General features: G+C 43.5%; 4 protein-coding genes and 1 long non-coding RNA gene across 7 annotated transcripts; 2 read left to right on the top strand and 3 right to left on the bottom strand.

Annotated features, from left to right (window-relative positions):
• Nucleotides 1–6,164: 6,164 nt before the first annotated feature.
• On the top strand, nucleotides 6,165–12,574 carry ABRACL (ABRA C-terminal like). Its single transcript, XM_057407289.1, has 3 exons — nucleotides 6,165–6,217; nucleotides 10,426–10,492; nucleotides 12,037–12,574. The coding sequence occupies exons 2-3, from the start codon at nucleotides 10,432–10,434 to the stop codon at nucleotides 12,219–12,221; spliced, it is 246 nt and encodes an 81-aa protein (XP_057263272.1). The 5' UTR covers nucleotides 6,165–6,217; nucleotides 10,426–10,431; the 3' UTR covers nucleotides 12,222–12,574.
• Nucleotides 12,575–38,153: 25,579 nt separating this feature from the next.
• HECA (hdc homolog, cell cycle regulator) lies at nucleotides 38,154–62,859 on the top strand. Its single transcript, XM_057407268.1, has 4 exons — nucleotides 38,154–38,488; nucleotides 51,881–52,921; nucleotides 56,019–56,173; nucleotides 58,851–62,859. The coding sequence occupies exons 1-4, from the start codon at nucleotides 38,257–38,259 to the stop codon at nucleotides 59,013–59,015; spliced, it is 1,593 nt and encodes a 530-aa protein (XP_057263251.1). The 5' UTR covers nucleotides 38,154–38,256; the 3' UTR covers nucleotides 59,016–62,859.
• A 1,634-nt stretch (nucleotides 62,860–64,493) lies between these two features.
• Nucleotides 64,494–66,931, bottom strand: LOC130598137 (uncharacterized). Its single transcript, XR_008971947.1, has 2 exons — nucleotides 66,842–66,931; nucleotides 64,494–64,641 (listed from the first exon to the last, which is right to left on the bottom strand). It is a non-coding gene; the product is annotated as an uncharacterized LOC130598137 (long non-coding RNA).
• Nucleotides 66,932–81,162: 14,231 nt separating this feature from the next.
• On the bottom strand, nucleotides 81,163–115,170 carry TXLNB (taxilin beta). Of its 3 annotated transcripts, none has more exons than XM_057407246.1 (11): nucleotides 115,052–115,159; nucleotides 110,467–110,562; nucleotides 109,971–110,387; nucleotides 107,927–108,018; nucleotides 103,982–104,152; nucleotides 97,294–97,488; nucleotides 95,494–95,613; nucleotides 90,693–90,767; nucleotides 85,458–85,550; nucleotides 84,238–84,333; nucleotides 81,163–83,136 (listed from the first exon to the last, which is right to left on the bottom strand). In XM_057407246.1, exons 3-11 carry the CDS (start codon nucleotides 110,371–110,373, stop codon nucleotides 82,324–82,326), a joined length of 2,058 nt encoding a protein of 685 aa, XP_057263229.1. In that variant the 5' UTR covers nucleotides 110,374–110,387; nucleotides 110,467–110,562; nucleotides 115,052–115,159; the 3' UTR covers nucleotides 81,163–82,323. The 3 variants fall into 3 exon arrangements, with proteins under 3 accessions (XP_057263229.1, XP_057263238.1, XP_057263220.1); XM_057407255.1 differs by having other exon boundaries at nucleotides 109,971–110,381; XM_057407237.1 differs by lacking the exon at nucleotides 110,467–110,562 and having other exon boundaries at nucleotides 115,052–115,170.
• Nucleotides 115,171–134,872: 19,702 nt separating this feature from the next.
• On the bottom strand, nucleotides 134,873–136,794 carry CITED2 (Cbp/p300 interacting transactivator with Glu/Asp rich carboxy-terminal domain 2). The gene is made up of 2 exons (XM_057407224.1): nucleotides 136,478–136,794; nucleotides 134,873–135,776 (listed from the first exon to the last, which is right to left on the bottom strand). The coding sequence occupies exon 2, from the start codon at nucleotides 135,767–135,769 to the stop codon at nucleotides 135,035–135,037; it is 735 nt and encodes a 244-aa protein (XP_057263207.1). The 5' UTR covers nucleotides 135,770–135,776; nucleotides 136,478–136,794; the 3' UTR covers nucleotides 134,873–135,034.
• Between the last annotated feature and the right edge of the window lie 6,529 nt (nucleotides 136,795–143,323).

Here is a 143,323-nt window from a genome sequence, read left to right as displayed (position 1 = left end):
CAATAAATACAATTAGCTATTTATATATTTATTTTTCTCTTTGTAAACTGTCTCCAAACACTTTCTGGTACTCTGCTCCCTCAAGACATAACTGCACATCCTCTTCACATCCTCTTGTTCAGAAAAGCATCACCCAAGCTCAAAATAAACCCCCTACTAATTCTGATTTTGTGCATATTTAGGGAGGGTTTGAGTTCAGTTTTACAGTTTTCAAGTAAGTACTCTCAGACACATGATTAGGGTCACCCCATAGTTCTTCTTACAGTGTGTGCTATATATATGTATAACTAGCATTATGGGCACAGTCTTTTAACCTGCACTGATACAGCATCATTCCATGCAAAGGTTTATTCTTTGGTTAGGTGTAGAGCAAATGATTTTGGTGATTCACATCAAGACTTTAAGTATTCCTTCTCTTTTATATTCAACTGTAGTAAAGATTTACAGGCTTATTTTAGGAAGAAGCAGTATTACATTGTTGGAGGTACCTAGTTGATAAGGGTATGATGCCCTCTGAAATAAGTCCTCTCCTAGACAGAGACAGGTGAGTAACAGTGTGAGTCACTGTATGAGTTCCATTTACCTCAATGGAAGTGTTCATTCAAGAGTCAAGACTGTCAGCAGTCACTGTGGGTTCCAAGTCTACTACTTGAAATCTTTAACTCATGCAAAGACATATTTTTAAAGACCTGTTTGAGCCTGGGCTGAAGTGGCTTTACAGCTTCATGTTGAGTCACAACCCTACAGAGGTTTGCATAAAACGGCACACCCATGTTGAGAAGTGACTCACTGCAAGCCAACAGCACAGATACCTGATGGGGCTGGGCTAAGGCAAGTCACATATGCACACTCCTGGTTGAATCACAGCATTGTAGTTTCTGTCCAGCTTTGGAGACCACAAGGAGAATCTCTGGCACTTTGCACAGGTATGAGTTGTTGCTGTTAAAGAAAAGGGATGGGACACAGGCACGTCCAGCAGGAACTTGTGTCTCTGCTAAATCAACAAGCCATACAAAAATGTGTTGAAATAACAAAATAAGACCTGGACTGTGTAAGAAGACAGATAAGATGATCTCTTCTAGCAGTGAAATCTGAAATCGCAGTGGCAGTTCTAGTGGTTTTTAGCTGGGGAGGATTTCAACAGAAAACTTTGTATGCACATGCGGTGCATATGTCTGCCTATTCACAAGCACATATAATGCAACAAAAATTCAAGAGAGCAGGATTGTACAGAACAAGTATTGTATAGAACAAGAACAGCAGGGGTTATCAAGTTATATTAGTCAAGTAAGAATATTCAGTCAACATATGCTGGCAACCAGAAAAAGAATGGCCATTACCTAGCAGATGACCTTGTAACATTCTCCTACATTTTTCAGGCTTGGTCAGTGCTGCTACCTGCCTATCTCTGGAGAAACCTGTTACAACAGATATGTTTACAACATGTTTACTGTAAACATTAAATACTTTTACAAAACTAATTTCTCATGGGGTGAGAAGACAGGCTTAATTCAGAATCAATATACAAGTAAAGGTAGGAGGAGACGAAGAGGTGGAGCTGATGGTGAAGTTTCATGACAGAGAGAGGTTACTAGTGCGTTCTTAGCACCATCTCTGTTTGGGCCTGTGTTCTTCAAGGCTGTTCTTGATGCCATAGGAAAAGAGGTGATGAAGCTTATATGATCCTATGTCAAATCACACAGTAAAATAGCTGGTAGTACTGAAAAGTGCAAAGAAGTAGTTGGGGGCAGGGGAAATAATCCTAATTGTCTGTAACAGAACAATTAATTACTACAACTTTGGAAATAGTTTTTGAACCTCTGTGGATAGCACTCAACACTTCTCAAAACAGCAAGTAAAATGTTGGGAATGAGAACAAAACAGGGATACCCTCATGCTATCCCAGAAAATAGTATGGAACTATTTGAAAAATTATAAAGAACAACAAGAAGAATCAGAAACATGGAAAGGCATTCATCTCACATGAGATTAAATAAAACTAGGGCTCTTCAGATTGAAAATAAGATGACTGATGGGAGACCTATAGGCATGAACGTGATGGAGAAAGAGAAGATGGAGTCATTACTTGCTCCAGTAAGTGCCAGGAGCCAGGAGAGAAACCAGGGGATCAACTGACAGATTTTGTTGATTATAATGTTTTGTTTTCCAAATGCCTGCTCCTGGTCACTGCTTGAGGCAAAATGTTGGCTTAAATTGACTGATTGGATCCAGTACATATCCTGTGGTGTTCTCAAGCTATGTTTTTTAAATCTTGTGTTGCACAATTCCTCTGTTTGGCTGCCTTCATTTAAAACTGTGCACCTGGGGGACAGTAACAGTACAGTGAGACACCAAGAAAGGTCAAATCAGAATAGTCAGTTCTAAGGCAGAATCTCATGACTTTTGGGGAGCTGTCTTAGTAAATGCAGATAAAATGCGCAATGACTTACGAGTCCGATGATGACCTTAACCAGTGATATGAAATATGTATGAGCAATAGTTCCATGTCTGTCCTGTGGACTTGTAAAGGACAATTCTGCACTTTTTTTTTGTTGTTGTTGTTGTTGATTAAGTATCATTTTGTGGAAGCAGAACGACTGAAAATCACCATCTCCATAATTTTCACATTTCCTGCTCTCTTCTGCTGCCCCTATAAGGACACAGCCAGTCACATAGTCCTGATTCTGAGCAGCTCATTTTCATACTTCAGCAGCATCACTGTTCCCTTAATTGTCATGGTAAGAGATGGCTTTGATTACTTATTTACCTAGAATTATTTGAACATTACATGAGAAAGAAGGGCTGTGACGTAAATAGTAATGAAAGCATACCATGTGCCGATAACCTCTTGATGTATTCCTGGGGACCAATACTTGGTTGCATTCCACTTTCTTTTCAAAAGACAGAGAAAATGCACTTCCTCTTAAAAAAAAAGGGTTAAAAGAAAATAAGATAAAAAACTTATTGGAGAAAGACTTGGGGGTGTTGGTTGATGAGAAAATGAACACGAGCCAGCAGTGTGCACTCGCAGCCCAGAAAGCCAACTGTATCCTGGGCTGCATCAAAAGGAGCATGACCAGCAGGTCAAAGGAGGTGATCCTGCCCCTCTACTCTGCTCTCGTGAGACCTCACCTGGAGTATTGTGTGCAGTTCTGGTGTCCTCAACATAAAAAGGACATGGAACTGTTGGAACAAGTCCAGAGGAGGGCCATGAGGATGATCAGGGGACTGGAGCACCTCCTGTATAAAGACAGGCTGAGAAAGTTGGGGCTGTTCAGCCTGGAGAAGAGAAGGCTGCGTGGAGACCTCATAGCAGCCTTCCAGTATCTGAAGGGGGCCTATAGGGATTCTGGGAAGAGACTCTTCATTAGGGACTGTAGTGATAGGACAAGGGGTAATGGGTTCAAACTTAAATGGGGGAAGTTTAGATTGGATATAAGGAAGAAGTTCTTTCCTGTTAGGGTGGTGAGGCACTGGAACGGGCTGCCCAGGGAAGCTGTGAATACTCCATCCCTGTTGATGTTCAAGGTCAGGTTGGACAGAGCCTTGGGTGGCATGGTTTGTGTGAGGCGTCCCTGCTCATGGCAGGGGGGTTGGAACTAGATGATCTTAAGGTCCTTTCCAACCCTAACTATTCTATGATTCTATGATTCTATAAATTACAGATTTTTGTTCATCTTTCTCAGATGTATAGCTGATTTGCTTCTTTTAAATTATAGGCTACAATTCAAAACAGAAAAGAATTTCTAACATTGATTTCATCACCATTGGGTCTGAAAAGTTCCAATCTATTACTCAAACATAAACCCATATATCCATAATAACAATAAAGCAAAGGTCTACATTATTTGTGCAAATGCAGTGGTGTTCTGATGATTAAAAAAAGCTAGAGTATGTGCATGATACAATTGAAAACATGTTGTTAACAATAAAAACAGAAGATAAGCACTTCTATGCTGCTAAATAACTGGAATATTTGCCATATTTGCTAACACACTAATTAGATTCTCTTTTGAAAGGTTTATCTCAGATTTTCTTTAAAAGTCTATCCTTATTACTGTAGTATTTACCATTGTGTGGCCAACAAAATGAAGATCTTAGGAAAAGCATTATGGCTTAATGTAAGCAAGTATGCCATCATATGCACAGAGCATATGAGTATCTTCCCAGATACTACATTTTTCTGAGAATTCTCCATTGTCTTTTGATTCAATTCAGACAGATTTAAATTTCATTAATTTCATTATTGACTCGGGAACATAGCCCTTTCAATCTTAACTTGTTTTCCTATCAGGGTTTGCTTTTTGAAAAGAGTACCCCTTAGTGATGTTAAATACAGTTCCTCTGTTCAGGAAAATGTTTTGATACACTGTCAGCTGTTGAATATATAGCTCCTTGAGCAGAAAGCAGCATGGGATTTTATTTCTTTTTTTTTTTTACTAACCAAAGATTCTGTTACTGATAAATAGTGTTTATTCTAAGGAAAAGATAATCTTTTAATAAAAACACCAACATCAAAAAAATCCCTCTGAAAAGCAAAAGGCTTTGGTCTCCAGTTACACATCCCTAAAGTGGTAAAAAATGTGATCTTCTTGGCATCATTTCCACTGTGCAAATCAATTTATCTAGCTGCAGGTTCTGCCAAACAAGCCGTAGCAGAGCTTGTTGTAGTGGTTTAAGGTGCTGTTAGCTATATATTCATCCTTACACCAGGGGTGGGAGAATGTAGTAAGGGAACAGACCTAACTGCCACAGCTCACAGCCTGAGAAAATATCTCTGCCTCACCTTCAGAAGCTAATGCATGAAAATGTGAATTGCAAGGGCTGGAAATAGCTTCTCATACCAACTCTGCTTGAGGGGCAGTTATGCCTGATAAGGAGGTGGGAGAGACAGATGGGAACGGCAATGCCTTGAGCTATGCCAGTGAGAATTTTCCAGAGACATGTGGTGTGAGCCTTGCCTCTGACTAGCAGGTTGGCGGCGGCCTCTCTGCTTTGCAGGAGTTAATGCAGCTCTTGCTTTTAATGCCTGTGTCCTTGAGAGAAGATGTAAAGATGTCTGTGAGGTGAAGACAAAGCAAGAAAGACAAGAGAAGGAGCAAATACTGAGATACAAGACAGAAAAAAAATAAATTGTATTCTCTCCACAATGAAGCGTGTAAGGATGTGGCACTGAGTGAGAAATTAGATACACTGCAATGTGACTTTGCCAAAGGTACATGATGTTAACCTAGCTCCTTCACTTTCTCTGGAAAGAGTACTGCTTTCCTAGGAGAAAACAAATGTGGGCAGCTTTCCAGTATCTGAAGCGGGCCTACCCGGATGCTGGACAGGGACTCTTCATCGGGGACTATAGTGATAGGACAAAGGGCAATGGGTTCAAACTTAAACAGCAGAAGTTTAGGTTACATATAAGGAAGTTCTTCCCTGTGAGGGTGGTGAGGCACTGGAACAGGCTGTCCAAGGAAGTTGTGACTGCCGCACCCCTGGCAGCGTTCAAGGCCAGGTTGGACAGGGCTTTGAGCAACCTGGTCTAAGGTGAGGTGTCCCTGCCTGTGGCAGGGGTTTGGAACTGGATGATCCTAAGGTCCTTTCCAACCCAAACTGTTCTGTGATTCTATAATTCTAAGAAGAGAATGTGTCATGGTGTCACCTGGGGAAGCCAGTGGAGATGGAGTGTTTGAGGCATGGTACAGTAACATAAGGTGACTGAACCAACGCAGCATATTATGTTGAGAGTTTCTGAAGGGCCTTGGAAGCCATTTTACCTAACAAACTCACTAATCCTTTGCCATGAAAAGAACGCGGTGTGCTGGTGAAATCCGTAGATGTGACAAAGTTGGAAGTCGCTTATGAGGCGGAGAACGACACAGTCCTTCAAGTGGGAACGCAGGGGCCGAGGGAGAGCCGGGTCTGGCGCCAAAGCCGGAGCGCCCGGCGCACTTTGCCGCCCAGCAGCCCCCCATGCCGTGGGCAGAACGGTCCCGGCGGGGGGAGCCCTCCTGCGGCCAGCAACAGCACAAACCAAACCGACCGAGGGCGCCGCACCGGGAAGCGGCTTGGCCCCTGTAGCGGCCAGGCGGGGCGAGGCCCCACCGGAGTCCGAGTAACCGCCGCCCGCCCCTTCGCCCTGCCTCCGCCTTCCGCCGCCAGCCGCGCCGCTGCCGTCGCGCTACCTGGCGGAGGCCCCTCCCGGCGATAGCAGCGACGACAGCGGGTGAGTGGCGGCGGGGAGTGGGAGCGGGCCGGCAGTACTGCAGGGAGCCGTCCTTCCCTCCGCCCCGGGGGAAAGGCGCTGCCCGGGCGGCGGCGGGCGGGAGGGCGTGCGGCATCTCCTCTCCCGGGCAGACCCGTTTCGCGGTGGTAGCCCCGGCCTCCTTTGCCCCGCAAGGCCCCGGGGCTTTGGGGTGCCTTGGTGGAAGGGGCCCGCGCTCTGCCTCCAAGCGCGGTCCGTCCGGCCGAGGAGCCATCTTCTGCGGTACGGGCAGGCTCTGCAGCGGGAGAGCTCGGTGCGGCGCTGCGGAGGTGTGCTGGTGCTAAATCACCGTGAGGTGAATGGCCAGCGGGTGGCGAAAAGTTTAGGTAGGTGTACGGAAAAAACATGCTGGCTTCCAGCAGCGTAGTGGCATCAGAAATGTTAGAGTTTAGTAGTTGGCATGCACTCTTGATAGTTGGTGTGCCCAGTATGTGACGGCATAAAGTAAATATTTCAGTGTTCTTAAAATACCTAGAATTCGTTCTTCTTCACTCCTTATGCAGCTGCGGTTCTCTGATCTCAAAAGTCTTGCATAATAATGTAGAACTATTTTTTTTTTTAATTCTAAATATTGCTATCTGATTAAATTGGCAGTGTATGTAGCTGAGGTGAAATAATTTTAAATTGATGTGAATTTAGAAAGTTAAAGAAAAAAAGCCTTTAGAATTAAAAGAACATCTTTACTGAGAAGCTAATTATGCTATTGTAATGACTAATATTAGAACTGGCAGTTTGACAAATTAATCAGGGTAGCATGAATATCAACGCTATCAGGACTCTTGGTTGATATTCAGGGATCACCTGCTGCAGGCTCAGGAGTGTTGCATCCCAACTAGAAGGAAGTGCAGCAGGAGGGCCAGGAGACCTCCTTGGATTGATAAGGAGCTGCTGTGGAAAATTCAGTTGAAAAAAGAGGCTTATAATAAGTGGAAGCAAGGACAGGTGGCATGGGAAGAGTACAGGGATGTTGTCCGGGAAGCTAGGGACCAGGTTAGGAAAGCTAAGGCTCAGTTAGAATTAAACTTAGCTAGAGGTATTAAAGATAACAGGAACGGTTTCTACAGGTACATAGCAAATACAAAACAGACTAGGGAGAATGTAGGCCCCTCAGGAAGCTCTCGGAAGAGCTGGCTACACAGGATTTGGAGAAGGCTGAGGTTCCGAATGACTTCTTTGCCTCAGTCTTCACTGGCAAATGCTCTGACCAAACCACCCAAGTCTTGGAAGGCAGATGCAGGGACTGTGAGAATGAAGACCTTGGGGCCACTGTAGGAGAGGAACTGGTTTGAGACCATCTTAAAAATCTGAATGTGCCCAAGTCCATGGGTCCTGATGAGATCCATCCGCGGGTCCTGAAAGAGCTGGCAAATGAAGTTGCGAAGTCGCTGGCCATCATATTTGAAAAATCATGGCAGTCAGGTGAAGTTCCTGATGACTGGAAAAAGGGAAATATAACCCCCATTTTCAAGAAGGGGAAAACGGATGACCCAGGGAATTACAGACCAGTCAGTCTCACCTCTGTGCCTGGCAAAATCTTGGAGCAGATTCTCCTGAATGGTATGCTAAGGCACATGAAAATCAACAAGGTGCTTGGTGACAGCCAGCATGGCTTCACTAAGGGGAAATCCTGCCTGACCAATTTGGTGGCCTTCTATGATGGGGCTACAGAACTGATGGACAGGGGTAGAGCAGTTGATGTCATCTACCTGGATTTGTGCAAAGCATTCGGCACTGTCCCACACGACATCCTTGTCTCTAAATTGGAGAGACACCAATTTGATGGATGAACCACTCGGTGCATAAAGAACTGGCTGGATGGCTGCACGCAAAGAGTTGTGGTCAATGGCTCAATGTCCGGCTGGAGACCAGTAATGAGTGGTGTCCCTCAGGGATCGGTGTTGGGACTGGTCTTGTTCAACGTCTTTGTCGCTGACATGGACAGTGGGATTGAGTGTGCCCTCAGCAAGTTTGCCGATGACACCAAGCTGTGTGGTTCGGTTGATACCCTGGAGGGAAGGAATGCCATCCAGAGGGACCTTGACACGCTTGTGAGGTGGGCTGATGCCAGCCTCATGAGGTTTAACCATGCCAAGTGCAAGGTCCTACACCTGGGTTGGAGCAATCCCAGGCACAGCTACAGGTTGGGCAGAGAAGAGATTCAGAGCAGCCCTGTGGAGAAGGACTTGGGGGTGTCGGTTGATGAGAAAATGAACATGAGCAGGCAGTGTGCGCATGCAGCCCAGAAAGCCAACTGTATTCTGGGCTGCATCAAAAGGAGCATGACCAGCAGGTCGAAGGAGGTGATCCTGCCCCTCTACTCTGCTCTTGTGAGACCTCACCTGGAGTATTGTGTGCAGTTCTGGTGTCCTCAACATAAAAAGGACATGGAACTGTTGGAACAAGTCCAGAGAAGGGCCACGAGGATGATCAGGGGGCTGGAGCACCTCCCGTATGAAGACAGGCTGAGGAAGTTGGGGCTGTTCAGCCTGGAGAAGAGAAGGCTGCGTGGAGACCTCATAGCAGCCTTCCAGTATCTGAAGGGGGCCTATAGAGATGCTGGAGAGGGACTCTTCATTAGAGACTGTAGTGATAGGACAAGGGGTAACGGGTTAAAACTTAAACAGGGGAAGTTTAGATTGGATATAAGGAGGAAATTCTTTCCTGTTAGGGTGGTGAGGCACTGGAATAGGTTGCCCAGGGAAGTTGTGAATGCTCCATCCCTGGCAGTGTTCAAGGCCAGGTTGGACGAGGCCTTGGGTGATATGGTTTAGTGTAAGGTGTCCCTGCCCACGGCAGGGGGTTGGAACTAGGTGATCTTAAGGTCCTTTCCTACCCTAACGATTCTGTGATTCTATGATTCTATATTTTTGCTAGTGAATTTGGGTTCTGAAAGTCAGACTCTGTTACGAAGGTTTTTTACCTTTTGGATAGGTCAGGCATCAGGGGGTGGAACTATGTCACTTAGTTTTAACTCAATAAAAAAAGAAACAAGGGGAAGAGTTTGTGGTGCATCCAGATGTCAATTTTTTAACTCTGCTTCTTTACCAGATCTGTGCAGAAATCCTGGTTTCTTGAACCACAGTAAAGGTCTTGGTGCTCACTGCGCTCTATCAGGCACTCAGTGCAAAATCTCTAGCACCTTTGTTCCCAACTGCATCCTTAGCACCTGTGGAAGCTGCATTTGATGCTTTACTCCCGGGGGGGGGGGGGCAGTTCCTTGTGCTTATCTTGACACAAGATTTTGCTTAAGGAGTTCTACATGTAACATTTTCATTGTGTTTATTCGGCTTTGCACAGCATAAATCCCAAAACACGTTTCAGGTGCCTGCAGTTAACAACTCTGGGTGCTTTATAGCCAAATAGTGTTTTGTGTGACTGTAGTGTTGCCATCTACCAAGTTTCATATAGGCAAACTGTTGCAAGGCATTGGTGCAGGTTGATGAAAATAGCTGTGTTTCACAGAAAGGGGGTGCACAGGATGTTTGGCAGTGTAGTAGTTCCTTGGGATCACTATGAATGGAAATAAATGTTGGCTGGTTTGGGACACTTGTATAGTTTGTCTCTGGTTCAGTTCTGCTCTTGGTAGCAGATACGTGGTAGCTGCTGTCCTTTCAGGCACTGCGTGCATCTACCTGCTGTTACCAGATGGATGTCGGAAATGTCTTGCCAGGATAACTGGAAAGCTGTAGCGTGGTTTAAAAAACCAAATCTACCACATATCCCAGCGAGGTGTTAAAATAGAAGATGTTCCATTTTTATTGAGGGCACTGATGCAAAGTTGCAAGGCCTCTGAAGACCTGTGACGTTAACAGGATTCTCTGATTCTGTGGCAGCCTACGCTCTTGCTTTGAAACAACTTCCTGCCCCTGCCCCCTCCCTCTCCCCCCCCAGCCTTTTCACATTTCTCATATTTGGAGATTAGCTCCTTACATTTATGTTTAGAATGTACTGAGGTCATAGTTTCTGGTCACTTCCCCTCCAATATGGAGGTGTGGAGGCACTCTGTCCATTCAAGGTAGAAATCTCAGTTGCCCTGGAGCCATCTGTCTCCAGGCTACTTGGATTTACAAAGTGCTGTGATATTCCTGATGAATTGAGAATAGGCCAGGACAGCACAAAGGATTTATAGGTCTCCTAATAACTTTATCAAAATTTAATTTACCTTTCAGACCACAATGAACGTGGAACATGAAGTTAGCCTCTTAGTTGAGGAGATTCGGCGGTTGGGAACCAGAAGTAAGTATTGTAATTTCTCTTGACCATACAGACAGATGTAGTTATGTTATACATACATGTCAAACAGATGTAGTCATATCAAGGTGTGAACTTGACAAATTAATTAAGCAAGCTCAGATAACCTGAAAACATGCATATACACTTAATGTTGGACTCTGTGGTGTTCCCTGTGTCCCATCCTGTAATGTGGTTCTGTTATGAAGTTAAATGAAGCACAGAGAATGTTGGCCTGAAATCCAGCTCCCACAAAAATAAAACTGCAAAGTGACCCTTTCCTTTAGGTTTCCAACACTTGCAGCAACCATCAAAGAAGAAAGCTACACTTTTTCCTTGCATCTCCTTTTCCTTCCATCTCCTTCTAGTAACGTAACTTCTGTACTTCAGAATTCATACCCTTCAATTCTATTCATCATGGTGTTTGGAATTGATCTGTATGCCTAGAACTGATCTAGGAGTTACAGGCATAGTGCCAACCTTCCGTGAATTTGCTTAGGAGGTAGCTTTTTCTCTTAAGATTGATTTTCAGTGTTAAAAGTCCTCTTTCTTTAGAAATATTTGTGCAATTTGTGGATCATAGAGGCATAGAATGGTTTGGGTTGGAAAGGACCTTAAAGATTATCTAGTTCCACCCCCCTGCCATGGGCAAGGACACCTTCCACTCGACCAGGTTGCTCAAAGCCCCATCCAACCTGGCCTTGAACACTGCCAGTGATGTTGCAGCCACAGCTTCTCTGGGCAACCTGTGCCAGTGCCTCACCACCCTCAGAGTGAAGAATTTTTTTCCTAAGGTCTACCCTAAGTCTCCCGATTGTCAGGTTTAAAGCCATTCCCCTTTGTCCTGTCCCTACATGCCCTTGTAAAAAGTCCCTCTCCAGAAAGGATGCGCTACCTGCTTGTATATTTCAGTTCTGATTCAATTGCCTTTGGTTCTATCTGTTTTTCAAAACCTAAGCAAGTGTGCATGGTTTAGTGACACGGTTTGGTGGGAGGTGTCCCAGCCCATGGCAGGGGGGCTGGAACTAGGTGATCTTAAGGTCCTTTCCAGCCCTAACTATTCTATGATTCTATGTATGTCTTGCATTTTGTATGACTGCATCTGCCTTTTAGGAATAATCTAGCCAATCTTAACACATATTTTAAAATCCTTGCTTTGCATGAGAAATAAATTCACATTGCAGCTTTTTCAGTGTGAACCTTAAATATTAAAAAGTGAAAAAAATGGGGAAAATGCTCCATTTTTATTATTTTAAGTTTATTTGCTCCTTATGCTTTGAGGAGGAATAGCCTGTGCTGGTAATAGGTTTCAGAAAGTCATCAGTAAAAATAAACATAGCAGATATATTGTCCTTGATATGAGTCTCTGGAAAAAAGGCAGGAGTTCTGCCTACTTTTTATCATCAGCATTCATAGTATGCTCCCCAGTACCTTGGGAAACACCATGGGGTTTACTTTCAATATTCTGACAGCATGTCACTTTGTTTCCCCAGTAATCTCCTAACTGAAAGAAAATCTGCATGTGTTTTCATGTTGTGTCTTTGATTTAGACGCTGATGGACAAGTCAGCGTGAAATTTGGTGTGCTCTTTGCTGATGAAAAGTGTGCCAACCTCTTTGAAGCCCTAGTGGGAACTCTTAAGGCTGCAAAACGACGGAAGATTATCACTTATCAAGGCGAACTACTTTTACAAGGCGTTCATGATGACGTTGATATCATGCTGCTGCAGGACTGATGCAGTGTTTCAGCTATGCATTAATGGAATTGTTTGAGATGATGACTTGCAACGTCCTTTGAGTAAGGCTGATCATTCTAAGGTGCTTTGATGCATTTTCTACATCTTTATAGTTAAAATGAAACTGTCCTATTTTGGAAAACATTCCTTTTTGTAATTCTTCCTAAAATTGTACTGTATGTGAGTAAGGTAAAAGATGGCATATCGCTCCTTTTTTTTTTCCAAATCTCAGGTAAAGCTCTCAAATGTCTGGTGTTTATTTTTCAGCATATGAAGAAGAGGACCAGTAATTTAATGTTTACAAATCAAAGCGTGCCATGAAAATGTAAAATAAAAGCACATGCTTAAGTTTATGTAATTCTTATTGCTGTTGTTTCTCTTTTTTATTTGCAATCTGGAATGAAAGCAAACTGAATTGTGTGGTTCAGTTGATATACTGGAGGGAAGGAGTGCCATCCAGAGGGACCTTGACACACTTGTGAGGTGGGCTGATGCAACTGCCAACTGCAAGGTCCTCCACCTGGGCAATCCCAGATTAGAGCAATCCCAGGCACAGCTACAGGTTGGGCAGAGAAGAGATTCAGAGCAGCCCTGAGGAGAAGGACTTAGGCATGTTGGCTGATGAGAAAATGAACATGAGCCGGCTTCAGTGTGCGTTCACTGCCCAGAAAGCCAACTGTATTCTGGGCTGCATCAAAAGGAGCGTGACCAGCAGGTTGAAGGAGGTGATCCTGGCCCCTACTCTGCTCTCATGAGACCTCATTTGGAGTATTGTGTGCACTTCTGGTGTCCTCAACATAAAAAGGACATGGAACTGTTGGAACAATTCAGTTGAAGAATGACCATCTTTTGGAGTGACCAGATTGTGCACAAAAAGCCATGAATGGTAGCTGTACCTCATTCATCTCTGGCAGCATAATATGCATTTGTTTTTCTGTCCTTTAGAATTTTGAAGGAAGCCTGTGAGGAACTCACTGAATGCCTTCATGCAGTGTTAACTGGAAGATGGTACAGCAGGGTCAGATTTTGATTATTTTACTCACAGGAGTCATACTTTTTCTAAATCACTCAAAGCAGAAAGTGGGAGGGGAGGAAAGAAAAGCCCTTTTGATTGTTTTCTAGCTTACTGCTAATTCTTCTTAGCATATAAAAATGCTCCCTCCAGTATGGAGTAAAGGTTGCTGCATGAGAAAACCAGCAGTGGGTAAGCAAACTGCTTGCTGGTCTGTGCTTCCACTTTGCAGCTGCAGCTCTTAAAGTTGCAGGATGGGTGAATTTCCCTTTACTTAGCAGCCTTTTACAAGTGCTGAATGCTTGGAAAGTGTCTCCTTATTTCCAGATACAGGAAATGCATGCATGGTTATGGAATCTCCACAAAGCTGTGTAATTCCAGCTGCTGCCCCTTTCATCTATGTTTGCTCTGTTTCGCACAACAGGAAAACAACTTAAATCCTGTGTGCAAACAGATCTGGGCTGCCTCTGCCTGTGCTGGCCCCAGAATCTGGAGAGCAGGGAAGTGATACACAGAGAAACTTGAGCCGTCTTGGGTCCAAGCCAGCTGGAGCAGAGAAGCAGAGCAGGAGCTCAGCACAGTTTACTGGCTTCAGTGCCCTGTTTCTCCAGTGCACCTATTCTGCTTCCAGACCTGAGCTGACAGGTGCTTGTACCTCTGCACTCCACAGGTGGAAAGAAAGGGGGCCAAGACCATGCCCTCTGCATTAGAGGTAAGATCAGACAGCTCTGCATTGCCAGATAGCCACAGGTTTTTTTCCTCTGCCTCTATTTTGTTGAAAGCCTGAGTCATTGTCTGGGTTTACAGGATAGCCTGAGTATGCTGACAGATGTGGAGTGCTTTGTGATTGTATGAGATGCTGGGTTTGGTATGGGAGGGCACCAGCATGCCCAAGCCAGGATATAGTTCTCTGTGCATGTTTGTAACAGCTCTTTAAGCTCTGAAGGGGACTTGGTCTCGAAAATGTAGTGAACCTCCCCCCTCAGAAAAACCCAAACCAGTTAATTTCAGGCTCAGTGCTGAGCTGGATCCAAGACATGACTATGAGGAGATCTTTACATCTCTCTCATTTTGAATTTATCCTCTTAATAATGCTAATAAATGTGTTTGGGGTTTCTGGGAATGTCACATAAAAAGAGACAGAGAAACTTGGCACTAAAATCTGTAGCAACGAGAGGAGAATGTGACAATGTACTGCCCAGGGGAGCTGAGATTCGTTTTCCCTCTCTTTCTGAAAGCAGAAGAGGAACAACATGAAGAAGGATGTATATCCTTGCCCCCAGAGCAATGCTTTATGCATCTACTGGCTCCAGAGCTCCATGGGCTTCTTCACGTCAGGTTATACACAAGCACTGTTGACTTTGTTTTTAATTGTTATTTTTTTTTCAGAGGAAGTCAAATACTGTAATAACATGACTTCACATGCATGGGACCACATCTCTGTTAAGGAAATAATGACTGCAGCAAATGGCCTGGACAGAAGATGTAGTTCCTGGAGTGCTTGACACAATAATAGAAAAGCTAACTATGGGGAAGGCATTACCTATAAGCAGCAGAACAGTAAGCAGCCCCTGTAATGGGTTCATGACCTTGCCAGCCATGAGTCCGGAGGAAGTTTGTAGGTCAGCCAGGAGCACCAGTAGTTCCAAAACAGCAAGTCAATTTCCTGACTCCTGGGAAGTAGGATGATACAGAGATCTTTGACAAAAGTTTAAAAGGGTTATCAGTAGGATTGTTACGTGTCTGTGATAGTGCTAGGAAATTAGTGAAAAAGTAGCTTAGCTAATTCAGTCTTCATCTATATAATATCTGAGAGCATCATGGAACCTCAAGTTGAATGAGCTCCAAGCAAATCTAGCTGGTGCAATTTAAGATGTTACCGTTGTAAGTCTTCAGCAGGGACTGTTAAGAGTAACCAGTGGAGTGGAGCGTATGCACTCACCTCACCTCAGCTATTTCCATGCAAAATCCGGTGACTGGAGATGAAAGTGCTTTTCAAAGTGATTTTTACTAAGCTGTGAAGGTGTTGAGGTGCAGGTTTGTGTAACCTCTAGTGAGGGGTATTAACATCTTAAACTTTGTAGCCATTTGTCTTGTGAGCATAGGTTTGCTCTGTGAACTTGAGCAAAGGAAGGGTTGAAGTATATGCTGTATCTTTTATGTGCCTCTCATGTTGGAATGAATTTTGAAAGCGCATGTTGTGTTTTGCTTGTTTCTCCTCTTCCCTTCAAAGCTTTGCTGGAGGCATTCCTTGCACTTCAAGGGACTTCTCTCAGTGGCGGTAATGTCACTTTTGCCATTCATATCTGTGTAAAGTTCGTTGTCTTTACTTAGTTTCTTTGTCACAAAAAAAAACAGTTGAAGGAAAGAACAAATGTAAGAGGAGCAGGAAGTTCTTGCATGCTGAAAACCGATTATATTGCCACTGATACTTAGCAATTTTATTTAAAGATAGTTTGATGTTTTAGAAATAGGCTGAGATTTTCAGAAGCACAAAGTGAGTATTAAGTGTGTTTAAACAGTTGCAGAGCCTTTGCTAAAATTATGCAGCACGGACTGATGAGTGTCACGGGACTGGCCTTATGGTTTCATATCAAAACTCTAACTGTTAATGATACCTTTGTATCACCTCCACCTCAAGAAAACATTCAGTCTGTAACAGAATCTTTTTTTCTGATACCTAAGAAAGATATTCATTCCAAAGCCATCCATGAAGGGTAGAACTAAATATAAACAAAGCAATTTGAAGGAAAATGCAGTGCTATACAAATATCTATATGTACTTACACATAGATATTTGTATAGCAGTATATATATATAAAACAGTGTACATATATATACATATATACAGAACACTGTTTCAGTGCTCTGACAGCTATTTGGAACAGGCTGGGTTGAAGAAAATGAGTTTGGTGACCCTGTGACATATTTTTAAGCCTGAATACCTTTCAGAACAAAAGTCAGTATGACATGCTTTGGTTTGCAACCCGAAAGGTGATGGTGTGTGCCAAAATGCTTTCTTTTCCTGCTTTCCTACAGACCACTCAGTTTTCACTCTGGAAACTGTCCCAACAGTTTGGAAAAGACCCAGATAGTCCCTTTGGTGTGTTTATTGTGTACAAGAGAAAAAGACAAGGACAAAAGAACTGCTTAGTGCTCTCCAATACAGGCAAGCAGATTCCAAGTCAAGACTGTTCATGTTACAGGTGACACTAAAACCAGCAGTCTGCCTTTGCTCAAAGGTCCAGTACCCATACAAACTTAGATCTCTTAAGGTCTGATTTTCAAGCCAAGAGTTCTTCATTGTTTTGATCTGAAATGGCGTTCTCAAAGAAAATCAATAGCAGGTTGAAATGTTCAATGATTTCAAGGAATCGCTATGGTCAGTATTTCCAGGTACTCTTAAACCCCAACAACAACCAAACCTGAATGGGTTAGCTAAGGTTAAGTGTTTGACAGTGTTTCTAGAAAGCCAGTGTATTTAAGAACTAGTTACATAAACCGCTTAGTGTGAAATTGTTTTCCTGAGGGTCGCAGTTAGGTTTAGTTCTGCCGCTCTGAGTACAGCTTTAGCCTCAAATGCACTGTAGATGCACGTTTAAGTAGCTGAAGCTAGTCTCGTGGCAGGTATTTTGAAAAGTACACTCGACGCATTATCTTGCAGTGTAGCCTAGATGTCATCACAGATTATGCTTATCTCTGCCAGAGCACCTGAGCAACTTGGGGAGGTTGAATACCAGGCTGGTAACCTGGGGAGGGAGTAGTGCAATCCACAAACATACTCCTGAGTCTTGTCAGATCAGATCTAGATCAAACCTCATTTCAAAGAAATGCTTAGTGTCAGACCTGAGCATTTTCACAAATACAGCAGCATGATATCCATGACCTTGCTCTTCCTTGGAGCTCATGCCCGCACAACCACTGTAAGCTGAGTGATGCTTTTTACAGCCACCTTGCCATGCTTAAAGCTGTTCACCAGAACACATAATAGTATGTACCATCTATTTGCATATGCATATTAGGCATATGTAGTGGTACAACAGGTAGTCAAAACATGACTATTTTACCCCAGTGGGGAAATACTAAGTAAATGACAATTATGTTTGAATGGGAATATAGTGAGCTGCATTTTCTGGTCTTTGCTAAGTCTGCTAAATAGAAGATCACAAACATTAACTGAGGGTTTGTATCTTGCAGAATTAGGTCTTTTATGAAGCTTTGGTGGTGGAAGACATATTATTGCCAGGTCTTTATTAATCGAGGGGCCTTGGTCTGTCTCTGCAGCTAATGTTCTAAAAAGTTTCCTTTATAGAATCGTATTTTGGAGCACAGTATGATTTTCCTGGAAATCTGCTTTTAATTTTCTTAGAAAAATAAAAATGACATAAAGGCAACAGCAGTTGTAGACACTTGCCAGTGTTCAGCAGGCATTCAGTGCTGTTTAGAAGTTGACATGGAGTCAAGATCAAGACATGGAAATAATTGTATTATAGGTACCTTCAGTGGCATTGGAGTACTTCAAGTGTGTGACATCTCCAAGGTACTCTGGCAGTTCCAAGTCCACGGGCATCTAAGGTTTGATTGCGAAGCTTTTCTGGGAACCTAAAAGCAAGCCTCCATATGCCCAGAAGCATTGCCACCTTGTGTGTGCTAAATGCCAAAGTGCCCATCTCAGACTTATGTCCACAGGGCATCAGTGCACACTGATGCCTGAACTCCCCCAGGGTTTGTGCTGGGAAGCATAGACACTGAGTAGTCCTCAGCCCTGTGCAGAAATGTCTCTTAATTTTCTTCTTAAGACCTCACTGAGAGACCTTTTGTTATCTTGGCAAATGGTTCTGGCTTGAAGGGGGTGGGAGCATCTGCAGCGAGTGGGCGCTAGTTGCTCCTAGGCCCTGTGTGCTTACCCCCTACATGGCACATGCTGTGCTGAAAACCGTGTTAGCAGATGAAATCACTGTGCAAAAAACTGCCTCGGGCTCCTTGGGAAGTTGGTCTGTGCTTCTGTGTTAGCAGCACCGAGGATGAACACTTTGCTCAGAGCCAAGAGTAAGAATCCCTAACTTGTGTCTTACTTTGTGTTGTGGAAAACAATACCACCCTGTGTGCTTACATTTATATTGTATTGCACTCAAGCGAGCCCAGCCAGCTGGCTTGATAGTGGTGAACTGCCGTAGTGGGACTTCTCAGAATTGTTTTCCTCTCTACAAACACATTTGGCACTTTATAGAATCATATCTCAAGTTGGAAGGAACCCGTAAGTTTGAAGCACACATCAGCTTGGTTCCCTCTCAGATGCCTTGCACAGTGAAAGAAAGAGCTCCTAACCACGCTTGGAAGCCCATTGATAGATGTGCACTGTCATAAGGGTCTTGAGAGCTGTGTTGACATTACTGGATGCATCTTGTCTTAGAAGTGTAACAGTGGCCCAGAAGGGTGAAGAGTCCAATAAATGACACTACCCCAGTGCCACTGTCATCACCAAGTTTAGGCTTTTACCCAGCATGCTTCACTTACATTTTTTAGACAGCCAAAGACAGCAGGCTTTGCTTTTGGATGTGAAAGTCAAACCTTCCACTCTGTGGTCTGCAGCCTGAGTGCTGGCAGGATGTAGTGGTGGGTGACAGCCAGGGGAGAAACACACCCTGCACTTGTGCAGAAAAACGAAACCAGTTCATGCTGGCAGAAGCAAGAGGAAGCAAATGGTATAAACAGTGCAAAGTAAACGATACTGCAGATTTTTGTTTGATTGCAAATGCTAGTGATCATACAAGCACATTTTAAATCACGGTGTTGATAACCTCCACTTTAAACAAAAACAGAAACAACACTGAACAGTCCAGAAAAACCATGACTTGAGCTGTGCTTGCAAGCTGAATGTGTCGCTGTCAAGCCTTATGACACTCTCCGTTAAATTTAAGAAACAAAACTAATCATCTTTGCATTATTAGTTATAGACAACAACAATAATCTTGGCCAGTTAATGATGTCTTGAGGGTAAAATGCAGACAGTTGGCATTTTATCTACTTATAATAATCATTAAAATGGAAGTGCCATCCCCTCGCTCCCACTCTACTCTCCCACACACACTCAGCATTTTATGAGTCACGCTGTGAAAATAGCGAGAGGCTGATGCAAAGATGAGGTTTTGGAAAGTAAAGACTGCTTGAGGTGCTTTTCTTTGCCTTTCTTTTATTCTGGCTGTGAATGGGTCATATTTCCAAACCACTGTCTGCAGCCCAAGGGCAAGGTTTTTATTAAATCTAAAATCTGAGGGCAGTCTATGGTTAAGCTGAGGCCACAAGAGAAAAGCATTTTTTTTTGCATCAAATTTCTAAGAATGTTTCTGCATTTCATAGGGCCTTTATTTCTGTAAATGTTTAGTAGCCAATGATACCACACCACTGACCAGATGGTACTAAGGCTACAACTTGGACATACAGTCAGATTCTAGATACTTTTCTCTTATGAGAGAAGTTTGTACTAGCATTTTAACCCATTAACATTACTGTTTAAAAAACACACACGTGGCATGAGATGTGTCTCATTGGGGTAGTACAGGTGTGAAGACTGCTGGGTGACCTGGTTCTCCAGCTTCGGAAGGCAGCAATCCTGAGGGAGAGGCCCAGACTAAAGCTCCTGAGTGTGCCTGAGGTCCCGCTGGGTGCTCAGCCCAGTACTGTCCGTGGTTGCAGGATGGGACTCTGCTATGGCAACACTGCTGCCTCTACCCAGGAAACATCCGTATAGCTCCTCCTCACTTGGCAGTCCACAGTGTGAGGAGTGGGCCTCCTACCGCTCTGAGATGTGGCGTTGTAGGTGGCTATCTGAAAGGGTGACTGTCTCTTGGAGAAAGTAAAGTGTGAGTTTGTCTCTCTCTTTGTAGTGGGTTGGCCCTCTTTGTATGCCAGGTGCCCACCAAAGCTCCTCTGTCACTCCTCTCCTCAGCTGGACAAGGGAGAGAAAATACAACAAAAGGCCTGTGGGTCGAGATAAGGCCAGGGAGAGATCACTCAGAAGTTATTGCCATGGCCAAAACAGACTCGACTTGGGGAAATTAATTTAATTTATTACCAATCAGATCAGAGTAAGATAATGAGAAATAAAACCAAATCTTAAAACACCTTCCCCCCCCTCTTCTTTCCTTGCTTAACTTCTGAATTCTCTATAACCTCCCTGCCAGCAGCACAGTGGGATGGGAAATGGGGGTTTCAGTCAGTTCACCACACACTGTCTCTGACACTCCTTCCTCCTCAGGGGAGGACTCCTCACACTATTCTTCTGCTCCAGGGTGGGTCCCTTCCATGGGGTGCAGTCCTTCAGGAGCAGGCTGCTCCAGTATGGGCTGCAGGTGGAGATCTGCTCCAGCATGGACCTCCATGGGCTGGAGGAGCACAGCCTGCCTCACCACGGTCTGCACCACGGGCTGCAGGGGAATCTCTGCTCTGGTGCCTGGAGCACCTCCTCCTCTCCTTCCTCACTGACCTTGGTGTCTGCAAAGCTTTTGCTCTCTCATATTCTCACTCCTCTCTTTTGCTGCAGGGCTTTTTCCTCCTCTTTGAACATGTTATCCCAGAGGCACTACCACTGTTGCTGATGGGCTCAGGCTTGGCCAGTAGTGAGTCCACCTTGCAGCTGGCTGGCATGAGCTCCATCAGACACAGGGGAAGCTTCTAGCAGCTTCTCACAGAAACCATCCCTGTGCCGCACTTCCCCCCCCCCCCCCTCCACTAAAACCTTGAGTGCAAACCCAATGCATTGTAACAACAGCAGTGCATTTTACAGGTCTCTTTTTTTAGTTTGTATCTCTAGGGTAAAGAATTTAACAGAATCACATCTCTCCTTGATGTCTTCCATCCCCTAAAGCCCAAGTGGCATAATCCTACTTGTTATACTTGCAAAATATCTCAATCTTACCATAACAAATGGTAGACAAAATAACCTTTTGAGAGGTCTTAGTCCATACATTCTGGAAAAAACTCTTGTAAAGGCATCTGATCACAGAGCCCGTCCCTGTGGCTCTCCAGAGCATTTCAGCTTTTTGGCATAAACTCTCCAGAGTAAGTATTATTTCTTTGAATTTGTCCATGCATGTTATGCATCACTAACCTTCTTCTGACTGGAATGCCTGCTTTACTGATGTAATGGAGTAAATAATAGTATCAACTGAACTTATATTTAATAAGTAGTTTTCAAATAATTTTTTCACATCAGCATTTGTTTCCCACAAATACAGCACAGTTTTTTAAGACATCTATACACTTTTTAAGACATCTTTTAAGACATTTTTTAAGACATCTATATAAGGCTCTGTTTTGTGCCATGGCTAGTGGTGAGGTGAGAAAGGTGGAGAGAGAGAAAGATGGTGCAGGGGTCTTTATGGATGTCAGTAAGAACAGCCAACAACAGAGAGATTAATAAAATAACCATTTTAATAACACAGAATAAAGAGAGGAACACAATGAGGAATTCTTATGTCCCTTCAGGCACTGGGCGCCCCACATCAGACAGGCCTCAGGTGGATTTTCCCATGGAAGATCCCTCCAAGGAGTGGTTTTTACTTTTTGGTCCTTCGAGCTATTAAATATTTTCCTTATGAGAAAACAACTCTATTCCTAAAGGATGTTTGCGTGAGATCATCTCACTGCACTTTTAGATAAGGACAAGGCCAGGCGGGTGGTGTAATTGCTGGCACCAGGCAGGAGCTGCCCACAGGCTCCTCTGTTACAATGAGGTAGCTGAGTTTGCCCCATGGCCAAGGGGTCTGTACAGCAGGTCTCCTGGTCAGGATCACTGCACAGATGCTTTCAAATCTTTAGTTTATTCCTTCTAACAAGCTGTTAAGCTACCCCTTGGCTCATCTTCAAAATGAAGTCATTTAATCTACTAGTGCTAACGGGAAGAAGAATCGGGGAAGTACATTCTGTTGTTTTCAAGTGGAGTACTGGTCTTTCAGAAAACTTGGGTGTTTCACGAGTTGGAGTGGAAATACAAAACTGTCCCAAGGGGAACTCTGCTAGATGCAAATTTTCTGATATGGAAGGACTATACCATCTCACATAGAGTTAGGATAGTAATAGGTACATAATCCTGCTGGGTGTCATGTCCTTTTTCTGTGCCTTCCTATTCTTACAAAGACTTAGACTATTTTTATTTTCAAAGCTGCCAGGCAATCTAATGTCAGCCTGTGTTATACTGACCCACACACTTGTTTTTCACCCTGTCGTGTCTAAGCTGCTGATTCACTGTCTGTGAAGCAGACTGAGGCAACTGTGGTTACGGCCAAGCAGGAAGTTTGTGGCAGCAGCAGTGACACAGCTGAGTTTTACTTTACTTTGTAATATTCACTTGCTTTGTTCCAAAAGACATGCTCTCTCCTGCAGTGTCCTGCATTTGCTCTTTGCAGAAGTTTCATTTCCTACATGGTGGAGCAAATGAAGCAAGCAGCCTCATTAGTACCCAGTCTTGCTCCTTTTTCTTTTCACTGTTCTCACCATATGACAAGCTCCCCATGGGAAAAAAAAAGTAGGGAAGAACAACATTTAATTAAAGGTTATCTTCCATTGCACATACACAAGGAACCAAATTAAAGCTGCATGGAAAGTGTCATTTATAATTCTAGAGTCTAACCTCAGTCTAGAGCATATTGTATAAGGGCTGTGTGTACAAGCATATATACATATTGATAAGTATTATCTCTATACTGATAAGCGTGTATACACACGAGTGCTCTGTGAGGAAGATAGATAAGGACGGTCTTGCTCTGGATCTGTGTATGAGTTATTCCTGTAGCACACTCTGTCCTCCCCCTTTGGAAGGGCTTATGCTCAATTATATTGTCAGGATCTTGGCAGTGCAAATGCAGATGGCAGAAGGACCGCAGGAACGTGAAGAAAGCAAGCTGTTTGTCATCCAAGCTTGAATGGAGCTCCATGGAAGGCAGCAGAGCACTTGTCACCACTCCCCTCCAGACTTGCAAAGGCTTGCTACGAGGCAGAGGTAGCAACTAAGCTCTTCCAAAAAAGGTCAGATATCTTTTGCAATAGCAAATATTAATCAAGCTAAATATGTAACTCCTCACAACCTGAACATACAAGTCCAGTTTGCTCTCTCATATCATCCTTACTGCTGAACTAAGTCATGGCAAAAGGCAGGGAAACTTCAGAAGAATGAATTTGGCAAGCTTAGAAATTTAGTAAACTTAGAAATGTGTTTTATTCTTTTCTCTGTGGAGAGACAATGTCTTTTACACATCCTATATGTTTAAAACACATCCTATAGGATGTGTTAAAACACATCCTGTTAGTGTCACTAATTACATCTTACTGAGCATCACCAATCAACATCTGTTTGTTCTTAAATCCTTTTTTAGAGCTCTTCTTTCTCAACATTTCCTATTAGCACAATACTAGGTCTCAGGCAGTACAGATCCAGCATAAATAATACATAACTGGATACAAGCTGTGTTTTCTCTCCAGTCCTCAAGACTGCCTGTGAGCAAGGTTAGATGACAAGATGGCAAACATGATAATGTTTTCCTACTGTCTGGCTGATGTTGATCATAGGAATGAAGCTAATGTGCTTCCATTGTTTTTCTACTTCCATTTCATTAACTTCCACAATTCTGTGGGTGTCCTTCATTTTCCATCTGCTTATTATAGCTTGGCAACCTTGCTGAAGCAAGAAAATTGCTTCTCCAACTTCTTTCTGCTTGTAGAAATCATTTGTTCACTGTGGCTTTGCACCTCACAAAGATGGCAAAATTATGTACAATTATTATAGATCAGAAAAGGTGTTTGTGCTAGTTTGCACAACAGCAGGTGATTACGCCCAGTGCAAACTGGTGTACATTAGGTCCAGTGTTTCTAACAGAGCTAGAAAGCGTAAGTTTTACTGGAAGTTTTCCAGCAGGAAGTATTTGATCTTGCAGCTTGTACTTTGATGTTTGTTGAATATGTCTCAATCAGGACTGGGTTCAGCATAGTCAAAGCTGTTTGAATCTTTCAAGATCATGCTTTTTTTTTTTTCATTTCCAAACTCAATGGTTTCAAGTAATCATATTCCACCCTAGCTGAAGTGATTTGTATGTCTTAGCAGTGCTGCAAACTGCAGTCTTCCAGACTGGAACTCTCCCCGCAAGGTATTAATGCTCCCCAGTGATTTCAAATCACTTTCGCACACTGTAAAAAGGGCTATGTGATTAACACCCTTAAAAACTCCTTATGCTTTGCAAAGATTTACATTTAAATCCTAGGCATGTAGAAAGCCAGGCTGATACAAACCACGAATGTATTACTCTGTATATTTGAATGTGAAAGGTATTTCCCAAGCTCTTTGCTCTATCAGTCAGCTAAACATGTCAGAATCTGTGAAATTATTCTCTGCCTCTTAACTTCAGCAAGTTCTAGTAAAAAAAATCCCAAGAAAACTGGTGGGATTTTTTTTTTTTTGTCATAAAATGCAAACTCTGCCACTATAATATTCTGCTTCCCTACACTATATACTGTCTCTGTTTCTCATTACCCTTTCTTCTCTCCTTTTGCTTCTCCATGGGCTGCACAGAATTGTCTTTTCAACACAGGACATTGTTTATGGCTCTGAGACCATATAAAGCAGATCCAAAGCTGCATTCAGGGATTAGAGTAAATCCACTGGATTCTCTCTCCTCCTCGTTTCTATGATCTGGTAAAATGAGGGCACATAGAGTAAGAGCATGTGAAATTGGATCACTGGGTCTTGGTGGGTCAGTTGGACACAGACTGATCTTCCAGATTTGTTGCCAGTGGATACAAAGATATTTGCACAGGTGGAGTAGGAACAGTCCAGTGCATAAATTCTCCTGTTTTCCTTTTATTTTTGAATGCAGAACAGCCTATCCTTTGACTTTGAAGAAAGAAAAAGGCAGAGCTTATTCCCTTCCTTTACCAGCTGCAAGCACAATATTTGTCCCTTCTACCATTGTGCACATAAACACCACCTTCACACATGCTGGGTCTGTCTGGAGATGGACTCCTCCAGACAGCTTCAAATCCTTGTCTCTTCATCATATTTCTTTTGCTCTACTGCACTTTTGTTTCCCTGTACAACTGGAGTCCCTGCTGGTGTATCTAACCTCAGAACTATGGTGAGCTCTAATTGCTGCTGCTGGGCCAGTGACTTCAGCCTCTGAACCCTTCTTTTCTCCCAGCATACTAATACAGCATCCATGAGACTAGTCTTGTGAATTTGGATCAGCAGCTTTGCCACTGAGTTAGTAATGTCCACAGAGACCTACTCCTTAATATTAGCCACCCTGAATATAAATGCCAAAATCTGTGTGTTTTGACTTATCCCATCACACTGGGGCTAAATTCTGCTGTCAGCACGTCGCTGCCACATTATTACATTAAACATACATATATACATATACCCATTCAAGGATATAATGGAAGAGTAATATTGGTGCAAAGAGCAAAACCTTTTTTAGTTCTTTTGTAGCACAGAGAATTACTGTTGTGTTAGTACGGTAAATCAACTGTCAGCTCCCCCCAAGAACTAGGTTTGTCTAAGCACCTTGTTTTCTCTGCCAAGTTTGATGTTGGGTTTTTTTCAATTATTTATTTATTTATTGTATTTTCTTTCTTTGTTCTGTTGTACGATGGAAAGAGCTGCAAGCACAACAATACCTGCATGCTTATTTCAAGACAGGCAGTCTCCTGGGCCCACAAGCAGTGAATCAGTAAGATGAACTGAGTTATAACAACAGGAGCAAGTAGTTTATATTGGTATATGTCCTGGGTTCAGCAGTAGCAGTCATTTTTCTCCTTCTTAGTAGCTGGAGCAGCGCTGTGTTTTTGACTTTCGGCCTGGGAATAGCGCTGATAACACTGATGGTTTTAGTTGTTGCTCAGTAATTTTTACTCTGACCAAGGACTTTGTGAGTCTCATGCTCTGACAGGGAGGAGGCAAAGAAGGGAGGAAGCAGAGACAGGACACCTGACCCAAACTAGCCAAAGAGGTATTCCATACCACAGCACATCATGCCCAGGATGTAACTGAGAGTTACCCAGAAGGGCTGGCTCACTGCTTGGTCGGGCTTGGTATCGACGGATGGTATTGTATTCTCTTCCCCTGTTACTTCCCTTATCATTATTATTACTGGTGGTAGCAGCAGTGATTTGTGTTATACCTTAGTTACTGAACTGTTCTTATCTCAACCCATGGGAGTTACATTCTTTCGATTCTCTTCCCTGTCCCTCCAGGACTTGGTGGGGGGAGGGGTGTGGTGGAAGAAGGTGGGGGGAGTGAGGGAGTGGACTGCATGCCCGACTTGCTGACAGGGTTTAGACCACGACAGTATGTCTTTGAAAAGGAGTCAGCTATGGGACCTGTGAAGCATCTACCGTGATGTCTCCAAGTTTAAGGCAAGTCCAGTCTGTCGGGTTTTTTATTGTTAAATGAGAAGCTATTAATCTGCACCTGTGTTTGTATGCACACATACAAAATGTTGAAAATTAAATGGAAATGAAACATTAGTTGGTCTTCAAAGCTTGTCACTGTTATTTTTTGTGCCTCCTGTTTTGCTACTATAGAAACCTGACCAGAAGCCCCTAGAACTACTGCATGGGGCTCCTTGAGCCCTGAATTCCTCTCAACAAACACAGAACAGGTTACAAGAAGCCAAAAGTTAGGAAGCACAATGTTCTCCTGGCAAAGAACCAGGTCTGGCTGCCCCAGACAGCCCACAGGATATCAGGACAGATTGGCTGCTACCTTGCCCTGTTTGTTCCAGAGCAGGTAGCTCATGTCTGACTCTGCAGGAGATCAGTTTTGTTGCCTGAGTAGGATGAAAGCTGGTGCACTGGAGAGTCTGGATACCTGTTTCCTGGTCGGTCCTGTCATTGTCCCAGCTCTTTTTGTGACAACCCGATGACTCATTTTTCATGTATGTAAGATGAGGATAGTAGCATTTAGTTACTTGGCAAGGTGAAATGATGATTAATTAGTCTTTGTTTCTGCAGCCTGATGCACAGAGTGTGATTAGTTGCAATGTATGCGCACATCCTTCCAGGCAGGCCATCTTAAGGCTGCTCTGGTCAGTCTGACCATGAACCCCAGCAGAATCAGCTGCTTTCAACTCTTCCTGAACCAGGGAGGGAGGTGCCTGGGTTTTCCCTTCCTCAGTCCCACACAAAGGTGGTTGGTTGTCTCTTACCTGAAGGCTCAGTGCAGATGGGGATGTTTTGAAATCACTTTGTTAACCGTTCTCCAGATTCTAGACTGGCCCCGTGCATGGTGATGAAGATCCAGTGGATATGAGCTGGCAGCTGTAGGTGGCAAATTGCATTGCAGGTTGCCCAGGAATATCATGCTCATTCTTCAGTGGGGCAATGCCTCCCAAGAAGACAATTGCAATCTAATTGTAACAATATTCTTTGAATATAATGAAATATAATACAAAAAGATTGTGACAACAATATAAATCAGTGCAGCAGTTAATGAGAAAACCCTATGGGCCATTCATGCGTACACTGCCATTAACTCGTCTTCATTCTGTAACTTCATTTTTTTTCCTCTTTCACTGCAAAGGATTTACAGGTCTGGATGTTAAATCTATCTGACTTTTGGAACAGAGTAGTGAACAACACTGCGATCTAAATCTAAACTCAATAGCTGACAGAAGTACTTTTGTCACTAGAGATGAGGGAACTTAGGAAAAAAGGCTCAGCTCTTCCAAGAAACTTCAGCTACTCTCAGTGTTTCCAAAGATTGAAACCACCTTCACTCTCTGCTCTTTTGATCATGTGCCTGGGGCTATCCTCCATGAATTCTCTATGGATTCACTAGAATTGCTAGAGCTCATGGCATCCCTACAGGTTATAATGCCAGATTCTCTTTTCTGTAGTGCAGAAATCTGTACTACAGAAAAGAAGGAAGGAGCCTTAATGATCTACCCCAGAGTCCACGGCCTCACTTGGAGAAATCAAGGAATGATGGCAAATTAGAGAATGAAAAAGACCTCTTGTTTCTTTCCTAGATTCTCCTTCCTGACTGGTAGCAGACTTTTTGCTGCTAGAAATGACATGCATGCTACAATTTTACTGTACAATTTTTTATTATCATTTACCCTGATTTCATGATGTTTCCTGGTGTGAGAGTCTGTGATCCACATTTTGCTTTTCCTCTGAGAGTTGAAAAAGAGACTTCTTACAGCAAAAAAGACCTTTCAGCCTATGACAGGAATAGCTTGGAGGTTGAATGTGGCAACAGCTATGCCAGCTGGAGATGCTGTTGTCATCCATGTACCAATTCTGTGTTCCTTATCACCTTTACCCATGCCCATCCTGTCCACATTATTTATTGTGGCAGAAGTGTACTGAATTGTTACCTAGTGGAGTCTGCTCCTGAAAATCACTGGTCTCGACATTCAAAGCAGCAGCCAGGCCCAGACTAATAAACACCCTCACATTAATGGTGTTTTGTTATTGTGAACAAAGTACATCGGGTGTTCTCTTCTCCTTGAGCTTTCAGATTGCTCTGAGAGCTTTTATTTCAAAATTTATCTGAAATTATCTGGGGCAGACTCCATTAATTTTATACTGTGCCAGCAGCAGAGGTTTGGGAGACTTCAAGGTGCAACACTCACTGCCTAGATGGTGCCTCCATGCAAGCAGCCCAGAGAGACCTGCATACCCAGGAAGGAGGAAGTAAAGCCAAGCATAAGTTATGGTGCAAATAAGCACAGAGAAGACAGTGCTGGGAATATATCCTGGGATCTTTCTGAGCTGAGAGCTGGTGGCTGGCCATGTCTGACCCTCTTCTGAGCAGCTGTCTCCAGCTTGCTGGTTTCTGCCTTGTTCAAGGAAGCAAGGTTTTGTACAGTGTTTGTAAACAAGTGGAGCACCCGTCTCTCTTATCACAACTCTTCCTAACAGAAAATGACTACAGTACCATGAATTTTGGTTAAGTGTTAGGGCTAAAACACAAAAAGAAGAGGAACAGTGATTTAAATACTCAAGCTGTATCTGCTTCTCTTCTGGCATCCTTCAAGACTGATTTTCTTTTCCTCCTTACCCCCCAGCCTGAAGCAACCCATTGTCTATAATGCAAGATTCACTCAGGAATGTAATTTCTTTCAGAAGCCATCATTCTCTGGTATTTCTGATTTACTTTTTTTCCTCTTTGAACTTTCCATTTGTGGGAAATGTTAATAAATTCTGAGTTTGATATGATTTGGGCCAAACTGAAAATGGGAAAAAAGAAAAAAGCTAATTGTCCACGAACTGCGAATACAGCCTTTTCAGACAGCTTTATCTGACTAGAACACACCTTCATTAATGTACGCATTTTTGTATAATTTCAGGATAGTGTTCTGAGACTCTTCTGTAAATGCTTACTGCTTTTGATTTTTCAGTGTAAGGCTTGATTTCATTCATGGCTTTCAAAGAAAAGGACAGCCATATCATGGTCCTTATTCTATTACTGAATGGGAGATTTTAAACTAAAGAGAGAGGATGGTTTGCTCAATATCACACCATAAACATGTGGAACTTCTGGGAAGAGAAAGCAGATCTCCTGGAAGGAAAATTATTCACAAAAAATAGCCAGTGGTCCCCGTCTCTGTATCTCAGCATGAACCATCAGTTTAATTGGCTATGTAGACGATTTTGATTCACTAGTACAAGGTCTATTGGAGTTGAATCTATTTCTGAATGACCTCTCTCAAAGCCTGCAGTTTCACTTATTTGGGGGTTTTATTACTGTATTTACAGCACCCCATTTATCTTGTTTTGTTGGCATGTGGAAGAACAGAATGTACTGTTCTGCAGAACCTAGTCTACACAAAGAATGACAGGCTATCAGCAGATAAAACTGGAAAAATATGAAATAGCTAAGCTACCTTTGGCATCTAGTAACTCAAGTTAGATTAGTAGAGAGAGAAAGGTCAAAGTACTGGCAAATTCCTTCTCTCAGCTGGAAGGAAGTGAGCAGAAATCTCAGAAGCAGAAGTACATTCTTTGATAGGGAATTTTGACTGATAATATAATAGACTGAGCTGAGAAAGAGGGGAAAGAAAATCTTCATTGTTTTAAGTTAAATGTAACTGCCATGGCTGTAAAACAGTAGGGTTTGCCTCCATTTAATAGTAATGTGAAAGGTTTGGAAGTAAAACAATTAGTTGAAAAAATAATTGAAAAAATAATTAAAAAAATAGTTGGAAGAGATCTGTGACTGACATCATCGAGGCTAAGAAAAGATTTTTTGAGTTTCTCTTTTTTTTTTGCACTATTTTCACGTAGCTGCATATTATAGCTCCCCCTTTTTCTTGTTCAAAGCAATTTCTCAAAACCTTGCAGATAATGTGGTGGCGAACAGCAGAACTTGAAACCAGAACCAGAAATTCCCTGAAAACCCAGATAGTTATGTGCTTTTTAAATGGGGAACGATGGATTTCATGCCCCTGAAAGCAAACGACTGCAACCTGAGTCCTTCAGAGACCGCATGACATTTAGTACACAAATCTTTTCTTTCCTATCAATTCATTATGAACTCCTTAACTCTCCTCTCTTTTTGTTTCCTTTCCTCTTTTCTCCTCTTCTGTCATTTAGAGGTCCATGTAGAAAAAAGCCAGAAGTAGCATTGTCTTATGACTTCTAAGCTGCCTGCGGCAGATCAAGTCCTGTGGTCACAAGGAGACAGGCTCCCTGCTGGCTCCAGGGTCTTCACAGGGCTGAGACACACTGCAGGCTCCTCTTTGGCATCCATCCATTTTTTGTCAGGCACTGGACTCATGACTAGTATCCCTGCTGGCTTAAGTCACAATTTGACCCATATGCTGGAACACAGAATATGGTGGATGTCAATAGCAGGGTAGTGATTCACTACCTGGCATTATCTGTTTGTACCAGTCCACATCTCCCATGGATCTGGGGAAAGAAGTTTACAAACACCTATAAAATGTTCTATGACAGATTTGAAGCCTGGAATATGCCTTTCTGTAAAATATACTCACCCCTCGCTATACTTAGGCACGTTCTCAGAATGATCAGTCTGGACTAGCTCTTAAAATAAAATGAAGCTCACAGCAGCAGCAGACGTAACAGGGTTTGTCATCAGCAGGACCCAGACTTGGTGCATGCTGAGGGGAACAGCTGGTGCAGAGAAATGAATAGCCAACCATTGTCCTTGCACCTGGCCGGTACCGGCTCCTGCAGCCAGAGATGATAAACAGGGCGACCATGGAGATGACTGGTGTATTTGCTGGAAACACATAAATTAAACTCTAATTGTGGCAGGAGTGTATGATGTGTAAGAATTATGTATAAAGGAGATGTGATGTACGTGATCTTCTGATCCCCCCCATCAATGAAAGCTTTTTAGCTCTCTTGTCTTAGGGACAGAAAGACACTGGGGGGGGGGGGGGGGGGGTGTCCTTTCATGAAATGATAAAATGGGGAATAGGCAGATCAGGGAATGCAAATGAGCCTCCCGGCACATTAGATGAGACTCTAATCCTCATTATTCTTTGTGGACGCAGTGGTGATTTTGATTGTTAGCTGAATGCAACTGAGATGTGACTTGTACATGAGGTCTACCTGTTTAAGAGTGAGGATGGTGGGAGAAAAGCAAGTGCTGAACTCAGCCTGCCCTGCTGCTTACAGTGGAGGGCTTATGCAGCCATTACAAACACCAGTGATGTCTTCCAACATGGAATATGGAATAACTGACAGTTACCACCATGCAGGGATTTACCTTGTGACTGGGAAGGGACAGGTAAGCCTGCTGCACTGGCTGTGCTCAGGAGGCTGGGGAAATCCTGTTCCTGTGGCTACAGCCACCCTGGTCCCAGTACCGTGAAATAAGGTCTGGGGCAATGGGAATTTGTTTCAGCACAAAGTGAACATGCTAATGCTTTGCTGGAGTCAGGGTCTTCACCTTTGTTCATCAGTGCCCAAACTCACTTGAACACAAGGGACTGCACACACCACCACTTTCCTTAACCTCACGTACAGCTCTGCAACGCTTTGCAATTTCCCTACCACAGATGTCTAAACCAATCTTCCTGTTCAAATGAGTAATAGCAATTAGTAATAGCAGAACCCATCTCCTGAGACCTCATTATAAAGCCTCAAACCCAGACATTTACACATGGTTAGCAATAGTGGGAGACCACTCACCTGCCTATTGCTCCCCTCAATGGAGGAGACAGATCCTAGGGATGGCAAATGCTTCCCCACTGGATGTTTGGAAACTCAATCCAGTTTTTCCAAAGTAAACACCACAAAAATGATATGAAGACTTATTCATCCCTTCTCTTCCAAAAACTGTTGCTATATCACCTTCCTACAGATGCCGAGAAAACTTGCCCGTCGTTGCTTGGGGCCTTTGCAAAGAATAGCATCCATTATTCAAAGAGTGAGTAACAGCTCACAGATTACATCTTGTGTTTCCTTTTTCTGCTGACAAATGCTTGGAAGAAATGCTAACGACTTCTTTCTTCTTCATGGAGAACTAGAAAAATTTCCAGGTTGTGGATAATTCTGTGTTTTGCAACTTCCCACAAAATGAGTATTTTTCACAGATGCAGGATATTCCCTTGAAAAATCTGTGCACTGCCTGTCATCTCAGCAATAACTATGTGAAATAGATACAATTTCATTTAACTTCATCACCTACCCACTTCTGATAGCAGCAGTGAAGGTAACAAATGCCACTAATTTTCACTCAGTACTTCCAAAAGCTTCGAATGTTGTCCTCTGGAACTAAAGCTCACACAGCTTGAAAAATACTTGGGGCTTCACAAGGGTCTGCTTTCAGCCAGCTGCCACAGATCATTCCTGAGCTGAGAAGCTCACATTTTGTGATTAAACCACTTTTCCATGGCAAACTTCACTGACCAGCTGTGACGAGAACAGCCTGCTTGCCATTACTCCACATTAAGGACAGAGAAAGATGCTTTGAGAAACCCAGACTTTATTGTTTTAAAAAATTGGAATATTCATATAACACTACTTAGGAAAAATTGTAAGTGACTTGTAGGACCAAAACTATTTAGAGAGTAGGCTGAAGGACCAGTGTCTCTTCATCTCTCACTTTCTGAGTCTCAGCCAAAGCCACTGAGGAGAGGGGAGCTGCAGTGCAAATGTTCCCAGGCACTCAGCTAGGGGCTTTAATAACAGGGAATGGGAGGAGAAAGACCACTTTCTATTATTAATGTTTTCAAGCTCACTTTTTAAACCCAGAATATATTGCTTACGGGAAATTTTCTTTCCTGTAGAAAACAGTACATTTTCTCAAAGTCTGTTGATCCTTTCTGTATGAACCTCTTTTGAAGCAGACAAATGTGATGGTGTTCACACTACTACAACTGGGTTTCAAGGTGTCTTTTATGTTCTAAATCAAAATTCAGTGAGATTTAACAGTCTGTGAATGTCTGCAAATCAAGCAAGCTAAGGTCAGCTTTCTGGGACTGCGGCTAGTCCTTTGAATAGGGAAAGAAATAAAATATTAAAAGCCACAAATAAATGGAATGAAGAAATTCCATATGGCTGTGAAGGGTGGCTTGCTTTCCTAACATCTTCCTTGTTTAATCATTAAAGGAGGTCATATCTATTCTGATAAAGGAACTCCTGAGAAAGTATGATAAATGGAAAAGATCCAAATATGAACAGAAATCCAGTTAAGCTCTTCAAAATTTGTGTGACTAATGTAACTACTTGATCTGGCTTTTAAAATAACTCATTTCAGAGTGAAATGGTCACAACAACCCTGTGAACTATATATAGAAAGAGATGCTTAGTTCTGACTTATGAGAAACAAGGCTTCTGCAAAGGATTGGACTGGGGAGAGAAAATCTGCAGTACTGGTTGGTGTGGACTAACTGCACTCATCAGAAAGATGCATCTTCAGGACAAGTCCTGGCTGATGATGTGCAGTAAGGACCTGCATACCCAAGCAAAGCCACCTAAGTCCCATGTGATGGGGAATGGGAAGGCCTCTGTGGAGAGGCTGGTGGGGACCCCTCACCCTCATGTGAAGGGATCCTCATAGAATCATAGAATAGTTAGGGTTGGAAAGGACCTTAAGATCATCTAGTTCAATCCCCCTGCCATGGGCAGGAACACCTCACACTAAACCGTATCACCCAAGGCTCTGTCCAACCTGGCCTTGAACACTGCCAGGGATGGAGCATTCACAACTTCCCTGGGCAACCCATTCCAGTGCCTCACCACCCTTACAGTAAAGAACTTCTTCCTTATATCCAATCTAAACTTCCCCTGTTTAAGTTTGAACCCGTTACCCCTTGTCCTGTCACTACAGTCTCTAATGAAGAGTCCCTCCCCAGCATCCTTACAGGCCCCCTTCAGATACTGGAAGGCTGCTATGAGGTCTCCACGCAGCCTTCTCCTCTCCAGGCTGAACAGCCCCAACTTTCTCAGCCTATCTTCATATGGGAGGTGCTCCAGGCCCCTGATCATCCTTGTGGCCCTCCTGTAGACTTGTTCCAACAGTTCCATGTCCTTTTTATATTGAGGACACCAGAACTGCAACAATACTCCAGATGAGGTCTCACAAGAGCAGAGTAGAGGGGCAGGATCACCTCCTTCAACCTGCTGGTCACACTCCTTTTGATGCAGCCCAGGATACGGTTGGCTTTCTGGGCTGCAAGTGCACACTGCCTGCTCATGTTCATTTTCTCATCGACCAACACACCTAAGTCCTTCCCTGCAGGGCTGCTCTGAATCTCTTCTCTGCCCAACCTGTAGCTGTGCCTGGGATTGCTCCGACCCAGGTGTAGAACCTTGCACTTGTTGTGGCTAAACTTCATAAGGTTGGCATCAGCCCACCTTACAAGCGTGCCAAGTTCCCTCTGTATGGCATTCCTTCCCTCCAGCATACCAACTGCATTTTTGCCGTTTGCTCATTACCCTTCAAAACAACTGTAGGGCTAAATAGGAAAGTGCATGTACCAGGAGGCTGTGGCAGTCTAGTTCCCCTGCCAAACCAGGCAAAGGAAATTAAGCAGCATACATGGTAGCATCCTGCTGAGATGAGTTTCCCTGTCCAAAACTCATATGTACCTTGAGACTTCTCCTACCTAGCATGCCTGCTCCTACTTGCTGCTCTGCCAAAAACTTGTCCTAGGTTACATCACTAGTTCACGACTGGCTCAGAGCCATGGGAATCCCTGAATTGCCTAGATAAAGCTACTCCCTTTCTGATGCCATAAGGTATCTGATGCCATAGGGGTTTTCTGGTGCTGACTACAGACACACCCTTAATGATGCCCAGTTTGTCTTTACCAAGACATCTTAGTGGCATCATCCCACTTCAGAGAGGAAATTCCACCTTGCTGTGATTACCTAGGACATCCTGCTGATACTCACAACCCTTCTGATCTTTGTTAACTGACACAGGTCTTTGGTTCAGGATGTTTTGCCACACAGCTACAAATCTGTCCTCAGCATTGTTAACAAGAGGCCTTTCATTTGGATATGCATTTACTTATGGTGCTCTGTACCCACAGAGGGCTTTTGACTACCTCATTAAATAGATCTGAACAAGAAAAGCCTGAGAGGCAGACAGCTCCTCTGTGTGAGCCAGCAGGTACTCACCACACTTGTAGAAGACTTCACCCCCAGAACATTACAGCAGATCTCCATGACTACCAAAAGTGTCATGAATCACTTGATCTCTGCATGTACTTCTATGATTTCACCCTGAGAAAGTCTCACCTACACGTGGCACAACCCTCGCAAAGCGTAAAGGCTGACTGGCCATTAGCAAGATTTCATCTTGCAAACCAGGAAGCTTAAATTTTGCAAAACGGATGCTTGAGATGTTACACATTTGTACCCATCCACAACATTTAAGCAGTTACTCCTCCAGCTGCTCCAATTCACAGTAAGGACCTGCTTCCTTGTTTCAAACTGAGCCATTTAGTCCAATGCTCTGGACATGAGAATCAGGCCCCTCTTGCACACCCATGGGGTTTTCACTGTTTTACAGGCACATTAAGACTTGAAAGGATTTCCTTGAAGGTCTGACCCCCTGTTACTGCAGGCAGCATGTTTATGAGCCTGCAAGTGTGGTAGTGGAAGATATCCATTTGTTTTGGTCTTATAAACCTTAAGAACTACAGGTGAGATTTGCTCTTGCCAAAATAAACTGAACTTCGGCAGCTGGTGGGTTGTGAGATGGCTGGGACCAGGATTTGCCCAAACTTGTGGCCTCAGAAATTGCCCACACTTTCTCCCTCTGGTTTCTAGACAGAAACACAATTTACAAGCTTCAAAGCTGTGAAGTAAGGTAGGCAAGGCATTCAGCTACAGGAATGCAAGATACTGAAAACCACATCATTTCAGAGGGTTTCCACCAACACAAGAAAATGCCTTAAAATCTTTCTAAAATGTTGATGCCTGCAGGCAAAGAAACTAGGCCATGTGACTCAAAACTTGTGACAGCTGCTTCAAGAGCATTTGAAAATACAGTGGCTAATTTTCTTGGAAAACCAAGGCCCTGGCTACAGGTACAAGATGATCCAGGATGTACATTCAGCTTCCAATACAAAGAAATCTGGGAACTGCTCCAGGAAATCAGTATCTGCAGGCCAGTCACTGCAGATAAATTGTAACTCACAAAATGTGGCACCTTCCCATCAGGCAGACCTCACTTACTACAGGTTTTGACACTTTGACTTTACCTCTAAAGCCCAAATCATGCAAGTTACTTATCCTTGCAGCCTGGATCAGTCACAGACCACTAACCATAACTGCTCTGTGAAGGCGCATTCTTGCACGCCTGTGTACTTCTGTAAGGGAATCATGGAAATCTAAGCTGCAGGATCTGGGTCATAAGGAAAAAAAGTTAATTTATGTGCAAGAAAAAGGTTGCCAGGCTTGGAGTAACTGCTCAGGCTGGGAGCTGGTGCACTGTTCTTATAACAGGTTGTACTTTCTATTCTCAAGTTGGATAAACTGGTAGGTACCAACGCGACCACCAGTTTTGCAGCTGGTTGGCAGCATCTCACCTCCACGGGTGTAGGAATCCTGTGAATATTCGTTACCAGTGTTCCGCAGTGCCTCTCACCGAGCCCGGGCTCCGACAGAAGCTGAGGCTGCTGCCCTTCCACAACGCCTCCCTCGAGGCAGGGTGGCTTCCAGCTCCGCTTCAGCCCAGTTTGACAGCCTTCACCTAACTCCTATGTATTCTAAAGGTTCATCCCTGCTCCCCATCACCCACGGAGCTACCCCTACCAGTAACTACCTGAGATGAAAAATCTCAGCTCAGGGTTGCAATATTGTAAGGCTTTGTGCTTCCTAACCCGCCCCCCAAACACGAGACTACTTTTTTTTTTGACACACACCCTCCCACCCTTTTATTCCTGCACCGCCAGGTGACATTTCCCAACAGTTCCCCGCTTGGGACATCCACACAGCCAGGGATGCCGAGCTGGAGCCCAGCCCTCACCGCACGGGCCGGCACCGGGACTCCTGCGAGAAGTGCGCACAGAGACCGGGTCCCGCTCGCCCGCGCTCCAAACCCGCCGCCCTACCTCCCGCGGCAGCGCTTCCCGGGGCGACCACCCACCCCGCCCCGCCCCGCCCGCTGGGGGTGCCCGGTTCCAGCTCCGGTTCCCAGAGCGGGGAGCGCTCTGCCCCCTCCCGGGAGGCGCTGCGCCTGCCGCCCCTTGCCACCGGCGGCGACTCCGCCGTGTGCTGGTGGGAGCGGGGCTTTCCCCCTCCCGATAAGCCCCTCCCGCTCCCCCCGTCTGGCTCAGCCCCAGCCCTCCCCACCGCGCTCCGCTTCCCGCTGCCGCCAGCGCCCGCGCCTGCTCCGGGAGGAAGCGGGGCGGCGGCGGCAGGCCGAGCGGGACACGCCTTTCGCCCTCCCCGTCCCGGCCCTCCGGGCCCTGCCGCCCACCGCGGGCGCGGCGCAGCGCAGCGCGGCCGCGACGGCCCCGCCATGAGCCGGAGGTAGCGGCGGCTGCGCTTTCCGCAGCCGCCGCCGCCGGCCTCGCCGCGGCGGCGGCCGGGCCCGCGATGCCGAACCAGAAGGGCGGCAAGGGCAAGAAGAACAAGCGCGCCAACAGCAGCGGCGACGAGCAGGAGAACGGGGCGGCGGCGGGCGGCGGAGCAGCGGCGGCAGCAGGCAGCGGTGCCGCGGCTGGCGGCGGAGCTGGGGCGGCGGCGGCTGGCGGCGGCAGCGGGGCGGGCGGCGGAGCGGGCGGCCCGGCGGCGGCGGGCGGCGCGGCGCCCGGAGACGTCAAGAGCGGTGAGCGGCGGCCCGGGCCCCGCGGCCTCCCGGGGCCCGCCGTGGCGCAGTCGGCGGCCGGGCACCCGAAGAGCGGGGACGCGAAGGCATACGCAGGGGGAAGCCGTGGCGGGGCCGGAGAGGGGGGGGAACGGGACAGGCGGGCGCCGCCCGCGGCCCTGTGGCGCTGCGCCTGCTGCCGGGATGTCCCCGAAGTGCGCGGCGGGGCGGGGGGCTGCTCGCTGGGGCGTCCCCGCCCGCTGACCCGCCGGAGGGCGGGTGCCTCCGCGGCGGCGGTGCTGGAAGCGGGAGGCAGCCGTATTTGCGGGCAGGCGGGGGGCGGACCAGGGTGCGCTGCCGGGGACGGAGCTCACCCCCGGCAGCGCCTCGGCTAACTCTGGGCTCGGGGGCAAAATCCCGACTGTATTTCAGCACGATTAAAAATGGAGTCCTAGTCTTGGGTCCGTTTTTGCCGTTTTACAGCGGTTACAGCGGTTGGGTTCGGCAGGGTGACGCGCTCACTTTTTACCAACCATTTTATGCTGACTTTGATCGGCGGGCTGGTTTTGAGTTCGGAGTAATTTTGGTAAGGTGTTTTCTCGCAGAAACTTGCATTGCTGTTCATGTTTGAAGGCGTTCTTGCAAAATGGTATTTCGGGCTAAAAGTAAAGGTAGGCGAGAATTTTATTGCAGTTTTATTGCTAAGCCAGCGCCTCCCCCGACCCCCCTTGCCGCCTCTCCCAAATCTTCGGTCAGCTGCTAGATTTACAAACCGAGGTGCAGAGTCCCTACTCTTGACTTTTTCCCCCCTCAGGTTGGTTTTCAGCATTTTACACATGGACCTTTGGAAAAAGCGGGAGGGTGGCTACAACTGGTTTTATACTTTGTGGCGGTTGTTTTGCATGGCTGCTGTCAGCAAAAGGTAGTCCCAGGAATCTCACTTTGTGTTTCAAAATGTCTTGATTCCTGTGTATTATTTAATGGAAACTTTTCCTTAGAAATATTAGCAATTAATTTCGCATCACTTTAGCTTTGCCAGACTGCTTTTATATGAGTATTACTCCAGAGAATCGTGGAGAATGCTTAGAATTTCCTTTTTTGCTTGTTTCTTTTTTTTTTATTTTTTCACTATTTGCTTCAAGTGAGTAAACAAGGAAAAAAATAACAACTAGCCAGAGTTAGGGAATTTCTAGAGCATTTTTGTTATGACTTTGGTCTGGTGATGTATTACGTGCGGCATCCACTTGCAGGTGGTGTCTCACACAGACACTCAGCTTTTGTTTAGTTTTTGGGGTGGGGAGAAACAGTGTTTCCTTTTTTTTTTTTTTTTTCCTCAAGCACAAGTGAAAGCAGAGGTGTGTTTATGGTGCGACTGTTCCCCTGGGGACAGTGCGGTGGTTGGTGTTCCTTGCGCAGATGCCACTGGAGGTGGTGCCAGTGAACACTGGTAGTGATCCAGCTTGTTAGCTGGACAGGGTATCAGTCTTCAGCTGTCAAGCTGTGTGTCCCAGGTGCCTTATGCATCCTTCCTCTCTGCTGACCAGCTTCCTCAGGAGTTGCGGCTGCCTTTTGAAGAGCTAACATGAGATGCTCCTTTATTCTTTCTGCTTCCATATGACGTCAGTGGTCAGAAACATCCTTGGCTCTTGTCAGATTTCCCCCCCTCCCCTTCCCTGCTCCTCTCACAACAGAGGTACAACACTGGCTTCAGCATTTGCTGGAAGTGCCTGGTCAGCACACCTCATCTTTGCTGCGACAGGATCATTGCATCTAGTCATATCTTTTATTTAGATAATCATAAAGGCTGGAGGAGTGGATGTGGTTGCTAGCATTATTTTATGTCGACTACTGCCCATCAGATTATCCTGAGCTGGATGTTTACTAAATTGTTTTCTCACTGATAAGTCCAAAGCTTTCAACAATTTCGGTTCAGGAGATGAAAAGAGAAACTGCTGCTGTCGTGCTGCAGAGCTGGGGGTCCGGCTCTTGTGTGCAAGGAAAAGATTAGATAATGATAATGGATTCCCCCAAGTCTTCAAAACCGATGAATTGGAAATGAAGCCATGTAGTAAAGCCAGGGCCTCGGGGGCAAGTATCCCATTACTAGAGTCGAGAGGTTTGTAAGAGTCTGTGCACTTGTGGTTGGTTACTTGATCACCAAACAGTTTATGGAGGAGGTGTCTGCTGCAGTGAGTTGTGAGGTTAATAGAGTTCTGCTGTATGCAGTCAGTCCTATTCATGGGAGCCTCTCTGGGTTGTGGATTAGGTGTGCTGGGCACAGGGAACTTCTTCACTGCTGCTTTTGGACCATTAAGCTCCATGCTGTGACTTGGGCTGCCTAGGATCACTGGTCCTGTGGGTCCCTCATCTCTGGGCTCACTCTTCTCTCCTGCATCGTCACCATATGTTATTCTAGAGTAATTTGCATGTGTCTGATGTTACCACTCTCCTACTTCATCCTGGAAAAGTGGTAGATGATCATAATAACATAGCCTGTTTTCTTTCATGAATGTGACAAGACAGAAGTACGCAGAGATGAAAGCAGCAGATTTAATAATTGCAAAATTAAGACTGGCTGTTCAAACCTTGGCTTTGCATCATGGTTTCAGTAAGACAGGCTAATTATGCAGTCCCCTTAGGACCCTGCTTCACTCAGGGAAGGGATGGTGGTTCAGGTAATTTTTTTGAAGTCTTCACAGTTCATGATGTGGTCTGGGTATTGTTTCTGCCCTCATCCATTTGCCGTAATGAAACAGAATTTTTCATTTCCTTTGGGCTTCTCCGCGCAGCTCTGACTAACGGTGCCATGTAATACGGAACTGCTGTTACAGCACAGGTTTACAGTGGAAAGATGTTCCCTTTTACATTTAGACAAATTTAGTTTCAGTCCCTGCACAATTTTCCCTCCAGCTGTCATTCAAGTTTTGGCATGATGGTTGAGAAATGTGAGCTGATTTCTCCCCTGCCCCAAGAGGGCGTCTGCTTATGCTGTTTTTTTGGAGGTGTTTTAATTTTTGCATGTTCTGAGCTCAAACTGTGACTGAACATTCCTAGACTCCCACATGGGAATCAGGAAGGTGGAGAGCATAACCATTGACTAGATGTGGCAGCTTATCTCTGTCTTGCACTGGAGCTGTTGTGATAATGCTCACAAGGAGGATTCATGTTCTGTAGCTGTGTCTTTGTTTCATATCTTACCATCAGACCAAACAGGAATTCTGTATATGATAGATTAATCTTTCTTGACCAAAGAATGAGGGACAGGTCATGGAGGGGGAGGTATGTGGACTAGCTTAACAGTATCACAGTGCAGAGGGAAACTAAAATGCAGTGTCACAGACAGCCTCATTTCTTAGAATCCCTGCCTTCAGAATGGCTGAATGACGCTCTTAATAAATGTTCAGTCTTCTAGCTAATTTTCTGGTTTACTTTTCATCACCAAACTGGAAAGTCTGACCTGTCATCATCTAAAATTATACCAGCAGCTCCATGGGATTGAGCACTTGCCCCTGACTCCGGCGTTGTGGATTACCAGCGTTCCCAGTGGCAATAGTAGGTTATCTCCATCTGCAGGCATAAGTGAGTGTAAGAATGCAAGACATTTTGTGGTACTTTGAGCAGCAGAAGAGAAAAATCCAAAACGCTTACTTCAGATCTGAGGGGCTCTGAGTGGCAAATTCCTTTTCTGCTTCTGCCTTGCTGAGGCTGGGCTACAACTGTTTTATTTCTTTATTGTACAAACTCCTTGCACTGATTTCCACGTGTAGTTGTTTTTGACCCTAAAATTCTTTCTTCCATCCATTTTCTCTGCCTTATTTCCATTTTTGGCCTCATTGTGTCCAGGAGACCCCAGTCTTCTTCTTCCTCTTCTTGATGGTTGCTGTCTTAGCATCTTGCTTCACCCCTTGTCCTTGTAACTCTAGTATATCCAGCTTCGGTGCTGTAAGATGAGCAAAAAGGAGGAGCTGGCTCCCCTTATCTGTGCTTTTCCCCTTAAACATGGGGTTCATTAGAGCCAGCTAAGTTAAACTAAAAAATATGGCATAGCTATCTCTAAATCACTGTCCTACAATGCACTGCCCCCTGTTTTAAGACTATACTTTCTTCCCTCCAGCGGAAGTGAGCCCTTAAACTGCAGACATGGCAGAGCTGCCAAGTTGGTAGGTTGTCAGGTGGAGTGGCCAGAGGTCAGATTTGTACAGGATTCCTGGGCATGAGGGTCTCTGGGGGAGAAGAGGCTGTGGGGGAGCCAGTGGAGGTGGTTGCTGCAGGTCTCACTGGGGTGCAGTTTCCCAGGAGTGGAATTCCTGGCACGGCAGCTGAGGGGTTGTGCGAGCAGTGCCCACTGTGCTGGCTGGGCTCTCGACTTATCTGTAGTTAGCTGGATGTAAAATGGCCAGCAGTGCTTTTGCTCACTCCTCACCTGGGCTGCACAGATTTGTAAAACCGGGTTACTTTCAAATGAAAATGCTAATGTGGGACAAGTGTATGAAGAAGAAAATCAGTCAGTGCAACAGTCTGTGTTGAAAACTGTGACTGGCCAACAATTAAGATTTACTAAAAAGAAAAGGATGCTATTGTGGAGGTAGGATTGTTAAAGAAGGTCAAAAAATTTCTCAGTGCAATATTTAAAAATGTAATTTTAGAGCACAAATTGCTGTAGTATTTAGGCATGGATTAATATTTGCTATCAAATGTTCCCTGCTGCATATAACAATCAGTTCCAGTTTGGCACTCTAGTGATGTTCAGTATTGGCACCTTCTTGTTGCTTAACTTGAGGGAGTCCTATTGATATCAGTGAGACCACCTGGAAAATTAAGTTTCTGTTCTGTTGCAGTGAGTACAAAATTTAATACCTGTTAATTTTCTGAAGGGAAACCATTTTGCTTCATAATTCCATTGAGTTCTTCTAACTGCAGAAATCAGTTGAATGTGGATTTCAGTGTATCAATGCAAATTGGGTTCGAAAGGACTTTCACATTAGTTTTAGGATTTTTAAAACTATGCAATTACATGCTTTTGTAGCAAATGTAATTTGTGTACTGCAAGTCTTTGCAAATTGAATCATGGCTGTAGTATTACTGGATACAGTAAATTCTGTCCTTTCATGCAAGCAAGTACACACCATTTTTTCTTTTTTTTTGTCAGTTATTTGCTGTCAGTGTGGTTATCGGTGCCCTGACAGGATTCCGTGTTCATGTGATTAGTCATTTGCTCAAGTGTAGTGCTTGCATGAATAAGGGTTAGGCTTGATGTTTGTTAGGTCTTATATGAAGAAACATAGTTTTTTAATTGATTGCTTTAGTTTGCCTGTACTCATCCCATATCTTCCTCCTAATGATCTAACAAGTAGTGACAGAACGATTTCTAGTCCTTGGAAATATTTGTAAGTTTTGTCAGCCTTGCATATTGAGACATCCTTTGATATTATAGTACAATGATGACTGGCAGTCGTCCATTTTTCTCTGCTTTTCTTCCTGCAACGTGTGTGAGGGGAAAAAAATAGAGATAAACCTTGCATCCAGGTCAGGCTAAAATACTCCAGCTAATCTCCAAGGTGTCTAAATTACAACAGCATAAGTGGAGCATGAGCTTTCTTTAAACAGTTTTGGTGGAAATTCAGATAATTTTGAAGCAGTAATCTAGTCACCAGAGTGGGTAATTCCATATGAAAGCTTGTGAGATTTTAAGTGGAGTACTGGCATTTCCCAGTAGACTTAGTGATGTTTATCTTGAGAGCATTCACTTTAACCTCTATCTCTTTGTTTCTCCTGCAGTGGTAGAGTCTGTCAGCCCTCCTTCCTAGGCTTGAGAGGGATATTGCTGTTGTTCCTGTCTTGGAGGTAGCTTCAATCAGAACGTAGTTATTTAGTGTTCCTGGCGCTCCCAGTCTCCGTTTCTGTGGTACTGATACCTGTTTTGGGAGCAGTGTACAGTCGAGATCTCTGTGCACTGCACAGACGCCAAAGATGGCACATGGGCAGGGTTGGGAGCCAGCACAGCATCATGAGGGAGGTGTCTTTTGGGACCAACAGCTCCACATGCCAGAGCTGCTGTCTTGCAGAGATGCTGAGTACTGCAGCTAGGGTTACTGCATCTCGTGATTCCTACTGAGTTTCTTACAGCTCCTTTAGCCTTTAAGCATGGGAAATAAAAATACTGTCCTACTGAAACTTGGAGAGGATAGATTGATAGCTCAAGCATCCCTAGATGTGAAAGTAGAATGGATGGTGGTATCACTTGATTCAAGCTTTTCTCCTTTTGCTCTTCCCTACTTGTGCTTTTGTGCTGGGTCTTGAGGCTAGCTGGCTCTCAATCTGGGCAAATCCAGCCTGTGGTGTTTACATCTGTGTTTGGTATTGGGCCATCTACTGCTTGTCACGGTTATCTCTTTATTCTCAGCATGAGTTAGTATTTGTCACTAAAAACTTGCTAGGGCAGGTGCATTAGAGTCTGCTTTAGTATTAGGCTGTCTGTTTCTCAAGGCACCAGAGTTACTTTTCTGTAACGTTTCAAGGTATTAAAAGCTATTGGAAGGCTTCAGTGAAAGAAGTTAATGGTGAAATGCTTTTTTGTAAGGATGATTCATGTGCAGACAAAGCAACAGTCACTGTTCAAAACATGTAGATGCCCGCCAGTCTTGAGACAGTCACTGATCTCTGCATTCACCATGATAAAGGCCACCAGAAAAATCCACCCTATGCTGAAGAGTGTGAAAAGTCTTTCTGACCCAAGCATGATTACTTGTGGCACGGAGGACCAGTTGTTGCCTGACCTGGTTAAGACAGCTGAGAATTCACATGGGAGTATCAGGAGTGCATTGGCATTAGTTGTACTGGTGCTGATACAGGTAGAGGCTCAGACCTGTTCTCTTTGGTGAACCAGTGATATTTTCAGTTGGATTGAGGGTATTACATCACAAACCAGGGCAAGATTTCTCCTATGCAGATAGGGTCTGCACACCCTAAGCAAAAGCTGAAACTGGTGATTTGAGTCGTTCTCTGTGTTTGGACAACAGGTATTAAATGGAAAGAAGTTGGCAAGATGGTAACTGTACAGATTATAGTGACTTCCACAAGAACATGTGAATTCTTATGATGGGTTTAAGTGGTGTAGGCAGTTGGTCCAGCTTGGAGCACAGATGGCTGTGTAAGCAAAACTACTCTGCACGTGTAAGTGCCTATCCTCTTTAGTTTGTACAGTTCCACTCTTGACTTTCTGACTTAGTTTGGTGAGATGATGGTAGAAGCTGCAAATGGGTGGTTGAATAAGAGCCATGGGTAACTGACTTACTCCATCCCTGGCAGTGTTCAAAGGCCAGTGCCTTGAGCAACCTAGTCTAGTGGGAGGTGTCCCTGCTCACGTCAGGGGGGTAGGTACTATAGGTACTATATGATTTTAAGGTCCTTTCTATGATGCTGTGATTCTATGACTTTCTGTCACATGCTAATTGCTGATTTCATAATCAGGCACTAGTTCTGACTGTGTGGTAAGTTAGAAGGTGTTAATGTGACAGGTATGAGTTGAGTCTTCATGTTTTCCGTGGCATCGTCCCACTGCTGTGTAGTTGCTAGGCCTTTTTGTTTTTTTTTCTGAAGACTCCCTTGGAGGCCAAGCCTGAAGTCAGTGTAAGTGAAGTGTGTGCAGATGGTTGGTAGGGAGTAGCCTTCCACAGAAATGACTTGGCTCTGGTTCAAGCTGGCAGAGTGAACAATTCCCAGCTGTTTAGGGCTGTGAAGAGAGCACTGTTCATGGGAAAGCAGTGGTAGGGGTTAAAAGTGCTTACTTTGCAAAGTATGTGTCCCACAGGTGCTGTTCTGACCTAGGTAATGTGCTGGCAAGTGAAGAAGTGTCCTTGGCATAGATGATGAGATGCTAGAGTGAAGGTGAAATGCAGGTCATGATAAGGGCCTTGCACCCGATTCAGTGCTAAGACCTTACCTCTTTGTGGGTTTTTCTTTAATGATTTCTTCTTCCAGATCCATAACAACCTGCTGTTACCTGACAGTTGTTTTAAGGTGATAGTAGGGAGTAGGGCTGCCTCTTCCAGCCATGCTTCTCTGTCTTCTGCCCTCAGCCTCACCACCTCCCTTGAGCTTTACCAGAAATCACAAGTCTGGGCCTTGAGCTGAAGCCTATGCTGACAAGCACAGGAAATAATTATCTGTTTCTGTCCACTGACTGAAAAACTCCGGTGCCTAACACAATGGATACTGTGGGAATGTGGTGGGGGAAGAGCGAATTTTGCTTTAGGCATCTGCATTGAGGGCTTGGAACAAATGAGAGCAGTCACAAAACTGAAGTCATGGAATCACTGCATTTGGCTTGCTGGGTGCATCTTTGCTTTTATGATGGGTATGTAAACTGAAGTAAACCATATTCTCCTCCATTTACTTAATCAGAGGCAAGTTCCTCTGGCAGCTGTTGTTCTGCTGCTTTCCTTTGGGTCATATAACAGGAATGGTAGTCTTCATTTACCCTGTTTCTGGTTTTTGTTTTTGTTTTGTTTTTGTTTTCAAAGGTAGAATAGTTACTGTGTCGGATTTTTTGTTGTTGTTGTTGTTGAAGGTGATTTATCTCATCTGTTTCTATTCCTGGCTTTTATTAATGTTTGTAAACCTGAAAGAAAAAACGGAGAGAAAGCCAAACACCCAGACCAGCTCCTTTGCAGTACTCTGTCATGTTTTTGTTTCTGAAAGAAAAGTTAATTTTATGGTAGCTCTGTCAAACATAAAACATTACCTTGTTTAAACAGTGAGCTACCTTTGCTCAAATTCACATTTGTTTGGAATATTTTATGTTATTTCTGTTTTATAGGACATTTATGTGCTGCCCTTCACAGCTATTTTCTGAATTACCGATAAAAATCACTACAGTGGAATATGTTAAAGCATTTATTTTTTATGTGGAAACCCAACTTCTTGAAAGAAGCAGTGTGCAATTGCAGTTGCAACTTGGCAGCCTCTCTATTACAGCCGTGCACTTATGTCAAAATGTCGAAGCTGTTCTGGTACACAAAATTGCACGCTGTCTTATTTTGTTCTCTTAGTCAGTGAAAATAATCTTGAAACTGAGAGGTAAAATAGAAGTACTTTTATGGTCATTTAGGTATTATTTCACAAAGGTCTGCCGGGAGAATGGATGCTGCTCTCTCGTACCTCATAATCTTTCATTTTTCTGAAGTTCAGTTTCACAGCTTTGGTGAGCTATTACCTTCTTGGAAGCCAGTTATTTTTAGGTGACAAACCAGCTTGGTGCTGCAGGTGTGGATGGGCAGTTTCGTAATGGGAATTTCTATTTACTGCCCTTTGTTGTCTCTCTTCACAGTAATCCTGCTGTTATCATAAAACATTTAAGACGATGATTCTAGCTCTTTGTGAATAATAATTTCAAAATGCATTTCTAGTAAAAGGGAAATTAAAGGGCTTTGTAACAAGAATTTTTAAAGTTTCGTCATTCTCTAATAAATGCTTTGTCTCATTTACAAAATGATTAAATAACCCAGAGTGCTTTCAAGGGTGTGAATTGATGGGATGAGCTCTTTACATCTGCTAATGTGGCTCCCATACTAAATGATCTGAATGTAGTCTCTTTTGCTCTGAAGGTGTATCTGTTGCTGTTAACTAGGAAAGATGCACTCAGAAAATGCTTTGTTTTCTTTTTCTCATTTATTATTTATGTAGGAACATGTGGTATGATTATGTTTGACAGGAGATATGAATGGAGAGAAGTCTGCAAGGGATGTTCAGTCCTGCACAGTCTGTTTTGTACAGATAAACCTGCTGGAATTTGAAATACGAGGCAGAACCAAATGTTGGCTTCAAGTTTCTGTATGCTTTTCAGGTAGTGGAATGGTTTATCAAGGCCTTCTCCAAATCAGCAGACTTCGCACTAACAAAACTGTATTAGTGAAAGGAGGGGCTTTGGCTAGCATGGCATTAACCTTGATGTGGCAGAGACACCTATTGGATCTCTGAAGTATTAGTGACAGTAGTGAAATGTCAAGTGAGTGCCCAGAAGAGGTGAGTAGGGATCAGCTTCTCCTCTTAGCGATATTTTCCAGAGTGATCTCTATACCAGCATTTAACAATTCAGTCTTCTGCACGGAGAATGGCACTTCATTCTGTTGCTTTCTTGTAGCTGCTCTAGACTTGGTTTTGCTATGGAGATTGTTTGACCAGCCAAATCACACTGAGTAGATAGAAGATCAGATGAAGCAATGTCATCTAGTAGTCACGTAGTTAACTTAAGTGTTGAAAATGACATCACTGTCCAAAATTTGAAGCTTTTTCCTGCTCATAGTTATGCTGTTTGGGAAGTTCCTCAGGTAATGTGAAATCTGTAAGTTCTCAAGGAGAAGCTGGAGAATATCGCATTCCACAGTTCTTCTATTAACCACCAGGAAAAGGGGGAAAAAACTGTTGAAAGTCACCTTTACAGCAGCCTCTAGACACCCAGTACATAATGAAGAGGCTGTGAGCTTCTAAGGGAGCTGAAGATCATACGTTTTTGCATCCAACCCCAAAAACATGTTCAAAGGCTAATCAAGGAAACTCTTCCTTTTTAGTTGGTTAACTACAGCAGTTTGGATGACAAGTGTAAAGCTTTTATTCTAAAGCGGAGATCTCTAGACTTGTTTGTATAGTAACTTTCTCTGCTGTCAGCTATAATTGTACCTGCAACTGCTAGAACATTTACACTCTGAAACACGGGGGGGGGGGGGCGTAAATGGATTTTTGGCATGGTCTTTCGTCCTGCCTCCTGGCAGTAGTGGAAAGGAATATGCACGAAAATAGATGAATACAGGAAATGTGTAAGTGAGAACTATTCATATTGGTACCTCCGGTATTTTGCTACACATCTGACTTCTGATGATTTGCCTGTAATGGCTTCAGTTTAACTGGTTCCTCTGACATAAATTGCATAAGGTCGCTATAATTGCGAACTACACTTTCAGACCCTAAATAGGATGAAAGAATGAGTCATAGGATCGTAGAATACCAGCTTGGAAGGAACCTCAAGGATCATCTAGTCCAACCTTTCTAAGTAAGCATGACCTAGACAAGATGTCCTAGCCCCCTGTTGAGCCAGACCTTAAAAGTGGCCAGTACTGGGGAATCCACCACTTCCTTGGAAAGGTTATTCCAATGGCTGACTGTTCTCGTGAAAAAGTTTTTCCTCTTGTGTACAACCAGAATCTCCCCAGGAGTAACTTGTGCCCATTACCACTTGTATTTTCCATGTAATTCTTTCCATGTAATACATCTTCTTTGTAGCCACCCTTTAAATACTGGAACATGATGATAAGGTCTCCCCTGAGCCTTCTTTTCTGTAGACTGAGAGATTAGTCATTGGTAGCCAATAAACTTCATGCTTTCAAAGGTATCTCAAAATCTGCGTGTTCTTAGTGGATTTTTCAGAGACCTAAAACAAATAGATTATCCGTGTCACATGTGTAGAAAGAACTTCCAAAGAGTCTCTAGGGAACGCCTCTCATCTCTGTTCTCTCCAGTTTGGTAATGGTAATGGTTTTAATGACTGAACAAGTTCATATTTTGAAATGAAATAGGCTTTTTTTGCTTTAAGGGAATGTTTTGGGGGAATGTGCTTTGCGTGCAGTTTATAGGCCAGTCCCTGAAGGAAAGGTGTTGCAGAAGATTCTCCTTGCAATTGTGCTGCTTCTGGCATTAGAAATGGAGGCAGAGAAATGAGGTGAAGATGTGGTATCTTCCACGAAATGGCTTGGGAACCTTTTCTCATGGTCTTTGTGCTTGTCTCTTCTGGGTAAATAAGTCTTAAGAGCTACCATAATCTTGAATTTGTAGAAAATAACCTTGAAGATTTTGTTTGTTTGTTCATAGCCTTTTAACAAAAACTTGATGGGAAGGGACAAAGCCACTAGCATGGCAAAGTTGTTGTAAAGCATGGCATGTTCTTTCTTCCTGCCTCCTGGCAGTCGTCTGTGTCTTACTGCCGTAAGACGGGTAAGGCTGGATAGTATGTCTGTTAATGAGAGTCTGAGTAAATGTAGCAGCATAACACCTGCAAATTATGTTTGATTATTTGTGCTGGCACTGACAAGAAGGGGATTAAAAGCGATGGAACGAAATGGTGGGCTTTTTCCCTGGTTATCAGAGAAATTTAAAGTCCTAAGGAAAAACAACTAAAATCCTGGATCACAGCAGCCTCTCTCCTCAGGGCTTGGTGTTAACTCTTTTGAAAGTCCTGGAGCTCTGGCTCAGGCTGGAAAACTGCAGGGAGCCGTTTCCTCTGTTTTGCATGGGATGAGGTGGCGCTTGAGCACAAAAGACCCTGAGGAAACCTGCTCATGTTTGAATGCCGCAATATAGAGGTGAAAAGGCATGTTGCCAGCCCTGTTGCAGTAGTAGTTTTTGGTGAAGTGGAGGAAGTAAGAAGTCAGAAATACAGAGGAGAAGTACTTGTAATACTTGGGTAAGCATCTAAAAACTTCATAACTAGAAACTCTAAAGGTCAATAGGAACTCCAACTGAAAATTTCCTATCCTTTCTCTGCCTCCCAGCTACCAGTGAACAGCCACAAATGGAGTCATACATAGTCTGTGGTACTTTGGTGAGAAAGAGGAAAACGTCACTGGTCCATAAACGCAGAACTTTTTTGTTTAGAAGCTGATATTGTTGCAGGGAGATTAATGAAATAAACTGTTCTTTGCTGAAGGATATAGCAAAGGCTGCTACTTTGCTGCTAGTAACACGTGGCATTTGTTTTTTTCAATTTGTCTGTGTTGTAGGACTATTTGGTTTGTGAAATTTAGCTACCCAAGAGGTCAGTGATGGTAGTACAGTCTATAGATGCCTAAGCAAGATAACAAAGGCCCTCCTTTCTGTACTAGGAACATAAGCTGTTTGTCTTGCTTTTCAAAGTCCTCTGCTTCCTCCTTCTCTCCATAGCTATTGTCTCTTGCTCAGTCCCAAAGAAAAGATCAATTCCTGCCTCTCCGTGTGATTGCAAAGCCAGGCTGTATTGCCTCCTTGTTTTTCAAACAAACATCTGTGTGTTCTCCCCATGCTGCCTCTCAGGCTTCAAAGCAACCTTCCAGAAACATCCACAAAGCTTTCTCCTCACTTCTTAAGGCCTTGCAACAGTATCCACAAGCCTTTGAGGAGGGCTAATGCTTCTGAGGTGCTTTGAGTATTAAACAAGCTGTAATGTCATTTTGTTTCTTTATTCCCTCATTTCCATATCCCTTTTCACGTACTTAACTTTTTCTGGCAAAGACTGCCTTTTGCCCTAACCCACAGCTAGTGCCTGTGGGCTCTTTGATAATACAGATCATGAGTAAGAGCTCACATGCATGTTTAGCACAGTGTTTGAAAAAGTATTGCAATAAGTGGGCTATTACGTTATTAATGCTTCTGTTTTATCTTCCACAGAAGCCCCTTGTGCTACTCCACTGATCTGTAGCTTTGGAAGGGCGGTGGATCTGGAGAAGGATGACTACCAGAAGGTTATATGCAACAACGAGCATTGTCCATACAGCACCTGGATGCACCTTCAGTGCTTCTATGAGTGGGAAAGCAGTATCCTCGTCCAGTTCAATTGCATTGGCAGAGCCAGGAGCTGGAATGAAAAGCAGTGTCGCCAAAACATGTGGACAAAGAAGGGCTATGACCTAGCTTTTCGCTTTTGCTCCTGTCGGTGTGGGCAGGGTCATTTAAAGAAGGACACTGACTGGTACCAAGTGAAGCGAATGCAGGATGATAAGAAGAAAAAGTCCGTGTTGGAGAAGAGTACAGGAAGGTCAGTGGCAGAGTCAGCAGAGGAGGCCAAAAAGGGCAGGCCAGCCAACAAGCCTCAGAAAGGCTTGAGTAATGACATCCAGCGAAGGCACTCGATGGACCGGCAGAACTCCCAGGAGAAGGGTATCATGGGCGGCAGCTACACCATCCGTTCGCCTTGCGTCTCTCCTGGCCAGTCCCCACCCACCGGCTACTCTATTCTTGCGCCCACACATTTCAGCGTCCCTCGTTCCTCCCGATACCTAGGAGAGTTTCTGAAGAATGCCATTCACCTGGAGCCCCATAAGAAGAACATGGCCGGTGGGGGCATGTTCAGGAACGCGCATTTTGATTATGGGGCAGCTGGCTTGCAAGCACATAGGTCAGGACACTTCGATGCCCCTGTGCAGTTTTTGAGAAGGCTCGATCTGTCTGAGCTGCTTACTCATATCCCCAGGCATAAATTGAATACCTTCCATGTGCGGATGGAAGATGATGCCCAGGTGGGCCAAGGGGAGGACCTTCGGAAGTTCATCCTTGCTGCTCTTAGTGCCAGCCACAGGAACGTTGTAAACTGTGCACTATGCCACAGGGCGCTGCCAGTGTTTGAACAGTTTCCGCTGGTGGATGGGACCCTGTTCCTTAGCCCATCGAGACATGATGAGATTGAATATGATGTTCCCTGTCACCTTCAAGGTACAGGTTGCCTGTCAGTCATGCTAGGTTTCATTAAATGATGGAACTGCCTTCTGTGCCCTGTACTCCCCATTGTAGGTTTTCATCCCAGTTCTGCATTTTTAAGCAGTTCTGTAGAGCCTGAAGTCACATGCAAATTAGTCACGTGGATCAGATTGAAACAGGAGCAAACAAACACCAAAAGCAGATGCTGTATAGAAAGATCCATGCCTTGTGTTTTGGTTTACAACTAAAATGTTTCTCATCTTGATTCTAGGTAGATCCTGGGAAGGTTTCCCAGCCAATCTGTTCTGCAGCATGTGTGTTCTGATTTATCTGTTGTGAGCTTTACTCCAAGATATGCATCAACCTTTTAAACAACCTTTTCTATTTAAGCATGCTGTGCTGCGGTGTGGGTGAATGTTATATTTGTACCACTGGTGAGGTGAGATGCCTCTCATCTGCTTTCAGACTGAAGAATGTCAGTTCTGTTTTATAGCAAACTGTTTTTTTTTTTTTAATATGGAAAGGACTATAGTCTGGCCTATGTTAACACTGGCCTGGAGAGGCTAGACATAGTAAAAGTAAGCTTTTAATATGGTGGGTTGAAGGAGCAAAGGCATAGTGAGGGGTTTAGACTTACTTACTTCCAAACTCCTGCCTGTTTGGATTGCATTCTGATCATGCCCCAGCTTTGAGCTGAGTTGAAACCAAGGAATGTATTACTTGCCTCCTCCTACAGGACCAAAAGGATGTGGGCTAGGATGCATATCAGCTCTTCCTGAAAGCTGTGCCCCAGACTAGGTGATCAGGGTGGTACATGGCAAAACATGCCTGTCCCGCATCCTGCTGGTAGCCAGCATGGCTCAAGTCAGTTAGAGAAAGTATGGGTGTTCAAAAACATAGAATTATATGTCGAAAAGGGTGTTGGGAAGGCACTAACAATGTATTTTAACATTTCAGTTTCTCTCCTTTCAATAAATTTATTATATCCTATGCATGGTCATAATACATGTTATGCAACATTCCTTTGCTCAACAAACTTTGTATTGTTTTATTTCTTTCCCTAAATCATTACGCACTAAGTCACTGAACTGTATGCATGCTAACATTATTGTTTCTGCATTGTGTAATGTACTTTAAGGAGAAGAAGTGATAGGCAAATATACAAGCTCAAAAAAGCTCCAGGATAAACGGAATGTATGTGTGTGAGATAACAGTGCTTTTTTGCTTTCATGGGGAGGCATGCACAATGTGCTTGTGATTTCATCAGTCCTAAGAGCTGGTCTAGCAATAGTGAAACTCATCATTCTTTAACATTTCCCGCTAAGAATGAAAAACTCTGCAAAAATATGTCTTTTAATTAATTGCTCCTTACCCATTGGCTGATACATCTGAAAAACTCAGACAAGATGCTGTCAATAATTAATTGTTAAAATTTTTACCTCCTTATCCTGGGTAAAATGGTTTATTATCACGAGTACTCTTTGAAATGAAATTAAGCTTTTAAGGTGTGGTTCCAGGGTGTATGCAAAATCACTTCTTTTATTTCAGGCATGTTTAAGATATCATGTGCCTCATTTCCTGCATACAAAAGAATTTAAACAGTGGGGGAATACAGTATTTTAACTCGCAGGAACAGTGCAGAACTTCAGATGGGGAATATTATTTTATCTTCCTGCACAACACAAGTCTTCTGTCCGTGAAATTATTTGAATGTTTCCAATCTCAAGTGTTCACTTTAGGAACAGAGTTTATTATGTTTGCACTTCAGTCTCATTGCATCACATTTTCCAGAGCTGAACACACCAGTGAGGAATAGCTCAATTTTTGCCAGCTCATACTACCAAGTTTATTTTGTATATATATTTTAGGAAGAATCCGGTTTTTACTTCTGATTTTTCTAAAATAACTGGTTGAAAAACCAAAGCAAATTTAAAACCCAAACTATTAATTTTGAAAGTATATGGTATGGACTTATCATAAATTGTCAATATTTCATTCCCTTTTATCTAGAGAAGGTACAAGATGTGTGTGTTCATTAAATTACAGGTTGTGATCAGTACTTTGATGCTAAAGAGCACAAATTGCAATCCAAAGTAAACACATATTACATGCAAGTAATAAGTCCTGTTTTGTAGCTGATCTGTAACTGCACTTCTTCTTAGCTTTTCTTATATAGCAGTACAAAATATGGTGTATTACAGATTACTACTCTGTGACAGCCCACTTCTAATAGCCAACTACTAAACAAAAAAGATGAATTCAGTCACTACAAATCGTGCATAATCTAGGTGACAGATCTCCATAATTTATGCAGGACTTCTTATTTTGTGTGAAATTTGCATCTTGGATTTTGCATTGGTGAGCTTAGTCAGATTTATGTAGAGAAAATGCTTCATTTTCAAGTCCGAGCCACTTGATTTTTACGGAAGTCAGTATAACTCAGGTTTTGAAATTGACTGTGCATACAAGCCTAAGGTCATGATAGGGCTCAATAGATTTGTAGTTCTGAATGGCATGTTAAAGTCTGTGTATGTGAAATACATATAATGTTTTTAAATATACTTAATGGTCAGAAAAAAAGTACATGAAAGAAAATTGCTCTTCTTGCTGTTGCTTTTTTCCAGGAGGAATATCAGGTCCTTAATTCCATCTTTGCTGGAAGATGCTGACAAGTTGTTAAATGAATCTATACCCAGCTTGCTAATAAGCTTCAACACTTCTCCGCTCTTTCTGTCAGGTGGAGATGAAGCTAGGCACAATCCTGGTTTTGGAAACACTGCAGCTGATTATGTAGCTTAACCTGGCATCTGTACATGGAGTTTCAGCAGTGCCTTTTATAAAATATATTGCTAAGCTGTATCAGCAAATGGGGAAAGGAGGGTGGTCAGGGTGATGACTAATTCCTGAGTTTTACATACATGGAAAATAGCTTCAGTTGAGCCCTATGCATTTCCCATAGAGAAACATTTTTTACTTTATCATTTATCCTTAAAAAGAATAAAAATTAATAAGGTATGATTTGTATCACTGTTGGGCAGATAACACATTGCAGGAAATGTCTGTTTTAATCTTCTGTTCTGGTCTCATTAAGAAGTGTCTTTCCTGTCTGCAGGAAGGCTTATGCACCTTTATGCTGTTTGCGTAGACTGCTTAGAAGGGGTTCACAAAATTATCTGCATTAAGTGCAAGTCCCGATGGGATGGAAGCTGGCATCAGCTGGGAACTATGTATACCTACGATATTCTGGCAGCATCTCCCTGTTGTCAGGTTAGTACCATATGGAAATAAGACTCATAAGGTGAAATTCCAACTGATGATAAGTAAAGCCAAGGTTTCTATATCTCTTTTCCTTTCTCTTCTTCCATCCTTCTTTTCCAGCCTGTACCTGTGAGTGCAATACAAGACAGCTGACCAAGTCCCTGTGCCTTTGTCTTAACTTATGAGGCCCAGTGGCCTATAGCTAGACAAAGGCCAGTGATCAGTAGTTAGCTTTTTAAATAAAGCCCCTTTAAATGTATTAACAATTAAATCTGATGCTTAGGATTATCACTAGCAAGTATGTTCAGTATCTGGTGTAATTCCAGTAGTAACAATTGTAATAACAGTTGCACATTTCCAGCACATGTTTCATGTATGCAGATTTTTTTTTAGTTGGTTGAATTGTGTTTTACCATAATTGTAGCAAAAAAACCCCAATGGAATGGAAAGGTCTAAAGTGACTTTGTGCTTAGAGACTACCCAGCTCTACTTAATCTTTGCTGTGGTTGACTCTCATGATGGTACTCCGGCACAGCCTGCAGCAGCTTATTTTTCATTAAGTGCTCGCTGAATCTATACCTTGGGTGAGAAAGATCCAAAGCCTGGGTTTACTGCAGAGTAGACATCTGCCTGAGGGAGCAGGATCATCGGCATCCAAGAAAATTGGTCATGTGATGGGCAGAGCACTCTGTTGTGCAAGTAGGGGTAGACAGCCATGGAAAAAGCGTTTGTCTGGGAATAGCTCAGTGGTCCACTGAGATGCTCAGGAGAGGGCTGTTGCTTTTGGTATTGTTACTGACTTAGGACAAGAGCCTTGCAAAGTCGCACTCACTCGAAGTGTGATCACTTCATGGTAATGTGTGTGCTTCAGAGCAATCTAAAATACCGTTTTGTCAGTATGTGAAATGCTATTTTACTTTACATTTAACATACTTAACAAAATGTGTTGCTCAAAAGACAAGTGGTATTGCTGCTACTGGTTAAAATGACATTGACAACGATTATAACTAAAGACAGAGATACTGCCTCCAAATTTAGTGCCTCTTGAGACTGTAACCTTTTTTAAAAAATAGGCATTTCTAAAGATAAACTACTGATGCTGATATGCTAGCTCTGTAAAAGCCAGCAAATTTAAATGTGAATTGCTTCTGTTGAATGTACAAGACAAGAATTAAGGTCTCATTATACAAGAGCCTTAATTATATGATTAATGGATAGTGTGACAGTACATGGTAAGTAATAGAACTGACTGTGAAATCATTAGCTGCAGTGACTGTAATTGCCAGATAGTGTGCCTTATTGTTTCACCATGATTGGTACAGATGATTCCATGCATACAGAGGAATGACATTGAAATATGGTATATGATTTATTGCCCTGCTAATTTTATTTTGAATAATTGCATACCTTATTTCAAAGTATTTAATCACACATTACAAAAGGGCATGTAGGATAACGAATTGCAGCCACTCTCAGATTACTAGCACCTTGTTGATGTGCTGGATAGTAGCAAGAGGGAAAACAACATTTTACTGAAAAAAAATCCTACAAATCCATACCGTACTAGATTGTATTTCTTGAAATTTCTGCTTTTCAAGCAGAGCAGATGGTTGTGGAGCTGGTGGTTTGTTTCTTTTTGAGTCTTGTCTCAACGGTAATAGTACTTTAATAATTTCTTCTTCTTCTCATCCTAGGAAAATTCCTTAAATCAAGATTGCCATAGAAAATGTTTTTTTGTTCTTTGCAGTGAAGAGCTAAAGCTTTCATTAGTGTACTGGGCTTTAAGTGAGTTTAAGCTATGGCGCAGCTCAGGCCCCCACTGATCATTTGCTACCTTTACTCTTAAACTCCTTTACAGTCTCAAATCCCTTCTGCTTCTTGTGTGTATTTCAAATGGCCTGCTGAGCTTTCACACTGCCTCTTGCTTTCTTTACATCAGCTGGGCTAGGTTTCTCAGCTAGGTTTCTTCTGAAGTCTTACTTTTTTTGTTACTGCTGAACATTAATAGCTCTGTCTGTCCTCACCCTTGACCTTTAATTATTTCTCATATCCACCCAGTTAATGTTGGATTTTATAGAATACTTTGTGTCTTTGAAGTGGTGTTTAGTTTGTATAACCTGATATGTATTATAAATGTTTAAATAGATACTTAAAGTGATACAAAACCATGCCGTGCTGATAAAGTAGATCGAGCTATAGATTTGTTAAACCAAAGATTAAAATGCTGACGTATTTCATAGATCACGTTCAAACGTCAACCTAAACAGTTGAATTGCATGGCACAAATGTAAAATTTCTCTCTTTGCTTTGGGGCTTCATTAATGATTTACTGAGACAGCACTTCTTGTGCTGGGGATTGAGGAATTCTCTCAGAGTTTAAGCAACACAAAACAATCATTTGCATAAATAAACTGAAATTCTCTACCTCCCGTCAGTCAGAGTGGGAGGTAACCTACTCTCTAGAATTCAGTGGTGGCATTTCATGTGGAAAGCATTGTGTACGCCTGCAAGTTACCGGTCCTGGTGAGGAATGTCTTTACCCTCAGATCCCGTTGTCGCTGGTTTTCTGACTTACCCCTTGTCCTGCCAGGGAGGGCAGGGCAGGGACTGTGTGTGATGCCCTTGTTTTCAGCGGTGAGTATGGTTATTTCAAAAGGGATTTTTTTGTTTCTTTGTGTTTTTACAGGCTCGACTGAACTGTAAGCACTGTGGGAAGCCAGTAATAGATGTACGGATTGGCATGCAGTATTTCTCTGAATACAGCAACGTCCAGCAGTGTCCTCACTGTGGAAATCTAGACTACCACTTCGTGAAGCCATTTTCTTCATTTAAAGTTTTGGAGGCTTATTGACGAAAGCTTTGCTTTAGTAATAGCTATTTTATGGGTATTTCAACTTTATTACATATCTTTTTATAGGATTCATTCTGTGATGAAATTTGATTTTTTTTCTAACTGAAAGAGCGGCTTCTTTGTGTACATATTAATATGTATATATACATGTTGTTAAAACCAGAACCCTCCTGACAAGATCTCTCTGAAGGTTGGAGGCAAGCCAATTTAATGGCTTTTGAATATATCCTGGGTGGGGGGTAAAGTTCAGCTGAAAATGATTTGGGTTTATTTTTTTGTATAATTGTAATACAGTTTATAGAAAGAATGTGGGGAGACATACAGGACAGAGAAATACGTCCTGTTGGAAAGTGGGCAGTTGTGTAGGGGCTGTTGTCCCTCCAGCTTGGTGGAAATGGGAAATCCCTGGAAAGAAACCATCCTGTTATTATTGAATTCCTTCAGCCTTTTGCATCGGTTCCCATGGGCACAGAAGCTGGCCCTGTGCTGCCAGTCACCTGAGCAGGCTTTCTTGCAGATTTCCTGAGATGGGGTAAACTAAGGTATTGTGACAAGTGAATGTAAATGTATGCCAGAAAATGCAATCTTGAAATGAATTATTTTTTTGGCATAGTGTCTTCCTGCTGTGTGCGTTTGATGTGTGTTGCCTTCACTGACGGACCGTAGGGCAATAGTGCTACTTCCACTGGGGTTGTCATTGTGCCCAGCCAGCTCATCTGTCCATACCAAAACAAGCTGGAGGTCTTAAAATGCTTTATTTAAAGGTGTTTGTTCACAGCCATTTCTGGGGGGGAACAGGCTGAGCTGAATGGGCATGTGTTTGTATGTGTCTGCTGGGGCTGGGGCTTTGCTGCCTACTGCAGACTGGTGTGGCTGGTGTGGAAGGAGGACCATGAAGCAGGATCTGGGCTGTCAGACCTGTAAGAGCTGAGAGGTACTGAATACAAAATACAGCATCGCTTTTTATAACAATTAATTTCTGCACCTTTGTCTTCCAAAATGGCATGAAGTCCAGGATTTAAAAACTTGGAGACTATGCAGACTTGGCATATTTGCTTTCTATATGCCTCTGTGCTGTATGAAATAAGACTATGCATTAGTCAGTGAATTTGTATCAGAGGGCTTGGCTCTATAGACTCTGCGGTTGTTGTAGACTCTGCAGTTGTTGTTTCTTGGTTCCCATTTCTTCCTTCCTTAAATAAAGTTTTTAAAATAGGTCATCAATCTTTTGCTTGGTTTCTCGAGGCTATTGAGATTTACAGGAGAGTTGGGGTTATTTTTTGCTTTTCTCCGTAGTGTGTTTATGGAGTGTTTGTCCACTTGAGAGGTGTGGGGTTTGTTTCTATTTATGAGGCATGATTTTTTGTTTCTTCTGAAGTTTATTTTATTTCCAAATACAAATCTTTTTAAAGAGTGTATCTGTTGAAATCATGATCCTGAAAATGGCCCTAATACTCTGCCACCCTGGGAGAGAAAACAAAAAAGTCACATGCCAAACAAGTGTTTCATATGCTGGTCTGAGAATTACGTTTTCTGCTAAGTTAAGAAATCGATGTGCTTATAAAACTAGAACTGAATATCCGTGTTTCTTTGTGCATAAAAATGCCAAGTTCACAGTTTTATTTCCTGTCTGTCTTCACTGCAGAATTAGCTCCTTCTAGTGTTAGCCACTCTTTGAGTAATACTCAAGCTGCACAGAGGGCTTATATTAGTACAGATGACTTACTGCTAACTTGAGTGGTAATGTCCTTAGAAGGCAGGCAGCAGTTGTTAATGGTATTGTCATCTCGACTGTCTATCTTGTACAGTTACACAGCCTAGTTAGCTGTGCAGTGAGATTTCCTTTATGGGGAACAATCATAATTTGAATTAACTCCTCAGGGAGGATGGGCCCTTTAGCTTTGGTGCGTTGGGCAACCTGATGGAGTTAGGGTGGCTAACAAGGTTTGGAGTCATGTTGCCTGGCAGTACCATGAGAACCAGACCAAATAGACAATGGGTAGACTGTTCGAGCAGTCTGAAATCACACAGCAATTACAGCTCCTGTAATGACAAAAATTAAAGGGCACATCTGTTACTGTAGTGTTTGTTCTTGAGTGCCAGTCACTCATACTGTGAGTCTAGGGTGTTAATTCCCACATGGGCTACATGGTGCTCTGTATCCACTTTTTATGCACTTGGAGAGGGGAGGTGTCATGGCACAACGCACACAGTAGGAGAGATGTGGCATCTGGAGTCCTTCTAAATACTTGTTTATTTGGTTTCCTTAGAGTAGCTTAATTTATCATTCTGTTTTTTAAGTACTTAGATGCTTCTCCAGACATGTATGTGTGACAATAGTGAATGAGTAGACATGGAAAAAGGGAATTTGGCTAGCTTTAAAAACACAATTGTGTGCAAGGTTGTACAGGATATTCAAGTCAAAGCAAAGAACGCAGCAGACTGAGAAAATGGGAAGGTGTAAGCATATTTAAAGTCTTAACAGTGCAAGGAGTTATGTAGAAATTCATCCAAGAAAACCATTTGGTTCTCCATCAGCTTTTCCTTTTAATTCTGCTGTTCAGTGAATCTTGTCTACCACTGGAGGAAATGCCTGTTTTCTTCCAAAACACATCTCTCCACTGGAGGCTAGCAGCACTTGTAGCACTGTAAAAATGATGCTCGATGGAAACCAGCTGAGCTACAGAAAGATTCCTCTGAGCTTTCACTCTGATGTAAATTGTAGAGAATGCTTTCCTTGCTTCTTGCTGGTACTGAAAACTGGTCTTCAGTTACTGCAAAATGCAGTATTTTCTGTAACATGCATCAGATGTCAGTGAAGCAGTCAGGCCCACTCTTTGGCCATGAGAGTTTGAGCTGGGCTTTGCATAAGTGGAAAGTCAAAGGTAACTTTTTTGGGACCTAATAGCTACTTCAGAGTTTAAACTAGACTGCAGTTGATTTGCTTTCTGCCTTGATGAGCACTTGAAGTTGTCATGAGCTTTTAAATGTGTCAAAAGGGAAATGATTTCCCTGGTTCCTTGCTTAGGTTATTTGGCTAAAGTTTATTCTTCATTACCTTTCATTTTTCTGATACTGTGTGGGTTTTTTTAATCGGGCCTGTGATCAGATTAAATTGCACCTGAAATATGGTTTGTAAAAGAGAATACAGTCCTCTGGATTCGAAAGTTCATTCTACTCTTCTTTAGTGCACGATGCTCCTTGAGATAGTAATAGGAGTTGCATGTGCAAATGCTTTTCTTTCCAGTAGTTAACTGTTTTCCATAGGAGAGGCTTGCATTTAGATAGACTTCATGTTTTGGATGTGTAAAAATGAATTAATCCGTCAGTGGGGTGTTTAAATCTTGATAACCATAACTAACATGATGGACATCTTTCACATGCTGATCTGTAATTTGACATCTGCCAAAGTGAACAGCCTGAAATTCTTGTTCTGCCTAATGCTGCAGAGTCATTAAAACTACAGTATTCTATAGCCAGCCCATAGACTATCCTATAGTCTATTTCCATTGACATCTCCAATAGTGAGCGTTGTATTCCTTATGAATTTAGTTGGGAAAATAGGGAATATTCCTACAAGGGAGGCATCTAACCCAGTTTCTTTTCTCTTTTTCTCCTTTTTTTTTTTTCTTTTTTTCTTCCTTCTTTCCCATGTACTCTTCAATTTACTGTACTAGGTAACTGAGGGCAAACACGTTGTAAGGTCATTGGTGAGAAAACCCCTCAAAAATACACTTGTCCATAAAGGTTTCTTGTTGAGACATTCTTTGCACTTTTGCAGATGGGAGAATATGTACATAGCAAATGAATGTTGATGAAATTAAAATAATTGGTTATGATATCATTTGCGTGTGTTGTTAGAGAATATTTTGTTGTGACTTCTCTGTATTAAAAAGTAAATAAATACCAGACAGCTAACAGTGTGGGTTCTTCTTTCCCCCTTCTTCTCTTGACTATTTATTACTCCTGCTCTTTATAGAGAAACTTACTCTAGTTGCCCTAAGTATTAAAGGGCACAGAGAAGACAGGTTTTCAGTGTCAATTAAAATGAAGCTTTGATATCATACTGTACTAAAAGGGATAGAGGGAGGTGATGTGTCCCCTTGCAAAACAGAAATCTTGTTCACTTTGTTGACATTGAAATGCTCTCCCTGTAGTGTAGTGTGTCCTCTAGGAGCTGATTCAGGAATACCTGTGTGTTGCACCGGCCATTGGCTGTGGGGATGAATAGAGGACAGTGTTGAGTCCTTCACTTCTGGTTGAGTCTGTTAATGGAAATATGCCCTCCTGTGCCTGAGAAATACCAGAAGGGCTTCTCTAGGGGGGAACACAATACGGCAGCACAAGGCAAAAGGTTTTCTACGTTACAACTGAACACTTCATCTCTGAAACTCTGTTGCAAGGGAAGGAGCCTCAGATCCTTGCTTCCTGCATAAGGTTTTCAGTATTTTGACTAACCATCTAATCATGCATTTTAGCAAACCTTGCTCCATATGCTTACAGCATGAGTTTTCAGCCCTTGCATATTACCACAGGGAAGTTCAGGAAGGACGTAAATGATCAAGGCAATCTGGACTTAGAAAAGATAAAGCAAATACTGCCACAGGGGAAGGAGGGCCACAGCTTGAGAGAGGAGTGTGATTTAGGGATTGGAAACACTAAAGAGCCAGCCGTAGCTGTTCAGGTCTAATTTTGGAAGCAGATGCTGTAGCTGGCTTGAATAACCTTGAAGCTGAAAAACTGTATGTTGTGTTAATTATGAAAAGCACTCTGGATAGCTGCCTCTTAAAAGGCAAAGATCTGTTTACGAGGTGAAAATACAAATAAGTTGCCATCAAGTAATTGCAAGTGATTCCATATCGATATTTTGCTGAAGGGATCTTAGGTCATGGTTTAAGCCTGTGTGGGAAAACTAAATGAGATCTAATGAAGACTGTTCCCCAAGTTTAATTACTGCAGTCGTTACCACTTTTGGTAGTGAGCATTAAACTGCAGAACTTCAGGTTTGATCTGCTGCGGTAATTACTGTGTTGCTGAAAGAAGCTGCATAGCATTCTGGGAATGTGGAGGAAAGAAAAAGTTACTGAAAAAAAAAAGCTTTTCAAGCTGTTACATGATAGTGTATGCAGTTAAAGTAGGGATGGCACAGGCAAATTGGGTTAGGAGCATGCCTGGGCTCATGTTCCTGCTGGAGGCATCCCTGATTGTATCAGAGGAAGTGAATGAGCTATTCAGGCTGCCATATGTGTGTGGGTGCGTGCACCTAAAAATACATGTCCAGGTTTCACAGAGCTATATTCATATTTGATTTCTATTCTGACAGAATTCTGAGAAACAGCTTCTGTTCATTCTGATGTTAGTAAAACGTGGCCGTAGAAAACAAAACTTTCTCTCCAAAACAGCTGCAGCTGCTGTGCTTTGTCACTGACTTAATACGTTAGAATTTTTTGGCTTTAAATATGTGTATTAGTCACTGGGTTTCCTGCACATTTCCTTTTCATTCAGGGATGGCCAACCAACATCAGTGGGATGTGCAGAGAAACTACAGCTGGTATAGCTCTCAGCCTTAGCAGCATCGAGGCGTAACTCTCAAGCTATGTTCCAAGGAGAAATTTGCTCCTTCCTCCTATGAAAAGAAAGGTTTCCTCTTAGGAGGGCACCTGCTGGAGTGCTGTGTATTCAAGTTTACATCTGGCTCCATTATCTACTGTAACCCTGAAGCTATTCCCTTTTGTTAAACATGCAGTGCACTTGTTTTCTTGTGAGAAAAACATGTGCGTGGATCACATCCATCTTACTGCTGCTGTGTCCCATTTTCCTGGCTACACTCTCATTTAACAAGCAGTTGAAAAAAATAAAAAGCTCCAGCAGGATCTTTTCAAAATAAAAATCTGGTTATCCAGTTACAGAATAACAAATCAATGCTGCCTTTGTGTGATGCCTGCATGACTCTTACTAACACAACAGTCGTAACTGTGGAACGGATTCTTTGGAGATAGAAGGTAATCCAGCCATAAAATTGGGGAGACTTAAGTAATAAACTAAATTGCCAAATACTTCTGACTTTCCTTCAGTGCCTGAGCTTTCAAATGAGTTTGGCTCCAACCTAAGTAATACCTTGTGTTTGGCATGTGATTAATAGCAGGCTCAGTTTAATTGTTTGGGACTTGTTCTAAGAAACATCCCTGCTAGCTGATGTATAATGTTCACAGGCCTCTAAATCCCCACATGACAAACTGATCCTTTTTGTATTCGTGTGTTTAGGAAGCATCATTCTATTGGCACAGGACACAAGTACTAGTTGAGGTTACTCAACGGTTCTGAGAACAGCTTTTCCTTTCCTACATCTTCTATAAGACTTGGAGGCAGATGTGCTCTGAGATCAGAGACGAGAGGAAGATCAAGAAACTGAATAAGAATTGAGGATCAACATTTTAATAATGAGGAAATGTTTTCTTTAAAGCTTTGTTTAAATGGTTGTTACGGTTACAAGCTCTGTAACCAGGATACTCCAGTTACACAAATAGTAATTTAGCCTGCTTTTTAATCTCATTTTCTGCCAAAGAATATATTGAACTACATGGGAGTCTTTCCTTGCCATGGGGCAGCGTTTCCATTCAGTGCAGTCAGCTCTAGTTGGCTGGCTGGGCCACTGAGGAAAAGGGAGCAGGCTACAGACCTTAGCGTAGAGCCGGGGAGGACATGGGAACCAACTGGCTGGTAGCAAAATGCTATGTAAGCTGTAATTCACTGCTGAAGGCCATATGGCAGCCAGGCTGGTTGGAGTACAAATTAACTGCAGAGTAAGGGGCATTTCATGACAAAAGTTTTATGACAGTTTTTCCTGGTGTTTTTGTACGCAGTCCTCACTTAAAAATTGTCAGTGCTTGTAACTTGCTGAATTTAACTTCCTGTAGCTCTGGCTGGAAGTCCCTGTTCTGCTTCTTCACCTCTTCCCTGTCACTCGTGCTGGGGCTGAAGGGATGCTCACAGTCAGGGGAATATGGACCTGGTTACTTCCAGACCCACTAAGCTGGCTGTCCTGGGTTCAGCAGTAGCAGTCATTTTTCTCGTTCTTAGTAGCTGGTGCAGTGCTGTGATTTTGACTTTCAGCCTGGGAATAGCGCTGATAACACCGAGGGTTTTAGTTGTTGCTAAGTAATGTTTACTCTGACCAAGGGCTTTCTGAGTCTCATGGTCTGCCAGGGAGGAGGGGAAGTTCAGAGGAAGCAGAGACAGGACACCTGACCCAAACTGACCAAAGGGGTATTCCATACCACAGCACATCATGCCCAGTATATAAACTGGAGGCAGTTACCCAGAAGGGCCAGATCAGTGCTGGGCTGGGCTGAGTATCGGTCGGTCGGTGGTGAGCAGTTGTATTCTCTTCCCTTGTTATTTCCCTTATTATTACTGGTGGTAGCAGGAGTGGTTTGTGTTATACCTTAGTTACTGGACTGTTCTTATCTCAACCCGTTAGTTACAGTCTTTCGATTCTCATCCCTCTGGGAGTGTGGGGAAGAAGAAGGTCGGGGAGTGATTGAGCAGCTGTGTGGTTCTGAGTTACCGTGCTTAAACCACGACTCTAGCTCTGCACCTCAGTGCTTGGTAAGAGATGCAACGTGGAGAGGCTGAAGCCAGTCCTGGAGAGGGCCACTGTGGGTATGACTGAACTGAATTATTTTGCCTCTGTGTTCTGCCTCCCTCATCTATAATATGCTTGTGACCTGCTTCTGAGGGCTATTTGTCTTAAAGGTTCGCATGGAAAAGGAAGGGGAAAAAGAATGTCACTTAACAGCCCCTGCTGCTGCATGTCAGTGGCATACCTATTGCTCAGGGGAGCATCAAGCATCTTGAGTTTGCTCAAGTTCCTTGCACCACATAGATGTGTCATGAGGGTCCTTGCTTCATTACTCATTTTCTGGAGAATGCCGGGGACATACTGTTACCATTGTGATGTGACTGCTTAGTGCGAGGCATTATGCCTATGGAGGTGGTGCAGCTACACAGCAGGTGCAGCAAGATCACCCAGCCATCTTTCTGCTCTTGGGGAAGATTCTGATAGAAGGAGCTTTCAGGAGCTACCTATCTGTGACACGAATAAATGAGAAAAGAGTAGCTTCAAGGGAGCAGGGAAGCCAAGCCGGGATTTTTTTAGCTGTCCTCTGTTTCCTGAAGACCATGGAAATGGTGGTGTGCCTGTTTATGCCCTAAGAAGATTTGTACTAGTGCTTCAGATAGATAATTGCTGGACATCAGAAATTCAGAGTATAGGTACTGCTGAGAACAAGTGCTGTATAAATTAGTCTAGTGTTTGGCAGATCTCTCATTAGCAAGGACTTCTTAATAAGAATTGTGATTTTCTTATTAATGAGGAATTACCCTCCGAATCCTTTTCATGGGAAGAAAATCAGAAATCTGACTTAGTAAGGTGAGGACATTTGGCTGAAGGCATGAAAGAGGTGATGGGAGAATGAAGATCTCACTTCCCCTCTACACAGTACACACAGTACACAGTATGCTAGAGATTGGAAGGGACCTCAAAAGATCATCTAGTCCAATCCCCCTGCCGGAGCAGGAACACCTAGATAATGTTACACAGGAATGTGTCCAGGCGGGTTTTGAATGTCTCCAGGGAAGGAGACTCCACAACCTCCCTGGGCAGCCTGTTCCAGTGTTCTGTCACCCTCACTGAGAAGAAGTTTCTCTCAAGTTTAAGTGGAACCTCTTGTGTTCCAGTTTGTACCCATTACCCCTTGTCCTATCATTGTTTGCCACTGAGTAGAGCCTGGCTCCTTCCTCGTGACACTCCCCCTTTATATACACTAATAAGGTCACCCCTCAGTCTCCTCTTCTCCAAACTATAGAGGCCCAGCTCCCTCAGTCTTTCCTCATAAGGGAGATGCTCCACTCCCTTAATCATCTTCGTTGCCCTGCGCTGGACTCTCTCCAGCAGCTCCCTGTCCTTCTTGAACTGAGGGGCCCAGAACTGGACACAATATTCCAGATGCAGTCTCACCAGGGCAGAGTAGAGGGGAAGGAGGACCTCTCTTCACCTACTAACCACCCCCCTTCTAGAGAGCGTAGAGCAGAGCATGGTAGAAGAGAGGAGTATCCTGACACAACAGACTGGAGAAAAGGCAGAATTAGCATTTTGGTGAAGATGGGGAGACCTTCAATCAAGGTGTTCTATGGCTAGTTTGGTTTACCTGCAACACAAAATACGGCTTAGGGGAAACTTCAAGTACAAAAGACTTCCTTTGGTGTCTCTTGCTATGACTGTCACCACAGTGGTTAGGAGTTAATATGAGTAGTACTGGGTACAGCCCAATGCAAGAACACCTTGAGAACAGAGTCTGAGGGTTGCACTGAGCTTTTGCTGAGGATTGTGTCTGAGCACTGACCCTCTCCTTGGTGGGGATGGCGGTGTTGTCATGGCCTTGCTGGAGGTTTGTTATTTTTGTGCATTTTGGCATGGTCTGTGTCTGACCTTCTCTGATGAAAATGTGCTGGCAGGAGAGGAGCATGGGAGGGCCCAGCACTGCTCTGCTCCTGCACTGAGAGCACGGCTGCTCTGTTTTTGCCACTTCACTGCCACCTCTGTGCAAACACAGAGCAGCTGAAAACCCTAAAGCAGCTGGACTTCTCAGGCCATATTATTACTGAATCCTCTCTCCCGCCTTGTGCTCAGCTGCTGATTAGTGGAAACGTAGTTTTGTGAGCCCAGCCAGAGAGAGATGGACAGATTTTGAAGTGGGTGTGTATAATCTGCGAACCCGCATTTAATTCTGACTGTTGTGGCAGAGGTCAGGGCACAATAAATGTGCATGTAAGATCTTGCACTGGTTTAACTGCATCAATTTGAAAATGGATAGGCATGAACAAGACCCAAACCCATCTGTATTGCACTTTTGAAAACCTGCAGTGTGGTAGTGAGGACCCCAAAATAAGCCTGACTTTCCTCCATAGTACTGTCACTCCCTCTGACTGCCACAGGCACATACTGCACCAGCACAGGGGAAGATATTTCAGACAGGTTCAGAGCTGCACCAGGGGAGGTTTGGACTGGACGTTAGGACGGATTTATTCACTGAGATGGTGGTCACACAGAAGAATGGGCTTCCCAGGGAGGTGGTCGATGCCCCAAAACTGTCAGTGTTTAAGAGACATTTGTCCAATGCCCTTCACAACATGATTTAAACTTTCATAGAATCATAGAATCGCAGAATCAACTTGGTTGGAAAAGACCTTTAAGATCACCAAGTCTAACAATTCCCCCAGCACTGCCAAGGCCACCACTAAACCATGTCACTGAGGGCCTCATCTACATGGGTTTTGAACACTTCCAGGGATGGTGATTCCAGCAGTTCCCTGGGCAGCCTGTTCCAGTGCCTGACCAACCTTTTGGTAATTATTTTTTTCCTTATATCCCATCTAAACTTCCCTTGGCACAGCTTGATGTTGTTTCCTCTTGTCCTATCACTTGTTACCTGGAAGAAGACACCAGCCATCTCCTTGCTCCAACCTCCCTGTAGAAGTTGCTGTTGGTCAGCCCTGAAGTGGTCAGGCAGTTGCACTAGATGATTGTTGTAGGTCCCTTTTAACTGAAGCTGTCTAGTTCTGCTCCATTTCATTCCATTCTATTCTACTCTGGCTTTTCAGTGTAGGCTGGTATGACAAGACATCTTTGCAAGACTGACTTAAGCTTCTCAGCCTTTAAGGATTAGAAAAGACTTCTGCTTATTTTGTTTTCTCTGGTTGAATGCAACACACGAGTGCTTTAATCAAGTTCTCATGGTGCTGCATTTTTCTTCTTATTGATCCTTATAACATTTTGCCTGGCAAGTAGGAGCAGTATATACAGAAAGTTCACACAGCTGTGTAAACGTTATTATCATCAAGTACTGCTCTGCTGAAGAGTTGGACAGATTTGCCAAAGCATCAGGAGAACAACTTTATTAAGCATAGGAACCTGAGCTTATAGGTGGTATGCTCAAGTAGCTGATGCTGTGTCACACATCCAGTTGGAGCTGCACCTGCAGGGGGAGTGAGGATTTCCAGAGGATCTGGATAAACCCACCTGTTTGCCAACAGTTGCTCCTCCACTCAGCTGGCACAGCTGCCTACATAGTCATCCTCTGAGCAAAGACATGTCAAAATGACCTGGTTTGCTTGAGCATTTTCCCAACTAAATCTAAAGCTTCCTGATGTATTTTCACCAGGCTGGTTTAGGAAATGAGTACATGAGCTGGTACACTGGCAAAATCAGTGAAGGGTTAAGCTGTGGTGGAGTTCATGGTGAGGTACTGGAAAGACTAGGGGATAAATGGGAAGTGGTGGCTGCTTCACTTGGATCCTAGCAGCTCAAGCAGGCAGGGAACTCACTGCTACAGTTAAGCATGTACTGGGCTCTATTGTCCTGAAATAGGTGTGTCCCAGTGTCATTGCAACAGAAGAAGAGCTGAGTTTATTCAGCCTAGGGGAGGGAATGAGCTATTCATCCCAGCTGGGGGGAATGAACTGATGTCTTTAACTAATGATGGGAGGCTATGGAGAAGACAGTGATACACAGTGGCAAGGTGAGAGGCCAAGGACATTGGCTGCATGAAGGAAGCTTAGATAGAACAAAAAAAATTCACTGTGAAGGTAATCAGGCATGGGAACAAGTACCCAGAGATGTGTAATCTCTACCTTTGGAAATAGTCAAAAGTGACAGGACCTGAGCAACATGATGTAACTTCGAAATGGGCCCTGCCCCCCTTAGGAAGGCAAGGTGGCCTCTAGAGGTCCCCACCAACATAAAACATTCTATGATTATAATTTTTATGGCATTTTAAATTAGATGAAAGCTGTTAATCTCACTGAGATGTAAATGTTGCTTGCACTCAAAATAACTCACAACTATGCTCACTACCCAAATTTTACATGTGGAAAGATGAGGCAGAAAGATCATTCATTCGTCCGGGATGCAGCAAGGATCCCAGCTCCTCTTCCTGGGGGAGAAGGCCAGCAAGCAGAGCAGCTTTGTTACAGGGTGTTCCTGCAGCTGTGGTGTTACAAAGCTTACACCATCAAAATGCCTTACTACAGCTCTGTAAGTCTGTGTACTTCACAGCTATAACAGAACATGCCACATCATATGACATCTTACATTAATATATAATTAAAATATTAGTATGGTATACGTTAATTCACTGGTAGCTGTGGAGAACACTTCCAGCAAGAATCCTTACTAGTATATGTGTAACAGAGACATAGAAACAGATAATAACAAACATAATAAACTGAAGATGCAGAAAGCCTGGGTGGGTTAATGGCAGCCACTGTTCTGCACACACAAAGTAAACGTGATCTTTTATCAAAGGAGAAGTCCGATCTCCTTTCTGGGGAGCTGGCAGAATATAGGAGGCTGTTGTGTACCAAGTCGGTAAATTGCAGTTATATTAATCTATATGTTGTGGGTGTACTTAATGGTGCAGATAATGATAGATGGAGAGGAAGGAGTTGACAGAGGCAGATGCAGAGGGCTGCTGCTGAGTGAGATATCTCTCATGATGGCAGATCCATCTCTTCCTTACTCTATGTCAAGCTGCTATTTCTGTTGTCAAGACTTTTCTTAACAAACTTTCTAACTATACAGAAAGTTGGACAGCAGTCTAACACCAGTCAAAAGTGTGGTGTCAAACACCAGTTTGACACCAGTCAAAAGTGTGGTTTTGTGTAATGGTCAGGCAGTCTAGCAATAGTCTAGAAACACAAATGTAAAACTAAAACTGTCTCCAAGTGATGTAATTCAGATGCGACCCTAAATTTCAGGAGGTAACCCTGCATTAGCAGCCCACAGAAAAAGCCTGCTTCTAATAAAAATGACATGGACTACAGTCTTTTTTCCTTTCTTTGAAACAAATGCCTCATTTTCTTCACATTACATTCAGCTTCTAGTGTAACAGAAAGATGAGTCTTTTGTGTTCTGTGATGTTGTGGTCTATAGATATTGATTTAATAACATTTTGTAGTACAATCAGCAAAGAAAGAAACAGTACATTGACACTGCTGAGGCAATTTGCCAGTTAGGATCTACCAGAATTACCAGGAGCAGAAAAACGATCCTTGAAATCTGAACAATAACCTTGCTGCTGGCGCATGACCTGTTCTCATGTGTGAGAACCCAGGGTGTTCACATGGAAGCATGAGAGTGTTCATTCTCTTTGTGAACAGAAGATGTAATGCGCAGTTCCAAACACTCGAGCCGGTCATTATTGTTTTGTGTTTGGTACTGTGCCTTCCCTGTCTTTTGTGCAGAGGGTCAGACTGAGGTTTAAAATACAACTTCTCAAATTGTTTTCAGTCCAGGAGGCTTCTTCTAAAACAGTCAATGGAAAGGCTATCAATAACTCTGCTCTGAGAATAGCATATGCTCCAGAGTTAACACCCAAATGTGTGGATTCCTGTACAAGCAAAGGACAGGTGAAGTTCAACTGCCAGTTACTGTGACCAGAATTCAGGTTATAGTTTCATGAGATACTGTCACAAAAAAATCCCCAACTGGATCACTGCAGTGATCTGAGTTAAAGTTAGCTCTTTCTGGTGGTGATGGTGGGGTATTTTTAACTGAGTCATTTGAGCAACCCAGTTCAAGTGCAGCCGTGCAGGAGCACGCTGGCGAGGGCAGTGGGTGCAGTTTACGGGTGGGAGCAATGCCTTGAACAGGGGAAGAAGCTGTCAGTCATGTTACTGCTAGAGCCGGCATGTTATTTCTGATTCTGTGAAAACTGGTGGAATGAGCTGGGAAGGGGTAGCTGAGTAACATGGGGACTAGCACAGCTTGACTGGGGATACCTGGGACTTGCTGCAGGTGTTTTTCTGTGTACGATTGCTGTGGCACTAGAGGTGTTCAGCTTGGCACTTTGTTTTTCTGAGTTAGAAACTGAGCTAGCTGGCAGTCTGTAGGCTGAAGCTTTCTGGTGTGAGCTGTAGGGCACCGGGACCTAAGCTGGGAAAACAGAAATTCCAGAAAACTGATTGTCGTGTTTTAAACCCAGTCAGGTAACTCGTTCGCTCACTTCCCCCCTTTCTTGCCCTCCCCCTGCTCCCGGAGGGACGGAGAGGAGAATCGAAAAGAATGCAACTCCCATGGGTTGAGATAAGAACAGTTTAGTAACTAAGGTATAACACAAATCACTACTGCTACCACCAATGATAATAATGATAAAGGAAATAACAGGGGAAGAAAATACAACACCTCACCACCAGCTGACCGATAACTCGCCCCCCAAGCCCGACCAAGCTCCGACCGATACCTCCTCCAACCCTGCAGTCTCCCAGCCCTTCTGGCTAACTCCCAGTTACATCCTGGGCATGACGTGCTGTGGTATGGAATACCTCTTTGGTCAGTTTGGGTCAGGTGTCCTGTCTCTGCTTCCTCCCAGCTTCCCCTCCTCCCTGGCAGAGCATGAGGCTCACAAAGTCCTTGGCCAAACCAAAACATCGCTATCAGCTCTGTTCCCGAGCTGAAAGTCAAAACACAGCACTGCACCAGCTACCAAGGAGGAGAAACATGACTGCTACTGCTGAACCCAGGACACTGATGAACCTCAACAAATGCTGATTTAAAAAAAGCCATTGCTTTTGTTGTTGTTTTTAGTAATATCCTTCAAAGGGGACTGAGCCTCACAATGACCAAGTTAATGTTGGCACCTGGCAAATCATGGAATGATAAAACTAGGAGGGACCTTGACGAGCTCCTTATCTGAGTGGGGTTGGCATGGTCTGTGTGCCCAAGTTACACAAGCCAGCTCTTCTAGCCCTGTGTGCATAGCTCGCCACAATGAGCTGGCATGTGGTGAAGGGACCTCAGAGATTTCTCCAGTCCCCTGGAGCCTAGACCATAACCCTTACTTAAAGAGGTCCGCAGTGTCTTATAGCACACCTTTTCCTTCTGGGATGCAAAGGCAGATCCTGCCACAGCCTGCCATTCAGGGTAGCTTTTTTTTTGGCCTAGAAAACTGCCCAGCAAAGTGAAAGTGATGTTGATGTACAGTGAGTCACCTACACCGATTTTTGCAAAACAGCTGACAATAAAATACCTTGACTCTGTGTGTATATTGGTGTTTTGCACACTGGGTAATAACGCCAGCTGTGGGACAGCAGTGTGAAATAAGAGGGATCTTCCAGAGGGGCGAACTGGCCTGAGTGTTACTGATGCGTGGTCGGTATGGACGCTCAAAAGCCTTTGACTCCTCTCAGCTTCCATACTGAGAGGAGCACTAACACCCCAATTCTGTAGTAAGCCAGTTTTGGAAGCCCCACCAGCAAAAATATAGGTTTTGTTTTCTTTTGCAAGATAAGTTTTCTGCCAGGTGTCCTGGGTTCAGCAGTAGCAGTCATTTTTCTCATTCTTAGTAGCTGGTGCAGTGCTGTGGTTTTGACTTTCAGCCTGGGAACAACGCTGATAACACCGAGGGTTTTAGTTGTTTCTCAGTAATGTTTACTCTGACCAAGGACTTTGTGAGCCTCATGCTCTGCCGGGGAGGAGGGGAAGTTGGGAGGAAGCAGGGACAGGACACCTGACCCAAACTGACCAAAGGGGTATTCCATACCACAGCATGTCATGCCCAGTATATAAACTGGGGGCAGTTACCCAAAAGGCCCAGATCAGTGCTGGGCTGGGCTGAGTATTGGTTGGCGGGTAGTGAGCAGTTGTATTCTCTTCCCTTGTTATTTCCCTTATTATTATTGGTGGTAGCAGGAGTGGTTTGTGTTATAGCTTAGTTACTGGACTGTTCTTATCTCAGCCTGTGGGAATGACATTCTTTCGATTCTCCTCCCCATTCCTCTGGGAGCAGGGGGAGGAACAAGTGGGGGAGTGATCGAGCAGCTGTGTGTGGTTCTGAGTTCCCGGCTGGGATTAAACCATGACACCAGGTTAAACCCCAAACCAGCCCGCATCTGGGTCAAGGGGTGACAGCACCCAAATGGGAGAGGAGGCTGTGATACCCAGCAGAAATGGGGGAACGAGGACTCCTTCTTAAAGAAATAACAAAATACCCATCTCCTCACAATAGTCTTGCATCTGGTCCTGTATACTGGCTATGGCTATGGCAATAGGGAGATCACACTTCAGGTAGCACTGTGATTAACTAGTAAGTGAGCAGGATTTTTGTACACCTTAGCTGATCTAGTAGCTTGCTGCTGCCAGAAGGACTATTGGCACTTTATCCATCAGTGCAATGACATGCCAGAAAACAACCCTTTTTTTCTTATCTGGATTACTTTTCTGTTGGGCTGGTGAGTTAGATCAGCTCATCAGGGAGCCTGATAAGCTGACGCAGAGGAGGGTCTGCAGAGCTGTAAGCTGGTGAGAGAAGCAGGACATCCCCCGCTATGAAGACAGGGAGCTGTTGCAGCAGCAGGTGTTGTGAGCCCTGACCCAGATCCACTGTGAAATGAAATCTGAATCTAATCATACTTTGTTCTATTTTTACCAAGAGCTACCCAGCAAGCAGAATAGGTTTAGACCTGTCATTGGGTGGGAGAAGTGTGAGAAAGACTGAAGAGCTGCAGGAAGTGGGTGAAGAAATCATAGAATCACAGAATGGTTTGGGTTGGAAAGGACCTTAAAGCTCATCCAGTTCCACCCCCCTGCCATGAGCAGGGACACCTTCCACTAGACCAGTTTGCTCAAAGCCCCACCCAGCCTGGCTTTGAACACTTCAAGGGACGGGGCAGCCACAGCTTCTCTGGGCCACCTGTGCCAGGGCCTCACCACCCTCACAGGAAGAATTTCTTCCTAATGTCTAATGTAAATCTACCCTCTTTCATCTTAAAGCTATTCCCCCTTGTCCTGTCACTACATGTCCTTGTAAAAAGTCCCTCTCTCCCAGCTTTCTTGTAGGCTCCTTACGGGTACTGGAAGGCTGTTATCAGGTCTTCCTTGAGCCCCCTCTTCTCCAGGCTGAACAACCCCAATCCTCTCAGAAAGAACTCTTTTGATAGGAGAGATGGTGCTCTGCCTTTCATCCTTCCTGAGCAGAGGACGTGAGCTGGAGCACTGCAGCACTGGTTTGGAGGGGCTGCAAAGCAGAGGCTGTGGCCACTTGTGGTCAGTAAAGACTGGTTTTTTTGGTACTTTTTCTAAAAGTAGCTTCATTAAATGAAGGGTGTCGGCCAAATTCTATTTGTGTAAATCCATTTTGTCTCTCTCAGGGCCCCTGAAGTATTTTATTTACTTCATGTTCACTTCACAGAAAGAGAGGACTTGCTGATGGTGTGGTAATTCAGCCCCTTGGATGGATTCTCATTGGACAATCAATGTGTGGAGCTCAGCTGGCTTCCGATTTACTCCCGCAAAGAGCTGGAGCTGTATTTTCTGCTGATGGCAGTGCCAGAACTATCAGGGCAAGATACAAAAAAAAAAAAAAAAAAATCTAATAGGGAATAAACTAGTAATTTAATAGGTTTCTTTCTATTACCAGATCAGTTTGTGGTAGGATTTTATACCTAGTGAAAGTCTCTGCCCTAACTCTCTGTATTTCTGCAGCATATTGCTGTTGTAGTACAACCTAGAGCAGGTGGCCCTCAGCCTGAAATGAAGACATAAATAATTCCTTAATATTAGTGCTTGAAAAGCATTTTGGGATCCTATGAAGGCACTCTCTGTGGTGTATTTTGGTAATTAGTGTATAAAATGATTCATGAAAAGAAGAGGGCTTTTTTAACATCCTTCCCTCCCCCCTGTTTTTCTCCCCCCCCCCCCCCCCCCCCCCGAGAAAAGGAATATTCTACTAATACAGAACTTATTTGCTTGATCAGTGAACGTGAGGTATTTTCTTCCTCTCTTCTTTTTCTTACAGCTCATGGCCACGGTGCAACATTTTAGCACAACTTCAGAATCATTTTGCTAAGGCTGCCTTTCTCTCAGGCTGGATCGCAAGTATTTCATCTGTACATCAAAGCTGAAGCCTACTAACTTTGTCAGAGACAGACCTGCACTCAAGCCTCTCCCTTTTCTTAAGTGTAAAAATATTTTTCATGGGATAAACAGAGATAGCAATTTCAAATCAGAAATGCATGAAGAAATAATAATAATAATATCCAAATACAAGGAAAGGTAAAGCCTTTCACAGTCTTCCAGTCAGGACTACAAGCAGCTGTGACAGAGTGAGGATGATGTGGTTATTGCCTCCTTACGGGACATCTGCTCCTTACAGGACACAGAGCACATGCCTATTAGGCAACATGAACAGGTGTATGTGCATGCCTTCCTAGCATCATCAGAGTAAATCCAGGACTAGCCTGGATGAATGACTTCAGTTGCTCTGTCTGGGCATGTTTGCACTATGTGGCTTCCTTGAACAGGGGCAAAGAGCAGTCCCTTTAGACCCTTGTCCATACACATTTCTGAACCACTACCTCTTTTGGCTCTTTATATGTACTTTCACGTAATCTCCAAATATAAGTGCTGTGGAAGTTACTCTGTTGATGTAGAAAATTACTGACAATACCCTGGCATCTTTCTCTGCCACCCATCTTCCAAGGTCAGGATCGAAATGTAAGAACCTCCACCATGTGTGAGCTGAGGAACTGGTCCATGTTTTCTTCAGCCATCTGTGGCTCACAGGCAGTTACCACTTGACTTGCTGTGTTGGGTCAAGTGTGATGAGCAGCTGGGGCTGCAGGGTGACCTGAGCTGTCAGCCACGTGAAGCTGAGAGCAGCAGCGACTGTGGATATTGACATTTCTGGGTTCCCCTGGAGTTTGAGTACTGGCTGAGCACAAAAAAATCAGGGGAAGGGAAGCCCCCCAGCGCAGCAAACACCCTTTCTCCATGTCTGCCCTTCCCTGTCCTTCCAACTCCCTCATTCAGCTGGCATGTGCTGACTTCAGCAGGCAGGCTGACTTGAGGGCAGGGTTTTCTCCATTCCTCATGCTTGCCCTTGGATCAGCAAAGATCATGGGTGAAAATTAGTATGAATGGCAATGCAGGGGTAGTGTGTGGGCCCAGGAGAGAAACAAGTCCTGCTGCTGTTTCCTGGCAGAATAAAAAGAAAATCTAAATTCAATACTGATGAGCGCAGCGGTGTTAACTGTAAAGCGAGAGTGATGGTGTGAATCCAAATATGGCTACATATGTGGTGGATTGCAGTCTCATTGACAAAGTGAATTTAAGGATGACGTTAATAGTGAAGCCTAGAATCAAAGTTGCACTGTATTTTGGCATGTTCTGGGTCATTTGCACTACTGCTGCAGTTCTGTCATCTGGATTGTATATTCTGTGCCTGCGTCTACTTCTGTTCAGTTTTGTGGGGAAAGTTAAGTTGAAACAGATCAGCTGTTTCATACTAATCTCTCATCAGCAATATTTACCATTACTGTGGACTGCCATAGGGATCAAAAATTAGGTGAGAGGGTCGTGTCAGCATCATGGATATAATTTTAGCTGTCATCATGAAAATCCCCTCACATTTGGATAAACTGGGGGTTATTGAAGAATGTTGGGCTTTACAAGTTCAGCAGGGGAGCTCATAAATTTCTGAGGTGACAAAGGTCAGGCATGTAGAAAGGGAAAATATTTTTGTCCTTTCCTTGAAACTTTTGCAAATGCAGGTTGTTTCTGGTTTGGAAGTAGTGCAGCAATGGGTGGTTTTAGTGAGGAGGATATAGCTACCATCATCACCTTTCCTCACCCTGAAATCTGTGCCTGGTGGTGTGGGAATAACTGTGTGAAATAAAAGCAAGACTGAAGGAAGCAACCACAGCACACACCAGGATTGGGGAGGCTGGCTGTATCAGTAGAAGAATGATAAGGATGATCACTAGGGAAGATGCATGTCTCACTGCTACTTACTGCCTCTGAATGACCACAGAAGTGTGGTGGATTTCTGTGTTTGAGTGCAGAGAAACCTGAGGATAACCCAAAGGTTTTTCACAAGGACATTGCTACCATACAGAGGCAGTTTTATACTGGGTATCAGTACAAGAAGAGAGCAAGAGGAGGTCAGCAATTAACATTGAAAAAGACTGAGAATGGTTAACACACAGAAATCTGTGATGATGTTGGTGGTTTGAACTGCCAGTCTGATGCAATGGATGACAAACAGGTACATGGTTAAATCTTACAGATTTTCTACCTCTATGCCTCTTTAGTCTCCCACAGCTTTATAGACCATGAGATTACACATAAAACTCCCAATAGTTTAACTATAAATGCTCCATCCATCCTGGGATCAGCCAGAATTTTCCCTAAATTGCTTCCTCCCATCTCTTGCAAACATGTGAGGCCAAATCCTGGAACTAAAATCAGGGAGGGTCACCCTCCTGTTCTTTCAGTGTTGCATGTATGCACTGAGAACACGGAGAAAACTGTTGGGGAAAAATGCAGTTGGTGCCTGGTATGGAAGAAGAGAAACAATAGGCATGTGGGTAGAAACTCAGAGAGTAATAGGAATTGCAAGTATGTGAGTGTTTTAGATGCAAGAATTAAAAGGGCAAAAATGAGGAAGGTGGAATAGAGTGGGAGTGATTTTCCCAGAAGGCTGTGTAATTATTCATGAGGGATGATACTGTAAGAATCAATCATAACTATGTAGGAAGATTTTATCTGTAGGATCCTTGTCTCCCTCCTTGCTGAGGTTGGAAAGAATGAGGCAACAATTATACAATTAAAGATGTAACCATAATGACTGCACAAAATGGAAGCAAGTTAAAGTTGCAAGGCCATGTCAATCATTATTATTATGTAATTCAATATTTGAATGTATAAGAAAACTTAAAACAGCTAAAGGCACTCTAAGGGCTGACTTAAAGAAGTTGACTTCATGCAGGTAATTAATAGAATGGCAACAGAATCAAACAAGATAAGAAAGGAAAAAAGCCATTAATGGGTATATAAATTCTATTAGTTTTAAAAGTCACCCTAACAACAAAAAAACTTGTAATGGAAACTATATTTCTACAGTCTTAAGTCAGTGGAAACTTCAAAAAGTATATCAGGTGAGTATAACTTTTTATCTTAGGATAAGGATTTGTTACAGGTTAACTTTTTCATAAACACATAGCTGGCTTGACTTTCAGAGATGACCATTCACTGAGGGCTTTGAAGCTGAACATTTGGTGGAATTCATGGCCTAATTTAGACACCTAATAATGGACATTTTAAATTTAAGCTAATTGGTTTAGGCTTGGTGTAGAACCAGTAAAGAGAAAAGGCATCTTCAGGGGGAAAATAATTTCTCATTTTGGATGCCAGTTTTACCATGAGATGACTTGTCCTTGAAAGATGCCTATTCTTCTCCACTGCTTATAAAAGAAGCTTAAGGTAAGACTTGAATGATCTACTTTCAGGTGATTAAAGACATGAAATAAATCCTGTCAGTCTTGATATCTAACATAAGGCATCCACTTTTGAAAACTAGCCATAGCTGTTTGTAAGGCAATATCAAAACAAACTGTTGCAAATCACACTGTATACTCCAACAGTTAGCTCTCAAAAAGGCTTGGCCAAGCAGTGCAGACACAGACATACTTAACCAGGGTGTGGGCCATGTTGGCAGCAAGCAAAGATTCAAACTGCACTTTTGGAGGATGGTGGGCTGGAAGGTCTCTGTGACTGCAGTCTCCCACGGGCTGCCAAAGATGGCATCTTTTCTCTTGGTTTACCTGTATTTCAGTTTCAGCTAGAATGAGTTGCTTTGTCTTCTGGGGCTTCTTGGTATATATCTATAAGCATGGGTTTGTTTGATTGTAACATTTCCCTTTCCAGACTCTGGACATCTTGTTTAAATGCTCTTTTCAAATTTCTAAGCTATCCAGCTCAGATTCCAAAAGGCCTAGACTGGGGGATTGGACTAGACGATCTTTTGAGGTCCCTTCCAATCTCTAGCATACTGCGATCCTGTGATCTGGAGGAAGGAGATGAGAAACAAGAAATATGCCAACAGGATTTTTTTTAAACTTCCAAAAAGCCTTCTTACTGTCCTTGCTGGAGACCATATAGCTCTCTGGGTAGGTACCGTCTCTTGTCCCCTTTTTTTTTCATCTTTGTTCTTGGTGCCGGAATGAACCAGTTTTTGACAAGGTGGCTGTATTATGATGGATGTGTTGGCAGGCAGGCAGGAAGATCTGGCTCACAAGAGAGGGGATGAAAATAGCCAGCTCCTGAAGGTGTCTGTGAGACGGATTCTTGCTTTCCTGGTACCTTTTATTTTTGCTTCTGGGCTATTTACTTGTGTTCCACTCCAGCAATCAGGGTGACAGGTGACTGTGCTCAGCCTTCTCCTGGTGGCATCAGCACAGGCGGCAGCAGCAGGAGGAAGTTGTGGTGAAGAGGGTCATGTGGTTGTGACTGGAAGAGATGACACCATTCAGAAGCATGATCTTAGGGGTATCTTCTGGAGTATGTCCTGGTACCTTCTAGTGTACCTCCAGTGTGTTCCTCATCTAGAAGCTGGGATCTGGCAACCAACTTCTGAACTTTTGACCTCATCTGTGAGCTGGAAATAGTCATAAGCCCCTCTCTGGCTCATGATCCCCAATAGCTTGACAAACTAGCAGGTTTCTGTTGGATACAGAAAGAGGGTTGAGACCCCTACCTTGGGAATTGTGATCAATTTGTAAGTTGCTGTTGTTTTCAGTCATTTTATGAGGAATCTAGAAAAGATCTTCTCCCTTCCCCTGCAGTTCTGTTGAAAACAAAACCTCTTTTAGAACCCTAAGCAGAAAATAGCGATTCAAGGTAAGGCTAAGGGTTTGTGGGTGTTCAGGCCACAGTGCTGAGTAGTAGTTTGCTCATACAAAAATTCACCTTTGCTATTGTACCTTTCCTTGGATACGGCTGACCACATCGCTGGTTTCACTATTTTACTTTGTAATTACAGATTCCTTTCACCTCATTTATGAAAATCACTATGTGTCCAAGTAGGCCATCTTTTACACAAATAGATATAATTAATGATGAGTTTTAAATATATGTATGTGAATAGCAATGATTTTTGAAACGTGAAACTTCAACACTTTAAAATTGTTTTGCTGAATTAGATGACTCATCATGCCTGGGAAAAAAAGATCCTGTAATTTCATTGTATTTTCCTGTCATTAAGAAAATATTATGCTTCAAGCAGATGAAAGACAGCAAAATTTGGAGACCCATTATTACTGAATAGTGGTAGCAAGGAGAATTGCATTACATTTGCCTACAGATATGTGAGTGTGTTTTAGCACCCACTTTTTGTTTCTTTAAAAAAAAGTATCAATTTAGAGGACAAAGTAGAGTTGTGGTTTTTAGAGGACAAGGCTGGACACACCAGCATCTTCAATCCACTGCTTCCATGTCTGTGTCACCCATTTGCTCTGACGACTGAGCTTGGACAGACCGTTCTGCTGGGTCATCCACACACTCTGCAGCTTTTGGTGGACTTATTGTGGGTGCTGGCATATTCTCAAGGGGAATGGGCATGTTTTGTGCTGGTGTTGGCAGGTTTTTGGGGGTTGCTGGCATGCTTTCAGTGGGTTTTGGCATGTTCGCGGTGGGTACTGGCACACTCTCAGGCGGTATTGGTGCACTTTCTGTGGGTACTGGTGCCCTTTCTGGGAGCACAAGCATGCTTTTGGTGGGCTTCGTCATGTTGTCAGTGGGTGTTGTAATATTTTCAGTGGGTGCTGATGTGCTTCCAGGGGATGATGGCATGTGTTCAGTGGGCGCTGGTGTGCTCATACTGGGCTTCTCACAGGGATTCCCAGCCTCTGATTGTGGGGTTAGAGGAGAAGGAAGCTCTGGCACCAGGATGGCATTACATGTCTGAGCATCACTGGCCTCTGGATTGCTGCTGTTGCTTGGGATGGACCCCTCTGCCTTGTGGGACACCCTAAAGGCTTCAGCCAGCTCCTTCAGCATCCTCTCATCATTAGCGTGCAGCTCAATGCTTGCCTGCTCAGGAGAGGAAGGGCTTCTATCAGCATCATCATCTTCTTCTAAGATGCCATTTCCATTCACTTCTTCAGGGAACTGTGCTTGCTTTATTTTTTTGTACAATTCATTCCTCTCTTCCTGCAGAGCCCGGCAAAGGTTCTCAAGCCTCTGGATTTTTAGCACGAAACATTCATATTCCTTGGTCCTCATGGCTTTCTGTGGTCAAAGACATCAGACAAAAGTGAGAACTGAGTTTGGGTGCATGCAGTTCCTTGGTGGAACTGGCAGGTAGGAAATAAATTGAGATCTAGGCAGCCCTCACAAGACTGTCAGGTAGCTGGCTTTTGCCAACTGCTCTACAGTAACTACGGTCTTTTGTACTGAAGCTTCAGGAGGAAATTCAGCCATGTTACTGCACTGTATTAAGCATTCTCAGTCTCCATACAGATCCACATCAATTTCACTCAAAAATATTTGCAGGAGTACCTGTTGATCTGTGGAGGTGGAAAAATGTAGCGGATGTCTGTATAGACAAGCATCCAAAAGCCTACCTGGACATCCAGTGGGTGTGAATTTTGGTGAAAACAAGCTGTATTATATTTTTTGCTTATTTTGCTTCTAGATTCTGTGAAAGCAGCCTGAACTGGAACATTTTCTTGTTTCTACAATCAATGAGGAAACAAGAGATACAGAAACCCAGAAACAGCAATAGCACAGATCTATAAGTCTAATCAGAAAGGTCTGGTCCAAGTTCAGTGTAAATTTGGGGTGAAACTTTGAGCAGCCTCTTATCTTATTTGGATGAGTTCCAACATGCTTATGAATTTCGTCTGCAATGCCCCTGTGACAGCATGTTTAAAACTATGGTGAGCCACAGTACTTGCTTTTGGCTCTTAGAGTTTGCATACACAGGAAGTTAATGAAAAGTGTAAATTTGAAGTTCATTAGCTAGACCACATTAATTCCCTGGGAGGATGCTCTTATGCAGAAAGAAAGTTGCATGAAGTGAACTAATGCCAATTTGCTTCTATGTGAGAGCATTAACAATCGCACATTTTTAGAGCACTTAAAATTCACAGTTACATAATTCAGATTCTCATGGACGTAATGAATGCCTCTGAACAACCTAAAAGCCCCAGCAGCTGGGGTTGTCTTTTTGTGTGAATATATCTGATTACCAAGGTAGCTGGAAAAAAAGACCCTTAGATTCAAGAACAAAGTTTTCATTGACTTCTTGCAGTTTCAGGTCACCTCATCTCATAGTTAAAGCTTTATGTGGGAAAAGAAGTGCATCCTGAGAAGAAAAAGACTGTTCACCTCTTCAATCATGTCCAGTAATGCTCTGTTACAGTTCTCAAACCTGGATTTCCATGTAGCAGTGTCCTTTTCCAACTTCTTCATTTTCCTTGTCATCTACAGAAGCAGGAGGAAAAGCTGAATCACAACAGGAAATCCATGCTGAAGATTAAATTAGGGCAGTCCTTTTATTCAGGTCTTTGGCTGTACTCATAACTCTGCTGCCAGCAGCTGTAGTGGCTGTGCTAAGTAATAATGTATGGTAAAGCATGGATTTTGTTTTATGTAGCTGCTATGTAACTTTCAGCCTTCAGTCTGCAGTCCTAAAGTAGGACCAGTTGATTATGTGGTTATAAGTATAGCCAAATCCCACATTACGAACTATTGCAAAAACAAAAGGCAAAGAAAATGTGGCATTATTCTGTTTGTCTCTTTACCAGACCACAGTGTTAGATTGCTGGGAAGCTAAAAAAGGGCTTGCATCTTCTGAGCCAGCACTGCCAAGGAAGTTCCCTCTGGATTAGTCACCTCTATACTACCTCCAAAATACACTACTACCTAAATAGCATCATCTTTCCACTTGGTTTTCTGCAGACTGAACTCTCTGTGCAAATCCTTAGTGGTTGCCTGGGTCAGGGCATCAGGAATTTGGGCCCCAGTGGCAGAGCAGAACATCATTTATTGTGAAAGTGGGTTCAACACGTGGGTGTGTTTGGTTTTTGACTCCCATTCATTACAGGAAATAAGTACACCAGCAGCAGCGAAACAGCCACTTGGGCTTAATGGTGGAAAGGTGTTGATGGGCTTCAGCTCTGCCTGTCTGTGCCAGTAGGAAGATGTGTAACCTGTGCCAACCTTTCTGTACCAGTGTCAGTCACCCAGGAGGCTCTGGGCACTCCTGGAGACATGGGCTGACAAATGCAGCTTCAGACTCCCCATTTGATATCTCGGGGGGGTCTGTACCCAACCACCACACTAACTTCTAGGTAAAATGATTGTTCTTCCAGGGAAATTTTGGTTTTATCTGAAAGGGAAAGTGAAACATTCAGCTTACATTGCTGAAGTGTAACCTGCTATTGGTTGTGGCTGAGTGTGCCCAAGATCTTATTTGGATGCTGATGAGATTGTTCTCCAAAATGGGCAGAAATGGTCCCATTCCAAATAAAATTATTGCAGTGAGAAATACCAAAATTTAAAAGGAAAGTGTGAAGCATAGAGTTCAGGTATGAGCTGCTACTCACTTTCTCCATCTCCTGTTTGAATGTGGCAAACACTTCATTGCTTTTGGTCAATGTTTTCTGAAATTCTTCAAACCTTTCAGAGTAGAGAGTGATCTGCATTAACAGAGGAAAAAAAAACACAGTAAAATTTCAGAGTCTCCAGGATGGTGAACTTCCTCTTTGGTGGAAGACAGTAAGTTTTGTGTTTGGGCAAGCAAATTAGCTTCTGTTTGGAGACCATGAAACACAAACATAAGGGAACTGAGACTCTCTGCATCTTTTTAAGTTTTCAAGCTATTATGATTCTCTGTTGCAGAAAGGTAAATGGAGGAAAAATAGGAAGACCCAGGCCAGAGATTTTAAGAAGATCTGGGAAATATGGGTGCCTTATCCTCCTGAATGTTGCAGCTATGGGATCTCTAAACTGGGTGCTCAGAAGCAAAAGAGTTCTCTAGAAGCAGAGACTTCTGAAAACATTTCCCTTGGTAACTATAGGGACTATAAAGGGCAGCATCAAAGTCTGAAAAGCTTTCTACTCCCTGCCTTTCCTCACAGGCCCTGTATACTTCTATGTAGAATTGTGGTTGAAATCTAAAGGAAAGGACTCCTAGGATGACCTACAGAATGGAAAATGATAATGTGATACCTGAGCCCATGCCCATGGTCAGGGACTAACCTGACCTGGTCCAACCACTGATGCTGTGCAGAACCAGGCAGCGGGATTAAATCAAGGTGACAGCCAGCATGGTGAGGGCTAAGCTCTATGCCTTGTTTAACCAAGCAGACATTGCCAGACTCAAACTTTAACCTGTGGACATAAGCTCTGGCAGGCTTTAGAGGGGGAGCTGAGTGCTACCCTGTGTAAACTGCTTCTGATGTCCAAGTAAACTGTGGGAGAGGTATCTACACCACAGCCACAGTTTCCCCTCTTCCATCTTTCCAGTCCCCACATGGTGGCTCAGACTGTGGCTAGGAGCTGCACCAGGCGCTTGATGTGCTTCACTGGACTTGATGTGCTTCACTGGACTTGATGTGCTTCACTGGACTCCACTGTTGAAGAGGAGCATTGCTGTTCCCTTCCTATGTTATCTGGCATACAGGGTAGCCCCAGCACTAAGCAAAACCCACCCTTGGCTTCACACCCCTGTAATCCTGCACTGGATCCCTTCCAGCTTTGTCTCTGCTCCGTGGTTTGAGTGAGCTGAGAGGGCACCTTGTCAGCTCTGTCTTTTAGCCTGCCTGTGGGCTGCAGCTGCAGGCAAGGCCAGCAAAGGCAGAGAAAATAACCCCCTGACAGCCTCTTCTGCCAGTTTCACTTCACTTCATGAAGCAGAGCAGGAGAAAGATCTGTTGCAATGTACCAGCATTTAAGACTATTAGGGCTCCATATTTTGCTATGGGTAGCCACGTGGAAGCTCATCTGTGGCTGTATTTTGTCAGTGATCCAGATTTTTATATCTAAAAAAAATAAATTTCCAAAGGTCTGAGATCAATTTTTCTGTAAGAAGAGCAGCTCCATCTCCTCCACTTCTATCTGGTACCAGAGCACCCCCAGCAGTGTTTAGGTGACTGGACATTTCATCTGCCCAGCCTAACAGCTCTCATTAGAAGAGTGACTGGTGTAACATGCAGTGGCTGAGGCAGGGTGGGTGCAGAGTGATGGGAGATTCAAGAACAGCCTGCACTATTCAGGTGTCTGGCTGGAGGCTAACTGCCCTCTTCACACCAGCGGGGTGCTGACTAAATGACCATCTAGGAGCTTGTATTTTGTGTGGTGCCAGGCAACACACACCCTCCCCTGGTGCCTGCTCTGCAGTTACTGAGGAAAAGAAGATTTAGAAAATGTAGTGAATAGTGGGTGGGTTTAATTCTGATTTTGAAATCAGAACACCTAACATTATATTGTGTTTCATATTCATTCTGGCTAGTAGTTATGATGCCCCATGTTATGGCCGTAACTGCAGCGTACTACGGATGTGCCCGAGATAAGTTTAAACTAGGTAGTTAGGGTCTTGGTGGCTGTGAATAAGGCACTGGCTGCAGCCCTTCCCCACTGAGCTGGGTGAAGGCATGGGAGGTTAATCCATGTAGAGCTCGTGATGCCAAAATCAGAGGTAGCTGACAAACTGTATTTACACCAGGCTGTAGCCAGAGCTGTGACCTATGCACAAACAGAAACTGTAAGGGATTTGTTTTACCAGCTAGAGTGCCACAGCATAAGTGGGACATTGATACCAAGTTCGACATTTGAAATAGATGTCATGGCTCTAAGGAGAAATGCCTGAGCATCCCAAAGCCAGTTAAGGGAGCAGAAGTGGGAGCAAGCAAATTGGGGTTTCTAGCCCTGAGCCATTGTCTTAAAAACCTCACCTCAGTTCTCTGTCTCTGCTTTTCCCTTCCAACTTTTGCCTGTTGTTTAATTAGATTGAAAACCTTTTAGATTTGAACAGGGCAAACTCTGATCTCAGCTGGCGCCTGAGGGAATATCATAGCACCAAGAATAGCTTATGCAATTTAAATTTGAATAATAAATTAATGTTTTTACAGTGGCTGGGAACAGCGTGTGAGAGCTGTCTCTCAGTAGGAGCATGCACTCCTGCTCCTCAGTTAGGGAGATGAGGACCCCCTCACTGCTGTGCACCATCCATCCAGTGGCCTTGACAACATGGGCAGGGGGAGCACAGGCAGTGCTGCTGCCAGGTGAGAACTGAGAGCAAGGCTTTGGGAAGTAAGGACATCTCAGCATCATCATGCTGTGAGGGTGCTACAGCTAGGACACCCCTTCGGCCCTGTTAAGTTCTTCTTGGTTGTCATAGCCGGATGATTGCACTTTGCCAGCTGCTGAAAATTAAAGGCCTTGGCTTTTATCTTCTCACTTTGTTTCAAAGCACAAAGCTGAAGTCTTTCTAAGCAACATGCCTGGAGAGGGTGTGAAGCGTCCTGGGAAGCACCAGTGTGGTTTGGGTGTATTCCCTCACCTGGTGCCAGATCTCTGTTACCATTTGGAGGGCCAGATTTGGCCACCTCAAGGCACACTGTGCCACTCAGAGACAGGCTTGAAAATCATGTCCCCTGATGTGGCAGGCAGGTGTGAAAACAATGCCCCCTGATTCCTTCCAGCTCAAGGAAGCAGTGGGTGTTCATCACCTCCTCTAAAATGGAGTGATATCTTACTCACTATAGCAGACCATGGGGGCTGTATTATGGCTTCTCCTTATCTCACTGACCAATGTCTTCTCATAGTTTCCATGGAGCTGTCCCTCTGTTAATATCTATTTGTCGTTTTTTGCTGTTTGCATCAAGGAGCTCTTTATGCTGTTTCTCTTCTGTACTTCCACAATGGCACCTGGTCCATGAGGGAGGCCCTGCAGTGCCTACTATACTGGAAATAGTAATAATAGTAATAGTAATAATAATAATAATGATGTTATTCTTTTCAGTAATTCCAAATGGAGGTTGCTATGTAGGTGACAGAGCTCTCACACTTGAGCTCTAACTAATGCATATTTCATTTCAAAAGTGAATCACTTAATTTTCATGTACCCAAGTCTGCAAAGGGCACATATATCACCAATGCCTTTGCAGACTTGTTTGATTGGATTGTTCTAAAACCAATTCTACTATTTCAAATGTATGCTTCATATATTCTTGCTTTTATCAGTATCTTCAGTTTCATTAAACTGGCTACAGAGGTCTGCTTCCATACAAACTCTTTCTGGTTAAACATAAAAGCGTAATTAAAACCATTCTGAGAAAATTGGGAGCAGGTTTGCAGTTGGGACATACTCAGCTGGAGGCCTTTGAGGTTTGATTGCAGAACCTGTCAAACTGGTGTCAGCAGCAGTTTACGGGATGTTCTTTGGTACATTACCAGCTTATCTCAGCCTTTGAAGAAACATATAAAGGACCAAACCCCTCTTAGTGTGTTTCCAGGTTATCAAGTTTAATGATAGCCTTTTTTGACTGCTCAACAGGTAGGAATTAGACCATCTATAAGGGCAGAGCTGGAACAACTTACCAGTATGACTAACTGTGAAGAAGGGCTTGGAAGGGGCTTACTGATGGGTGAGGAGATGAGCAGCTGCAGGGGGGCTGAAGGACTGACACCCTCCCCGCTCCCCAAAGCTCTGCTGGGGAGGACCTTTCTTGCAGACAAGTTAATGAAAAATCTACATGGCTGTTTTTATAAGTCTAGGAAAATCTACTAATGCTATCTCTTTTTGATGTGAAAGTCCAAAGTCAAACATGTAATTGAGTGTTCTCACTTGCATTAAAGGTGGATGTGGATTATTGCATTGCTCTCAAAGTGTAGCATATACTGCCTGTTTCTTGTTTTTACTGCTTTTCACTGCAGCCTGACTCTTAGTATAATTTTGGCAAGCTTTTTTACTTTGTTGAATGTTTCAAATTGCAGCCAAACACTGAAATCCTTTGTATAAGCCCTTAGCAGGCAGAATTCCTGCTGAAGTTAATGAAAATGTTGCCTTCACACTGCAGTACAGAAAATCCCATGAGCACATCAGCTCTAGTTTGGTAAATGTGTTTCATGATATGTATGTATTCCAGTGCTTCGCTGGATTAGAAACCTGCCTGAAGGGTAGTTACAGTGAATAATCAAGCCAAGGCACACATATTGTTACGTAGTTGAGTACTTTAAACACTCATAAATCATAGTATTATAGAACAGTCAGGGTTGGAAGGGACCTTAAACATCATCTGGTTCCAACCCCCTGCCACAGGCAGGGATGCCTTCCACTAGACGGGGTTGCTTAAAGCCACATCCAGCCTGGCCTGAACACTGCTATGGAAGGGCTATCTACAACTTCTCTGGGCAACCTGTGCCAGCGCCTCACCAACCTCATAGTAAAGATTTTCTTCCCTAGATCTAAACCAAATCTACCCTCATTCAGTTTAAAGCCATTACCCCTTGTTCTATCACTACAGGTCCTGATACAAAGCCCCTCTCCACATTTCTTGTAAGCCCCCTTTAGGTACTGGAAGGCTGCTATAAGATCTCCCTGGAGCCTTCTCTTCTCCAGACTAAAAAACCCACATACGACAGTATGATTTGCAGTATGGGTTTTACCTTACAGTTGGCTTGAAAATAACCTGTCCCCTTTGCAATAGCCTACGGGTTGTAGAATGAAGCTGGAGGGAATACATATAAAGTAGTATGGATACTTTACCTGGAACACGTCTCATGGGTTAAAAATGGAGAAACAAAGGCACACCATGCAATCACCTCTCCTACATCACCTGTGCCTGCAGGACAGTCTCTTGCTCCTTTAACATTTTGGCCTGGAGCTTCCATTCTGCAGCTTGGTTCAGGAGCTGGGTTTTGGGCAACAGAAAAAATTGTTAGGTCCCTAGTTTACCAGTTGGAAATCCTCATCCTTCACCCACCTGTGCTTCTGCCACTACTACCATGATAAGGAGTAATCTAACTCTTGGATGAGTGTAGAGGAGCTAGGCAAGATAGAGTATCTAGTGCTATCCTGAGACATGGAACAGGGTTTCCAGAGGCATATTTGAATATGAGTTCAAAACCTACTTGGAATGAAGTTGCAGTACAGTGGGCTCTAGAAAGTGTGGTATTTAACCATATCTTCAGCAGACTTCTAGAGAATGGTTATAATACTTTCTGGCACTTTCATTTCAGCACAGCTCTGGCCAAATTCCTGCTTTCCAGTGAATGGCAAACTCCCCTTTACATTAATGATCAGGACTTAGCACACAGGTATGGTCACAGTCAGATGTGCCTCAAAAAATCTGCAAGCTTTCAGAAATTTACTATGTCATTTCATGACATAGTAAATGTCATATGCTTTTTGGTACCTATTATCTTTGAGCTCCATTTGCATTGACATGTTCCCAGTGGAGTATCCCAACTCAGGGTGATGAATGCCTCACTTAGATCAAGGAGGCAGCCTAGGAAGAACTTGACTGCAATGTTATCCCTGGCTGCTCCTGGGAAGATGTGATTCCCCACTTTAAGGTATTTGGCAAAATGATATTATGAAGTGGAGGCTGCAGAAGGAAGGGTTGGTCAAGGCTGAATGAACTGTAGGAATGAAGTGTACAGAGACTTTTCCAGGCTGCAGTTCTGAATCAGCACTTCTAAAGTGCATGGCAATGTTATAGCAATTGGTTTAATCTGAAAGCCAAAACATTTACTGAAGTGTTAAAAGAAATGTGCCTATTGCCCACCATACATTTGTAAAGGGTTTTACTGGTTAGGCCAAATGTGTTTTAGAAAAAGAATGTTTATGATAGCTTGAGAAATGAGGTAGAAACAAATCAGTTTACCACAGGACTTCCTTCTGTTGGATTAAATTGTACTGCTTATAACACCTCTGCTGGGCTCTGAAAATATGCTGATAATAAAAGTACCATGTAAGTCAATAGATCCTACTCTCATATTGGAAGTGAAAGGTGAGTAGAACCACATGCAGAAAATGCATTTGACCCCTAGTTAAAACTTTTATTCTAACCATTTTGCTGGAAATAACACACGTAAACTACTTGAATACCACCTGGCAAAAGAGCTGAGAATGTACCCTACAAATGCTGACTGAACAACAAAATGAATTCCCTCCTTACAGCTATTCCTGGCACAGAGACTATTTGAATTAGACTTGTTGCCAACACATTTATATATATATAAGCTGTAGAGAAATATTTCTTCCATCAATTCTTTTGATTTAGACCCACTGATTTTTTACCATCTACAATTACCGAGACTGTACACAGCTCGAGTATGCATTTTGTGAAGCAATAGTACATTGTGTTTTATACCTACCTCTTAATATTTATTTTGAGAATTTAATCTAATGCTTGATTTAATGGAGATGAGTCAAATTCTTGCGTTAAGATCTTGTTGACTAAAATTTCAAATAGGTTGTGTCGTGACCAGTAAAAAGAGATGGTATGAGTAGGCCTGGATTAAATGAGCCTCAGTTCATGCATTTATTTTCTTGGGAGACAGTATGTTTTACACACAGAGAAAGAATTAGTTTGGCTTTTTTTTTTTAAGTTTGGATGAAATATGGATTTTTAAGTTTTACCTTTTTTTTTTTTTTTATGAATTCTAGGGTGTCTGGTTTGAATGATTTAATGAAAAGTGCTTTGGAAAGCTTCAGAGCTACCCAGTCTATAAGGCCAATTATTGCTTCCAAGAACTGGGCTTTTATCTGTATTGTTTAAATCTCAACTATGATTGCCTTCATGCCCACTGTGCCTGGGATAACGAAAAGGTCTCACCTGCTGCACCACATCTTCTGCCACAGCACAAGAGATGGACAGTGAAGGCTAAGAAAAGTTGCTTCTTTTGCCCATACTCTCTCTTATTGACCCACATAGCTTCTGCAGCCAGTAAAAGTTCAAAAATTAATAAACTCTTCTATAATGGAAGCAAGCCACAGAGAGGCTTGCTCAAATTAGCATGTGCTGTTATGCAACCTGAGGTCATCTGCAAACACCAGGCTGGGAGAAAACAAGTCAGGAGAACTGATACATTTATTAATAGGCTATGAAGTGGTAACAAGGAGGCCAGAGTATAAAGAAATGAATAAATATCGCATGTGGTGTTTACAAAGCAGCACTTCAGTGAAGTGTAGTGATGTTACACTATATTATTAGAGCAGTGATAGCTGCTGGAGGCCCAGACAGTCACATCATGCTCAGGAATTAAAGAACCAGTCCCCAGGAACATACATTCCCATTTAATGACATGGATCTAGGGACTGGCTTAGTGAAAATTAAGCTTCCCTTTTTGCTGCAAGACTCTGCAAGTTCCAATTATGTAGAAATCTGATCAATACCTTTCAGTCATATACTTGAAAGCCACAGAGGATTTAAACTGCAATTAATTGCCCATCAAAGTTTGCATTACAAGTGCTAAAAATGTATGGTATGGGGAGAAAGTCCACGTAGTTCTGAGCAGTTATGGGATGATAGTAAAATTGAATCCTTAAGTCAATCTGACCCTTTGGGAAGGCCACACAGTATGAATCATTGCTGCTTATATAGGAATTGCATTCTTTGTTGCACATGTAGAGTGGATTGTGCAAGCAATGAGATAATCTACCTATTGAGATGTGATGTACAGAGGCTGCAGGAGATGACATTTCTCTTAGTCTGAGGTAAAGAAGTTTTGTATAGGGGCAAGGATTCCTACATGGAAGAGCTACCTAGGAAGACATCAAAGTAAGCCTACAAGGAGTAATCAAATAGGTAAAAGAATAGAGAAAAAATTCATTTACAGACATATGCAAAATCCTGCATCAAAAGTCATGTGTAGGGATGTAAGAAAATGGTGCCAAGAGAAAGGTTTTGAAAGCTGTTCCCTCAGATGACAGGATACTGAAAAGCAGTAAGGCTCTGGCTTTTCACGCTACTGGGCTGGAGAAAAATTCAGCTAAATGAGAGGACTCCATCAAAACTACTTTGATTTCATACATACAGATATATATATACATTACTCCCACAGACATTAGCACAATAGCTGGGTGGGTGGGACTAAGAGCTCAGCAATAGGATTAAGGTGGGAGACAAATGTAGGCCAGCTCTCTGGGTGCTGGGCTACCTGTGATGAATCATGGCATGCTAATCATGCCTTGACTTGTAGCATGGCTTTTGGCCAGTCACTTCAGTTCTTCAGCTAAATCTACTTTGCTCTAAGGTGATGTTAGCCATACATCACCAGCCTACATCAAAGGCAGGGTTTTTAAGCATTACTTTGGACAGTACAAAAAAATATTCTTTGTGCATGGTGCATATCATTATACACCCACTGCCTAAAGGCTTTGTAACTTCTTTTCAAACCTGCTATTTCCTAGGTGCTAGTCATACATAGCAAAGCCACAAAGGAAATCTCCCACTCCCAAATGTAGATAGTGATGACGTTCACTGCTTTAGAAGAAATTAAAATATGGGCATATCAGTTCTGGATAAACTACACAAAGATCTGGCTAGGAACAGGGCCAGTCATAGGCAACCACAAAATGCATGTTCTGTGGGGCACAGTAAGAAAGATCATTGATACAAAGCGGTATATGTCAGTTTTCTTCTGTTGCTTTTGTTGGTGTTTTTTTGTTTGCTTGGATTTTTTGTTTTTGTTTGCTTGGGAGTTTTTTTTGTGGCTTGTTTGGTTTTGTTGTTTGGTTGTTTTTTTCACCCAGTATCTGAAATCTGGTACTAAGTACCAGAACTGTGACAGCAATAAAGTAAGCCCAAATTTGCTTTGTCATTGCAAGGGATTTCTTGGAAATGTTTCCTGGGATTTGAACCTGCCAATAATCAATGGTCGTGAATGAAATTTTGGGGTTTGTCTTTACATGGGCATCACAGGGAAAGAAAATAACTGAGCTGGACCAAAAATCATCATGCAGTGACATGCAGATGTGCACACGGAGAGCCCTTAGCTCCTCTTCCCCCTCAGCCTTTAGCTGGGAGTAAAGCTGAGCAGGAGTGGGTATTCCAGTCACAAGATCAGTGCAGAGATCTTGTGCAGTTATGGGATGATAGTAAAATTGAATCCCTAGGTCAAATTGAACTTTGGGAAGTCCATACAGTATTGGATCGGGGCAGCCTCCTCCATCAGACCCAGAGGAGGATGTCTGGGGGTCTCTGAGCCTAGGGGGATAGTAGTCTTCAGCCATCTCATGTTAATCCCATGTTCTTGTTCTCCTCTCTGGCTGTTTAAATATGCTCATTTATCATGTGGGGAGATAGAGTATCAAATATCAGAGCCTTTTGAAAACTAATGGCATCATCTGACCCATCATGATGATTCAACTGTGTAGTAATGCTGAGTTAGCTAAAGCAGTCTGTGGTCTAACCTACCACTCTGCAGTTAGCTTCCAAATCTGTAAATGGCAATGGAAGCAGCCTTTCAGATGCTGTTTCTTTACATTCAGCATTGACAGTAGCAATAAAAGCATCTCTACTACTGTAACCCAGCTTGGACCCGAAGAACCAATGTATTAGTGAAATAGCATGCAGGGCTCATTTTGACCTAACGTTAGGAAAGAGGCAGGCAGATTAAAAGGATAGGTACATATTCCTTTTCTTTCTGATGTCGCTCCTCGGCTTCCTTCATCATTTCCTGAGACTGCTCCAACTTGGCATCCACCAGTTTCTGTTGAAGTTCTCTGTGCTTAAATATTTTATCAAGGTGCTGTAAGAAAATAAGTTCTGCTGAATGTGCAGGTTTAGTTATGTACACAGAGCTTCATGCTCACACATGTACAGCTGTCTACTAGAACGCTCGTAAGACAAAAACATTGCAAAACAGGAAGACTCCCACCCTACTGCAATTATTAAAAAACTACAGCACTGACAAGAACAAATTGTGCCAGAATTTGCATGGGAAAGGAAACCTGTTTACATTACCTATTTTGATTTATTTTGTGAAAATGAAATAAAATAAAATAATAAAGTAAAATAAAATAAAATACTTTAGTGTCTTTGCCAGTTCCATAGTCCAGCTATGAAGTCATCAGTACAATCCAATATAACTGAAGATCAAATAATTGCTCATCAATAATAAATATGCAGGAGGGACACTTTTTTGAGCTGTTAAGTGGCCAGCAGATCTAAGCCACTGTGTAGATAAATGTGTAAAGATACATTGCACTTGCTGTACACAGCTCTGTAAATACAAGCCCTGTACACACCCTTTGCTCTGGACATACATGCACAACATGGGCTTGGAGGGCCTGGGTGAAAGTACATGAGTGGGGATGTGGAGGAGATCAAACCAGCTGAGCCAGAGGCATCTTCTGCCCTGTATAATGTCTGGCTTCATGGTGACCTTTGCGAGGTAAATGCTGCTGATAGACCTCTTCACTTTTGATTCATTCAGATAAAATTCATCGGAGCCAATATTCTGATTACATCCCTCTGTTTTTCATCTTCTTCTCATAGAAACCACAAGACAGGAATGTACATTACTTTCATTCACCGGAAGACTTCATACATGATTCAATAGATTTGGTAATGCACGTATTTTATTGGGCATTCCATATTGTAAGGACAGATTACTTACGTTTTATTCAGTATGATAACGTTGTCTGATTGCACTGAGGCTCACAGTAAACGTATTTAGAAACAATAAAAAGACCCACTGTGATGTTTTGTAGCATTTGTCATAAAATACTAAAAAAAAAGTTAGTTTGGGATCTTACTGAAGGGATGTTTTTGTGTCAAAATTTTCTGACCAACTCTAATGTGTATAGAACAAATAATTTAACAGCTGGCTACTATCTGCCTGATCTTACGGTGAGCATTGTGCCTGCAAAAAAGAATCTATTCCAATGCAAAGGGCCTCCTTTATCTGTCATGTTAATTTTCTGCTTCTGAGGAAAGGTCAAAGCATTTACACCAGAGCCCATCAGACTTGTGTCTGAAGAGAACACAAGTGTACCTGGCATCAGCAACAAAGCAGGCTGTCCAAAAAGATGGCAGCCGGGAGGTGTTTTGGGGGTGACTTAGGGGAAGCAGGAAAGGAGAGCTGGGGAGATCCATGGGGATTTGGGGAAGCTGTGAGAAGGACAGGGAGCAGCCTAGAAGATGGCTGGCACACCTTGCTGCTTGGGTGTCTTGGCCCCTGTCCCCAGAGCAACAAGGTGGGTGCTGCAGGCAGGGTGCTGGTTCACACAACCCCTTGGCTGCAGAGTTTGTCACACAGAGTCTGGTTGGCTTCTTACATGCATAGGCCAGCCTGGGGTACTGCCCTTGTTATCTCCATGAGACATGGTAGCCAGAGGGGAGGACAGGCTGGCAATGCTTTCTGCTTTCCCTCAGTGAAACCAGGTTTGCTGCCTGCCCCTGCGGGCAGCCAGGGCATTGCTCTCACCTCTTCCCGCAGCTCGTACTGGTCGATGATGCTTTTCAGCTTCTCTGCAAGCTCTGTGTTCTCCTGGCAGAGCTTCATGTTCCTCTCACTTTGCTGCTCGATCTGTGCTTGGATTTCACTCAGCGTGCCTTGGAAATGATTAGTTATTTCTTTCCTCTTCTCATCTTCCTCCCGTGCCCGCTGAATTGTTTCTTCCTGTTGTTAAATGGGAGAGAATGCAGTCATGTAAGAAAGACACATAATAAGAGGTTCAAGAAAGATACTGTTTCAGGGTAGCATAATGCTTCCCTTTGAAGGATTATACGTGTTTGTATTCCTCTGTGGAGATTTTCTTGCTTTCATCTGCTCCAGCATTAGGCATGATTCTAAATTTACAGAGCAAATTGCACATTGGCCTTGAAAAAATTAGGGAACTAAGAATTTGCATTTACAAAGATGGATGTAGAGCAGTTTCAGATCAAAGCAAGCCTGGAAAGGGGGCATACATGCATGTCTTGATTCATGATACTGCATCACAGTTTTTGATTTGGAAGAAGATATTCAGTGGAAGTAGTCAAAAGCACTTTTATCAAAATTCTTTTTGATTGAATTAAAAAATCACCCTTTAAATTGCCTCCTTTTAATTAGGAATCCTCATATCAAATTTACAGTCTTTTGGACTTTAATGTTTAAGAGAAATCCATCACTTTCCGTAGAATTCTTCCCAATTCCTCAATTTTTCTTCCGTAGCTTTTTTACTGACACCAGAATTTGCACTGATTTATTAGGTAATGGAATCAAGGAAAGCTTATCATCTGTTTCTTACAGAATCAAAGCAAAGAATCAGAATTTTGCCTGGAGGATTCTGGAGATTTTTTTTTTTTTAATTACTGAAATTCTGGTTTGGATTTGGATATAAAAGACAATGCAGAAAGAATCTGCATTCATTGCTTTGGATCCAGAAATACGGACTATTTTTATTCCCTACTCATTTTCTTCCAGGGCAGTCTGCCCTTCTGTGGAATGTAATCCTGATGTGCAGTGGCTAGGACAGTATCTGCTGTAGTTACAAATCATGCCAGAATCACGCTAAGAATCCACTCTGCAGCATGCAAATGGCACACTCTAATGAGGTTTCAGCTATCATAGTCATTTACATAAAAATCTCTGATAACACTGCATATGGATAGTTTCTATAAATGTACTTGAATAAAGCCTTAGCTGACTCTAATGAGGTATAATTTATATCATAAATTTGACATAAAAGGTGTAGATTTAGGCCCTAGTCTTAAAGTAAGATGAATACCAAATGACCCTAATTCTACTTAGCATGCACCACACAAGCCTGATCTTGGACAGCTGCTGTTCAAGGTAGGGGATGTTTGTCCTTTAGCTCACCGGGGAGTGACAGAGATGACAACACCTTGGATGATGGGAAGAAAGTATTGGAGCCATTAGTGCTAATAATACCGTAGTGATTAAGAAATCACCATGAAGCCCTGCTGTGCTCTGCAGTTCACACAAGAACACATGTGAGTACTCACAGACAGAGTAAAACAAAGTGTAAACCCAGAAGGATTCTCACTCTTAAGAGGAAGAAATGGTTTCAGATAAAGCTGAGCAAATGACTTGGAGGGGTCCTGGTTCAGTCCCTGTGATGAAATTGGACACACACAGTTTGCAGCAAGGTGAAAGAGAAGCTCTCCAATATTTATTTATTTTTTACATTGGCGAGAATGATTTTAATTTAGCCTGAAACATTTTGCTTGACCAGAAATAGGGCTGTGTTGTTTGTAATTACTTTTAGGTTAGATCTTTTTAGTGCAATATTGAAACAGAAATGCTGTTGCAAAGTGCAGTTAAAAATGCTACTCAGAAGGTGTTTTAAATCTGCTCCTTTAGCATTCCCAAATGAAACATCTGATTATCTTTTTTTTGAAAAGGGACGTTTACAAGCAGTTCCTTTTTATTTTTGTTCAAAACGTTGCCAAATTAAACTTGAATTCCTAGAGAGTTTTGGTCAAGTCAGAGCTCCATTTTACCTCTAATACAGTGTTTGAAAAACTGCTCAAGCCTTTTAGTTCTCAATTGGATAGGTGCAGCCCTTAGCAGGGAGAAGAATGACCAGGTGCTCTCATGTCAAGAAATCAAAGACAGAGTGAAAAATTGAACTTGCATGTCTGGAGTCCTATTTCTATGGCTTCATAACATCCTTCCTCAAAAGTACTTTATTGTTGCAGTGGATGAGATGGTGTTGTAACACGTCACCACTGTGATTTATAGCTCCCCAGAGTAATAAATCCAGCTGAATATAAACCAAAAAATCAGTGGATGGTGCGCATGTCACACTGAACATTTCTGTTACAAGGTGAAATGAGACATTCTCTAGAGTAGCAACCACGCAAATGTAAAAAAAAAAAAAAAAGAAAAACCAACCAAACCTCTATGCATGTGTTACTCAGAAGATCTTATTTCCTGCTCATTCTCTCCTCTGAGGTAGAATAATTACACAGCACAGAGACAATAAAAATATTCAAGGTTAAAGACACTAAGCCAGGAAGCATTTAGTTGCAGGGCGCATTGTTTCCCTTGACCTCTTCTGCTTCAGAGAAAAAGATATCTTAGGAGGATATTTGCTTGGGGGTCTGGCTGTGTCCCAGAAGGCTCCTCAGAGTCCCTCATAAAACAGCAGTGATTTCTGAAATCCCTGACATTCCAGGCAGATTAAGGGTGGGTGTGGGTGAGAAGAGCTGTCTGAACAGAAGGGCAACTGTGTGGCTACGGCACTGTGCAGGGACCTGCAGGCATTGCCTCTTCCCTGCTCAAAGGAACAAAACCCTCTGTGTCCCACTGCTCTGCCATGCCAATGCTGCCAATACCCAGCTGATGGTAGGCTAGTGTCTGATCCCTAAGTTTCAATGTCAGAGGTTTCTAGGTTCTATTGGTAATACCCTGGAAATAGTGATAGGCCTTTGGAGGTGTCTATTTTAAACCTGAGCCTTTACTAGCTGTAAAAGCCTGAGGCTGCATCTACACTAGAGCTAGGGAGGGGGTCAGATGCCCACATACCACAAGCAGAGCTTTGTGTCTCTGGCAGTTCTGCTCTGGGGCTGTGGTGCCAGCTCCGCTTTACCTGCCTCACCTGGACAGGCACAGTCTGGCAAACCCCAAATCATTGGCATCACCCAAGTTTTATTATCACAAGCCTGCAGCCCCATCTCTGCTTATACCTGTTGCCGTAAACTGAGAAAATGCACTTTTTTTCCAATAGGTTCTTTAGTCCTTCCCATTTCAAGACGCCATCATGTAAAGTAAGATCCTTAACTTTCCACCAGATTGGAGGCTTGAAGACTGACTTCTGTTTTGTGCTACTGCTTTAGAGTAGTAGCACTCTGCACAGAGTCCAGAGCTCCTGGCTTGCTTGGTTGTAGGGAGCAAGAGGGTGTCTGGGGTGGTGACTTCTCAGCATCATCATGGTGAATTCATAACTTGCAAACCATGATCGGCCTTGCCAGCTGCTTCACTCTGTGCTCATTCTCTTAATAGTTTGAAAGCAAGTGTTCAGTTTAGTGAGAAAAAGAAGTCATTGAAAATTCTTTTAGATTTCTCCTTGCAGAAGACTGAAGTCTGACCAAAAACCATTATTGCCTTTCCTCTGCCCTTTTTTAGTCTTTGTGATCCATACCTATCCTATCAAAGATGTAGCAAAGATTCTTGTGTCCTACTGCAGTACTCCTATCAGTCTTGTGATCTATGGCTAAAAACATAAAAATGCATTGAATAAAACCTTGCAAAATTAAGACAAGGATATTCTGCAGTTTGGGGTTTATCACTGGAATGTGTGATAATTTGCAAACAGAAGGGCAGGATTGTCTCCGTTCTTCATGCCTCCTTGGGGTAACTAACTCAAGAAGACTGTTTGTCTGCAGAAGCCATATCAGCTGAGATGATATGAGTGCAGACTCTTCATTTTCAATTAATCATTCTCTTCATTCCCAGGCATCATGGTCTGAGCCAGTTTGGAGCTGAGCCTATAATCAAAGCTGTTGACTTCCACGACATTTGTATGAAAGTCATTGCTTAATGCCCGATAGCAGGAAGGACAAGGGACCTGAGATGTTCATGTAACTACAAGATGCTAAGTAGCCACCAAACTATGAGATAATTGACAGAACATGAATACCATGCAGAAAAAGGAGTTGCTGTTGGTCTTACCAGAGCTACTCTCTATTGCAGTGGGAACACATTCTGCTATTTCACGAATATTTATTCCACTTTTATTGGAAGGAGAATTAAACATCTGTTTTCTGCTGTGAAGTGTAGCTGCAAAGAAATAAGCTGGATAGCTGGGCTGTAAATAAGTCAGAGTTTGAGGCCAGTATCCAGTACTAACCAGAAATTTTTCTTCTCTGATCTGTCCTGTGGATTTTCAGTGCAGATCCACACTGCATATTCTTCACCACTTGGCTGCACTGATACCCAGTTAATGGGAATTCCACACACCAGACGAGTGAAGATGACATTTACATGACGTGATGTGCATATAATGTACCACATGGTAAGTCAGAGGAGGTTCGTGATCTGGACAGGCCAGATTCTCCTTTGCTATTGAAATGACGCAATCTCCTACACTTTGGAGCATAATCAGAAGTGTTAATCCCAAGCGTTAAAAAATTCTGAATCAGCTTTCAGTCCTGCCAAAACCAGAGTAAAAGTTACTTAAGCAGAAGATTTTAAAAATAATCTTTAATGGACTCCACTGTTTTGGGTCCTCTCAGTACAGTCATAAGTGGAAGAAATTGTTATTAATTTAAATAAACAGAAGATGAGATTCTGGAGATGCACAGACCTCCAGGAGCTAAAGCTTAAAGGCAAATATTCCAAGAATTCTGTTAAAATTCTTAGAGGCAAAACCAAATAAAGATATTGAATTCTTTTGTTTATTAATTTAATTCTCATTCATTCTGCAAGTCTATTTTGTCTTACTGTCTTATTTAACTATGGAGTTTTTTACACTGAAAGCATAGGAACCAGAGGAAAGCTAATATTCTGGGTTTCTTGGAAAGTCTCCAAGTTCTTAGAAAGAAGTGGCAAAAATTTGAACACTTCTTCCTGCTACCTGATCAGCTCAGGTACCTTTCCTGGCTCACCTGGTGGAGGTACAGGATAAAAACCAGAACTGCGTCTGAAATTGATAGGTTTGTTTAGGAGACGTAGTCCCAAAGTAAAACAGTCCAACAAATGAAAAGATGCTGGAGAAAGGCTTCTCTAAATGTAAAGATGAAATGTTTAATGAAGTATTTATATGCAAAGAGAGAGGAAAATCATGCACTCTTGTAGTGAGATTAATAAGCCTATGGTATCTGGGCAATAGTGTGAGGAATTCAACAAGTCCTGTTCCAAACAAATTTACAAACATAGTAATTTTTTTTCTCTATAATCCAGTTTCCACTGATTTGTTCCACTGATACGGTTCGTTTAGAAACCTCAGTTAAGTCTATGCAAAGCACTGTACACTGTACTCTTAAATTACTTAAAAATTAGCTTGTATATCTATTGAAAGATTTTGCCCAAAGAAAGTCTGGTAAATCAGTGTGGGTCAATATCAAGGTGTACGGTTCAGGTCTGGTACAATGACAGACACAAATTTAATTGGCGCTACCAGTTTTGTGCTACTATAACTGAGCACACAGAGATCTGCTTCTAGTTTTCCTAACTATCTCTTATACTGCTTTTGTCCTTCTACTGGTGCACAGTTTGAGTGTATATGTGGCTGTGCCCCCTCCCAGCTATATACCAATGTACAATGGAAGTCAGATTTAGAGCCTGAAGGCCTGCTCCTGAGCTGGTGGAAATGAATGAAAATCCATTCCACTTAATAGAGGTTATATCAGGTGAAATTCTTGCTCATGACAATTCATATGCATAATTTTATACATAACTATATCCCCATAAGGAAGGATTTTGAATAGATCAAAGCAGAGGATTTTTGTATAATAATACCACCACCATCACTAACATGTACTCCAGAAAAAAGGAGGATCACAACAGAAATATATTTCTTGGACCTAAAGTTTTTCAAGAAGTATAATCATGTTATAAATTTCACATTTAAATGATGTGATGCACCAAGCAATAGGCAAGACATGGCATATGGATCCCAGCCTTTTGACACTCCTGAAAATTTCCTTTTTGAACTGATTCTTGTAATCCAAACAGCTTCTACAAAAAGTGCTGGCATTCTTCTTTTCTTGAGGTTTGATGTCTTGAGGTTAATGTCCTGATTGACTGACCCTCACATACCACTTGAAAATGCCCAACTGCTCAAATTACATGAAAACATAGCCCAGCCTTCAGTAAATCCCCTGGAGCAAAGCTGTTATTTTGCCTATGCACATGCATTCACACCTGCAGTGCCATGGCCTGGTCTGTTAGCACCATTGGTTTTCTCTGTGCTGGGCTCCCTGATAATGCAACGGGCACTCACAGCTAATGTGAGCAAACTCAAAGCCCAAAAATGCTTGGCTATTTCCAAGCAAGAAATAAAGAGGGCTCGGCATAAATGGGCCTCAAATCTACAGCATATGGATAATTATATATTGCATGTGCAGATGAAAATGTCTCTTTGTTTTGGTACTAGAGCAAGACGGAAGGCATCAGCATCGTCTTTTCCCCCACTGCCAGGTATCTTGATAAGGCCACTACTCACCTTGAGGTTTTTGTTGTGCCTCTGGAGCTCCCGGCACAGGCTCTCAAGCTTGCTGCGGGCGAGGATGGCTCGGCTGTGCTCACTCTGTAGATGGTCCTTCTCCTTGGTGACCTGGGCCTGCCTCTTCTGCAGGTACTTGAGCTTTTTTTGCTCAGCACGATGTTCTTCGAGCTGGGCAAGGAACAAGGATTAAAATGAAAGAAAGAGAGACAGGAGAGAAAAGAAATCTAGTTCATTTGGTTTTAGGAAAGTCTTTACACTTTCTTAACCGCTTAGGAAATGTTCTGTTTTTATCAGCACTAATGGGAGAGGAGAGAGCGACCTGAAGGGAGTTGCAAGCCCACTGCTGCAACAGTCCCAAGTGTGCTGTAGTGTGGGTGGGTGAACATAATTTTTAACACACTTGTCACACCATTTCAGACTTTCCTTCCTTGATCTGAACTTCTTTGAAGGACACCTGTGAGGTTTTTATCTTTGCGTCAATGTTAGGAACTTGAGCAGCCGGTAGTGCATTACACGATGAGATTTCTCCAGATCATGAGACAACGCAGGAGTTGCTCATTCTGTTTTTGCAGCTTCCTGAAAAAGAAACAGCTTCCAGCAAAGAGGTGCTGGAAACCTGGGATGCTGTTTGTGTGGGGTCTTTGCTGCTGATGGAGGAGAATGCTCTGGAGGGAAGTGTTCCCCAAAATGATGAGTGGGCACCTCCTCTTCCCAGGCTCCTCTTCCTCACAGGAGCACAGGGGAGCACTCATCACTTGTGTTCCTGGAGGTGCCATCAACAATGTGGGTGGGTTATGGTGAATCAAACCTCTTTTGGGCTCTTTGGCTCCATATAATTACTAAAGAAAACATGGACAATCCCTGACATTCACTTGGAAACCTGCTGTTCCTGTGGGTGCATGGCTCCTGCCTTCCCTAGACAGCTGGCAGGGAGGAAGGTGTATTTGGAAGGGGAATGAGGGGCATCAACAGAATTGCTACCACCAGTCCCCACACAGGCCAGTCATTTCTTCTAGCATGTGCCTGTTACTAGCTGTTTTGGAAAAATTCCTTGCATTGCATATTAACACCATAACAGTCACATCAAAGAAGCATTTCATCTCTGAAGCTTTCAAAGATTTTCTCCCTTTCCAAAACACAGCAGCCCTCCTTGCTGTATTACAGGCGTGCATACGTTGCGAGATATTTCTGAAGTCCAGCTGTTTTTTGGTTGAAAAATAGCAGCACATGAGCTGCAGTGTGCAAACCTTGATAATAACAGTTGCTGTTAAGATAACATCATCTAGCAATATGGTACCACTAGTATTATTAACTCCAGTATGACTGGGAAAGTTTGTGAGTGCAGGGGAATGATGTGCAGCTCAAAGAAGAAGGTCAACAGCCATCATATATTACACTTTCTCTGCCTGAGGTTTTGTTTTCTGCAGATGTTCTGTAATTTATGCTTACAGTAGAGAGCTGTGTGTATTATCAATCAAATCACAGCTAGGCCTGCTACGAAACAATGCAATCACCAGCTTGGAGTATATTTACCGTTTATGCCCAACTTTCAGCATGTGTAATTGTGTGGGTTTACCCCCATAGATCAGAATAGGGGCTTTTGCATCTAATCAAGCTGCACTAGCTGAAATAATATTTCTAGTATTGTAGGGAAAAAATAACTTCTCTGTAATGAAGGCTGACATTTTTTTCCTTTATAAGCTTGATTTTGGCCCTTTCTCTTTTAAAAACACACAAATAGGGTTCTTTTTGTTTCATATTTTGCATGTGCAGCCTGTGCTGAGTGGATAATGATTTATCCAAATTTGAGACGATTCACTCAAGCTGTGTGAGATAGGGGGCTTAGAATAAAGTAGGTCTTAATTGTGATATGAGAAGTCTTCCAAGCATTTTCTGCTTTCTTGTTTTAACCCCCACAGAAATGACTTGTGCTAAAAGCTTGTATTTTAAAGTTCTCAGGAATGTCTCAGACATAGTCTTACTTTTGTACTGAAGAAGAGAATTCACTGGTAAACATGAATGACAAAAGGGCCACCAATGATAAATTTTTAAGAATAATTAATATTGGCTAAACCTAACTACAAATAGAAGGAATTCTGATTTTGGAAGGCTGACATAGAGAGGTGAACTCTCCACTTAGGAAAAAAAGTTTTATCTTGATCCCACTGAAGAGAATGGTAACACGCTTATTTATTAGGGCATAGTTCTTGCACCCAGCACTTGTGAGACCCTCAAGACCACTGAAAATAAGCTGGTTACAAGCAATTCTGCAACAGCTATTTGTAGAAAAAAGCTGAAGTAAAGCACAGCCTGCTTTACTAGCCCCAACCATTCTGCCTACACCAGTATTAGTGAATAAAATGTTCTCTAATGGCAAGAAGCATGGCACAGCTGGTATCCAAAAGGCTATGCTGACTTGCTTTCCTGTCCCTGCAGGAATGGCTTCCTTCACACTAGCCCTGCCTTCCCTGATGTCTTCCATCTTTTGGGGTAGCCCTTGCTATAGACTTGTGCTGGGGCTTGTATTAGCAGTTAAATAGTATATAGTCTGTGGGGTAGTGCTGGTGCTGCATAGTGTGCCCAAGCAGAGCATCTTAAACCACAGCTAGCAGCAACAGTACTAACAGGGCTGAAGCCATTGCCAGCACCCAGCTCAGCCTGGCACATGGCTGCACCTTCTCCTGAGCTGTGCTGCAGTAAGTGTTTGTGTCACCACAGGGTTCACCCAGCCAGGGAGCTGATCCAGTTGGAAAACAACACAGCAAAAGCAAAAAGTGACCTGAAGCGTGTGATGGGGATGAATAAGAGGGAGCAAAGAGTGGTAATTACTGCAGCTTACTGCTGATAGGTTGTTAACCACACTACACCCCTCAGGCATGCTAAGTAAGCAGTTTCAGGCTTTATCCAACAAGCTTTTAGTTGTATTTATCAAGTGGTTTAATTTAGTCACATTGCCCAGGATGTCAAAAATGAATACTCAGCATTTTCTTTTAGCACCTTTCTCCCACAGGGCAATATGGCCCCTGTTTTATAAAGTGCTTCAGTGATATTTGAATGCAATGGAGAGTACATTATAGAGGAAGAAGACCCATTTCAGTTAATCTGTGGGAATGAAGTCCCTTTAAGCATGAGCTAAACCATAAACAGCCTGAGACCATATTATGAAATCAGAGGATTTCACATGAAAAAAGGGAAAGCTGAACTTCACACACATGATGAGGCATGGACACATCTGTGCATAAAACCAATTACAAAGTCAACGTTCTGCTTAGCACATTTTTCACCACTCCACATACTGTAAAATGCTGTGGCCTTCTCATTTGTAAGATTTCCACAGCTTAAGGCCATACAGCCCTTTAACTAGAAGAAAACACTTGATCTGAAAATAACCCACCTTAAGTATAGAAAGAATAGAGTCAGGGAGGTGGCAGTGTTACAGAGATGACATGGTGGCAAGGGCTTTGACTCTTCATTTCACTGTGTTGTAGTTTCTGTCATGATCAGCCTCAGTTCACCATTTTGTGACCTTCTGCTTCCTAACATTTTCTACTAAGCCCTGATTTATTTTCATTTGGTTAAATCACTGATACACAGTTTAAAGCAATGCTCGCATGCAGAGGTATGTAAAACTCCTTGCAGAAGGGGAAGGTGGGAGCAGAGACACTAGTCTCCAGTGTGAGCTGTTTTAGCAGAATTGCCTTTAAGTACAAATATTCTGCCTCATCAGTTTTTTAACCCAAAGTCCAGCTTGTTTTCCTCATGTTTTACTTTTTTTCTCCTTCTCACCCATAATTGATTATTTGACCCTGACAATTATTTTGGGATATAATTACCAGCACAGGTGCTATCACTACATGAGGTTTGACCATGCTACATAGCATATGCTTTTTATACCTTCCTGTATAAACAGTTTGCACAGAAAAGAACCAATGCTGTACTAACCAGCTCAGCATACTTCTTAAATAACAGGTCCAGCTTCTCCTCCGGAGTATTCAGCTTGTTCAAGCTTTGCATCAGTAAGGTGGCTTCCTTCCCTTAAAAATAAAAAAAGCAGCAGAGATGTGATAGTAGAGGTAGTTCGTAGCTCATGTATTGTTATGAAATTGTTTGATGCATGGATCTGTAAAAACTCCATGAGAAATGAGGCATTTTGGAAGGAAGGAATAAATTTTGCAACAAATTTCTGGATTTTTCTTCTCCCCATAAGAACAAACATGCTTGAATCTTCCATTTCAGACCTCAGTAATGCGCTGTCTTCTAGCAAAAGAACTGGCTGTGAAATGCTTTTGTCCTGTAAACTCTGATTTTCATTTAATAATTTTGCGACATTACTGGATCGCATATATGGCACATTTGACTGAAATAGGACGGAAACTCTGAAATCAGATCTATTTGCAGGCAAAAACTGATCAAAGCTGGTGTACTCAGCTCCTGTGCTGCTCAACGCGTACAAGACATGAGGAAGATTAAGTCAGGTATGAAGACTGTGGTGTTGATGGAAACACTCAGAGAAGCAGTTACTACTTACTACACACCAGAGGTGGACTACATGATAGGGGTGCAATCAGTTCCCTGACCTGACAAAGAGAGTACAGGTACCAGAGACAGTCTAATAACTATCTGGGCATGAGTAGCTAAATCACTATATAGCCATTTATGTATTGCTTCTCTTCTGATACCTCTTGGTATTCATTCCAGACCTGCGTAAGAGCTGAAGCTTGAACACTACTTGTTCATCAAATACAAAATCTTCCTGGTGTCCCTGGAGATAAGGATGGCTCTGATGACAGGGGCTCGAAAGTGCTTTCCTATATGCTCCTCTTTCCTGAAGCTGCGACAGCAAATTTGTTTTCTGCTTTATGTTGGACTTTTTCTGCTCCAGGCCTAGCACAGTTCAGGAATACTGCCTGTGGAGAAAATCCAGTGTTTCACACTCAGTTCTCACTACCGCACCAGTATAAACAAGTTGAAAAGAGCTTAAATAAAACCCTGGAGTGAAAACTGTTGCAACTGCAGCTGGAAAACTGAGCTTTGGTAGTGTTTTCACTGATAGCAGAGAGGTCCTAACAACTGCACCAAACCCAAAACAGTGGAAGCTGATTAGCTTTCTTTTCCTGGATATTCAAGGAGTTTGGGCGAAAAAAATCCTTGCTCTGTCCTATGCTTAATCCCTTATCTGTAAGAACGTCCTTTAGTGATTTTTCCCATAGGATTAGTCTGCTATTGGGTTTGGGTTGTCACGTGAAACAGTCTTGAAGATTGTCCTGAGTTAAATGTAGAAAGGCAGATGACTCGCGTTTCCAAGATTGGATGTAGCTACATTGCTCTCTAGCGGCTGCCCAGTGGGAAGGACATTACAAAAACCTGAGACTTCTTTCTAGCTCAGCTAACAGAGCCCTGCCATGGCTGAGCTGCTCTCTACACACTGTACTTCGAGAAGATAAACTTATTGGCTTATTTCATATAGTCTGTGATGAGTCTGGAGGTCTGCTAGACGAAAGGCAACTCGGGCATAACAGTGAATTTGCTCTGCAGATTTCCACACCACACAGTAGCACCATTAGCACCGTTATAACTGGTGATAAATAATACCTGAGGAAGCAGGGGAAGAAACAAATTTACTGATGCACAAACAAGAGACCAGGTTCTCCTTTGTCTAAGAAGCAGCCTTCCACAGTGTGTCATCATACTCAAGAGTTCTGGCTAACTAGTTTGGGCAGCCCAATAGTACATCAGAATTATGTGAGATAATCCCCAAATTTTGCCTTTTTAAAAGGAATAATATCTGACACAGCCTACATGTATCTGTTGAGTAACCACTGAAGATAGCTATCAGTTAGAGAAAGGTTGTAAGAGCCGCTGTAATTTTCAGTGGTAACTAGAGGTCCGTATCATCCACGGCAGCGGCTTAACACTGGGAAAAGCAAGAACCAGGGAGTTTTTACTTCTGTTCACAGAAGGGCTGTATAAGTATGCAAGTACTTGCCTAGTCCTTTCAGGATTTTCTTCTCCAGCTTTTGCTCCTTGCTGCCACCGGCTTCTTTTGCACTGGAAGCATCCCCAGGAGCCAGCTTCTCTTTCTCACTCTCCTCATTTACATCTTCATACTCTGCATCCTCCATGCTGCCTGGCTCTCCCTTCTCAGGCCTGTCAGTTTCTGTAGTGGCACTTTCCTTCTCCATTAGGCTTACAGCAGACCCATAGGTCTTAATAATGTCCTCCAGCTGCCGGCTCAGCTCCTCTGAGATATCGCACACAGCCGCTTCAGGGCAGGCATTTGGTTGCTCCATGGGTGCTGGAGCAGGGGCCTGAGAGCCAGGGGCAGGTTTACCCCCGCTCTGCCCCTGGATGTCCTGCCCAGTCGAGGCGGGAGGCTGGTCATTTTCCATGGTTGGTGCTGTACCTGACAGCAAACAAATGGAGGATTAGTTTAAAAACACACAGAATTAGTCATCTAGCTGTTCCCAGAGGCTGGCCAGCACCTGAGTGATTTTGTGTGGAATTTGGGATGGCAGCTCATCTGTTGGATCTGGCTTGATAAATATGTCACACTTAAATAAACAACTGAGGTGATTTGCCTACAGGGAGAAAAGCAAATTACATACATTCCAAGAAGAAAAGCCTGCCCAAATCTAATACGTGAAAACCAAAACCTCTTATTGCCATTGCCAGTGACAACACACAAAATGACACCAGCATCATTTATACAATTTCCCTCCCCAAACACACTATTTGCCACATGTTTACTTTTCTTGATCTGTTTAACTGCAACACTGTCTACCAATATGGGCAGCTTCACTTCACAGCTATATCAATTTCAATTCCCATCTCTCTCCCATCGGCACATCTTAAATCAATAAGTACAAAAGAGGAATATTTTAAATGAAACCTGTGCACTGAAAATTGTTCTGTGGTCTTGGAGAGCTCAGCATGGTGCTTGATCTGCAAGAGTCTTGGCTTGGTACTGTCACAATAATGGCAAAGAACAAGATAAGCAGCTATAACACACTCTTCTCTTGTACTTGACGCGTGCTGTTGACAGCTTGTTTGACAAAGTACAAAATATAGAATAAATCACAGCAAGGTAAAACTGACCAGGTGTAACACGGTTTTGATAGTCTGGTATTTTCTGGGGTGAATTTCAGCTTATTTGTTCCCAGTTTGCAAAGGGAAGCTTCTGTTTTCTCATGTCTTTTAGTGGCTGCACTCAGCCAGGTGAATACAGAGTCCCCATTCTGTGTTCCTCTGGAGGCTGCTTCAGCTTACCCAGGACATGATGATAAGGGTGTCAGTGAGAGTGTCTCAGGCACCTGATCCCAGCTCCTGCAAGGTGTGTGCCAGCAGAAACAGCATCTCTGACTGTTTGTGGATGGCGTGTAAATTTCTACGGCTTTCAAAATCATAAACTGACTTGTGCAAAGGCAGTCTTTGATAAGAGAGATGTAATTTACTGTAATACATGACTCAGTGGTTGGTATTAAACTCTCTTCACTCAAAGTGATGTCTGGAACCACAGTGATGGCCATCACTAAGGCAACGTTTTTCAAGATGTCTAGCTATTTGACTGGGCATACAGTCAATACAGTCAAATATTATGGTTATCATGTCTCAAGCAAATAACTGAAGGCTTTGAGTGGGGGTCAAGATGTGCTTGAAAACTGATAGCTATAAATTCATACCCCTGCAGTTCTTCCAAAGGTACAACTTGCCAGCAGGAATGCTTGGGAAGGCACCTGGACCTGGTCTCACAGACCCTGCCAGACAGACTCATCCCATTTGTTCCTTCCTGCTTGCGGCATGGTCATTTTATCCCTGCAAAGTGATTGTGAAATTACATCCACCTGATTTGACGTCATTGAGTTTAATTTATGTTGAAAGATTAGACCCTACATGTGCAATTTAGGTAAATAATTCCAGATAGCATGAGTGTAAGACTAGTTTGTGATCTTGTTTTAACTGAAGTTAATTGACTGCAAAATAATTCAAGGTCAGTAAGATTATTGCAAATGCTAAACTAGAAGCTCCACAAAATATATGATTACTTCTGACATGTTCAGACTAATGTTTATAATTGTATTCAGTAATTTGAGCTAATTGACAATCAATCAGCTAAAAAACTCAGGATCACCAGCTCTTGTCTAGACAGAACAAAAGTCTCACAAAGTATATCCCCAATTTAAACTAGCTATTTTTGTCATAACATTCATCACAGAAGGAGAACAGGATCACTAAACGCTCCATTTCCAAATATTAATTTCTCTTCCAGCTATCTCCCCTGTTTTGTGAGAAGGCACAAGTGAACGCAGTTCTCACTGCACCCCAGCTCTCTCCCTTGGCTGCCTCCCAACTCCCAACTGCATTGCTTATGGAGCAGCACTGTCCAGCTAATGGTTTCCTCCTACATGAATCACGAAGCATGCCTGCAAACACAGTAGGCTTTAAGTCAATAACAGCAAATAATTTATGCACGGTGTTTCTCAGTAATAAGGGAAAACCATGGATGAATGAAGGAGAAACTGGATGTTTAGAATCAAGGACCCAAGATGTTTAAAAGCAGGCACTGCAGGAAACCTTTCCTAACATACATTCCTGGCTAGAAAGGGATTAGTTATAATCAGTTTCTGAAACTATGGCAATTCACATTTGCTGAGGTTCAGGCCATCAGCACGCAGGTGAGTGGGCAGGAGCCACAGAAATACCCAGCAATGAACCTTTAACCCAAGGGTGCCAACCTGCAGGGTCATACCAGGGACTGTATTTACATGCATTAAAATTACTATTTTAATGCTTTGTTCCATTCTTCTCCAGGCTAAAGCAGATGACTGATAACTACTTTCAATCACCAACATGACATTAAGACTTCTGTACCTTGTTTTGCATAATGGCTTCCATGCCTCACAGAGTTTCCATTTAGGGAGACAGGGCAGCTCTCATCTGCTGAAAGTAGCCCACTTAACAGCTTTTAATGCTGGGAGACTTTACTGCTATTAGCCCCAGTCGTGCTAGTCCTCTAGCCTGTTTAACCTTGATGTATATCAGGAATTCTTCCTTATCAGGCCATAAAAGACTTTTAGTGCCAATCTCAGCAACACACAAAGTATTTACATTATATGCTGTCTTAGACACAGTAATGCCGAAAAATTAGGTGACTGAGCCCAGAAGAGGAATTCCTTGGTTCCTCCAGGAATTTTAGACCTGCCCAATTTTAGACTATCTGCCTCCTGAAGTTTGTGACTTCTGCTACCCTTACAGTTGTCTACAGGCACCTGAATTTCCAACACAGCCTTATCCTGTTTTATGGCAAGGGTTGTGGGGACTGACCAGTTATTTCACCGAGTCTGAGCATTGCATCTTGTTTGCTGTTTTCCTCCTGCAGTCCCAAATCCTGGACCTGTTCCACAGTCTGAGATCAGTCTTTCCCGGCCCTAGTGTCTTGGATTGAAACTTGATCCCAGACACTTGCGGTTGCTGCCCACAGATAGTCACTGTGCCCCTCCTCTCCTCCAGTGGAAACACCCCTTAGAATCAGAGGGTGTTGCCGCCTCTCCGTTGTGGGAGCGGCTCTTCTCCATCCTTCTCCTTCCTCTGGGATAACCCAGCATGACAGTGGAGCTCCTTGGGGCACAGGTGACCTCCGGTCTCAAGTGGAAGGTGACACTGGTCCCAGGCTGATGCCTTTTTGTAGGAGGACTCATGGCCATGCCTGCCGTCCCTCAGTGAGACTGTTGCTCGCAGCAGCAGCCGTCTGTGTTTGGCCCCAGTGGCACAAACCCGGGCTGAGCGCACAGCACAGTCACAGCTGCACTCAAAGGCAACAGAAAAAGGTGCGCGGCTAAGCTCAGCCTGGTAATATGCAGTGTTAATTTGTTTCTGTATCCTTTAACATTTCACATTAGGGCACAATTTGCCTTCTCTCTGCTTTGAAATCAGCCAGTACTTCCAAAGTAAAAGGTCAGTCAGCAAGAACCAGTGCCTGATTTAGCAGAGCTGCAGCAGCCATTCCTCTGCTGCTGGGAAAAACATGCCTGTCCTGGGCTGCGTCGGCACCAAAAGAGCCGACCCTGCTGCGAGGCACAAAACACAGAACACATGTCCTTAGCTTCTCTTGCAGATTGTCCTACGTGCTGTTGCAGAGTTTTGTTTATCTTCTTTTAAACAGAGTGATTCCCCTTCCTTCTTTTCTGGGATTTGCTTCCTCCTTCCCTTCTTGCAGCTTGAAGTTCTAGGGGGTTTACAGACTTAGACTATATTTAGCTCTTGCCTCCCGTGTATCCAGCAGAAGGACACATGGCACCTGCTCTGCAGCCAGGAGTTATTTTAAGCGCTTCTAAAATGGGTGTTGGTATTTAGCACTTTACGCTCAAAATTCTCGTACAGACACACAGAGTTCTCTAAAACGAAGCATTCCATACACTTGCACCAGCCAGCATATGTTGATAAAATCTGAGATTTTACCTCTACATGACGCCAGACTTTACTACAGTAACACCTCAAAGCGGCAAACATGAAGCTCTGGAATGGCCCACGCTACAGTAGCTCCAGTTACCCTCCAGAAAAACACAAGTGCCTTATTATAGCCTAGGCACTGTCCTATGTATTACTTCAGAAATCGGAGATAAAGCAGCTTTATCAACTGTGTGCTACATTTGAAAACCTTTATGATTTATGCACAGTTTTCTAGTACGAAACTGAACAAAAATTTGGAGGCTTCATGGCAGGTTTTTCTAAAGGCATAGAAAGAACCAGACTCAAAAGACTTTCTATAGTCCCCTGCCTCTCATGCCGTACCTGAGTCTTGATCACTTACTCTTGTGACAAGTCAGCTATAGCCCCAGTCTCACTTAAAGGCAAGCTCTACCAAAGTCAGCTTCTCTTCAGAGAAGCATTTCTTACTTTCACCAACAGCCTGAAATACTTGCCTGTTTTTCTCACACATCACACGGGCTTTTAAGGCTATTCCTGGAAAATGTGGGCTGACAGTCCCAAAAGTAAGTACTTTACTTAGATTAAAGCCCTTGCACCATGCCACCAAACAATGACAGCAAGAAAGCTGTTCATCAGACTTACCGGAGCAAAGAGGAGAGCTGAGCAGAGAAAAAAAAGTCAATCAGAAAGCTCAGACAAGGGCACGGCAGCAACAGGACACTGGTACTTTAATTCTGCCACTGAGGGAAGAGGGTCGGGAAGACCAAGAGAGGGGGGAAGGACAGAATGACACAGCAGGAGCAAACACTGTGCTTTGCAGGGGACCGGCTCTGATAGGCGAGCTGGGAGGCTGCCTGCTATCTGGCAGCATAAGTCAGCTATGTTGGCTATTCCCTGCTCCAACAGAGATAACATGAGAGATTCAAGACTAGGGCCCTCAGAGAGAGAAAATAAAGGAAGGATTTGTACACAGCTGCTAGTCTTCAAAATTAAGTCTTAATCCTTCAATGTCTTGATGCATTGTGCTGTGAAATTTGTCTGTATTGACTATGGATTGGTCAAATTTGGTGTAATTTTCCTGTCTGTACCAGAAAGATTGGGATGGCTTTCCATGATGTGAACCTGGGATTTGGGCAGGATTTGTTAGAAACCAGTCTGCTTTTTAATCATAGAGTCATTGGCTGGATGGGACCACAGGAGGTTTTTAGTTCAACTTCTTGATTGAAGCAGGCTTTGCTGTGATCTCTCAGGTCCCTCAGGGCTTTACATTGATCTTAAAATTCTCCAGGGATGGAGACTGCATAACCTCCATGGGAAGCCTGTTCTCCTGCCTGCCTGTCATATTGAAAAAGTTTCTCCTTATACCTAGCCTGAACTTCCCTTGTTTCAGCCCATTGCCTCTTGTCCTCACACCTTACACCCCTATGAAGAACCTGTTTCTGTCTTCTTGATAGGGCTGCAGTTTGGGGGCCTCCAAAGCTGTCTCTTCTCCAGGCTGAACATCCCACTTCTCTGGCTTCTCTTTATGGCACAAGTGCTTCAGCCCCAGCCACTGTGGTGACCTTCCAGTGAATTGACCAGCCTCTCTCATTGGGGCAGCAGTACTAATGGGGATGGCTGGTGTAGCTGTCCCCCTGATCCCAGTAGCTCCCAAACAAATGTTCTCATTGCTGCAAAGGTAACCTGTCTGAACTACTTTCTGCATGTTACTGTGCCAACTCACATTGGCCCAAAGTTGTTTATACAAACAAGCAGAGCATACCCTAGGGAGCTCAGCTGCACACTCTTCATCCAGCAACCAGCATCTCCCACTTCTGTGACCCAGAAGCCACTCAGGCAGCATCTTGAGATGCCAGATGGCCTAAGGACCATCTGCTGCCCACTCCCTAGGGAGAGATGTAGGTCAGTTTAAAGCACAAATATGCAAACAACTGAGAAGCAATAGGCTGATACTGGAAGTGGCAGCCAGGGCTATTAGAAGAGAACTGGGACTTTGGCTCCAGTGAAAAATAATACAATCAAGCTCAGAACAATAACAGGAGGAAAACCACATGTATGCTACAATGATATGGAGTAAGTCTTTAAACCAAACTATTGTTGCATGGCACTAGAGGTCTCAGAAATGTTTTGCACCTGATTTACAAGGGTATATGAGAGAAAACAGTACTGGGCAGTACTGGGCAGCTCAGTAGCCAAAAGTACTGGCTTAGAAATAGTCCATGTTAGCAGCATCTCAGACTTTCACTGGAGAGGACTAAATGTCCTGCTATATTTGTTAAGACAGTGTGGGGGGGGGTAGAAAGAACATACTTAGAGTGATTTCTCATTAGTCTTATCTACTTGAAAAGGCAGCTCATATTATCTGGGGGTGCATGGGCATCGTGCTTCAAGGAAAAATTAGTTCTTTGAATCTTCTTCAGACACTGGTGGTGGCTTGGTATTGCTCCTAAGGAAGTCACAGATTCAACGATAATGACAGGGAGATTGCAAGGTCAGGGGCTTTTGTTGTGAATCTTTTGGAAGGGGTTGGAAACCAGCTGGATGTTTTGGGAGAAGATGAAGCCTGTGACAGGGCGTCCTGAGCGAGCAGACTAACAGTGAAGATAAGGGTGTTTGTTCAGGCTCCTTGTGCTCTTCCTGTTTTAATTACAGATTTCTCCTGTTCCAGTCCCCTGTTCATTTTTCTGTTGAAATAAAATCAGCTCCAGGGTTTCTGAGATCAAAATGCGCAACTGAGCTACCAAGGACCTAAGCAGCAGCTGGGCTGTGGAAAGTTACTCCAGCATATCCTCACTCCTTGGCAAACACAAGGCAAGACATGTTCAGCTTTGCTCTCTTTCACTGGGGTTAAAGCTATTACGTGCAAGCTCATTTTTTGCAACAGCCTGACAGCGTGCACACAGTCCCTTATTATAGCTCAAATGACATGCAAGGATCCACTGGGCAGTGAGAACTTGGTCATGTTCTTGAGTCGTCAGAGCATACTGATAACAGGAAATTTGTTTGGCTCATCATAAAAATTAGCTGCAAGAAATACAAAGCTACATGTTCTGAGTTGTTCCTAAATATGCAAGTAAAGAAAACAGTCTGGTACAGTCAGGGAGTGGAAAAGGGCAGATAAAACCAGTGTTCCTGAGTATGTGGGGAGTATGTAGTTCTGGAAGATTAAAAGAGGTCTGCTGAATTTGGTCGCATGAGTTGAAGCAACCACCTTAATAATGGAAAACAAAACTCAGGCTGAGAAATTTAAAGGAGTGTGTTGAAATTGCCATGGAAGCAATTTACATGCTGACTACAACCAGCTGACTGGCATCCACATTCTGTACGCTGGTATGGTTGCATCTGGTGAGCTGAGGAGAGAGCTGGCTGAAAACGCTCTCTGTGAAACCTACACTGCTTCTGAGGTTTCTGCTTTTGCGATGCATTGGGTATTTCATGTCCCCATTGAGGGGAAGAGAAATAAACGCTTTCTCTAGTCCATGAGAAAGAGGAGAAATGTACCTTCCTCATATGAAAGCTAGACCACTCCTTGAGAATTTGCCGTAATAAAGCTGAATTTATTTTTCAATTGTGTTGAGTTGTGATCTGGACTGCATATCTGTAACCCTACACTTTCTTTGTTGTGCTGTGGCATTTCCACTGAGGTTGCTTGCAATGTTACACAGAAATTGCCTGTTTCTGGGTTAAACATAATCATCAGCAGCATAAATATACTGAAGATAGAGACTATCCAGGGGAAAAAAGCTAATAAGTAATTTTCTACCTATATTTACAATTTGCTCTATATGATAGTCAATGCATTCAGCCTTATCAAACAGACAAGTTAATCATTAAATCAATGCTGCTGAAGCATTTGAATTTTCTTCCTATCTTTTTCTGCCCTGTTTTTCCTTCCTTTCCCCAGGCCATTTTCCTGAACTGCAACATTCAGCTCTCACCTGCTGATGCTCTCTCCCTCTTTCCAGTACTAATGTCATTGGCATTGAAAAAATTACTTTTTGGGGGGTTGCGTATTCCTTTTGCATGACATAGGAAGGTTTAGGTGAGTGACCAGTGCTTCAAGTTCAGAGTCTCTCTTGCAGATGCTGAAAGGCTTTAAAAATGTAGACTTTGTCAGAAGGCAGTACTGTGTTGGTTAAAACCATTTTTAAGGGTTTTGAGGGTTTCTTTTTCACCACCAGCAATGGCAAGCCTTAATTCTTCTTCCACCTAAAAACCAGCTAAGTTTCTGCAGAAGCCCTAATATCCCCTGGAAGCCCTACTGACTGATTTGGTCTTCAGGCCAGTCTCTTAACAGAAGAAGAGGCTGGGGAGGGTCTCCTGCCTTTTGCACTTGCCAGAAAAGAGCCATCTGCACCCCCTGCAAATTGTAGCTGCTCTGTTCCATGAGACCCTGTTTGCCAGCAGCACAAGAAAATCTGGAGACAAGCATTCCTGGTTCTGTCATACAGGGAGATGCAAACTTCAGTGAAATCATAGAATTCATAGAATCATAGAATAGTTAGGGTTGGAAAGGACCCAAAGATCATCAAGTTCCAAGCTCCCTGCCAAGGGCAGGATCACCTCACACTAAACCATGCCACCCAAAGCTCTGACCAACCTGGCCAGAACACCAACAGGGATGGAGCATTCACAGCTTCCTTGAGCAACCCATTCCAGTGCCTCACCACCCTAACTGGAAAGAATTTCCTCCTTACATCCAGCCTAAACTTACCCTGTTTAAGTTTTAACCCATTACCCCTTGTTCTATCACTACAGTCCCTAATGAAGAGTCCCTCCCCAGCATTCTTATAGGCCCCCTTCAGACACTGGAAGGCTGCTATGAGGTCTCCACGCAGCCTTCTCTTCTCCAGGCTGAACAGCCCCAACTTCCTCAGCCTGTCTTCATACGGGAGGTGCTCCAGTCCCCTGATCATCCTTGTGGTCCTTCTTTGGACTTGTTCCAACAGTTCCATGTCCTTATGTTGAGGACACCAGAACTGCACACAATACTCCAGGTAAGGTCTCACAAGAGCAGAGTAAAGGGGCAGGATCACCTCCTTCGACCTGCTGGTCACACTCCTTTTGATGCAGCCCAGGATACGGTTGGCTTTCTGGGCTGCAAGCGCACACTGAAGCCATCTCATGTTCATTTTCTCATCGACCAACACCTCCAAGTCCTTCTCCACAGGGCTGCTCTGAATCTCTTCTCTGCCCAACCTGTAGCTGTGCCTGGGATTGCTCCGACCCAGGTGTAGGACCTTGCACTTGGCATGGTTAAACTTCATAGGGTTGGCATCAGCCCACCTCACAAGTGTGTCAAGGTCCCTCTGGATGGCATTCCTTCCCTCCAGGGTATCAACCGAACCACACAGCTTGGTGTCATCAGCAAACTTGCTGAGGGCGCACTCAATCCCACTGTCCATGTCACCAACAAAGACGTTGAACAAGACCGGTCCCAACACCGATCCCTGAGGGACACCACTCGTCCCAATGTCTCCAGCCGGACATTGAGCCATTGACCACAACTCTTTGTGTGCGGCCATCCAGCCAGTTCTTTATGCACCGAGTGGTCCACCTATCAAATTGGTGTCTCTCCAATTTAGAGACAAGGATGTCGTGTGGGAGGTGTCGAATGCTTTGCACAAGTCCAGGTAGATGACATCAACTGCTCTACCCCTGTCCATCAGTTCTGTAGCCCCATCATAGAAGGCCACCAAATTGGTCAGGCAGGACTTCCCCTTAGTGAAGCCATGCTGGCTGTCACCAAGCACCTTGTTGTTTTTCATGTGCCTTAGCATGCCTTCCAGGAGAATCTGCTCCAAGATTTTGCCAGGCACAGAGGTGAGACTGACTGGTCTGTAATTCCCCGGGTCATCCATTTTCCCCTTCTTGAAAATGGGGGTTATATTTCCCTTTTTCCAGTCATCAGGAACTTCACCTGACTGCCATGATTTTTCAAATATGATGGACAGCAGCTTAGCAACTTCATTTGCCAGCTCCTTCAGGACCCGCAGATGGATTTCATCAGGACCCATGGAGTTGTGCACATTCAGATGGTCTCGAACCACCTTTCCTACAGCGGATCTAAGGTCTTCATTCTCACAGTCCCTGCATCTGCCTTCCAAGACTTGGGTGGTGTGGTCAGAGCATTTGCCATGGTCTGACACCTCCACGCCAGATCCATATCTGTGAGAGCATAATTTTTGGATTCTAGCATAAAAACCCCACTAAGTACCTGGAGGAGTTCTTCAAAGCTCTCCTGATGAACAGTTTTTCATTTATTTTTGGAAAGACACAAGTCTTTCAAATGATATTGTACCTGGGCAGGGCCAATTCCTGTAATACCACTATTTCAGTCAATTATGTTGGAAACAAAATTGATCCATTCTGTTTAAATATGTACCATAATAGACTTACATATTGTCAATATATAGTAACAGTCATTTAAGGTATATAATGAAAATACAATGCTTTTGAAGAATTTAGGAATCTGTATCATAAAACAGACTTTAGAAAGAGCCCTCATCAAGGTCTTGAGACACAGAAGCATGGGGTGATGTGTGAGCAGCAGTCTAGAAGTCAGAAGCTTGCTGAATCTGGCACAGACTGAGTCTCTGCTGTGGGTTGCTACAACTTAGCTGGTGTTAGGGGAGTCCTATGAGGTCCCAGTGCAAAGTCGGTCAAGACCGTTCTCCCCTGGGCTTAATTTACTTCTATAGAATGTCATAAACACCTGGACCAATCAGACATTTTGCATGGTAACCTCTTGGGAATTATTTCTCTCTTGCTTAGTCCTGTATCAATGATTAAAAAAAAAAAAAAAGTGAGGGAAATAAAGTATTTGCATTTATTTGCATTCACAAAGCAGGTGTTCCACACTGTATCAATTTTCTTCAGGTTTCTTAGCTCCAAATCAATCTCAAAAAGGTTGGGAGGTTATAATTTGCCTTCTAATAAGATATTATGGCCTGAGGGGTTTATCATATACCTAAAGTTTGCCAAGCTTTTTTTAATTCCACAGCTCAAAGATCCTGGCTAACAATGGCAGTTAATAACGCAGCCAAATTAGATGATACAGAAAATCCCAATAGGCAAAAGCCTTAACTATTTTAAGCAAATAATTTAATTCTTAATCTACATCAGTAAGAATATAATTTCTGAATTTTAGCAAGGAAATCACTCTTAAGAATCTGGAGGAATTCCCCACGGTTTGCTACTGAAGAGTTTTTGATTTATTCTTGGAAAGATTCAAGTCTTTAGAAACTTTAAGAGCAAGCAAAATCAATTATCAAGGTTTCAATTTTCTCCAGGCAATTTCCACCACTTCAGCTTTCCCAAGAGATAGACTGTCCGTGAAACATTATGCTATGTGCTACTTGAAGAATTTGGCATAATGGAGAATAGCTTCACTTGAAAAATCACACATGAAGTAAAGGAATCCCTCAGGTGAGGCATGCAGTCACACCTCAGTGCAGCTCTGCAGTTTGGAAACAGCTCTTCTCCAGTCTATACAGGTAATTCATTGGGAAGTAAAGGAGCTGTAATAGCTGTTGCCAGTTATTCTGTTACTGCAATGAAGTTTGCTGATTTACACCATGATAAGCTAACATAAAATCTAGCATGAAACTTCAAAAAGATACTGAATCCTGAAACAGTCTATTTTTAATCTAATTAAACTTTGAAATGATGCTCTTCTAGCTACAAACAATCTTCTATCTTCAATAGACTGTGTGGGAACAGAGTTGGGCCAAGTCAACCATCAATCCTGGGCATTTTGTAAACCTGCCAAGGGAAACTTCTAGGCCCAATTCAGATGTGATTGTACTGTAAATCACATATCAGATGCAATTTAGAAGTCTTTTAAATGCCAATGGTACATTGGACAAGGGTGAGTTGTAGAGAAGAAATTATCCATTTGAGTGAGATACTGTAAATGGACTTGCTTTGTATGAGGTAGCTCTTTGCCTCTCTTTCCCTTTTCTAGCCCCTTCCATTTGCTAGCAATGTTCACTTACATCAATTTAATTATCAATAAGCAAAGTTATTTTTTTTTTTTAGATTGCTGCTAGAACTGACTTGTAAAAATTAGAAATGGAAAATACTCATTAAAGAGGCTCAGTCCTGCAGCTGCTCCATGTGTGGAACAGCCACTGATTTCCCAAGCAGCACCTGCTGGTGAGCACCACAGAGAATGAAGCAAATTAGACATTGAACCTAGCTCTCTCAGCCGTACAGGCTGTACCATGGGCAGTAAAGCATCTTGTAATTCAAGACAAACATCTTCCTCTGGAAAGGACAAGGTCCAAAGTCTGCTGACAATCTTAAGTAAGCTGAGTGGGGTGATGGGGCTGAGCAACACTGAGGTTCTGGGTAACCTGTCTGAAACTACAGAGAAGGGAAGAATAGAGACTGACACAGTGGGAATGACACAGATTGATATAACACCTAAAGAGTGCCTGGAAATATGGGGAACGTTTGTGGTGAAAGATAAAGACCTGTAGGAAGAAGGGGGGAAATAATAGAGACAGTGATGGTGAAAGAAGTCCCAATGAGAATCTTGTTTTACAGGACAATGACAGGGTGGCTGATGAACTGTTAGTTCAGAAGGAACCACGGGGTGATCTGCAGAGCTGGCAGCACTACTGTGTGATGTCTAAAACTGCTGCTGAGGTAAACACGAATGACCTATTTTAAGACATGCATGGAAAGAGAATGACTGCATGGGAAATGAAAAAGGATGCAAAAGGTATATTGGTATTAACAGATCAAAACTGTGAAACAGTGTTAATTAATTTTTTATGAAGGTTTTCTGGCTGTCTTGGTAGAATCATCTTATTAAGCATAACAACATTTGGGGGACCAGATAAGTGAAGAGTAAAACCCAAGAGATGAAAGGATGAATAAAGAAAATATCAGGTGAGAATGACTTTTGTATTTTACTACGCAGGAAGACAAACAGGAGAGATACCACCAAAGTCACCAATTTGTTAGAATATAGCAAATCCTCATTTTGTATACATCAAAAGCCTGTACAAGTCATATTTATTGTGAAAGGCAAGTTGGTCTCTAATTTAGATCCTGGACTCAAATAGGACAGACATGTATATGCAAAATACTTGGGTATCTTCAGATGTGTCTCCAAAACTCTACTACAACTATGGCAAAGTTTAAAAGTGTTTTTCCTCTAACGGCACTCTAAAAGAGAGGATGGGTTAATGCTTCTCAAGTGCTTCTCATAGCCTCAGAGCCGTTATGGAATTTGGAGACTCCCAAACCTGTTGGAGTATGGGAAATTGCAGAACCAGGAAGAAATCAACTATTTAGCACCCCCTTGGAAGCACAGAGAACAATTCTAGTTCACTCAGATACTCTCAAGTCTTCATCAGCCAATCTGTAGTACTGTCTGTGTTCCGATAGCATTGCAAGACACATCACTAGTTTCTGTTTTCCCTATTATCCCCCCCCCCTTGTCTATTAGTTCTGTTTTCTGAGCCCAAAATGTATTTTACTATAAATCGTGGTTATCTAAGGTTAAAATATTTAAATCAAACTCTTAGAATGGAAGACACAGGAACAAACTTCTGTGGCAGTGATTTCCAGTTGTGTAGCACCTTGCATGCAAGGATCTAATATAATCTATTAAGCAAGTTCAACATCAAGCAGCAATGAACTGCAAAAAGCACCTTGTAGTCATTATTTGAAAGAGTAAACTGGGACATAAAGTGTTACATGTTAACACACAATAAATAATGGCTTGCCCAAGGTCATGCAGATGGAAACAAGATGTGCTCAGTTTCTCTTCTACTTTAATTGTGCCGTGCTTGCTTGATACATGAGGACCAGAGCTGCATGTTTAGGTTGAAGGGAAGGGCCACCTCACAAAAATGTTCAGTGTCTTTATGCGCTTTACGTGCCTTCACTTTCGGCAAAGGGTTTTGATTTGTTGTGAAGTTCGTAAGACTTTTCTAGTCAGCTTGAACAAGGATGGTCTAAAAACTGCGCTGCTTTGCACAAAGGAGGCCTAAGTTAGGTAAATTTTAGGACAGAAGGGCCTAAATGTTAGTGAATATAAAATAATTCTCCCTATACAAAGGAACTTCACATGTACTTCACATGACTGTGGTAAATTCAAATTTTGATTTTCATTTAATTTGTAAGACATCTGTGAGATCTGTGAGCTATCTCATGGGTTGTGACTGTCACAACCCACACAGGACAATGTAAATAAAATTCTGGGACTGTCATATTGATATTCTAATGACTAATAAATATTACGTTTTCTCAGTTTACCTTCTCTTTTTCTCATCATCTGGTCTCCCACCTGTGTTCCCTGTCTTGTAAGAAGGTCAGTGGGTAAGTCCCCAAGAGCTACCTTTCTTTTGCCCCCCCTTGGAAGCATAGAGAACAATTCTAGTTCACTCAGATACTCTGAAATCATCATCAGCCAATGGCTGATGCATGCCAAGTTTGCGTGATTGTACTCCCCTGGCACAGCAGGCTCCTGATCTCAGGTTGCACCTCCAGGTTCTTTGGTGTTAGCTTCTGTGTCATAATCATTTCTCACTAGGAGATTAGCTAGCAGAGCAGGCAGGAAGAAGAGTGACTATTCGTAAGATTGTGGGTTGTTTCACCAACCAGAAAATGGCAAAAATAAAATACATCTTTAGTTCTATAGTTCTATTCTTTCTCACTTCTTTGCCAGTCACAAAAAGCAAAAGCTATTGGAGGGTACACCAGCAAATAAGTCCTCCAGAAACCTCCTACGTTTCAGCCAACAGCAAACAAAGAGAAGATACAATTCCTTTAAGTCTGGCTTGTTCTGTCTTTTCTTGCTTTTTATGTCACCAACTAGCATTTGACTAGCTGGATCCTTGTGAGGCTTTATCAATTTCAAAGTCTTGTTCTGTCATCCTGTTTCTTCCTAGGCTGTCAGGTGCCAAGGATGCCCACAGGTCATCAATCTTCCAGGTAACCTTCATAAAAAGTGGAAGAAGAGAGAAATTCAACATTTCAGCATGATCATTCATCTCAGGCAACAAATGCTAAGGAATCATGAACATGGTAACTGCTGGAGCAAACAAGTATAAGCTGGTAACTTGCCTTTCTAAAGGAAAGTATGAAACCCCTGATAACAGTGGATACTTTACTGGCAACCTGAATTGGTTGGGATATTAAATATTACACACATCTATTTATTCACTGTTCACTGAGAATAACCAGAAAAACAGAAGTGTCTATACCGCTAAGATGTGACACACATGAAAGTGAAACATGCATTTATTTAAGCTTCCTTAAAAAGTAACATGCAATTTCCTCTCAATGCAAGAGGCTGGCAAAAGCCACAAACCAAAAGCAGTTTGGAGCTGTTCATTTTTGTGAGAGAGGAAAAGGAAAACCAAGGAAAATGTTAGTCAGATTTCCATCTACTTTCCTTTTCAGTAGTTAAAGGCCACCTGCTACCAGGGTGATAAAAAAAAAAATGAACCCTTCCAAAACCCAGAACTAAGAAAAAAGAAATTTTCAAGTCATTTCACCTTACATGGAGGAAAATAGTAATCAGAAGGTCACACTAAATAATTGTAAGAATGGTTTTAACAGTAAGTAAGCTAATGTCAGAGGAAAATACGGATCAGAAAATACTTTAATCCATTCCTGACCCAAACACCACTCTAAGGTTATACTTAAATATGTGATATTATACTTGAATTAAGTTAATAAGGATCTCAGATATGCTCTTTGTCATCATAGTGATTGTGAATCCTGACTTAATCCAATCTGAAATTATCATCGTAACACAAGTTGTTGGAGTTACAGAGGATGGTTAATATCTGCACCTACAGTGCTGTGCTTATGCAATGCTTTAACTTGGTCAAACTCCAGAAACATCACTGCAGAATCTCAAGAAGGACTTAAAAGATCTGAGACTGATTTAGACCTCTGTGGTGTATTCTGGCCAAGAAATGTATTGTCCTCCTAAAGTGAATAATGTGCTCAGGGCACTTTTAGGCACACTGACACTAGTGGGGTGAAACTGAAATAACTGTGTTAGACTTAGAATATGCAATGTAGTTTTAACATAACCTACTGCCTACACTCCAAAAGGGATCCCAAGGGTATGGCTGTACTGGATAAGCCACCAGTCAGGCCCTGATTTTTGACTTGGACACCAACAGCTAAGCAGTTACCTAGGTCAGAACTAAACCCAGAGTTATCACTTATCTCAATTTTTTTGATGAATATTACCTGGAAAAATCACAGGTAAATAATAATCTTAATTCCTGTTAATCTTCACAGTTCATAAATGAAAATTACTGAAAGCTAACCATAAAAAAAAAAAAAAAAAGGAGAATGAGGAGAATGAACCTCCTGAACCTGGCTTATGCACCACGTCTTTTCTTTTTTTTGCCTTATCTTCAATCAAAGTCGTAAGGATACAACTCAGGACAAAGCTGTTATGTACAGAAAGAGCTAGAGAGATCTGAAGGAGAGGCAAAGAAGCAAAATGTTCTCCTTTTCTTCCTTAGGCCAAAATACTAGCTAAGAGTTCAGCTTTGGAATTCAGAAGTGTCCTGCTTCAATGGTTTCTGTGGAGTCAACATCCTCTTTTAAACACAGAACTTGGTAATAAAGCCTGGGGGAAAAACACACAGTCCTGTAGTAGAGGACTTCACTGCTTATAATATTTACATATAAGATGAACCATGTCAAAAAGAGTCCTGGACTAGAAGGTCTGGACTACTGGAACCGCAGTCCTTGTGCAGCCTTCTCTTCTCCAGGCTGAACAGCCCCAACTTCCTCAGCCTGTCTTCATACGGGAGGTGCTCCAGTCCCCTGATCATCCTCGTGGCCCTCCTCTGGACTTGTTCCAACAGTTCCATGTCCTTTTTATGTTGAGGACACCAGAACTGTACACAATACTCCGGGTGAGGTCTCACAAGAGCAGAGTAGAGGGGCAGGATCACCTCCTTCGACCTGCTGGTCATGCTCCTTTTGATCTCATAGCAGCCTTCCAGTATCTGAAGGGGCCCTATAGGGATGCTGGAGAGGGACTCTTCATTAGAGACTGTAGTGACAGGACAAGGGGTAACGGGTTCAAACTTAAACAGGGGAAGTTTAGGTTGGATATAAGAGGAAATTCTTTCCTGTTAGGGTGGTGAGGCACTGGAATAGGTTGCCCAGGGAGGTTGTGAATGCTCCATCCCTGGCAGTGTTCAAGACCAGGTTGGACGAGGCCTTAGGTGATATGGTTTAGCGCAAGGTGTCCCTGCCCACGGCAGGGGGGTTGGAACTAGATGATCCTAAGGTCCTTTCCAACCCTAATGATTCTATGATTCTATGATTCTATAGTAACCTGATTTTTGTGATGGGATTGTAGAATTGCTGAGGTGTCATTCTTGCATTAGGAAAAGGCTCCATTCCATAAGCATCCATCACTATTCACTCTGACTACATTCATTCAGTTAAAACGCATACAATAAATCTGCTCTTTTAAAGTCTTTAATCAATGAGAAACGCAGGGTTTCAGCTACACCTAGTGGATAAGCTCTGAATACTGCAACCTTTCTGCACCCACTCCTATAGCGTGGTTGTATCTATCATGTTAAATGACTCCTGCTTGGTTTCAATACATAAAATATGAATTGGAGTAAGCAACAATTGTATCAACGTGTATGAAGTATGAACAATTCAAACAGCTCCTTTCAAAAATCTGTGTGATTATCTGTGCATCTCTCTTTCATGTAAATGGCTTGATTAAATGGTCAGGCAAGAAGACCCTGTCGCAAAAGGCAAAAGCTAAGGCATAAGGGAAAGAAGCCCTGTGATGGGTCGGTGGGCTGCCCGGCAGCAGGTTCCTGTCTGCAAAGCCGTGGATGGGATGAGACACCCATCAGAAGTTCCTGTTGTCCTTACACGGCAAAATCACACACAAGGTGACGTGTGACAGGCTGACTGTTGCACTCCCCTACCATCCCACAGCTGCAATAACCCACTGCTCAGGCTGACTGTGCATCCCAAAGGAAGCTCACTGCTGCTGCCCCAGGTGCTTTCAATTCATTGAAACCATTGTTGTGGCCTGAGTAAACTGAAGTGAGGACATGGGAATGCATGGGACCTGTGGTGCTTCCTGACCGCTGATAGAGAATCCCACCAGATGAGGCTGAGATACTGGATTACAAGGGATTTAAAAAGAGAGAAGGTGTTTTTTAGAGCAGGACTGAGCACAGAATTCAAGTCCATCTTCTGGCTACAACAGTTTTTCCAGCGTGGTGGCTGACTGGGAATGGGACTGCTCCCTACTCGTCTTCAAGGAGCAAGGTCCATCCTCAACAGCAGAGCAGACAGCATGCAGGCTGCTTTGCTCACTTACATCTGGCAGAGCAAATTCAAGTTTATGCTGTAAATAATGGTCTGAGGAGAAGACTAACAAACACCTCACGTTTCCTCAAATTCAACACTTCTCCAGTGTACAATGTTGTGCCCCATCAGATAGGACAACCAAAACCAAGCTGTCCCCATTGCTGCATAGACAAGCACCTGTTTATAGCTAGTGGGTTAGGGCTGGCTGGTTTTCAGACCTATCCCCTAAAACTTTCTCTGTGATGGTCATAACTAAGTTGTTTTTTTTTCTGCCTACTACCTAGAAAGATTTTATATTCATCTTTGTACCCGTGTTCAAACTTTGCCCTTCATAATTCTATGATTCTATGATCTCCTTGTCAGATCACACACCAGCCTTAGTGCAGCCTGCAGATAAGCAACCCAGTAGCAACCCAAAATATAACCCTTATAATCCTATAAACAAAATAGAAATGGCTAGATGCTATACAAACAGACCCATGCAGAGGCTTGGTGTCACTTCCTATGACTGGAAAATCCCAAGTATCCATTCTTTACTTCTTTACTTCATACAAAGTTGATGGAGGACATAGAACTATGCAAGGATTGTAGACAGAGATACCAATTATTACATCAAATAATGCAGCTGGAAGAAAACAAAATATTTTGAGTAACAAGCCTTTAAGTACTTATCCCGGCATAGAGAGAAAATGGAATCTGAAATTCTCTGTGTCACCCCTGTTTGAATAGCAGCAGGTAAGACATTTTATATACTTTCAGAAGTGTCACCCTCTCCTGTGAGGTGCACTAGTGTGAGCAAAACACATTGCAGCAGAAAACTCATGGTACGATTGTTAGAAGGCTTTCGATCAAAGCTGGACATAAGTAGGTTGCCTTCAGTATCTTACTAGAGCAAGCAGCTACCAGATTATTAGCTTTTGAGCTTAAGAAATGCTGTGTACTCACACCAGTAACTTCAGCCACAGTTTTAAGGAGCCTCATAATTCTGAAGGTGTCTTTTATTTTACTTTATTGCTGATAAATTAGGGAATATACTGTCAAATGAACACACCGATACACAGAGAAAACAAAATGGCCCAGTGAAAGAAAAAGGTGAGAAAATTGGCCAGCATTTTATGAAGCCTGATAAACTGGAAAATCTTCTGCTTATGCTTAATGAAGTAAATATGTCTTCAAAATCTCTTTCACGCTTGTGATCAAATGACCCCTCTGTAATTTTTTAAGAGGGGGAAGGGCACAGCAGATGGAGAGGGACTGCAATACCTGATCCATCTCTATTAAAAACCTGGTGTTGCAGATTTCTTTCTAAAATAAGTCAAAGAGAATAACAGAGAACCTACTGTAACAGTGGTTCATCTGCTCAGTCATTTGGTGTATCTCGTTATTGTTGCCATTACTGAGACTCAGCTTTACCTTGTGTGTGAGCACAATAGTAATAGTGGCACCATATTGAAATGTGTATATTTTCATAAACTATGTAAAACACCTCCTCTGTGCTGACAAAATGATGCACTTTGAATACATGAAACCCTGAGAAAAAGCTGCTGCCTTGGGTTCCAAATTCCTTTGATTCCTCATCTTGGCTTTATTGCACATGCAGTGTTATCTGACAAATATATTTGCCTATTTAAAAAATACTTTATCTTATCATTTAAACAGCTCCTGTCAATGTTACTCAGTCCTTGATCACAATGCTATCCCTATGAGTGATGGTACAGAAATAGACCAGGTGAAGGTGAAGTGTGTGTAGTCCAGGTCTGTAACATTTGTATTTCTTATTCCTGCTTGCAGTAGCCCTACAGCAAGTATTTTGGAGGATATGAGGGCTTCAAAAAGAACAGTGGTAGGGTCAGTGACAAGAACTGCTTTTCTGACTTCATTTTCCTCCCCTTGGACTGCATGCCCACCCTGATTTTGCTGAGGGGGTATTAGCCCCTTGGGTACCAACTCACATCTTAAGGCTTGCTGTGCTGCACAGCCATGAGGGAGTAGAGGCAGCAGGTAGGGGGAACAGGACAGGATTAGGATGACTCCTTTAGCAAGAGATTGATGCGGAAGCTTCCTATGCCCTGAAGAAGCATTATCAGTAGCTTCACAGACGCGTGCCATAGCTTTTGGCCAAGTGCCAAAAAACATCACCTTGGGGAAAACAGGAAAAACAACCAAAATAAATAAAGTAAAAAAAAAAAAGAAAAACAAAAAGCCGAAAGGAACTCTGCAAATCCAGACTTCTCCAACCCCTGTAGGAAGACAGGATAAGCATGGGATAATGCTCGTTTGTGTACCTTTTTTTTTTCTTTTTTCAAAGATAAAAAAATAAAACCTGACACAGGCATGTTTTCACACCGTTTATTTGCTTCTTCTCTAAACCCACGCCGAGAAATTAAGGGGGCCCCGCACCTCCTCTGGCCGCCTTGCCATGCCATGCAGTGCGGCTGCCTGCTGGGCAGAGAGTCGACTGCCACCGGCTCTCCTGGCGGCGCAGGGCTGCGCCTTTCCTCACTGTCCGGCCGGGTGAACGCACAGTCCCACGCCGCGGCGGAGACGAGACCCTCCGCTTACAGAGGGGAGTCCCGCTCGCTTTGGCCCCTTCGCCCGCAGCACTGGGCCGCGGCTGCGCGGAGCCCAACAGCGCCAAGGGGTGGGCGGTGGCAGGGAGGGAGGCCGACCACACGGGGGCGCCGTGGTGCCGCCGGCCGCGCAGCGCAGGTGGCAGCAGCAGCCGCTCTGAGCCGGGCCGGGCCGCGCCGCTCACACCACTCCGGGGGTCCCGCAGCGCTGCAGGCCCGGCGTGCAGCAGCGGCGCCCCGTCGATGAGGAGGCAGCTGCCCACCTACAGCCCCCAGCCCCAGCGCCACCCGTTGCAGAAGGCATAGGACTGCGTTAATCGGCACCTAATTTTCCACTGAGCATGTCTAGGGTGTCGAGAGGGTTTAAAGCTGATCTCCCTTCCAAATAAAGTGCCGCGTCTATTTATGACCATGGCTTACAGGGGAGCAGATCTCATGTACCATGTTGGAAGTTTTTGAAAGCCAGCCAAAGCACAGAGGTTAAGTTTCCTGAATGCAATTTAACAAGACACAAGACAACATCCTTTGCAAGGATCTGGCCGTAGCTGGAAAAGTGGGTCACTGCGTGTTTCACTAATCATTGAGTTCCAATGGTAAATTACTTTGGCGTATTTCTAAACAGTGTGGGCGAGAGAGGATCTACGTAAAGGCCTGTTACAGCTTCAGCCGTGGGAGCCAGTGGGAGCGCTGCCAAGAGGTGCACATTGGGAACATGCAGGTCAGGACCCCAGTATTGCTTGGGGGATGATACTATGGACACACAAATTTGTTGTACTATCCACTGGGATCTAAAATGAGAAATAAAGGGACAAAGTAGGCAATATGATTGTTTTGCAAATTTCCCCTGAGTCTACTTTTAAGACATCTTAAAACTCCTTGCTGATGCCTTGCCCAATGCCAGTGCCTTCAGGAGCTGCTGCTGTTCAGAGGCAGCAGCTCTCAGGAGTTCTACAAGGAGTCATAAGCAAATAGACTCTATCGGTGCACAAGTGAAACTGCTTGTTCTTGGAAAACCTTAAGTGGACGGATTTAATGTTGACTGTCTTAAGTAGTGATGTCTCAATTGTGAAGAATCTGTTGTTTAACCAACTGTATGAAGCAAAATTGCTTAGCATTAAAGTGAGAACATTCCCTTCTGGTTTAGGAGATCCTACAGGCTTTAAACATCTCTGCAATTTGGTATGCACATAATTTGGTAGTTTGTTTTATAAGAAGTTGATTAGAATCAGAAAATTCACCCTCCCAAACTCCAGCAGAAGAGGGCAATGCAACGCATGCAGATCAAACAGACATAAAGTGGGAAAAGTATTTTTGTAGTGGCAAGTTGGGGAATGGCTACAGCTGTATTCTTCTAATCACTCCTTTGTTATTGGCGAGTCGGTAAGTTATGATTCACTGACATTCGATGTTAAATTTACTGTCACAAAAACGTCAGCAATCCCTGGCTGAAATCAGGTTGACTTTTTCAAATTCTTGGGTGCTGAGAGTTGTCTAAGAACAGGCTGTTACTGCCTGCAGAGAACATCTTGTCATAAGATTTTCCCAGGTGTGGAAGCACTTCCTTCTGTCTACTTTTGCTAAGACTTTGATACAAGCATGCATTTATTTACTTACATTCATAAAACATATTAGCTGCTTTGTGTCTGCAAGGCAAAGAAGGCCAAGTATCACTTTTCTCACCAGCTGGGACAATTTTAGCAATAGTCATCAGTTTGATTTCCCAGCTTGACTCAAAACACTGCTATTTACACTCCCATTGTGTGGCAATATCCTCCCCTATTTACATTCCCAGGCTTAAAATTTAACTACATCCACCATGCTGGCTTTCTTACTAATAAATCAGAAGATGTGGCTGAAAAAGTAAGCAGAAAGAAAGCACGGTGTTATCACCCCTGTATTGAACCTGGGAAGCAAGGCTAAATGGGATTACATGTATTATTAGGGTCCTGATCCCACAGTCCTCACTTAAGTAATAACTTGTACAGGAGCTTTACCAAAGGCCGGGGGGGGGGGGGCAGAAGGCTGTAACCATTGGCACTAAAGGAGCAAGATGTCAACCGCCTTATGATAATGGGCATTTTTCTCCCAAATATTTAAAGTAGACCCGTATGGATTTGTATCGGTGGCTTCAGTTGGTCCCAAGTTCTGGGAGAGAGGGGTCAGAGATGTCCCACGGTGGAATACTTTTACGATATATTCTCCTTCTCCCAGGTCACTGGAAATTAAACACAATTGGTTCTGGTGTGATGCAGAGCTGGATTGATGCAGCAATCTCCTGTTTTAGCCCTGCAAGGCAAGAGGGACAGGACGACACCCCCACCCTCTCTTCCCAAGTTACAGGTACTTGTACAGAACTTGATCTGTTTACATAGCTCTTCCAGGTGAGAACAAATATACAAAAGAACAAAGTCTACTATATAAATGAAAGCAGATTTATAAAATTACAAGTTTAATAGATAAATATAATAAATACTTTATGCATCATAACTCTGGACAACTACATTTAAAGCAAGTATGTTGGCAAGTCACAAAAAAGTTGCGCCTTGGCAACTTTATTTTTCATAAAACCACACTGACAGGCATATTACAACGTTACGTATGAGGCTTTATGCTGTATGTTTAAATCCCACTCACCTACCAAGTTCACCATGACATATATATGGGTGTAGTGTACCTTCTATTTTGGAATGTCTTTTTGCACACTAACATGGTTGTACAGATAGATGTTCTACTCACCAGGGGCAGCGGGGAAGAGTTTTGAAGAAAAATACTGGTAAATGACTTCTAGAAAAACTAAAGCATTTCTTAACTTTTTATTGACATTGGCAAATTAAAATAGAATAAATTAACAATATTTTCTCAAAAAAATGTTTTGTACAAAAATACTGTCAAAATTTCCTGAAAGCTTTCAACACAGTAGTATCTTTTCATGTACTGAATAAACTATATTAGCACAGTGTCAAAACGCTGAAGACGGAAACAAAATAATAATAATTAAAAAAAAAAATCTGTGAAATGTTTGCCACTAGTCAACATTCCATCCACACCATATTATTGTCTGTACATATATGGGGGAGGGGGAATGGTAGTAGACTTTTTAAGTAATAGTATTACTTGTCCTGATCTGGAAAGGTTTGGCCCACATCTGTTAAGCTTCCAGTTTAGCATATTGGAAAAAAAGATAAAATAAATTATTGGTCTGCACTGCAATGCATAGTTAAGAATTAAGCAAGATGGCAGCATTTGTGCAGTAGGATCTGCCCTTCAAAGTTCATGCAACCAACTAATGCAGGGTTTTTTTTGTCCCTGTTCACTCAGAATTTGAATGTGGTTCAAGTTGTTGGAAATCATCGTTTACAAAATCCACCAGATTAAGCAATTTGCCAAGATTAATGTCTAACGGTTCAGCACTGTGGGAATTATGGGCATGTTACTGCAAGGAAATTAAGAGAACAAGGAGGGGAAGGGGGGGCAACCAATATAAAAAGGTAACAGCTAGAAATTATGGCTATGGGAGGGGATGTGAATGTCAAAGCTACAAAAAAAAAAAAAGTGGCAGCAATTAAAAAAAAAAAAAAAGGGAATTTATACAAGCGCATAGTTGACTCTTGCTTTCCAGATTCTCACCTTTTCAAGCCCCGAAAAGTGAGACACCGTGTCTAGGGGAATGTTTTCATTCGCACCGATAGAAAGTCCTTTGTTTGTTTTAAATGAATCAGCAGCTCACCCTGCTGGGCTGCTGTTTGCAAACGAAGTCTGTCATGAAGTCGAATTCGTTCTGTCCCAACCACAGCTCGGGAAGCTCCTTGATGCGATCCAGCCCCATTTCGATGACTAAGGACATGAGGACCTCCTCGTCGATGAAGTCAGTGTCTATGACATTGGGCGGCAGCATTGCTGCGGGGACGTGGGGGACGGCAGGCGGTAGCCCGCTCCCGCTGCTCCCGCCGCCGCCGTGCTTGGGGTTGCAGTCCCTGAAATGCTGCTGGCTGCTGCCGTTCAGCTGGTGGCTGCCGGGGTGCAAGTCCGGCATGTAGTGGCTGTGGGGGTAAGGGTGGTGGCTGAAGTACTGGTTGTTCAGCTTCTGGAGCTGCATGCTGGCACTCAGCTGCCCTCCCGGGCTGGCGACGGGGGGGGCCAGGAACTGGGAGCCGCCGAAGCGGGCGGCGGGAGCCAGGCTGCCAGCCGGGTGCCCTCCGCTCACGCTGCCCGGCCCCACGGCGTGCCTCCCCCCGCCGCTCGCGTTCAGGCTCCCAGCACCGTAGTGGAGATGCTCGCCCATTAGGGCGCTGAAGGCGTGCTGCTGCTGCGGTGGCGGCGGCGCCTGGTGCTGGTGGTGGTGGGGGGTGGGAAACTGCCCCATGCTCATCCGGTGCGCGGGGTGGTGGTGCAGCCCTCCGGATCCGTCCGGGAATCGCCCGTGGTTCATGGCCATCATGTGGTCTGCCATCGCCCACCTGGAAAGTTAGCGTGTGAATACATTAAGAAAATACACCCTCGGACATCCATCTAGCCATTCAGCCATGCAGTCAACTGCCCTCTCCCGGCCCGGCTGCATCTGCCTGGCTCTAGGAGCAGTTCTCCGGTCTCGCCGTCCTCTCTTTCTCGGTGGGACAGAGGGAAAAAAAAAAAAAAAAAAAAAAAAAAAAAAAGGAAGAAAAAAATCTCCTACCGCGGCTCTACCGTACAGTACAAAGGGAAAAATAAACGGGGAGCAGATGCCGGTCCCCTCCGCTAATCCGGCGAGCAACACACGGCTTCCCACTCGCTCCAAGTTGTCCAGCACCCACCGGCGCGGAGCGGTGCCGTTCCGTATCGTGCTATACCGTACCCTAGCACGGGCCGCCACCACCGCCACCCCGCGAGGGCAGGAGCCGGCCGAGACCCCTCTCCGGCGGGGAAGGCGGTAGGTTTCCGCGGCACGCTCGCCAACTTGCGGGTAACAAGGCGAAGAATTGGCAAGTCCCACCTAGCCGCTGCCGGCAACTTTTGGAATGGAGTCCAAATTATTTTGGTAAAAAAAAAACGGTTACGCACAGATAAGGAGGCAGAGCCGGGCAGCCGGGAAACACCTTTCCTCGCGTGTTTAAACAGTCACATTTTTCCTGTTGCACACAAAAGGGACACCCAGCATCAGCTACGAGAACGCCGCACTCACCTCCCGGCTTCTTCCTCCTCTTGCTTCGAAGGTGGCGGTGAAATCGGTTAGCAGAAGTCACCCAGCATAGAGAGGGCGGCCCCGGCTCCCTCCCCGGAGCGGTGGTCGCTGCCGCAGCCCCGGCGCTGCGCTGCGCTTCACTCCTCTGCGAGGCTCATCGGCACTTGCCAACAATGAGCTGTGTTTCTTACACGGCTTTGGCCACGGCTAATATAGGATTTCAGAAGGGAGGAGCAAAACCCTTACAGGCAACCAGAAGTAAAACCTGGAGCAAGCGAGGGGAAAAAAAAAGGAAAGGAAAAAAACCCCACCAAACCCAGCCCCAAGCCCAGCACCCAGCGCGCACACGCACACAGACACAGGCAGGGGCACACGCGTGCAAAGTGACACGCGAGAAGGGGCACGGCGGCTCAGGGAGGCACCCAGCACGCCGCTCCTCTCAGCTGGGCCACACATGTGTTCGTAGGTTGCTCCCCCGAGAACAAAGCGGGGCTCTTCAGCGGGCAGCACCCCCACAGCCCCTCACCCACCTCTGGTCCGTTCTCGCCAGGCACCGCCGGGCTTCCTCACGCCCCGACCGCTAGTGGCGCTGTGGACACGCGTGGGGCTGGGCGCTCCGGGACGCTGCCTGGGCAGGGCGAGGTCCGTCCCGTCTCCCCGTAGCCTGGCTCTGCCGTCGTGCAGGTGTCCGGCCCTGCCGGCGGGAGCCCCCGGACACGCGTGGGTGGCCCTCGGGGCCCTGCCCGTCTCCCGAAGGCGAGATCCGAGATCCGCCTTTTTCCGCAGACACGGGCGCTGCATGCAGGAGGGGAAGTTGGGGGTGCTGCCCCCCCCCCCCTTCTTTCCATCTCTGGTATTTGCCCCATGGGCTGCGCAGGGTGAATGCCCACCCGCTCTTGCCCTTGGCCTGGTTGGTGGGTTTATTTGAGTTATTTATGATTGTTTTTCGTGGAATGGCAAAGAAAACCTGAACACACTGGGCACGGTGGGTACATGCTTTGCAAAGACTGTCAGCCTGGCGGAGCACATCCCCTGTCAGTGGCCCCTGCCCAGCCCCGCAGTACCGACCCGGCACGGCCACACGCGTGTGCCAAGCCACCATTGCCACCATCGCCCCGAAACTAGTGCTCCTGCCTCTTACTCCACATCCACCAGCACCCTGTGGACGGATGGCCAGGTTGAAGCAGCGGGGAAGTGCAGAGGGCCTGGGAGGCCTGGCCTGCAGCAGGGAAGTTCTGGATGGTGGCCCATTTTCAGCAGTGCCTTTGCCTGGCTTTTTGCTCCCTCTCTCCACTTTCCTCCTTTCAGCTGCCCACGGGCGCACCAAAGGGGGCAGCAGTAGGCAAGACACAGTTCCTGGACACAAGGAACCGTGTTGGTCCGCTTTTGAGGTCAAAGCTGCCGTCACATAAGTTGAGATGCAGGATGGCTTCCCCAGACACAAGGAATTGTGTGCGCCTTGAGGTCAACACAGCCATCATGTAGGCTGAGATGGGGTTTCTGCTCCTACACACACTCCACAAGGATGCAGGAGGTCCCTGGGGAGGCAGAGGAGAGGGCAAGTGGGATGCTTCAAGATGCTGTCCATGTGGCAGCCCTCTTGGCCCCTTTTGGGTGGGCTAGGAACTCACCTGGCTGCAGTGTGCTCCGAAGGGAGGGTTAGCCCCAGCTCATCTGGGGCTTCCATCATCCCTCCAGATGGAAGCAGAGTTAGGTTCCTGGGCACAGTGAAGTGTGCCCTGATGGATTAGACAAGGGTAATTCCCTGTGTGGCTGCTGTAGTCCTCAGCAAAGCCATACGGGCAGGCAGCAGTTGGCGGGCATATACAAGACACCAGAAAAATACCAGGCTGACACCTCAGCTATGTGGGACAGGAGGGATGGAATCAAAGCCCTGGGGGACAGGAAGTGTTACAAGTGTCAGAGTTACCTCGAGGGAGTGACCTCATCCTGCAGCTCCCTTTCCAGCAGTGATTAAATATGGTGCCCACCAGGATTTCACCTTTTAGTCTTCAAATGTGTGCAAGTAGGTGGACATCTGGGAGTTGCTGTTGAACCAGAAGCCCCATTATGGGCTGGGATGGTGAGGAAGGTAAAACAGTACATTTCTGGAGATTTTTCTTTCTTGTGACTGTGCAGGTTTTACAGGGCAAAACAATGAATAATAAGAAGATCCTGTTCCATTTGGCAAGTAGTCAGCTGTGTATCATGACAAGGGGTTTGTTTAATGTCACATATCCATGGTGATACTGGTATGCCTTTTTGCTCTCCACTGCCTTAAGTTTGTGATCCTTTTTAAAGCCAAGCACACACCATATCTCCACCCTGCAAATGCCCTTTCCTATTTTCGGCTTTCAGATGCTGGAAGCTCCCTGCTTGCCAAAGTGAATGATGGAGAGTTGGCATGAGACTGCCAGAAACAACAGTAGGGAAGTCGCAGCCTCCATGACACCTCACTCACACAAAGCGTGTCTTCAGATATTTACAGCACAAACACAAAGAACTAGGCAGGATGGAGCTTCCTTCATCAGTGGTTGCAAAGAGGTGCCACATGAGCCAAGTTTGTTGTTGTTTATGGCCATAGCAAAGTGGGAACACAATCAGTTGGTTCCTTTCCAGGAAATGGCTGGAAGACTGGTGACAGGCAGCTAGGGGAATGCAGGACAAAGCATGAGCCCATCACCACTGAGCTAGCAGGAAGCCCTGAATCTCATCTGTTTGCCTCTTCTGATCTAAATAATCTACGGCTATTTAAAGAATCTTTTCACACATATTCTTCGAAGTCTTCAACATACCTGAGCTGGTTCTTCTGTCAAAGCAAGAAAGCAGGGCACTGAGAATCGGGAGAATGCTGGAGATGGCCAGGGGTGAGAATGAAAGCAGCAGGGTTTTCAGTGCAGAATCTGAGTGGAGTTGAAAGCAGGTTGTGACTGCTGTGCCCATCTAGGAAGAATCACTGAGAAAGAGCAAACATGACAACAGAAAAGGAGGGAAAAGATGGATCCTAAGTTAGTTGTTAATATTTGGGATCAGAAGTTCAGGCAGGCACTGAGGCTGGGTTGCAGATGCAGCCTTGCTCACTCCTTCCAGACTGGAATGCCTGCAGAGTGTGGTGAAAGGAAGGAAAGGAAAATCAAAAAGGAGAATCCCAGATGTGTTTTTCCAGGTATGTACTGGAAGTGTTCAAGCCAGATGAATACTTATAGATCAAGGGATATATCACTGGAGCAAAAAACACAGGGAAGGGATTTGAGGGGGACTTGGACGTCTAAGTCCATTTTTGCAGTTTGGAAAATACAGTCCCTAACTCTGAGACTTGTCTGTCCCAGATCTCCATGGATGTGAATTTCTATGTGTTCCCTCCAATGCTGACACAAAGCAGTCAGTCAGGAAAACCCAGTTCAGGACATCTGCTAGGGTTATCTGGTAGGAAATTTTATATTAGAATGATATCCTGGAATAAATGCCCTTGCTGTAGAAATGATTAAGCTCTGCTATTGAGAAGACAAGCTGTGATTTTCTGGCTGCTCTTGCTTTTGACCTCCTCACAGCTTCCTTTAATCCCACCCTTCCCTGGGGCACCTGGCTTTTGGGAGGGAACTGTGGCGCAGGAGGTCCCCAGCTCTTTGCTTTACTAGTGCTGAGCTGGATGGCTGCCACTGGTTTCACTGCCCACCCTGAGGAAAAACAATAAGTATGACAAGTTTGTTCCAGATGGGCACCCAGGAAGCAGAGAAATCTGTTTTGGTCTCTCAACATGCCTTTTTTTACCCTGGAATTCCCTTTGTGAGAAGAACAGTGTGGGTTTTTTGCCTGTGGGGTGAAAAAACAGGGGTTTGACTGGAAAAAGTTCCATTGTTTGACATGCTTCAGTGAGAGACGTATTAGTCTTGTTTGACTAGGGAATAAGAGTGGACACAAGATTACCTATGGGCCTGGGTGTGAGATCCTCAAGAATCCAGGCAGGAAGGAATTACCTTGGCAAATTTGTCTGTTTGAACAGCAGGAAAGTCCAGACAATGGCAGAACATTGCATTAACTCAGTTCACTTAGTTCAATACCAGGCACAAGCTTCCTAAAGCCAGTGCAGCTCCCCTCTGCTAATTCAGACACCAGCCACGGCAGGACTGAACACCTGCCCTCCCATTCCAACCACATACTGTCCAGGGGAAGGCTGCTCTTCAGTGAGGTACTGCCCCTAATGCACAGGTAGGCAGCCCAAGTGTGGAAGAGACAAGACACTGGGGATTTCGTCCAGTGGTGGTGCACGTTACAAGGAGTTACTGAAGTGATGTCAAAGCAAATCTGTACTGCGTTCCTCACAGCTGGCTAATGTAGGAGAGTTGGTGGAAACACAGAGAGGGACGGAGCATGCGCTATCTCCATTAGTCAGCACAGGACTTGATTTTCCTTTGCCAGGTTTCACAAGGCAATCCATCACTGCCCTGATTGGAAGTGATTACTCTGCTGAGAATGGGGGTTACCAGTGTATTTGTTGGCAACCAATCTTTATGAAAAGCAAAGAGTTATCCAGAGCAAGGAACTTCCTGAAGCATTTGGAGGTATGTTAGAGTGCTTTGTATGCTTGCATCCCTTGTTGGTGTGCCAGAAACCAAAGATGTACATATCAAAGTGCTGTTCTAAATTAAGGAGCACAGCTATGCAAATTGTGCTCCTCTCTGCCCACCCACCTTTTCCTGTTTGTTTAGATGGCTCAAGATAGTAACGTGTTGGTATATTATATTTTGGTAATAATGAATGTGGCTTTGCACCCTTCATCTGCATTGTCTTAGTGTGTGAGAATATCTTGGGAAGGGTGACAAGCTCCATTGTTTTACTGTTACAGCCCTCTCTGCATGCTCCTTCAAGCTTGTGTGATTGCAGCCAATGTTCTTCCTTAAGCGTGATTTCACTGCAAGGTAATTTCTTTGAAAAAGTAACTCTATAAAAATGGGAAAACTTATTAAGAACATTATTTCTTAAAGAGGCTCAAGAGGTTGTAAATATGCAAAATAAGCAGACATGTAAGTAGATCATTAATCAAGTATCATTCTGTTTGTATCCTGTCATGCAGAACCCCAGCATGGACAATTTTGCTACTCTTCCCTTTTGGGTATCAGTGGGAACCAGAAATAACAAAAGGAAAATGTTCAGGTGCCTTTGAGAAAATGCTAGCAGTTTCTGTAGTAAACCAAATGACACCAGGTTCAATTAGAGCAGAGAGATGGAAAGCAGTCACCAGCTAGGCTGCAGGAACTGAATTTTGTTCTGTTTGGAGACTGAGCCATGTAATAATGCTACTGTTTTGGGTCAACAAGGACTTTAAAACAATTTCAGGTAGAACAAAATGTTTTATTTAATTAAAAATTATTAGAAAGCAGAGTACCTAGTTCTAAGCACATATTAGATCTGGATGATTACACCTGAAGTGTTCATTGCATACGTTCTGTAATTAATTGAGCTGGTAGTTGACAAGTAATTTATTTGAAGTCCACCAAATAATTGAAGCTTATTATTAGAATGAATTGGAATGTTCCAAACCCAGAAAGAGTTATGATTATATATATAGGACTTAATCCAGGATATGTTTATACACACAATTAACAGTCACATATTTTAGGCGAATAATTTCATGCAGTGCCCTACTCTCTCATGTCTGCATACAAATATCCTATTTTAAATCAGTGGGGCTGTGCAGGAAGTAAGATACTTCTCAGTATGAGTAAGGCTGACAAAATTTAACTTCTCAAACCACCAACCAATCAAATTGACAGTTTAAATCCAACAGTGGTCGGCACTTGGGACTGGATTTCCAGGTGATTGCATCTTTACAGCCCAACAGTCCACTTGAGACACTGATCTGTGTGAGCGTCTGGCCTGGAGTTTAATAATACCCAATCTAAAATGTAATTATATTATTCCATTGTTTAAGTCCACATTTTGCCTTTGCAGTCCCAATATTTCTGTCATGAAGAAAACGTTAGTAAAATTAATGTAATGGTTACATAAAAGAAATATTCTGTTGCTGTACTGAATGTTAATGTAGATTTTGATAAGCACATGTTTTGGGCATGATTATTGGACCTGACAGCATCATATGCAGCAGAATCCTTGTAAGTCACATGAGAAATACTGACTTGCCTGGCACTCTACAAGGGTTCAGTGTAGAGCAAACAAGTGTGTGTCAAAAGAGTGGTGTAGCATGGAGGAAAATAGTTCTTCAGTACAGACATATCACCATGGTCATTAATGCTTCTCCAGCATCCTTGCTACTTTGAATTTTATTTAAATAAATAGGGAAGTAGTTTAATCCTCTTGATGATGATAAAGGGTTACAAGCAGCTGTGGTGTTGGTCACGTGTCACACATTGTCAGCAGACAGTTGCAGTTTCAGTTACATTTTCTCCTTTGATTTGATTATATTTTTCTCCTAAATTAAATAATGTGTGTACTGTGTGGTAATGGCAGCATCATTCATTCCAGGCCTTTACGAATATGCTGTGGGTTCAGGAGAATTTGAAAGCAATAAACCTTTTCATCTCATTCAGCATTTTAGGCAACTTATTTCACATACACCTTCTCCAGTGTGGTTTCCTTTTATAAGTAAGAAGGATCTTGGAATTATTCCAGTCTGACCCATCTTTTCAGTGGATTTTCGCTGTGTTTCTCTAGTTGATAGCCTGTAACTCTTTTTACTGCAAGCCTCTCTTTTGAGGCTTTACATTTCAAGTTGGATCTCATCTCAATCCAGTACTTCACATTGTTTTTCTCTGGAACAGTGATAAGTTATCTTAGCTTTCTGTGGCAAGGGTTAATCTTGCTCAGACAGGCCATTCTCAGTGAAGA

The sequence above is a fragment of the Pezoporus wallicus genome, unplaced genomic scaffold (assembly GCF_028554395.1).
Source record: "Pezoporus wallicus isolate ANWC-B61680 ecotype Strahan unplaced genomic scaffold, APGP_CSIRO_Pwel_v1 contig_3817, whole genome shotgun sequence".
NCBI classification, from domain to species: domain Eukaryota; kingdom Metazoa; phylum Chordata; class Aves; order Psittaciformes; family Psittacidae; genus Pezoporus; species Pezoporus wallicus.
This window is presented reverse-complemented; position numbering and strand designations above follow the sequence as displayed.

Bases quoted from the DNA above. Each gene is read 5' to 3' on its own strand.
- HECA (XM_057407268.1), top strand. From the start codon at position 38,257: ATGCCGAACCAGAAGGGCGGCAAGGGCAAGAAGAACAAGCGCGCCAAC. The intron at 38,489-51,880 runs GTGAGCGGCGGC...TATCTTCCACAG, and splicing joins GCCCGGAGACGTCAAGAGCG to AAGCCCCTTGTGCTACTCCA. The intron at 52,922-56,018 runs GTACAGGTTGCC...TCCTGTCTGCAG, and splicing joins TGTTCCCTGTCACCTTCAAG to GAAGGCTTATGCACCTTTAT.
- CITED2 (XM_057407224.1), bottom strand. From the start codon at position 135,769: ATGGCAGACCACATGATGGCCATGAACCACGGGCGATTCCCGGACGGA.
- ABRACL (XM_057407289.1), top strand. From the start codon at position 10,432: ATGAACGTGGAACATGAAGTTAGCCTCTTAGTTGAGGAGATTCGGCGG. The intron at 10,493-12,036 runs GTAAGTATTGTA...TCTTTGATTTAG, and splicing joins TCGGCGGTTGGGAACCAGAA to ACGCTGATGGACAAGTCAGC.
- TXLNB (XM_057407237.1), bottom strand. From the start codon at position 110,373: ATGGAAAATGACCAGCCTCCCGCCTCGACTGGGCAGGACATCCAGGGG. The intron at 104,153-107,926 runs GTTAGTACAGCA...TTCCTTGCCCAG, and splicing joins TTAAGAAGTATGCTGAGCTG to CTCGAAGAACATCGTGCTGA. The intron at 95,614-97,293 runs GTGAGAGCAATG...ATTTTCTTACAG, and splicing joins AGTACGAGCTGCGGGAAGAG to CACCTTGATAAAATATTTAA.